Raw genomic sequence first — 141,364 nt, 5'->3', positions numbered from 1 at the left:
AATTTGAAGTTAAGGCCACCAAAAGTAGAGAAGACATGATGAGGAATAAAATTCCAGATAGAAGTGGGTCTTCTTAGGAATTGTTTTATCCAATTGATCTTAAAAGTATTATTTAAAGTAGTAAAGTCCAGAAAATTCAGTTCACCATTCTCATAAGTGTTCATTACAACAGTTTTCCTAATGTAATGGGTACGGTTTCTCCAAATAAAGTTGAAAAGCATCTGGTCTTTCTCCTTGCTTATTTTACTGTCAAGATATAAAGATAGAGCACCATATGTTAGTCTAGAGATACCTTCGACCTTGGTTATTAAAGATAAGTCCCTCGGTAGCCATTGATTTAGCTTCTTCTGGGTTTTTTTAATAAGAGGGTTAACATTTAGTAAGCCTCTAGACTTCTGATCCTTTGTAATGGTTATGCCTAAATATGTAAGTTCTTATTTTTCTGGAATACCAATATATGAAGGTGTCACACTATCTTTGACAGCTATGAGTTCACATTTATTAATGTTAAGATAGACCCGACGCTTTGGGAAAGGATTGTATCACATTGATCGATATGGGAATTTGGTTAGCGTCTTTCAGAAAAAGTGTAGTATCATCAGACAGCTGGCTTATAATCATTTATTTACCAGCTATGGAAATACCTTGTACAGGCCTATTATTTAAAGAATTTGCAAGAAGTTGGGTGATTAATAAAAACAGGTACGGAGAGATAGGACAACCTTGCCTAAGGACAACCTTGCCTAATTCCTCTCTTTAACTCAAATCTAGGTGAGGTGCCATATTTCAATTTGATAGAGCTGTTACCATTTGCATAGAGAGTCTTAATAGCCTTACAGAAAAAATCCCCAAAGCCAAATCTCTCAAGGGAGTGGAAGAGAAACTGATGCTCTACTGTGTCAAATGCTTTATAAAATTCTAAAAATAATATGAAGTTATTTGGTCGAGTAGTCAAGTATGTTTAATACTAGTCTGACATTGTTAGAAATATGTCTGTTCCTCATGAAGCCAGACTGTGTTTCATCAATGATTGCATCCAGGACTTCTTAAATTATTTTTGCAAGTAGTAAGGATAATATCTTATAGTCATTATTAAGAAGACAAATTGGACGCCAGTTATCGATGAGCAGCACTTCTTTTTTAGGCTTAGGTATCAGTGTTATTAACCCCTGACTCATTGTAGGAGGGAGAACATTGTTTTTAATACTCTCTAAAAAAGACTTCAAATAGGAAGGGAGCTACTTGTTCAGAAAATAATTTGTAAAATTCTGATGTAATTCCATCAACACCTGGTGATTTATTGTTCTTTAGATGTTTGATAGACTCATCTCTTCAACTTTGATGGGTTCATCACACTGTTTAGATTCTATATCACTGATATATCACTCGGGCCGCTTTCTAGAACTCCGACCTGAAGATCACTGACATCATGATTTGACCTCGTATTTTCCAGTTCCCAGTTGTGTTTAGAAACTCTGTGGAAATACTATTTTCATGGCACTTCCATACCGAAGTGACTTACGGTACCTCAGTATTTTTTATTATTATAATTTTGTTTAAATTCCATACATTTTGAAGGATACAAATTCAAATGTGTTACAAAAATCTATACATCCTCCTTAAAAATGGTAACACAAAACATCACAAACAAACACAAAAACAAGGAGGGTTTTTACAGACAAATCTATTTTAAAAGCTTAAACGAGTATGAATGTATTTCCTTACCTTCTTATTCTTACTGAGCATAGTATTCAATATGGCAAAGTCATTATTTAAATCTATCTTAAAATAGGATTTTGTTCTTTAAAAAATGCATTTTATGGATGTAATGTTTAGCAAGAATTACAATCAAATTCATCACATAGTCCAAGATTCTCCACTAGAAGTATCAAAATCAAAAACACAATCACTTGCAGATGGAGGTCCCTACCAAGTCCAGCCAAAGATTCACCCAGAACATAGTCACATACACACATTGGAATACAAATGCCCAAGTGATTCTGTCCCAGATTGACATTTCTCATCAACATTTATACTATGTTTACAAATACTTTCATTGGAGGGGTAATATGAGTTATTTTGGCCAATTTACAACACATTGCAAGTCCCACCAACATTTTGCTATTGGAACATAAAAATAAAAAGCTTCTCTAATGAATTAATTATTGACATTTTGATCAATAATTGGGAAACTGTTCATATTTACTATGGTTGAATTTACAAGTGATGGATCTGTATTGACCCTAGTTTGTTTCAAAAGTGTTAGATCACCATCTGGTATTGCTTTTCACACCATTTCATATTCCTTTGGTGAGACAGGGAGCTGATACATTCTCAAAAAGTGATTGTACATATACAGATGTCCATTGGAGTTGAGCAGCTGGCCCACAAGTAAAATGTCCTTCCTAAACAAATGTTCCAAAAACAGTGACTTGTTTTTATATTTTATAACAAGACTATTCCATATAACATACTTATGAGGGGGGAAATTATGTTTGTATAGAAGGGACCAACAATTAAGCATTTGTTTGTGGAAATCAGCAAGTTAAACAGGACGTTTTTCAACCGCACAAGGACACTGCAAAAGGAAACTTAAACTACCAAATGTATTGAAAATAAGATTTGGTATTGTAAACCAAAAACTGTTTGGGCCTTTAAAGTAATGCTTTATCCAATACATTTTTAAGACTTGGTTAAAAGTAGTAAAGTCCAACATGTTAAGACCATCCTCACACACTGTTTGTAAGAACATATTTCTCCCTTTGTGAGGTTTATTTTTCCAGCTAATTTGGAGCAAATAGATTTGGGACTATTAAGACAAGAGAACGCATAAGAGGCTCTAGACAAGCCTTAGTCAGCAAAACTCTTCCTTGAATGGACAAATCTCTGCCTAACCATGAGTTAAACTTATTTTTTTTTTATAGCTGAGACAACTGGGCAAAGATGAAGGTTCTTCTCTCCTTTTCTTTTGTCATTTTTATCCCTAAATAAGTTTGTGTCTTTGATTGGAATACTGCAAGCTTCAGTGATATCAGTACCTTTCAATGCTAGAATGTCACACTTTTTCAAATTCCGATTTAAATATGAGATCTTTGAAAAAGTTAGAATTACATCAAAGGTTAGAGGAACTTCCAAATGGTTTAAAAGAAATAGTGGTATCATCTGCCAATTGGGATATCTTAATTTCTCTTTCATCTATCTATCTTAATACCTGTAAATGAATTCTGGGATACTAGTAGATGTAAAAACTGAGCTGTCAAGAGGTAGAGGAATGGACTATTGGGCAATCTTGCCTCACTCTTTTGTTGACTTCAAATTTAGGTGATGTACCATTGGCAAGTTTTAGAGCGCTATTACTTCCATTGTATAGAGTTCTTATTGAGTTAATAAAGAAATCTCCAAATTTTGTGGAGGGTATAAAAAAAACAGCATGGCTTACAGTGTCAAAGGCCTTCTGGAAATATAGAAAGAGCCAACAAATCCATATGTAAATGTGCATTACTGTATTGTACAGCTGGTCATCTAGGTTTGTAACTGAAGACTTCCCATCCCCATGAAGAAAAACAATGCACAATACAGTAATTGAGTACATTGAGACATGAAGTGGTTTGTGATAATGTGGCTCAGTTGGTAAAGCATGGCACTTACAATGCTAGATTTGTGGGTTCTATACCCACGGGGGAAAAGTATGAAAATGTATGCACTCACCACTATAAGTTGCTCAGGATAAGAATGCCTACTAAAATGGAAAGGGAATGAATAGACCATTTCAGTTTTCACATAGAAATAAGATGCATTTGCAAAGTATTTCAATAAACTGGAAAACATATGTCAAGCAAGTATTTTTATATTCCACAAGTATCCGACATCCGACTCAGGATACAAATGCTGGTAAACACTAAAATACAGTAAGTTCAAATGTTTTCACAAAACTAGTGCACTGGGCTTTTACTAGTCCTGTATTAGTGGACCGATATAGACATCTTCAGCATGGGCATTTGTTGTTGTTGTATTAACAACTAAGACTCATACAAGAGGTCACTGGGTATTTTTAGTAATTGAAACTGCTGGTAAACAGTTCTTACTTTGTAATATTTATGGTTATAACTCAAGAAATGCAAATTTTAAAATTTTGGAAGACCTAAAAGAGAATGCAAATTCACTCCAAGATCATTTTCCTACTGCAAAGCTGATATTTGGGGGAGACTTTAATATGGTTCTACACAATAGCATAGACAGATATCCTCCTAGAGGACATGATTCAGGTATAAGATTATCTGTATTCTGTAATTGCATGAATATTATTGATATTTATTCATTTATTTTACTAGGCAAGTCAGTTAAGACAAATTCTTATTTACAATGACGGCCTACCTCAGCCAAACCCTAACAATGCTGGGCCAATTGTGCACCCCCTTATGGGACTCCCAATCACGGCCGGTTGTGATACAGCCCGGAATTGAACCAGGGTCTGTAGTGACGCCTCTAGCACTGAGATGCAGCCAACAAGTGCTCAGCTTATGTGAGAACTCCTTCAAGACGGTTGGAAAAGCATTCCAAGTGAAGCTGGTTGAGAGAATGCCAAGTGTGCCAAGCTGTCAAGGCAAAGTGTGGCTACTTTGAAGAATCTCAAATATAAAATATATTTAGATTTGTTTAACACTTTTTTGGTTACTACATGATTCCATGCGTTATTCCATAGTGCTGATGTCTTCACTATTATTCTACAATGTAGAAAATAGTTTTTTTTTTTTTAAATGAAATGAGTAGGTGTCCGAACTTTTGATCGGTACTGTTTATAAATGTCCTTAATGTATCCTTTTTAGAGAAGACTAATGTTAAATGTTAAATACTTAAAAACATTTAATTTTGTCCTTGAAACATTGAATGTAAATACTGTAGAATTCCATTCATCCCTATGGAGGACTGCTCCTATTGGGGAGTGCCAATATGGCTGACAGGTGGCTTCAAAGCCTCTCAATGGCCAATACATAGCATCAATCTTTATGTAGATAAAGATTCATATAGATAATTGGTTAGACCTGATGACTTGTTTCTGGGCATGAGTTTAGCCAGCTAATGTCGCCATGACATCGCCTACAAGTCTGATCAAGCATGGTAAGGGATTTCTATCTTCATACTTGTAGTACCTGGGATCTACATCTGTTTATATTAGTTACTATGCTGTTACTAAGCAGTAATGTATTACGGCAGTGTTACGTTACCACACCTAATAGGAAATGCACATGCGCACTAGGGTGCCGGGAACTGTAGAGCACGAGGGGTTTTGACTAAACGAAAACTAACTGTACTCCTGTCTCCTGCCTGGTCATTTCTCCACAACACAAATATTACAATACTGTACTGGCTTTGGCTATAGTAATGGCATCTTTTTTGTATGCACTGGACGCGTTCCCCTGCTCAGACGTTGCATGCATCAACCAATGGTTACGTGAGATTGGGCACCAGATTGCTATAATATATTGGGTGTGTTCCTCTGCCCAGGCATTGCTGACTCCTTGCAGATCTTACAACACCTGGATAGGCATTTTACATATCAACTAACCACATCATATGTTATATCAATCTGTCAGTCGATGACACAGTCGATGACGTGGCACGCAATCATTGGTTGTTTCATACAACGTGTGAGCAGAGGAACGCGACCATGATGTGGTTAGCTGATACGTAAAATACCTATCCAGATGTTATAAGATCTGCCAGAGGTCCGGACAACAGGTCCTCCGATTTGACACACTGAAGTTTGTCTGAGAAGTAGTTGGTGAACCAGGCGAGGCAGTCATTTGAGAAACCAAGGCTTTTGAGTCTGCTGATAAGAATGTGGTGATTGACAGAGTCAAAAGCCTTGGCCAGGTCGATGAATACAGCTGCACAATATTGTCTCTTATCGATGGCGATTATGATATCGTTTAGGACCTTGAGCATGGCTGAGGTGCACCCATGACCAGCTCAGAAACCAGATTGCATAGTGGAGAAGGTACGGCGGGATTCAAAATGGTCGGTGATCTGTTTGTAAATTTGGCCTTCAAAGACCTTAGAAAGGCAGGGTAGGATAGATATAGGTCTGTAATCTGGCGATTCCTTTTAGAAAGAGATGGTCCAGATTGTCTAGCCCAGCTGATTTGTAGGGGTCCAGATTTTGCAGCTCTTTCAGAACATCAGCTATCTGGATTTGGGTGAAGAAGAAATGGGGAGGCTTGGGCAATTTGCTGTGGGGGGTGCAGGACTGTTGACCGGGGTAGGGGTAGCCAGGTGGGAAGCATGGCCAGCTGTAGAAAAATGCTTATTGAAATTCTGGTGGATTTATCGGTGGTGACAGTGTTTCCTAGCCTCAGTGCAGTGAGCAGCTTGGAAGAGGTGCTCTTATTCTCCATGGACTTTACAGTGTCCCAGAACTTTTTGGAATTTGTGCTACAGGATGCACATTTCTGTTTGAAAAAGCTAGTCTGCCTGTGTATATTGGTTCCTAATTTCCCTGAAAAGTTGCATATCGCGGGAGCTATTTGATGCTAATGCAGTACGCCACAGAATGTTTTTGTGCTGGTCAAGGGTAGTCAGGTCTGGAGTGAACCAAGGGCTATATCTGTTCCTGATTCTAAATTTTTTGAATGGGGCATGCTTATTTAAGATGGTGAGGAAAGCACTTTTATAGAATAACCAGGCATCCTCTACTGACGGAATGAGGTCAATATCCTTTCAGGATACCCGGGCCAGGTCGATTAGAAAGGTCTGCTCGCTGAAGTGTTTTAGGGAGCGTTTGACAGTGATGAGGGGTGGTCATTTGACCGCAGACCCATTACGGACGCAGGCAAAGAAGGCAGTGATCGCTGAGATCCTGGTTGAAGACAGCAGAGGTGTGTTTGGAGGGCAGGTTGGTTAGGATAATATCTATGAGGGTGCCCGTGTTTACAGATTTGGGGTTGTAACTGGTAGGTTCATTGATAATTTGTGTGAGATTGAGGGCATCAATCTTAGATTGTAGGACGGCCGGTGTGTTAAGCATGTCCCAGTTTTGGTCACCCAACAGCACGAGCTCTGAAGATAGATGGGTGGCAATTAATTCACATATGGTTTCCAGGGCACAACTGGGTGCAGGTGGTGGTCTATAGACTTGTTTCTGGAAAGGTGTATTTTTAAAAGTAGAAGCTCAAATTGTTTGGGCACAGACCTGGATAGTACGACAGTAGATTGCAACTCCGCCCCCTTTGGCAGTTCTATCTTGTCTGAAAATGTTGTAGATAGGGATGAAAATTTCAGGGGTTTTGGTGGCCTTCCTAAGCCAGGATTCAGACATGGCTAGGACATCTGGGTTGGCAGAGTGTGCTAAAGCAGTGAATGAAACAAACTTAGGGAGGAGGCTTCTAATGTTAACATGCATGAAACCAAGGCTTTTACGGTTACAGAAGTCAACAAATGAGAGCGCCTGGGGAATGGGAGTGGAGCTAGGCCCTGCAGGTTCTGGATTAACTTCTACATCACCAGAGGAACAAAGGAGGAGTAGGATAAGGGTACAGCTAAAGGCTATAAGAACTGATTGTCTAGTGCGTTCAGAACAGAGTAAAAGGAGCAGGTTTCTGGGCACGGAAGAATAGATTCAAGGCATAATGTACAGACAATGTTATGGTAGATTGTGAATATAGTGAAAGTAAACCTAGGCATTGAGTGACGATGAGAGAGGTATTGTCTCTAGAGACACCATTTAAACCAGGTGAGGTCACTGCATGTGTGGGAGGTGAAACAAAAGGGTTTTCTAAGGCATATTGAGCAGGGCTGGAGGCTCTACAGTGAAATAAGACAATAGTCACTAACCAAAACATCAATGGACAAGGCATATTGACATTAGGGAGAGGCATGCGTAGCCGAGTGATCATGCAGCTATGCGGGTTGGAGACACGGCGATTCAGACAGCTAGCCGGGGCTAGCAGAAGTGCCTTAGGGGGACGTCGGAACGGAAGAGTCAGTTGTAGCCCCTTCGGGCGGTTACATCGGTAGACCAGTTGTGAAGGATCGGCGGGGCTCCGTATCGGCAGTAAAAGGGGTCTAGGCCAATTGGCAAAACAGGTATTGTAGCCCAAGGAATGGCTGATGGACCTCTTCAGTTACTATAAAGGACCCAAAACTCAGGAACCACACCTGTGTGGAAGCACCTGCTTTCAAAATACTTTGTATTCCTCATTTACTCAAGTGTTTCCATTATTTTGGCAGTTACCTATAACTGGTGGTAGTAGTACATACACTCTTAGAAAAAAGGGTTCCAAAAGGGTTCTTTGGCTGTCTCCATAGCAGAACCCTTTTTGGTTCCAGTGGAAAGGGCTCTACATGTGGAAAGGGCTCTACATGGAACTCTCTGAGGAAATGGTTCTACCTGAAACCAAAATGGTTCTATCTGAAACCTTTTAGATAGCACTTTTTTTCTAAGAGTGTACCATGTATATGTACTAACAGAAATGCAATTGCACACTTCCTAACAAACTGCTGACATTATTGAAATAACCACATTAAGCTATAAACACTACAGTACCATATACTACATGCCTTTTTGTTTTTCATCCAAAACATTTTTTAGCTCTTGTTTTATGAGGTTTGGGGCTTACAAATTATAATCCAATCATAATATTTTGTACCCCTAGCCTACAATGTAATTTGTTGACTCGGGGCAACATTGCAGTATTAAAGGGTAGGAAAATACGAAGTTTTGCTATTTATTTGTCATATTTGTTCAAAGCAAGTATTAACTTAACTTCAGATTGGCCTACACACAACATCCCATAATGTAAAAGTGGAATTATGTTTTTCAATTATTATTATTTTACAAATGAAAGGCTGCAGTGTCTTGAGTCATTAAGTATTCAACCCCTGTGTTATAGCAAGCCTAAATAAATTCAGGAATAAAAATGTGCTCAACCAGTCACATAATAAGCATGGACTCACTCTGTGTGCAATAATAGTGTTTAACATGATTTTAGAATGAATACCTCATCTCTGAACCCCACACGTATAATTCTTTCTAGCAGTGAATTTCAAACACAGATTCAACCACATCACGCGATGACATCTATCTCCTAACCTTAACAGGATAATGGCGGACGGAAGACAGGGTGGTGCGGCAGGTGCCGCTTCTCATACGAATGCTGTTATTTTATCTAAAACATCAGGTGTACGCCGACCCCAGCTAAGTAACTCAAGCAAAGACTTAAAGCGCAATTATGTGTTTTATCTCCAGTACTTTGCCATGATTGTCAGTTATGTAGCTGCTCTACTGATAATCTCAGTGCCTCCTTGCTGGGATGACACAATAAATCTACGGCAGGAGAATATCAACACCAAACACATTGGTTCACCGTTCCACGGGAGCGGATAGTACACAGCATACCAGAATGTTCTGAATAATGGAGTGGAAAGCAGTGGATGGCCTCGTCCATTGATCGTCGCTGTGGAAGTGGGGGAGTGCTATGGTCCCATGGTTTCTCTCGACTCGCCCGGCTCCAGGATAGATTTTGACTCTTCAAACATACCCAAGTCGTTATATGCAATCCCTGACTCTGTTTCTGGTACGCAAGCTGTTTAATTAGTTCCCCGCATCCAGTGCAGGCGGGAGGGATTGTTAATTGCGCTACCGAACCGCCCCTAATCAAACGGCCTAAACCCAGCCGTCAGAAAACACAGAAAATGTAACTTTGTTCAATGTGTCAATTACTCTCGAGTCATCTGGGACCCACGGGCTAAGCCCAAGGGACTACTAGTGGGGCACTTGAACATTCGTAGTGTCATTCCAAAAAGTGATAAAATTCAACATCTACTCAGACTCCAACCTTGACTTCCTCTGCCTCTCAGAGACATGGCTCCATAAAAACTCTCCATATGCTGCTTTGATTGTGCCTGGCTACAATGTTTTCAGGAGAGACAGGATTGAAGGAAGAGGAGGGGGTCTGATGATTTACATTAAAGAACATATCCCAATTGAGTGGTCATGTGATAATGAACTAGAATGTAATGGCCTGAACGTTACACTGTCTCCGCAAATGTCTTTTACCCTTATTGGAATGTATAGGCCACCTTCCACCAAAAGTGTGTTTTTTGATCAGTTTAATAACATGCTTAGGGAAGGTGATTTTGGGAAAGAGGTCATCTTAAAGGGAGATTTTAATATTAATTATGAAGACAAGTCTTGTAGGAAACCCTCAAATGGATCACTAATACCTTTGACCTTGCACAGCTAGTTAAAGGGCCAACCAGGGTGACTTGTTGCTCTAAAACACAGATTGATTTGGTGTTCAGTAATAAACCAGAGTGACTGAATCATTCAATATGGTTACTGGGCTGTCTGATCATAATCTGACACTTATAGCCAGAAAGCTAAGAGCAGGTTTAACCTCTCCACTGTTAGAAAGCCGGATCAACTAAGAATACCTAAGAGTGAATAAAACTATTTTGAAAATGCAATTAAGGGAACTAACACATCTATTTGTCTGGGGTTGTTTCCAAGGGTATGGAAGCCGGCCATAATAACGTCCATCTTTAAAATCGGGCGACCCTGCTGACCTGAGTAACTACAGGCCCATTAGTATACTACCTGTGGTGTCAAAGGTTGTTGAAAAGTGTGTAGCAGAACAACTGATTGCCCACCTCAACAACAGCCACTTCACATTACACTCCATGCAGTTTGGCTTCAGAGCGAAACACTCCACAGGAACGGCCAACTGCTTTCTTCTGGAAAATGTGATGTCCAAGATGGATAATGGGGGCGTTGTTGGGGCTGTGTTTCTGGACCTAAAGGAAGGTTTTTGATACTGTTAACCATGAGATTCTCATCACAAAATTGTCCAAGTTCAACTTTTCCCCCGATGCCTTGAGATGGATGAAATCATACCTTGAAGGCAGAACTCAGTGTGTCAGAGTGAGCAATGAGCTGTCGCCCACTCTTAGCAATGATGTGGGCATGCCCCAAGGGTCAATACTGGGGCCCCTCCTGTTCAGCCTGTACATTAATGATCTTCCTTCTGTCTGTACTGGGTCTGAAGTTCAAATGTATGCTGATGATACAGTGATATATATGCATGCAAAGAGCAAACAACAAGCTGCACAAGAACTCCCTACTGTAATGGTCCAGGTTACAAAGTGGCTCAGTGACTCGTGTTTGCATCTCAATGTGAAAAAAAATGTTTGCATGTTCTTCACAAAGAGGGAAACAGATGCTACTGAGCCAGATGTCTGTGTGTCAGGGGAGAAGCTCCAGGTGGTATCTGATTTTAAGTACCTTGGCATCATACTTGATTCCAACCTCTCTTTTAAAAAGCATGTGAAAAAAGTAATTCAGATAACCAAATTTAACCTAGCTAATTTCCGATTTATAGGAAATTGTTTGACTACAAAGGTAGCAAAACTGTACTTCAAATCTATGATACTCCCCCACTTAACATACTGCTTGGCTAGTTGGGCCCAAGCTTGCTGTACAACATTAAAATCTATTCAGTCTGTCTACAAACAGGCTCTCAAAGTGCTTGATAGGAAGCCTAATAGCCATCATCACTGTTACATCCTCAGAAAGCATGAGCTCCTGAGTTGGGAAAATCTTGTGCAATACACCGACGCATGTCTAGTATTCAAGATCCTAAATGGCCTGGCTCCCCCGTTCCTCAGTATGTTTGTAAAACAGAAAACCCATACATACGGCAGCAGATCCACCAGGTCTGCCATGAGGTGACTGTATAGTTCCCTTAAGGAAAAGCACCTTTAGTAAATCCGCTTTCTCTGTGAGAGCTTCCCATGTTTGGAATACACTGCCAGACGACACACATAAGTGCACCACATATCACACTTTCATAAAATGCATGAAGACATAGCTAAAGGTCAATCAGATTTGTGAACATAATCCCTAGCTGTGTATTGCCACTTTCCATGTTGTCTGTAGCTTGTGAGGTGTGGAAACACTGTTGCTTTTATGAATTTTGTCTTGCTGCTTTTTGTTCTATGTTGCTCTGTCTGTATGCTATGTCTTGCTTGCCCTTTGTTGCTCTGCGTGGGCTCACTGCTCAATGATGGTCTATATTGTAATTGTTTTTAATAACCCGCCCAGGGACTGAGGTTGAAAATTAGCCGGCTGGCTAAAACCGGCACTTTTACTGAAACGTTGATTAATGTGCACTGTCCCTGTAAAAATAAAATAAACTCAAAGACCAGGGAGGTTTTCAAACACCTCCCAAAGAAGGGCACCTATTGGTAGATGGGTAAACATTTTTTTCAAAAGCAGAGATTGAATATCCCTTGAGCATGGTGAAGTTAATAATTCAAGTTTGGATGGTGTATCAATACACCCAGTCACTACAAAGATACAGGCGTTCTTCCTAACTCAATTGCCGGAGAGCAAGGAAACCGCTCAGGGATTTGCAACAAAGCACTAAAATAGAACTGCAAACCATGTGGCAAAGCAATTCACTTTTTGTCCTGAATACAAAGCGTTATGTTTGGGGCAAATCCAATACATTACTGAGTACCACTCTCCATATTTTCAAGCATAGCAGTGGCTGCATCATGTTATGGGTATGCTTGTAGTCGTTAAAAAATAAACGGAATGGAGCTAGGCACAAGCAAAATCCTGGAGGAAATTCTGGTTCAGTCGGCTTTCCACCAGACACTGGGAGATGAATTCACCTTTCAGCAGGACAATAACCTAAAACACAAGGCCAAGAAGACACTGAATGTTCCTAAGTGGCTGAGTTACAGTTTTGACTGAAATCTACTTGAAAATCTATGGCAACACCTGAAAATGGTTGTCTAGCAATGGTCAACAACTAATTTGACAGAGCTTGAAAGATTTTGAAAATAATAAATGGGCTAATTTTTGCACAATCCAGGCGTGGAAACCTCTTAGACTTACCAAGAAAGTCTCACAGCTGTAATCGCTGCCAAAGGTGATTCTAAACTCAGGGGGTTGAATATGTATCTAACCAAGATATATTAGTGTTTTCTTTCTCAAAGTTTTTACCAATATTATAATTGTTCTTCCACTGACAAGAGTATTTTGTGTAGATTGTTGACAAAAAAATGACAAATCCATTTTAATTCCACTTTGTAACACAACAAAATGTAGAAAGTCAAGGGGTGTGAATACTTTCTGAAGGCACTGTATAGATTACGTAGTCATAATACATATATTACTGAAAAAAATGGAAATACTTCTCTCCTTATACACGCAGCATGTGTGTCTCCTGTAAGACAACTTGTATGGATGATCCTCCAAGTGTTGCATCAAACATAGGTCTTGTTCCAGACCAACTACATTGCATCAACCAATGGTTGCCATGTTATCAACTGCACAGTTGGGTATCAGATTGATATCATTATTTATATTGACTGATATATTATTATTACACTTTATATTAATTGTTGATATACTATAATATTGATATCAACATATCATGTCTGTATACTGTTTACTCACTGTGTGTGTATATATATCTCAGTTGCAGAGGTTCAGGGCAGAGCTCACCCAACAAAATGTTGGCAGAGGGTTTATAGACAAACACTTACCATTGGTCCAGTACACCACAGGCCGCAGACCTGTTGTACTTTAATTTTTCTGTGACAGACCCAAGTGTTCCTGAAGACGATGATAGGAACAGTCCTCCATAGTGGAGACGCCACCTGCTTAGGAGTAAACCCTATCTTAGATTACAGAAGACATGGATCACAACTGATACAAATGGTGGTAGAGTGGATGGGTTATCCGTACGTGGTAGAATATGGGACTCATAAACAAGTTCCATTTTCAATAATGTGCCAAAAAAAATGTATTATTTTCTTAGAAGCCAAAGACAAACAAGGAGAAAGAGGAGCTGAGAGAAATCAAAAATGAGAACTCACCCATTAGAGCGAGTGAACACAGATGCCACAGAGTTTTCATTGCTGTATCTTTAGGCTCACAGGTCCAGCAGAATGGTGTCCAAGTGGGAGAGGGCTGTGCTTTATATGTGTTGGAGAACATTATGAGAGTGTGGCCCAATCACATGGCTAGTTGACTTTACTCAGGGCCATTGTCAGAGGTACAGAGTGTTCAAGCCAAAACCTTCTGGGTCATTCCACAAATTCAGTGCCATTTGAGAAGTGTAACTTGGTCTAATTATTTTGTTGATTTCACCTCCTTTTAGCAATCTGTCATAAAGAGCACATGTTCAACTTCATAAAACATGTTTTCTCATCTAAACAAGTTAAATAAATTACTAGAGTAAGTGCTTATTAAAGGCTAAATAAAGTAACAACGTGGACTGTAACAGGGTTTAATATGTATTTTTAAATCAGCCATAAATCCCCATGTGATGGGAATGGAAGTGTGTTTGGTGAAACAGGGAGTAGCAATTAAATGCAAGCTTCACAAAAATGAAATTGTAAAAAAATGTCTAGCCTGTCTATGGGTAACAGGGTTGACGTGTTATGTTCGACCCGCTCAGTTTTCCACCACAAAACACCAGAAGATGGCAACAACAACAAAACAAAAAAAAGAGTAGAACCAGCTCACCTGCTTTTACACTGATTTGACTATAATATGTTCAATGTTTCTTTTGAAAAATATTTTAAAAGGAATCGTTTAATAGTTTCACCAAATTAAAAATGAGAGTTCAGTTCACACAACAGGGTTGACCTGTTATGTGAAATAAATCAGATGAAATAAATGATAATCTTCAGCAATGACTTCGTCAAAGCAACAAAATAACTAGGGCTTTAAAACGATGGTGGAAACAACAAAACAATGTGGATTAAAGTGGGTTAAAATCTTCCTAGAAGTAGCACAGGGTTGATGCTGAATTTTGGCACCTTAGCAAGCCTTTCTTCATATTAATTGAATTCTCCATGTGGCCTATATTAAGGGCACTTCATTTAATAGAACATGCTGTTAAAATGCAATATTGGTGCACAATTTCTACTTAAAATTTCAAAAGGATGCAAAAGGCACTTGGAAGGGTCCTTCTATTATGGATCAAATCTCCTCCTAACCTATTGACTTCGAGACAATGTGATCCTGAAGGGTGGAGATCCAGTGTATTTATTGTACTGCACATCACAGAAGGACTGATGGACAGGGTTGCTGGTAAGCTAGAGCTGAGAGGAGCAGGTTGTGGTCAGTAACCTCATCTCAATGTTTTAACACCACTGAGTTTGTGGACTGATATAAAAGAGAAGAGTATGTGCTTTACATCTTCAGATTAGGCCACACAAAGGAAATGGAAAGAATTGTATTATACAGGCTTACTAGTCCCATAGATTTCAGACAGAATGTCATAAAAGTAGAATAAAGGTTGTTTTCTTTATGTAATGGGCAGAAGTGTATGGTAGGCACTACTTGGGTTCTGGGGGATTGGTTTTGTTAGGAAGACCCATGAGAACAATGCAACAATAACTCAACCACAAAGACATAATGTGAAGATAAATGGTGGCCTGTATCTGTAGAGTTTACAAGCAATTTGAAACAAAAACAAGAGAACAGGAGTCAGGTAACTTAAACATGTGAGGTTACAACAACAAAAGGCCAGTCAGTAAAGCTGATTGGATCTAAAATATGGGCAGATAGACCAAAATAAAGGGCTGAGATATAGGTATGATCTACACATACCGCATCTATACCAAGTGCATACATAGTGAAGCCACTCGTGATACAGTATATGAATACCAGAAAACGAATGGTGGTGATGAGATAAAGGCAGAAGAAAACCGAGCCAATTCGGTTCAAACTCTTCAGAGGCGTTACAAAACCATGCTTGGTATAAGACATGGTGACATTGTTTGGAGAGGTGACAATGTAGGTTACCTTCAATCAGATGCAGACGATCATATGCCACTAATAGAAGTCTGCAACACAGGAGGAAGGCATACTACAGCATCAAACAGTGTGAGGACTGCCGTCCATCAATTCACTAAGAGAATTAAGTTTTGTTCATTTCTTTGGCATTAGTTCCAGTTGCAGAGTTTCAGATCCACCGCAGGCAGCCCTGGCATGGTGCAGTAGTTAAACCAGGGCGTGTGACTGTTTACTGTGGTCAGGCCCTCAGAAGGACACATCTGTGGGTATCTGGAAGTCCTTGAAGGAGTAGAAGGAGATGTCCCCATGGTCCACCACTGCATAGGTGACCGGGACATCCCCACTCTGGAAAGCCAGCAATTTCAGTGTCCACAAGTCAGGCACTGGACCATCGAAACTGGGAGAAGACAGCAGACATTATTCAGCGTGCAGTAGCATTTGATAATAGTGCATTTAGGATTACTTTTGATGGCAGGTGGTCTTGTGTCATCTCTTTTGAAAATTGTATAATTTTTTTGTGTATTATTTTTACTGATTATAAAGTATGCAAACACCCCCTGCCAGTTTTGGGATGTTTACCTGCACACACACATGCGAGAATAGGGTTTTCCAGGAGCGCTCTTCTTGAATTCAGCGACCGTGTCGGGTTGGTAAATGTTGAAACAGATTCTCCACTCCTCTGAACCTTTCAAACTGAGAAGACAAAGCCCAAAGTCAAACAAGGCAGGCAGCATAGATAAATAGATGTAATATATTTCTATGGCAGGCACCTCTACGTCATATTGTATATATCATCCTAGGACATAATGTTAATCATATATACAAACCTTATTATTTATACATTTTTACTCCATATACAAAAACTTAGATGCAAAAAATTGTACAGCATTCCCAGAAAGCATGGATTATTGAGTCATTATTAGTTTTACACTTAAGACATGACTCTGCCATTGAGCTGTAGAATTTGTGAATTCTCTCTCCTGTTTAATAAATCCTATACATTAGTTTATACTGGATTAAGCGTACATTTTCGTTAACTGTAATTTCACTCACCTTAATAGATGGTATGATGAATGAGCAGGGAGATACAATTACCACTAACCGGGATGGAACACTCAGCTAGCATTTCCTACTAAATTCACTTCAGGGTTCGTGATAAGATACTAAAGAGGAATACCTGGATTCTCCCTCCAGCAGCCGTGTGGATTTGATCACACTGATTTTATCCAGCAGCTCACCTGCATCCAAGAAGGAAGAAAAGTCAAAACCATTTAGGCATTTAACCATTCAAGATGCTGCTTATGAAAAATTTAATCCAACGTTGGTAAACCACATGGGATAATGAGTTCATGTAACAATGAATCACAGAGAGTAAACAGATATTGGAACTTATATGAACTTGTCATTGACAGCAATGAAGTCCAGATTAGTTTTACCAGTTGAAGTGACCTGTGCAGGGTCATGTAGGGGTGTGACCGGCCCCTCCCACAGGTGTGCTGGCCTATCTCTGCGGCTCCGTTGAATCCTTCTCTCCTGTAGCTCCTGGTACTCCGCCCAGTTCCTGCAACGTCGTACCTCTCTGTCCTGGTTGATGTCCCTCCGGTACCGGTCCCTATCCCGCTCTCTCTCCCACTCACGCCGGGACATCCTCACCTCCCGCAGGTTGAGCCTCTGCAGCCAGGGGGCCACATCGCAGGCCCCCACTGACCCCACAGCCCCGGGCAGCAGGCAGGGGTCTGGGGAGGTCAGGCTGCTGGGGAGCCAGCATCTGGAGCCCAGGTCTGGGAAGGGGATGGAGCTGAAGTCCCAGCGAGGGGAGCTCTGGGGCTGACCTGGCAGCCTGGAGCCTTTCTTTTACCACCAGCTCCTGCCCTGGCCACCCTCGGTTGAAGTGGTGGGGTCAACGTGTGATGCTGTCTGGATTTTGTCAATGTCTGGGGCTGAAAGATCTGGAAGAGAGTCAGGATTCTTGTCCTCTTCCTCTCTGTTGCAGTCTTTCTCCTCCTCCATTCTCTTAGAAGTGGGGCCCTCCTGTGTTCCTGTGTGCCTGGAGCGCATTAGAAGAGGCAGAAAGGCAGGGTTTCCCATTGGACAGTAATCGCTTTGAGGCGTGTGGGTTGACTGAGTGATTAAACCATGTCTAAATATAAAATGGGTGTGTCTGTGTCTGCTCACTCACCTGGAGGTGGGGCTGTGGCTGCGTTTCCTCTTCGGAAGTTTTCCTGATCGGTCTTGGGACTGGGGCAGGTTCAACTGCCTCTCATACTGCGATGGTACAGAACTACAGGGAACAACACCAATCCTCAGATCATAAATACAGTCGCTTGCATGCAACTAAGGAAAATGTTCAAGTTAAAGGAAAGGAATGGCCTTAGAATCTAGACTAGTTCATGCCCATGAGGGAGACAATTACCTGGGATCAAATCTGTTCACCACATAACCAAGTCGCTTCAAATGGCCAAAAACCTTTAGAGGAAATAAAATCATCACGTTAGGTCAAATCATAAGTTTAGACTTGCTGGAATTGTATTATATTGTCTTTTCTCATACCTGGTAATGCTGTATACTCATTGTCTTCGAGTATAGAAATCTCTCATAGCCCTCTTGGATGGACAGTGGCAGGTCTTGGTAGAACAATTGCAGGTTTCCCTATTCATTTTGAGGATCACAAGGGATAACAATTCTAAGATGAAAATGACAAACTGTGTTTGTCTTATTTGGATCCACATGTATCAAACTAATGGAAATGTCTTTATTAGGTGAACAACAATCCGACCAGGGATAATTATAACCTGAATGGTGTGAGCTGGTAACAATTCCCTGATTAACATGTTTATTGGCAACACGGAACCCATGCACTTACACACTCCATTAGATAGAGAGCCTCTTCTGGATGTAGACATTGCTTACCATGGTCAGAAAACCCCATAGTCTGCCAAAACTTCCCCTACAGCAGAACACAGAATGAATGTAATGTCAGTTGTCATGTGAAATCTTTAGACATTAGCCTATACTAAATGTTAATGAGAGGTGAGCTCTAGATGAGTTTGAATAGACATCAGCAGAGGCAGAGAGCTTGTCATGACAAGGTCCTTCGCTCTCTCTGATGGACCATTACTCACTGCTGGTGACTGCAGCTCCACTATCATGTCACTGGGAATCCACACTGCCTTCACCAGGTTCCACCTGGGCACAAAAACATACAAGGAGTCAGTCACGCCACCAGCTGTAAAGCACAGTAATACCAGTGTTTTTTTTAGCTGCAAATACATATGGACTAGGTATAATCATCTAACCACACCAACAGTCTAAAGTTGATGACACATACAGTCTCTAATTCTACTAGTTGCCGTCACTCTAGTTGTCCTTGGTTCCTCCATCCATTACTCACAACCTCTCCACTCAGATACTAGATTCCAGTGCTCGCCCAAACTCTGCTGAAGCCTATCCCTTTGCTGATCCGACCCAGTGGGAATGAAATCCTTCTGCCCGCGCACCGGGATCTTGTGGTTGCGCGTGCGGGCTTCGAACAGCTCAGATGGGCTGTCATTGAATCAGATGCACAACAAGTTGCAAGAACTGACTCTGTCTCCAATTGGTGTCAGCACTGGCTACACGTCTTTCGCACTATATATGGTAAGAAATCACCCCCCAAAAATGCCGGTCTTACATTTAATTAGCTCGGTTAGAAAAACATAAAAAATATTTGACCGCGCTGATAAAGACAGGACAATCACATTCAGATTGCCTAGCTAGCGTTGTCCGTAGCAGTTAACATTAGCGTCTAAGAATGGGTTAGCTAGCTAGCTGCTAACACGTTTATAACAGCTCGAATTTCACAACAAAAACTACTAAATTAGCTAACTTATTTGACAAAAACTATTATGTAAGAAACGATTAACCCGGTGCCTATTCAAAGACACGGCGTTTAAACTGTGCACTTACTTTAGTAATTCATTGCCGAATTCTACTTTAGCTGATGGTTTGTTTTGGTCAGCCATATTTGCTAGGTAGACTGCTGTCAAATCGCCCTAGGCCCTAGGGTATCCACAAGACAGCCACAAAGTTAAAACTGTCTATCGTAATTTTTTTTATTTAAACTAACATTCTTTTTGGGTCTTAATTTAAGGTTAGCGTTAAGCATGGGGTTAGGTTTCAAATCTGATTATAACAAGATAAATTGTAGAAATTGAGGGGGGTTAGCCATAAAAGACCCATATACTACCCACCATTGCGACCTGTACGCTCTCGTTGGCTGGCATCATACTCGTCGCCAAACCCACTGGCTCCATGTCATCTACAAGGCCCTGCTAAGTAAAGTCCCCCCTTATCTCAGCTCGCTGGTCACCATAGCATCACCCACCTGTAGCACACGCTCCAGCAGGTATAGCTCTCTAGTCACCCCCAAAACCAATTCTTTATTTGGCCGCCTCTCCTTCCAGTTCTCTGCTGCCCAATGACTGGAACGAACTACAAAAATCTCTGAAACTGGAAACACTTATCTCCCTCACTAGCTTTAAGCACCAACTGTCAGAGCAGCTCACAGATTACTGCACCTGTACATAGCCCACCTATAATTTAGCCCAAAAAACTACCTCTTTCCCTACTGTATTTATTTTATTTATTTATTTTGCTCCTTTGCACCCCATTATTTTTATTTCTACTTTGCACATTCTTCCACTGCAAATGTACCATTCCAGTGTTTTACTTGCTATATTGTATTTACTTTGCCACCATGGCCTTTTTTTGCCTTTACCTCCCTTATCTCACCTCATTTGCTCAACTTGTACATTTTTTAGAGAAGTTCTCAAAGTTCACAAGAGGGCAGCAAAGCACAACATTTTACATTTTTATTTCAGTAATGCCACAATACACTTATATCACTGATGCTAATGAAGTCTGGGAAATACGGCTTTTTATCTGCTGTGATGAGGCCACAGGGAAAACAGTCTCCCAGACCTGCAGCTTAGTTGATAAACAAAGCATGAGGATAAAAAAAACAACATTTGATATCACCTGGCTAAAAATGTCTTGCAATTTTCTAAATAGACAAGTGTTAAACACAATCTTATTGCGCCATAGTACCACTGGAATGTAATTCATATGTGATAACCTTATTTTTATTCATATTGATAAATGCCTTCTCTGAATTTTTATCATATCATATTTAGATTTTCTCACTTTGTAATGTAAATAGTTTACCAATGTTGTGAATGAAAGGGCTCTTGGAAGGGTGCATGTATTATATGTGCAACCTCCTTACGACTTGCCCTTTGACAGGCCTGGCCACGAGTCATCACACCTGACGTGAGAGGTGATAGTGGTGCATTTAGATGCATGGACAATGAGAGAATGCCCCGCTGAGCAAACATCCACACTACCAGGAAGTAAGAGACCATGCTCCCCTCCCACCCCTCACCCCACAAGCAGGCCCCCTCCCCTTCCTTGAAAGTCAACAATAAACCACGTTTCCAGTAAGCCGGATAGCTCCCCAAGTCTAGCCCATCTCCATGGTGACCACTACCAGACCTGACAATGCTGTGTCTTCTAGCCTAGCTAGACCACCCATGCGGAAAGACTTCTGATATAACAATATGTATCAGATTATTAAAGCTCCGTAATGCTGCTATCACATCGGTAGTCTGGAGTAAAATTAAAAATCCTCAACAATGAGCTGCATATATAGATATTTGTGGACATACTTCAAACATGTAATAAAACGTTTCAGTCAACCGTGGCATAGCATGTTTTACACCTTGACCTATTCCCGTGCGAGACATGACGTCAACATTCCCGTCTCTGGTGTGAGTGACACAGTACCTTTGTGTGTGAGTCTCCACATATTATTCATGGATCCTTAACTCCTGGGTCTGGGGTTGCGCTGTGGCCTTTCAGTTGGCCTGACTCTTTAATCTGCTGTTTAACACACTGAATTGGGCCTTTGCATTCTCAATCGGCCAGAGCAGGGTATTTCTGCTTTGTGTGGATTGTTGACTTGCAAAACACGCCCTAAGGACCCCAGTATCTGTAACACTGAGGGGCTGACTGCCAGAGGTCACACTAAAAGGTCATCCTTATTGCTTGCAAAGTTATAGCGCTCAGTGAAGAGAGGTAGATGTTTAGATTGAAGATTACAATTCGTTAGGATCAGAATCACTTCTATTCACCAAGTCCATTTAAACATACCCGGAATTTGACTTAGTGATGTGGTGCTGCCAGCAATAGACAAATGTAACGACAAAATACAGACAGAGGAATTTACACAAAGTTAACATCCAGTATTTACTGGTATGGTACATTGGGCCTTTTACATTTAATTTACTTGAGTTACCAGTCCAATAAAATTGTGGAGATGTAACGAGTAAAATGTAGGAAATAATCCAGCCCCCTGCAATGAAATACTAAACCAAATGTACCAACCCCACTACCGTCCACCAAAACATACGTTCACATTCAAACGAAGGAAAAGTTCAGGATGTCTGTTTATAGGCTACACATATCCAGCAATCAGGATGGTTTGCAAACAGATCTTGAGGGTAGTGGTAAAACTGACTGCCTAGCTCTAAACCATTAGCAAACAATGGCACACCACAGAGAGGGTCTAACACCTCACATCCTCAACATCACGCTCAGTCTCATCCAAGTGCTGTGGGTCCTCTGGCACTAATCTGTTAAATCTGTTGTCATTTGTCTTCAGTCTCAGTGTACTTGCATTGGCACCCTCTCAGTGTGACAAGGGGATGACCCATGGCCCTTCCTGCCTGCTCTACTCCCAAGCCACTTTCACAAGTTATAACATGGTGACTGTAGAGACAAAACAGGTGGCAATTCTCCCTCACACCTCTCACAACAGTCTACAGGGTACCTTGCAAAAGAAAATACCTTTGCGGCCTTGTAAATGAAGTTGTGTCAGGGAACAGATAACATATGAAACATTAATTCAATTATTAGATGCTTTTAACCTGAGTAACAGAAAAGTACAAATGCAACTTACTAAAACTATGTAAGAGCAACATGCTGTGTAATATGTTGTATTCTGTAACATATAAAAGGTCACAGTGTTCTAGGACCTACTCCCCCAGTGGAACTCCATTGTTCTAGAATGTTCTGGATGAATCCCTGTGTGAGGAGTTTACAAGATGGGGGCACCCCTCCTACTCCTCCATCCCATGTCTTGTCCTGTGTTCTAGCTCTCGCTTGTTTGCATTCCTCTCAGTTAATAAGTGTTTTTCTGATCCCTGACAGGAGGCTAAAGATCACTCACGCAAACACCCTGGCCCCTCCCATGGCCAAGCTGTAAAGACAGCAGCAAGAGGTGGCTGGCCAGATCCGATCTACCGCAGCCAGTCAGGTGTAGCAACGGCATTCTGACACACACACACACACGCAAACACACACAGTTTGAATGTTTGATCAACTCCTTTACACAGCTGACACATCAAGCCAACCACCGTTTGTCAACTGACTAATGACCTTAAAGCCAGCAGTTAAAAGTAAACGTAGGCCTATGTTATCCTTCATTTTGTATCCTCTGACCTGTTTTGAACAGTACACACACATCCTATAATTCTGCACAAAAAAAGAATGTGAAATCCTGACAAGCTCTGGCCGGTAAGGTAATAAAGCATTCCCATCGTCACACACAAATCAACCTAGTCCCATTAACACCCCACACTGCAAATGAGTGATGGCAGAGATGAGGAGAGAGAGCGAGAGAGAGGGTGGGAGATAGAGAGGGCGAGGAAGACAGGGGTGAAAGTAAGGCGCTACAGTCCAGTACTGCGTCCCGGCAAAATACATGACCCTATCACAATAATTAAAACAAAATGTCAAGAAAACTGTAAGCTATTACACCATGATTTATCATTAGGCTACCACATGTCAGAGGCATGAAAAATGAGCGAATGGACTTCAAAATGGGTGGTATGGCCTATGCTCAAAAAAGCGATGTGGTTCAACAAGAATATTGACATTTTGCCAAGGCAGAGATGAATGGCCGACACTGAAACACACAAGGAAAGCAGTGGATGCATAAATTCTGGCCTAATGACAATCACCAAAATGTCATTACACTTTGTGGTGTTTTGTGGAACAGATGTCTCTTTCCATTCACAACTGTTTGGAGGCTGGAAATATTTTGTGAGTGAATGAACGTGCGCGGGTAGCCTAAAGGAGCCATTTGATGTCATTTCGGTAAGAAATTACATCTACCTTCACCCCTAGACAGAGAGGAGAACGGAGAGAGAGGAAAACGGAGAGGTAAAAAGTGAGAGACAGATGGGGGGGTGGAGAGGGAGACCCAGACATTCACACTGGGGGCTGTAATGTGGTGTGGGAAATGACCAGGGAGGTCTCTGTTTCACTCCATCCCACGTCTCCTCCGATCAAATCATTTAGTGGATGCACCCGATGCAAACCGCCATGCTCTTTGCTGGGGGTGAGAGGCAACACCAATGAATGGAGGGACAGAGTCGTGGAGGGGTGCTGAGAGAAAGCTCTGGCTGAGCCAAGCAGTGAGGGGGCCTACGCTTCGACCAGGCCTGGGGGGCTTTTATGGCTTTTGTCGCCACGGCAGCTCACCTATTGAGGGGAGCCCCTAAGATATGTAAAACAGCAACGTTTCAAAGCCTCATCTCCACTGTGAAAAACAAAGAAATAAAGAAATCAAATTAAAGTCTGGAAAGGAGTGAGTAAGAGTAGAATAAGAGAAAAAGAAAGTATCCTCTGTAGTAAAAAGCAAAGGGGGGCAGTAGCCAAGCCGTTTGCTGGAATCCGATGAGTGTTGATAAATAAATAAAGGAATCAATAAAAAAGGGGGTGAGGTGGAAAGAGCTTACTATGCTCTTGTTTGCCCAGAGTGTTATTTTCTTTTCTCATTGAGTCAGGCCAAGTCCTGCAAGCGGCTTGGTGCTTCTCCCACCCAGCATTGAGAGGCAGGTCTGGGCTTGCCCGGCCAAGGTCGGCCACGGCTGCCAGGAACGCATACGGCTCAACCTGCCCCCAGCTGCCATGGTCCTTGTTTATGTTTGTTTTTTGTTCCTCTCAGTAAATGTCCCTCCCCTCCACCCCCCAAGGGAGGGACAGTCTGAGGAGCTCTCTCTAGAGTACAGCATGATCAGGTGTCAGTTGACCTGGTCACTTCCTCCAGAGGTATGTGGCCAAGGTGTGCATCGCTGCTGTTGTATTGTCTGTCTCCACAATGGCTTCTCCGTCTCCCTGTGTCACCTGCTCAGGGCCGACAGGGTGCTTTAGTTCATCACTGCCGCAAGGCTTGCTGGGAAATCCATAGAATGCCCACACTCTAGCTTCCATTGCTACAACCAATTAATTAATTCCTCCAACATTACACTGTATATTTTTTTGCCACATCGTGTCAGATGCATTTCTTCCTTGCTAACAACGATGATGTGAGATGGTGAACACAGAGGTGTAAACTGAGACTGATTCTGCTTTAAGCGGCTTCAGAGGGACTAGATCTCTGGGACTATTGTTCTCTCTCTGGAGTGACTCACCTTGCTGACTGTTACCTGGACAGCGTAACATACATGCTAATTAGGAAACACAGGAACCATGACACATAACACTTATGTCTGAGTAGGGAACACTTCTTGACAGGTGCACATTTATAAAATGATTAGTACAGCTAACCCTAATGCAGAACTTTAATTGCAATTTCATTTGTTCATTAACATTATTAATTTATACACTTTATAGTAGCCATACAGTATCTAGGAAAACCAAAGTTCTAAAGGCTGGGCCTAATATAGTGTATAAGAGGTCATACAAGAAGTTTTATAGTTATTCTAATGTTGAAAATGTGGTGTGTAATGAGGAGCAACTAGGTGCTGCACTTGACACATTTATTAAATTGCTTATTCCAGATACTAATAAGCATGCACCCGGTTACTAATAAGCATGACTGTAAAAACTGTTAAATCCCTGTGGATTGATGAGGAATTGAAACATTTGGTGGTTGAGAGGGTTGAGGCAAAAGGAATGGCAAATAAGTCTGGCTGCACAGCCGATTGGCAAACGTACTGTAAATTGAGAAATCGTGTGACCTAAACTGAACCAAAGAAGAAGAAACTGTACTATGAAACAAAGATAAATTATATAAAGAATGATAGTAAAAAGCTTTGGAGCACCTAAATGACATTTTGGGCAAAAAGGCAACCTCTGCTCTGCTCATTCCTTAAATCAGATGGCTCATTCATCACAAAACACACTGATATTGAAAACTACCGTAGTGATTTTTCATTGGAAAGATTAGCAAATTTAGGCATGACATGGCAACAACAAATTCTGAACCTACACATCCATGCATTACTGACCAAATTATGAAAGACAGGTGTAATTTTGAATTCCGTAAAGTAAGTGTGGAAGAGGTTAACAAAAATATTGTTGTCTATCAACAATGACAAGCCACCTGGGTCTGACAACTTGGATGGAAAATGATTGAGGATGATAGCGGACGATATTGCCACACCTATTTGTCATCTCTTCAATCTAAGCCTACAGGAAAGTGTGTGCCCTTAGGCCTGGAGGGAAGCAAAAATCATCAGCCAACCAATCAGCCTGTTACCAACCCTTAGTAAACTTTTGGGGAAAATGCTGTTTGACCAGATACAATGCTATTTCACAGTAAACAAATTAACAACAGATTTTCAGCACACTTATTGAGAAGGACATTCAACATGTACGGAACTTACTTACTTACTCACAAATGACTTAGCTAATGTACCATGTTTTGTGCTGCTACCATGTTGTGTTGCTACCATTTTGTTGTCATGTTGTGTTGCTACTATGCTGTGTTGTCATGTGTTGCTGCCTTGCTATGCTGTTGTCTTAGGTCTCTCTAGTAAAGAATACGTTGTGGGAGCTGTTTTGTCAGGCTTCAGTGCAGCTTTAGACATTATCAATCATAATCTTCTGCTGGAAAAACGTATGTGTGTCACGACTTCTGCCGAAGGCGTTGCCTTTCCTTTTTCGGGTGGTGCTCGGCGATCGACGTCACCGGTCTTCTAGCCATCATTGATCCATTTTTCATTTTCCATTGGTTTTGTCTTGTCTTCCTACACACCTGTTTTCAATCCCATTCATTACCTGTTGAGTATTTAACCCTCTGTTTCCCCTCATGTCTTTGTCAGAGATGGTTTATTTTCAGTGTTGTGTTTGTTGTATAGGTGCGCGACGGGTACTCGTACCCATGTTTGTTAATATTCTATTCTTATTAGTGTTATGGAGCATGTTACGTGGACATTCATTAAAAGACTCCATTTTACACTCCGTTTGACTCTCCTGCGCCTGACTTCCCTGCCACCTATACACACGACTTTGACGATGTGTTATGGCTTTACATCCCCTACCATGTTGTGGATCGAGAGTTACTTGTCTAACAGAACACAGAGGGTGTTTAACTTCTTATGGCTGGGGGGCAGTATTGAGTAGCTTGAATAAGGTGCCCAAAGTAAATGGCCTGCTACTCAGTCTCAGTTGCTAATATATGCATATTATTAGTAGTATTGGATATAAAACACTCTGAAGTTTCTAAAACTGTTTGAATGATGTCTGTGAGTATAACAGAACTCATATGGCAGGCAAAAACCTGAGGAGAAATCAAAACAGGAAGTGAGAAATCTGAGGCTGGTATGTACTCAACACAGTTCCATTGAAATCCCCTTGAGATATTAATGATGTTGCACTTCCTAGGGCTTCCACTAGATGTCAACCGTCTATAGAAATTTGAATGAGGCTTCTACTGTGTTGTGGGACTGAATGACAGCAGAATGAAACATGTGTCTGACAGTCAGCCATTTTCTAGTCACGCAGAATGAAACATGTAATAGCGACCTGCGTTCCATGGCTCCTGAAGACACAAAGGAATACTCCGGTTGGAACCTTATTGAAGATTAATGTTAAAAACATCCTAATGATTGATTCTGTACTTAGTTTGAAATGTTTCTTCGACCTGTAATATAACCTTTTGAAGTTTTTGTCCGACGTAACGCTGACCAGAACGAGCGTTTGGATATGTATACCAAACGCGCTAACAAAAGTAGCTAATTGGACATAAATAACGGACATTATCGAACAAATCAAGCATTTATTGTGGACCTGGGATTCCTTGGAGTGCATTCTGATGAAGATCATCAAAGGTAAGGGAATATTTAGCATGTAATTTATGGTTTATGTTGACTACAACATGGCGTCTATTTTGACTTGATTGTTCTGAGCTCCATCTCAGATTATTGCATGGTTTGCTTTTTACGTAAACTTTTTTTTTTTTTATCTGACACAGCGGTTGCATTAAGGACAGGTATATCTATAATTCCATGTGTATAACTTGTATTATCATCTACATTTATGATGAGTATTTCTGTTGAATCGATGTGGCTATGCAAAATCACTGGATGTTTTTGAAACTAGTGAATGTAACGCGCCAATGTAAACTCAGATTTTTTTATATAAATATGAACTTTATCAAACAAAACATACATGTATTGTGTAACATGAAGTCCTATGAGTGTCATCTGATGAAGATCATCAAAGGTTAGTGATTCATTTTATCTCTATTTGTGTTTTTGTGACTCCTCTCTTTGGCTGGGAAAATGGCTGTGTTTTTCTGTGGCTTGGTGGTGACCTAACATAATCGTTTGTGGTGCTTTCACCGTAAATCCTATTTGAAATCGGACACTGGTGGGATTAACAACAAGAATACCTTTAAAACGGTATAAAATACATGTATGTTTGAGGAATTTTAATGATGAGATTTCTGTTGTTTTGAATTTGGCGCCCTGCACTTTCACTGGCTGTTGTCATATCATCCTGTTAACGGGATTGCAGCCCAAAATGAAAGCCTTTCCAACATAATCTAGGTAGAGTCAGGCATTCCCCAGGGCAGCTGCCTAGGCCCCTTTCTTTTTTCAATCTTTACTAATGACCTGCCACTGGCTCTGTGTAAAGCCTGTGTGTCTATGTATGCTGATGACTCAACACTATACACGTAGGCTACCACAGCAAGTGAAATCAGTGCAACACTTAACAAAGCGCTGCAGTCAGTTTCAGAATTGGTGTCAAGAAATATGCTAGTCCTAAATATTTCAAAAACGTAAAGCATTGTCTTTGGGACAAATCATTCACTAAACCCTAAAACCCGCACTGTACACACGTACACATGGATTTTGTGTTGTAGATATGTGGTAGTAGAGTAGTGGCCTCAGGGCACACACTTAATGTGTTGTGAAATATAATGTAATGTTTTGGGCCACTGCCTTAATTTGTCTGGACCCCAGGAAGAGTAGCTGCTGCCATGGCACCAGCTAATGAGGATCCATAATAAATACAAATACACTTTGAGCCACCTATTGTTTCCCCCATATTCGTTTTAGTACATCCGACTGGATGTAGTACATCTGTTCCCTCTTCCTAACAGCAAAACGTGACACCCTTAAACTGACTGGCTGGTTTTCTATCTCTAATAGTAATCTCTATGAAAGATAACTCCCTTAGGAACATCCTCTCTCAGCAGTAGGGGAAAAAGTTCAAGTTTACTGCAAAACCCCAGAAATGTCCTTGTCACTGCAATCATTTGCTGCCTCATTCTGTCTTCTTCAACACCTACAAAATATCTTCCCCAGCCTTGTGTAATGAATGTTGGGCCCTCCCACTGTTTCCCTGGGTATTGTTTCCCTGTGGTTACACACTGTGTGTATTGCTCACTAAGCCACTGATGGATGTCAGATTACCCCTCTGCCTGTGTCTCACTGACAAAGAGACATCGATCCACACTGCTGCAGCAGAGGAAAACACAAACACACACTGTCACACCAAATATACACTCACCACCACACATCCCTCTCACAATGGTCCACAGCGTTCGCCTGACCTCAACATATCAAACACAAATGGCATCAGCCTAATATTGACTTTGATTCTATTTGACCTTTGACATATTCCTCTTTTACCAGTATTTTGTATCATTTCACAGCAGTGAACCTGTACTGAAACATGTGTTTCTATAGGTTGTTTCAGAGCATAGTAAAATCAACACAAAAGCACACCATAAAACTTAAGGGCTTTTCTGATGTGTTTTATGGTGTGTGGTAACCTTGTTGATTTTTCAGGCACCATAGTGAAAATGTGATACTGCACATTTTTACTTCCGCCTCCACACACCCACTGAACAGAGATGAAAAACAAGCAACAAACGGAACAAAATAAAGTGGTCTGTAGTGATCCACTTATCTCTATCAGGGCTGTGTATGGCACAGTGCATAATTTTTACCCATATGGTTGGCCATTCAGAGCACTATCTAGGACATTCACTTGACTGAACAACATAAGAGGCTTATTCCAATACATAGTATACCCTGGCAGGGTATCAAAGGGGGTTAACGAACAAGACAGTGCAGTGTTTTAAGGCAGACCCTGTGAATCCACCCCCTCCCCACCCAGAAAGGGGGTGTGAGTAGAGGTTCACTTTAGTAAGGTAAGTGCACTTTTACAAAGATTTACACCGCCACTATAATAAATCTGAGCGGGCTGTCCACCTCCCTCTCTTTCCACGCCATCCGTCCACAACCCTAATCAACCCCTCCCTGGGCCTGGCAGGGACCAGTAACATACACTCTCCCATTCTCCCTCCAGTCTACATAACAATGGCACCAGCAGTTACCCCGGAGACCAGCCTTTCATTGGCCGTGTGATAAAAAAGATGTATTCCCCCTCTCTTCTTAGCACTTTTCCCTTTTTCCCTCTTTTCTGGAGCCGATGGATAAGCTGAACTCACGAGTAGAGCTGCCCAAGCCATCAGCGGCTCGCTCCCTCCTTTGCAGTACACAGCCTGGTTGAATACCAATGGAGTTGTGGGGGCAACGGGGAGAAATACATTGTGAAGGCAACGCCCTGGTGCCCTCGTTCTAGTGGCTGATATGTTCTTCAGTTTGTGACCTCCTGGGTCGGGTCCTCTTGTTAAACTAGCTGGATGTTTCTTTTTTTATTTAGAAAAAATATATTCTCCTTTTCCTACTTGTTTTTCAATACATTTTTGCTTATCACATAAAACAAATGGAAGCTTTGCACATGTATCTCTTTACACCTCTAAGATACGTCTGACTTTGCTGTCCCTTGACAGAATAATGTATAACTAGGTATTCACATTTTCCTGTTGTTGCCTTTTTGCACTTTCAGTTTGGAGCGTTCCTGGGTTGGGACAAGCGAGCGAGTGGCAGGGAGGGTTAGCGTTTCACCAGGGAGCTCTCCTTACCTGCAGCCATCAGCAGGGTTGGGGAAGAATGGCTGCATCATGTTACCAACAGCCTCTCATCTAACCAGCCTGACACATTATAATTATGAACCCTACACTCCACCTGGACAGACAACTGTACCATGTAATAACTGCTGTCCAGGGGGCCTCTGTGGAGCTGGGCTGGGGGAGAAGGCTAACTCCGACTGTCAGCTCTCCTTTCCCAAGCAGAGAGCACCACGGATGGAGATGGAGAACCGTACCCTTCCCGTGGAGGGTTGGGTGTCCAGTCCACCATACAGAGGTATAGGATTTCTCACCTGTGTGCTCCAACTGTTTCCTGATTACCTCATGAGGCATTCGTGTGGTAAAGACAGTCTCAGTGTTTGACACCATGACACGCTAGCTATACACTGGGCTTCATTTGAAAACGCCACAGGGAAATATTAATATAGTTCCCTGAACGTGGTACTTAGCTAATCCTCGGAAGTAGAGAGAGACGGTGTGGTCCAGAACAGACAGGATAGTGATATATGGAGGCGTGGGACACTTGTTCCTGTTAGACCCCACACTGACCCAGTGAGACGAGCACAGAGCAGAGCCCTGGGGGGGGGGGGACAAGTGTCTGACTGAGCACAGACAAAAGCCAGAGAAAGACCCCAATCCACTGCCTGAGCCCAGTCACCCCCGAAAAGAGATGAGCAGGAAAAGGCAAGCGTTAATCACACCAACACACACAGAAGACACACTAATGGGATATAATCAGGAATGTACAGAGAGAAAATAGAGACAGATAAAAAGACGGAAAGACAGATAGACATCTTCAAAAGCACCGCACCCAGATGTACAAAAACTCATGTAAACTCATTCAAGTTTGAAGGTTTTTTTATTGTCAAGGAAAAACAGAAAAATAAACAAGAGTATGAATGCACACAAGAATGCATATCTCCATAAAAAGAAATCTTGAGGTATGATGCCAATAGGGTCAACTTGGATGAGCAGTGTTTTGGAAGAGCTAATACATAACTGACAAAATGTTGTAGTAGTTAATTCACTTTTAAAGGAGGAGTTTCCTTCCATCAGAATGTATCCATACCGTACCACAATAAACCATGAACTGGGTCTGACGAATTCCACTGCATTACTACCCTTCAATGTAATGTAAAATAGACCAAGTATCACTCACTGTACATTGATTGCACTTTCACACTTCATGGTGGATTTACAACACTAATAAACCAGGAGTAGTTATTCTGCAAGATAACAACTATTAGTACATTTTAATATACATGTTAAAGGTTGACTTTGGGTAAAAACACAAAAATAGTGGCTTTAAACTGTATAACTGATCAATGCACCATCATGCTAGGTCATTTAATGCTTAAAAACACAACCACAATTTATGAATAAGATATTTGGCTACAGAAGGGCCATTTCTTACCGACCTCTACAGCTTCTTTCCAAACACAAATCCTGTGAAATGACGTCAACACACTGGAGGAGTTACTGGCTAGCTAAAGTGGGTATATTAGCTAACAAACTGTCTACGTCGGTCGCGGCATGCATGACAAGAATGACACTTCGACGAACCACCAAAGGTACACCCCATTTCTGTTTGAAAATGTACAATTTTTTGTGCCATAAGTCGACCTTTAAGACTCACTCATGTCTTGAAACCGTGTGATTTGGTTTAGTAAGACCAGAGGAAAGACAGCAATTTCCTGGTAAAGGTAGACTTGAAACAAAATGAGAGTATCTCATAACTCAACATTTGTCCATGTAATTCCTGCTTGTTTATGTCATCTTTTTTTGCATTGTGTCCTTCTGTTGACCAATAGGCCTCCATCAGCTTTCCTTGGTGAAAACCCAGCCTCTAACACTGCCGGTCTTCTGGTCCCAAGTGTTGTTCTTTGCACATCTAACCTGAAGGTCGGGTATTCATTGACAAGCCACTGAAACCATTGCAAAGGAGAAGCTTGCCTTAAGCTATTCTGCATTGGAATGAACTTGTCTTTACGACATCCAGATCTGTCCTCTACTGCTCTCTGTAACTGGTTAACTCACTGAAATTTGTTGAATTAATGATTATTAAATATAAATTTACACTCTCTGCTGATAATATGACAATCCTAAGCTTGCTAAAAACAACCTGTTTTAAATTGTTCTCTATACATTTAAAGTGAAAAGCTCATTATTCAAAGAATGCATTCAGAAAGTAGTCATTATAGAAAACCTCACACATAAAACTATTTTAAGTCTTAAAAACTCTTCTAATTAGTAGTAATTTGGCAAATATCTCTTCATTGATCATCATAGTATTCCTTTCACTTCAGTTACAGATATTGTATATTGATATTAAATAGACACTATTTTCAGAATTTCATCCAAATGCATCCACAGAGCGTTAAAAGTCAGACATTCAGCATTTCAGTAGAAAATTCAGTACAGGACCGAAATTCCTGAAGTCTGATGCATACATTCCAGAGATCTTCACAACAAATAATAGTATTCCCTGTGAGGTGGATTCATCTAAACCTTTATGAAATATTCAGCATGCTAAACCAACTATTCTTAAGCAGCTAAAACGTTGCATCACTGTCAGGTACAACACCTCAACTCATCATTTGCTATTGGCCTTGCATCTCGAAACTGTCCATAACTTTCAAAGAGTACAGTCACTGTAAAGTCTTACTTTGTAATTTCATCTAATGCAAAATAAATGTACATTTCTAAAATGTCGATTCCAATGTTCTGTTGCTCGCCTTGTGCCTGCATGACAATTCCTCTATCCATGTCAACCTGCAATCCATTCAATACCACATATATATTCAGAATGTAAACAAAGACATATTGGTGGTTTTCCTGTCCTCAGACAGGAATATTTTGTTTCTCTGTGAGCAAAGTCTTATTGATAATGTCATGGTCCCAACAGTAGGTTTGATATAGTTTTTGTCCAGTAATCATTTAGAATACTGCAGTTCATTGTGGCATTTTTGCTCTGTAGGTATTAATGATGTCATCCATTATTGTACCAATTTCAAAAAACATAATCTAGAAATCTTAAAAATGTGTATGTGTAAAAGGTCCATTTAGTTCATGTGGTGCCTCTCTTTTTAAACAATAATCTAGAAGTGTCATCATCACAGTATAGTCAACGAGTCTTGAAGGCCAAAGAATTGAAGAACATGTCTTTAGAGAAGATACTCTATCTTACTGCTGAGGTCCCCTCCAAGGGAATCTCCCAGGTCAAAGAGCTGCTCCAGGTTGACTGTGGAGCTGCACAGGAAGTTGGTAGATCCCTGCTCCTCTTCCTCTGGCCAGGGGCTCTGCAGGAATGCTGTGGCCAGGAACGTCTCCTCAAAGTCTGCTCCACTGCTCCTCTGGGTCTCCGCCAGCACGTGGCTGCTGTCTGCTGTCCCTGCGGGGGCCTCCAGGGGGCAGATGTGGGTCCCCCGCACCATCAGGTCCTCCTGGGGGATGGGGCTCAGTGGACCCCCTCCGTCCAGACTCAGCTCCCCGCTCAGCGCAGAATCCAGGAGGGCGTCCCAGTCAAAGTTCCCCTTCAGGGAGCCCAGTTCCCTATACTCCTCCACAGACAGTAAAGGAGAGCTGGAGCGCCAGGGGACTTTGACCATGGCAGTCCTGGAGCCCAGTGTATGTTTCCTCTTGTGTCCAGGGCCTCCCTTTCTCATGGGCCATGCCCCCAGCATGGTGCCTTCAGCCAGACAGGGGTCCCAGTTCTGATCGGCTCCAGTGGCCTCTTCAAACTCTCTGAGGAGCTGCTGAGCCTCTGGATTGACACACAGCCCACTCTGGCTGCCTGTGGGGTTGCAGAGGCCCCTGGGCAGGGGTTGGGGGTTGGCCCTAAGCCTGTTCTGCAAGGCAGGGTTGATCTGGACAGGGGGCATCCCCCTCTTCTTGTAGGCCCCGTTGAGGAGGCGCTCTGCGTACTGGGGATCGATCTTCCAGAAGCCCCCCTTCCCTGGCTCATCCTTCTGCCGTGGAACCTTGATGAAACACTTGTTCAGAGACAGGTTGTGCCGGATGGAGTTCTGAAATAGCACATGAGGGGGACAGGATTGACATGGCAGTACACATTCAGTCCTGCTCCATCAAATATATTAGCTTGTGTACTCTTGCATTCAGCCTTATCAGGAGTTTAACACTGCCCCCCCCCCTCCCCCCAACTAGTGACCTGCTGACCTTTGTTAAATATTATCTGCCCCATGCACTGGCTTACAATAACAGAATGCTCAGGAAATTAGTATAACTTCTGGAACCGGGGAGTACGGCTAACGACTTAATTAATCATTTATCCTGAAACTTTTTCCAGAGAATTTCTTCCCTTTGATGGGGAATCTGCACTTTTGATGCCATACTGCCCCTCCCCATACTCCCCCATTGCCTCTCCTTGCTCAAGCAGAAAACCTGGGAGCTATTTCTGAAAAATAATGTAATGGGTTTAAAAACACACACACACACACACACTAAAATGTGTGTTGTGGGGGATGAAGTCTTCTTAAGCAAGATGCCCACTGCCAAGTAAGGGGACGTCCAAGGCAGTATTTGCTACAATCTTTGTAAGTTACGGGAGTATTTGCTGCCATCTTTGTACCATGAAAGCCCTTAATTCCCATAAACCATAGCTGCTAATGCTTGATCAGAGTGTGGCAGACAGCCCAGAGCTCTCAATATACAGACTTTGGAAAGAACTGTGCTCTTACTCGTTCCTGTTAAAGAAAAACTGTGCCCAGCTGCATCTTGGCCCCACTCCAAAACACACAGAGCCCTGTGTGGCAGATGCTGAAGAGGACTCTCTCTCTCTGTCTCTCACTCTCTGGCTGCTCGAGACATAGTCAAGTTACGAATGTGACTGAGAGCCTCTCACAGGACCTAGTCTAAAGCATACTATTTGAGCCATTTTCAAGTGTGGGTGTGGGTGTGACTTTAGCAACATTTACCTGCCAGGTGGGGTCAGCATGGCGGAAGTAGCAGAAGTTGTCAGTGATCCACTTGTAGATGCAGGAGAGGGGGATCTTGGTCTTCTTGCTGGCCTGCATGGCCATACAGATGAGTGTGGCGTAGGAGTAAGGTGGTTTGATATGAGGGTTTGTCTTGTAGTCCACCTCATCGGGGCAGTGACCATGGGACACCAGGCTAGGGAGGGCTGACAGGGACTGCATCCTACAATAGGCTGCTGCTGTGGGCTTGCCTGGGGTGAGGGGCATCCCTATGGATGCAGGGTCACCAGCCAGAGGGGAAGCGGGAGCCTCAGAGCCCAGCTGCTGATGGCCGAAGAAGTGAGGCTGGTGGTGAGTGGAGAGAGTAGCCTGTTGAGGCCCATTGGCATTGAGAATAGAGAACTCCTGCAGCCACTGCAGGCTGGTCAGGCTGTCATCCAGGTTGTCAGAGCCCCCAGTGCTGCTGGAGCCTGCTGAGGCTGAGCTGTCGTCCAGGTCCAGCTCCTCAGAATGAGCAGCGGCAGTCACCACTTCCTCCTCCAGCCCCACCGAGCCCTCGGGCCAGGGGTCTGCACAGCTTAGAGACAGCATGGTCCTCCCTCCGCTCCGATGGTTAAAGCTCCCCCCTATACCACCAGACAACAGCCTGACAAGGAGAAAATATACACCCGACATGAACAAAGCTGAAAAGGACAATGATAGCCCTATTTGAAAACAGAGCCCTTTGAGGCATGTCAGGGGGTAAATTGAAATAGTTTCTCTCTGTGGTAATGGCACGTTCTATTCAGTGAATTGTAGGGAAACAAATTGTAGGAACAATAGCTGCATGTAGTTGAGATCTTTCAAATGTTGATATTTGATTAGAAACTGCTTAACAAAATGAGTGCATGGGTTTGTAATCCCAGAATAAAGACTGTGATTAATGACATTATGTGCGAAAGACCTGCAATGTTTATTCTTACTGGTTCCGATGTTGACTGTCTGGAGGTCATAGAACTTTTGTGAAAAGTGATTGGAGCGCAGTCTAGCCTACCTATCTACACGTAATAGCTTATAGCCATAAAACGGGACTCTCCACACAAATGCTGGGACAAAGGCACTGTTATAAACGTATATATGTCGAGTGAATTTATGATAAACGACTCAAAACGTGATCAAATAGAGTAGGCTATTGACAAATTAATGAATCAGATATTTGAGATTATTTAATTTAAGTGTTTCAATTATTTGAAAAAATATGAAGATGCTTATAGCTAGCTAGTAATTTAACTTTACAACAAAACCTTACAATAGTTACAATTAACAACTTTATATTTATGGCAAGATATCAATAATAATTTGCTACAATTTAATGATAACCTACTTCATTCTAATAGGTTTTAATTTTTTTAATTAAAATAATGTAAAAACATGACAAACTTACCTTGATCTGATATAATGCTGAGAAAATACTTTACAATCCAAATGGCCAATTGATAAATTATTAATCTCACTTTAGCCTTGAGGATTTGCACCTGTTGAAAATGTATGAAAAAATACCTCGAGATGTCTTTGGCGCTCTGATGCGCGCTTGTTCAATTCAACGTCTCAAAAGCAGGTCTTTATAACAGTGGCAGCGGCTAAGGATCTCTCCGGGGGCAGTTTAATACCTGGTGCAGGAGGTTTGTCCGGCAACCATGGAAACGGTACCCCCCTTGTAAACAGCTTCCCGTTCGACTATTGGCTTGGTTGTTGCTATAGTGCTTCATTTTTAATCAGTCTCACTCAGGTCTGTTCGTCACGCAAGTAAATCCAGTCTAGTGTCCCAAAAGGGAGTTGGAAGGACTGATAGGATTTTTGTATTTTATTTATTTTTTACAAATCAGCTTGATCTTTATCCCATCAGATGAGTAAATGGAAATGTACTAAATGTGTTGAATGGAACGGTTTTGACATACAGCATAAATAGACATTATCAAAATGTTCAAGCAGATTGAGTTGGTATAATAATACAATATATATTTATATTCATTTGAGTAGGGTATTTAACCCAAGACCTTGCAGACAATGCGGCTTTGCGACAACCTTTGGAAGTGAATTCTGGAAATAAAAAAATCTGGGGGTTTTTGTCCCCAAAAATTGTACATGAATTGTTCATCCTAAACTTTGCAGAGAACGGCAATGAGGAGCAGAGAGTAAACTCTGAGTGGTATTGGCATTGAAGATAAGACATTTTGGAGTGTTAACCCCAGTTCTGAGTGACAGTTGTCAAAAAAAATTATAAACAAAAAAGCAGACATCCAGCTCTGGAGTGGGGACAGAACTCAAGAGATGAGGAAGCCTTTTTATTGCTTTACGGATGCTTTTGTCAAGAGTCTCAGGAAACCACTCAACCACACTAATAGAGCGACCAAGGGGCCAAACATTTTTGTTTCTCTTTTTTTCCTTTTCTGTCTTATTAACAAAAGTACATTCCTTCACAGACGCACACCCTCCTGGATGTCCAAATGGTACATCCAAGTTCCAAGACCCTATCGCAGGGGGGCTAATTCATTCAATCATAACCAGTTACGATTTTATAATCCTCCATCGTCATAACTTGTTGTCGTCATATGGTAAAAATGACTACTACTAAATGAATCAATCACAGATTCAAAATTTTACCATACATGTAGCCTACACCAAGGGAAAAACTCTCGTGTACCTAGCACTCTCTACCAAGTTTGGCGAGGGCAGACAAGGAAAAAACAACAGACCAATCAGCGAGATCAGTCTGACAAAGAGAGTGAGAGAGAGAGAGTGATGGAGGATAGGATCAGGGCCAGTTCTCTGAGTACTTTCTGCTTAGTATCAGTCAGCCCTTTTTGCCACTCAACCGCGAAATCCACAGCCCATTGTTGGGCCCTGTAGGGCTGGTGTTCTGACCAGACCTGATTGTTCATGTCAGACTCTGAACCAGCCCCCGGCCCTCCTCTGCCCACCATGAGGAGAAGTCAGAGGTCAGAAAAGCGAGCAGCCAATCACAGTAACGCTGACAGGGAGATGAGTTGAGGGCTGTCTGGGAAATAGGGAAGGGACAGAGATTAGACACCAATGACATTGGCAGGGTCACAGCTGGACAAAGCTGGGGAATACCCAACAGACCTCAGCACAACTACAGTCTTTATTGCTATCATCAATCATCAACTCAAACAAGATAAACTGTAACAAAAAGGGAATTATTGGGAAACTAAACCTGATGCATAAGAGTTTAGTAAACAGCCACCTATGGACATAGACACACAAAATAAATATGCATAGGCCACAGTTTTTTTGAATTCATACAGGTTTTTAGACATTTTCATTACTCAAACATGACCAACATCTGAGATATTGAATGTTTAATCCCCCTGTATAAGAATGACTTGCATCACATCACAAAATAAACTTCTCTCCTCGAACTTTATTCAGGCAAACGTTAGGGTTTGTGACAATGCGTTTCCATTGACAGGAGATGGCGCTAGATCATAGAAAATTACAGTGTAGCTCTTTTCTCCAAGGAGAACAACAACCCAATGGAGATTTTTGAACAAATATGAAATTTCACAATTATTAATTAGTTTGATGTACTTTCTTTAAATCCTCAAAATATGTATTTGTGTAGTGTAATAATTTGTGTTCTGAAAAAAAATATTCTAAACAAAATCAAAAAAACAAAATATTATACATCAAATGCAGTGCCCTCGGAAAGTATTCAGAACCCTTGACTTTCCCCCCAACAAAAATTTGTTACAGCCGTTTTCTAAAATGGATTAAAACATTTTTTTTAAACATCAGCAATCTACACACAATAACCCATAATGACAAAATGAAAACAGGTTTTTAGAAATGTTTGCAAATCTATTAAATCTAAAAACCAGAAATACCTTATTTACATAAGTATTCAGAACTTTTTCTATGAGAATCGTAATTGAGCTCAGGTGCATCCTGTTTCCATTGATCATCCTTGAGATGTTTGTACAACATGATTAGAGTCCACCTTTGGTAAATTCAATTGATTGGACATGATTTGGAAAGGCACACACCTGTCTATACAAGGTCCCACAGTTAACAGTGCATGTCAGAGCAAAAACCAAGGCGAGGTCGAAGGAATTATCCGTAGAGCTCCGAGACAGGATTGTGTCGAGGCACAGATCTGGGGAAGGGTACCAAAAAATGCCTGCAGCATTGAAGGTCCCCAAGAACACATTGGCCTCCATCATTCTTAAATGGAAGAAGTTTGGAACCACCAAGACCTTTCCTAGAGCTGGCTGCCTGGCCAAACTGAGCCATCGGGGGAGAAGGGCCTTGGTCAGGGAGGTTACCAAGAACCCAAAGCTCACTCTGACAGCGCTCTATTGTTCCTTTGTGCAGATGGGAGAACCTTCTAGAAGGACAAGCATCACTGCAGCACTCCACCAATCAGGCCTTTATGGTAGAGTGGCCAGATGGAAGCTACTCCTCAGTAAAAGACACATATCAGCCCGCTTGGAGTTTGCCAAAAGGCACCTAAAGACTCTCAGACAATGAGAAACAAGATTATCTGGTCTGATGAAACAACGATTGAACTCTTTTGCCTGAATGCCAAGCGCCATGTCTGGAGGAAACCTGGCACCATTCCTACGGTGAAGCATGGTGGTGTCGGCATCATGCTGTGGGGTTGTTTTTCAGCGACAGGGACTGGGAGACTAGTCAGGATCAAGGCAAAGATGAATGGAGCAAAGTACAGAGAGATCCTTGATGAAAACCTACTCCCTAAGCACACAGCCAAGACAACACAGGAGTGGCTTCAGGACAAATCTCTGAATGTCCTTGAGTGGCCCAGCCAAAGCCCGGACTTGAACCCGATCAAACATTTCTGGAGAGACCTGAAAATAGCTGTGCAGCATTGCTCCCCATCCAACCTGACAGAGCTTGACAGGATCTTCAGAGAAGAATGGGAGAAACTCCCCAAATACAGATGTGCCAAGCTTGTAGCGTTTAACCTAAGAAGACTCGATGCTGTAATCGTTGCCAAAGGTGCTTCAACGAAGTACTGAGTAACGGGTAGAATACTTATGTAAATGTGATATTTCCGTTATTTTTATTTTTATAAATTGGCAAACATTTCTGAAAACCTGCTTTTTCTTTATCATTTTGGGGTATTGTGTGTAGATTGATGAGGGGGAAAACACAATTTAAGCAATTTTAGAATAAGGCCATAACATAACACAATGTGGAAAAAGTAAAGGGGACTGAATACTTTCCGAAGTCAATCTACTATAGTAGATTAACCTACTCTATCAGACGAAAGTTTGGATACACCTACTCATTCAAGGGTTTTTCTTTATTTTTTACTATTTTCTACATTGTAGAATAATAGTGAAGACATCAAAACTATGAAATAACACATATTACATGTAGTAACCAAAAAAGTGTTAAACAAATCAAAATATATTTTATATTTGAGATTCTTTAAAGTAGCCAACCTTTGCCTTGATGACAGCTTTGCACACTCTTGGCATTTTCAACCAGCTTCATGAGGTAGTCACCTGGAATTCATTTAAATTAACTAGTGTGCCAAATACAGGCTGCATCACATCTGGCCATGATTGGGAGTCCCATAAGGCGGCGCACAATTGGCCCAGCGTTGTCCGGGCTATGAATGCTGACGGTAGGCCGTCATTGTAAATAAGAATTTGTTCTTAACTGACTTGACTAGTTAAATAAAGGTTACACATAATGTCAAGAGTGTGCAAAGCTGTCATCAAGGCAAACAGTGGCTACTTTGAAGAATATAAAATATATGTTTTGGTTACTACATGATTCCATATGTGTTATTTCATAATTTTGATGTCTTCCCTATTATTCTACAATGTAGAAAATAGTAAAAAAAATTAAGAAAAACCCTTGAATGAGTAGGTGTGTCCAAACATTTGACTGGTACTGTATATATATTCATCAGAACCCCTGCCTGTTATACACAGAGTTTATTCAGTGTTTCCAGTGGGCCCCAAAGCTATAGTGAAGGGCCTTTTCCAGGAAACCCTGGCTGTGTGCTACTTACACACTGAACCAGCATTCATAGCTCTGACAGCAACCAAAAAGGAAGATGGTGACTTACTCGTGAGTCACAGACTCAGGTTGGTGGGGGGTACACAAGATGGAGGTCAACACGTGGGCAAGAAAAAAAACAAGACATCCTGAGTATCTCTGAAAACAAAGTCCACTCTGTCAAGATCATGTTAATCATTGACCAATGAAAGTATGTCTCCACCTCCTTTACTCTGTGTTTTGGGAGAGCCTAGGGTCCTGGTATCTGAAAGCAGATGGTGATCTGCATGAGACAATAACAATTTAGGTTATGTCTCCCTGCAGTGTGAGTAATACAGTTATACAGAATATATCACCCATTAAAGCAAGGGCATTTGTCCAGATAAGCTTTAAGGGGAAAAAATAACGCAGCATAAGAACAGATAAGGTGGCCATTCAGCAGTAACCTACTTTTCAGTATTTTGAACTGACTGACCTCTCACATGAGCTTCAGATCCTTTGGTCTGACCATTTAAAGCAAAGCGTCAAGTATTGAGCTATTTTGTGTGGATAAATGTTATATGCTCCCCATTTTGGGAGGAAATGTGTTGTTTTTGGTTCAAATTATTATCCCAAAAAAAGATAAAACATGGGTAACCTTGAAGGCTTGATGGTCACAGTGCATACATTGTTTCATTGAAAATTAAACAACAGAGTGACTTTCACTTTCTGGTTGTGTAATGTCAAAATGGCAGAATTGTCCTTATGTCCTTATCTTCTGTATGTTTGTTTCAAGTTTTAACAAAAAAAGTCCCATGACCTTCTTGTGTAATGATTTATTTGCTGAAGCAAATTGCCTATTAAAATAACCCCCTCTCAGTGTGGTGCAGAATTAACAGAATAAGTCATTTGTTGAAAGTCATCACGATAAACACCCAACAGATGCTCATAACTGACCAACAAAAATCTCATAAATTCTTTCCTTGAATAGTTCATTAGACCATTCTGGAACATGAGGTCACTATTCCCAGAGCTATCTTTCCATCGGAAAGAACATGTTTCCGTAGCCTCGTTCCAAATGTTATTATTTGGAATGAAAACATCTCCAATAATTTGTAAAGTGAATTTACTCATCAGTCTCAAAATAAATGGGCCAAAATGCATGTAATTTGTGAGCCTATTTAAAATACACAGACAACGTATTAAAGTAAATGATGGAGTGCTATGTTGCAATGCTGAAAAAAGTCAGAAAGAATAGAGGAAAGGTGGGATTTGAAATCCTCTGGGAACCTATTTACAACCGATTTCAGATTATAGATTTTGAACACAGTAAATTAACATATTGTAATAATTGACTGTTTGAAGAGTTGTGTGGGTAGTCTCCAATCTAATTATTAATATATACCATCAAATTCACATTATCTAGGTAACACCCACCTACAATACATAATAGATAGTCTTCTCTGTCACGCTTTCACCTTTAATATACTGTATACCTACACCTCAGCTGAATTATTCAGTCTTGCAGGGAGGGAGTTTGACGTCCCACTGCCTAGTGGATAGTACTCAGAGATAATCACAGAGAATAACACACGGAATGTGTTTGATCACCAATGCAGCCAGAAATTAATACACTTTTCTTCTGTATATGCTCTCTCATAACAGCTATTCAGAGACTCGCCGAAAGCACAGCACATTTATTATTATTAGGCTTTGCTCACCGTCCATAAGCTGTTATATTATCGACTACTGACTGTTATTATGATCAAATGTACAGAATTTGAAACGTGCCTATATTGTAACCAGTACAATATGTCTCTGACTGTTTGGTCTGGCACAAAGACAGCCATCATAACGTTGCTGTAAATATTTACAATTAGAAATACCAAACCTGGACCTTTTCAATAGGTTATCTCTAAATTGACCAATTATTGAACGACCCTCATATACCTTCTTATAGAAATAAGCCAATAGGTGTGATTTACTCATCCTCTGGTATCCAAACCATGAATATATGTACCCTGCAATTGCTTTACTCCAACGGCTTGCTGGCTCGCGTGATAGCCAATGGTGTACCAGCCCGTACAATCTTGCTGACTTGTTTATCCAATCAGCAGTTGTGCTTGGCTTTGTTGTTGGTGATGACATGGACATATTTGTTGTTACTGGAAGGCGAGGGTAGAGCGTGGTAAGGAGGGTCAGGTTTGAGCGATTGATTTCGACATTTCGAGGCTTTGTTTTCCTAGGTTTCAACGATAAAATAACTGAGGTGGGGTGAACAGCGGTTATGTCGGTGAATATGGACGAACTCAGGCATCAAGTGATGATCAACCAGTTTGTTTTGACTGCTGGTTGTGCTGCTGATCAAGCGAAGCAGCTTCTTCAAGCGGCTCACTGGCAATTCGAGGTATGTGTTTATATGTTGGTTTCATAGCGATGCAGCTAACTAGCCACTTTAGCTAGCTAACAAAGGCAAATAATGAGAAGTTCTCCGAAATTAGAGAATGGCGATTTTTTTTTACAACCATGTAAATAAACCCAGTCATACGACGGATAATCCGGAAGACCTGGTCTAACATTAGGAAATGCGGTGTTTGCCATCGAATTTCTACTTTGACTGTTCACACCAGTTAACGTTAACTAGATGGGAAATTGACGCTGCTAACGTTATTGTTTTGATATATGTTGGTTATTTTATTTTAGGTTTTTCATTTAGACCCTATTCAATATAAATTTGCATTATCTAACTAGCCATGGTTGCAGATGATAGTAGTGTGATCTGATTTCTTTCAATGCCATTTGAACATAATCAATCTCGAACGTCTAATTTAACTAGATACAGTAATAGTGCAACCGGCTTTTGGTAACTAACTAACTAGCCATCCAGAGAGCGTCTGAATAGGTGTGTCCAGAAAGAAAATACCTGGTTGAGGTTTTTGAATCCATAAGGTTAACTTTGTTTACATTCTTGACTTGACACCACCAAACACGCAGAGGCTCTTCCTGTCCAGACCCCATTGTTGTAGTAAGTAAAAGGTGTCTCAAATTTTGCCTTTGTTTTTTGAATATTGCTGCTGCTCTGAAAATGTTTAGGCTATTTAGTGTAATAGCATGTATGTTACACAGCTAGCACACACAGCAATTCATACCTCATTCCCAACTGGTATGATTTATGACCAGTCAAAACACACTTCCAATTTTGGAACAAGCTTCTACTAGTTATTACTTTCCATATTTGGCTGCGTAAGAGTAGTGCACCAATAAACACACATTTAAAGAACATTGTGTTTATGATTGCTTGTTGAACAAGGTTAGGGAAAGGTGACACAGCGGACCTCCTGGATTGACCGTACTCTTGTCCAGGAGTATTCATAGGGGATATCTATCTTTAGGCAGATTACAGTGCCTTATCCTTCCAGTTGTTCATATCCAGTACTTCTAGTCCTGGCTCAGAGATGCACACCGTATGAGCTTCTTCTAAGCTATGAGTTTCTTCTAAGCTGACACACAGCGTGACCCTTTTCAATCATGGCTTCAGCCAGAGCAGCAAGGTGGAATTGTAATTTGAATGAGCGTAATAGTAACATACGTTTTTAGTGAATAAATAATTAACTACATGATATGAAAGAAAAATCCAGTTCATGTTGAAGCACACCCTAGAGTAATGTATAATGAAAAGTATGCAAAGTATAGTATATCTGCTCCTGTTTGAAGAGCTCAGCTGGCCACTGGTTTGAAATATTCAACAGGGCCCTAAGTATGGACAACAGAGAGATGCTGAGAAGATCTGAGGCTTCAGGCCTCTGCTTCCAGATGGTTTCCCAAACACACCTCCGCTCTGTCTAATGGCCAAGCTTTTGTTAGTGCTTACACGTGAGCAGAAGTGGCTGGGCCAGGTGGTTTGAAGGGGCTGAGGAGGCTGCTCAGCTCCACCCAAGCTTCTGAGAGCAGAGTCAGCCTGTAGCTTGATTGGAGCAGATGCATTGCAGAGACAACTTAGCCTCCTCTGGGCAACCTGTCCGGCTCAAGGTCAAAGGGCTAGTTACTTATGGCTGGGCTGAGCTCCCCCAGGTGCTGTTGGCTAAGGAAATTGAGGGTCAAAATATTAGGAACACCTGCTCTTTCCATGACAGACTGACCAGGTGAAAGCTATGATTCCTTATTAATGTTACTTGTTAAATCCACTTCAATCAGTGTAGAAGAAGTGGAGGAGACAGGTTAAAGAAGGATTTTTAAGCCTTGAGACAAGTGAGACATTGTGCATGTGTGCCATTCAGAGGGTGAATGGGCAAGACAAAATATTTAAGTGCCTTTGAATGGGGTATGGTAGTAGGTGCCAGGCGCACCGGTTTAAGTGTGTCTGCAATGCGGCTGGGTTTTTCATCCTCAATAGTTTCCTGTGTGTATCGGGAATGGTCCACCACCCAAAGGACATACATGCAACTTAACACAACTGTAGGAGACATTGGAGTCAACATGGACCAGCAACCCTGTGGAACACTTTCGACACCTTGTAGAGTCCAAGCCCCAACGAATTGAGGCTATTCTGAGGACAAAGGGGGTGCTCCTAATGTTTTGTGCTCTCTGTGTATATATTGTGTATACATATTGTATATACTGTATGTGTATATGTAGAGTCTCTCTATATAAAATATTTATTTATAATACAATCTCAAAATGTTAGCCTTTTATTACTTAATTGAATTTCTTTGTGTTGTCATGTCCACTCATGGCTCCTGGCTGCAGGGCAGGCTGTGTCTGCTCATGGCTCCTGGCTGCAGGGCAGGCAGTGTCATCGTGTCTGCTCATGGCTCCTGGCTGCAGAGCAGGCTGTGTTGTCGTGTCTGCTCATGGCTCCTGGCTGCAGGGCAGGCTGTGTCGTCGTGTTCATGGGCATGTTCCGTACTCTGTCACTCCCTCAGGGCACAGCCCCTAACTCAGCCTCATTATCCCTGTTACTACACCATTATTAATGCACTTCTTTCTTCTGCACTCTTCCGTATCACCCTAAGTATTCTTTTGTGTTCACCTATATTTGTCCTATTTCAGGCTGTTGTTTAAAACATGTTATTGTTTGCTGTGCCCTCAATTAGACGCCTGTTCAAGTCTTGTGCTTTTATATAGGCCTAGTGCTGGGCTTCATTGCAGTGTTCTGTCAGTCATGTTACATAAGAAACACTGTCATGACTCTTCTCTGCTCCATTGCTAGGTTCTCTGCTCCATTGCTAGGTTCTCTGCTCCATTGCTAGGTTCTCTGCTCCATTGCTAGGTTCTCTGCTCCATTGCTAGGTTCTCTGCTCCATTGCTAGGTTCTCTGCTCCATTGCTAGGTTCTCTGCTCCATTGCTAGGTTCTCTGCTCCATTGCTAGGTTTTCTGCTCCATTGCTAGGTTCTCTGCTCCATTGCTAGGTTCTCTGCTCCATTGCTAGGTTCTCTGCTCCATTGCTAGGTTCTCTGCTCCATTGCTAGGTTTTCTGCTCCATTGCTAGGTTCTCTGCTCCGTAAGGTAATGGATGCTCTCACTTAAAGCCCATGAGCAGTTCTGAAACCTTTATGCCGATGCTCTTAGATATGGTGTTGCACTGTGTGTTTGTAATCTACATTATTTGTGTGTGAAACGGAACCGTTGTTGATGGTCTTGGATGTACACAGAAACACATTTAACATTAAAAAACATAAATAGACAAAGAACAGTGGGATCCCAGCAGCCTGGTAGACAATGGCAGTGCAGCACATTCATGTTGATATGTGTGTCACGTTGAGCAGCAGACATTCCTGCACTACTGCTGCTGTTGTCAAACAACCACAGAGCATGGTTTGTGGGGGAGGGGTCGACTTCAGCCGTGAGGGGAAACCACACATTCATTGAAGTGTTCGCAAAGAGAGATTCTAGTGAAAGGAAATGGAGGCTAAGCAAGGCACTAAGGTTTAGCTAGACATGCTGTCATTTTAGTAGTAGGCTGCATGCAATTATTTTAATCCAGTCACTAAGACATGTTCATATTTGAGGCGATTTGTATACAAAGGAATGACACCGCATTTGTCAATTTTCCACCTCTTAAAAAGAACATGAATCATGGGCCAGTCAGACTACGTGAATCATAAAACCGGTATCTTGCAATAAAATCTGATAAACTACTAAGGATATGTTTTGGTATGAGTGTATTTTTGTTTCCGGGCTATGGTGTCCTTACCAGGCTGGCCTTTGTGTTCACAACAGAGTGAAACAATAGAAGTAGCCTATGGACTTCCTTGTTTGTGTTTTAAGGGCAGCAACTGAAAGTAGGACTACTTGTTTACATTGTGTTTCCTCATAGCCCGTCAGAGGAAGGCTGTCACAAACAAGGTTTTGTTGTGGCCTATATTAATTGTCCCTGAGAATATAGCACATACCCTATTCACGGTGGTTTATATAGCCTAAACTGTTTACATGTCACTGAGTTGTAACACTAGTTTTAGGTAAAGGAACAGTACTAGGCTACTAGCGGTTTTCTTTTCCATGCTAATGATCATTTTAAACAAGCTTGTGTATTGTGTACATTCTCACTGAGCCATTAGCCTGTCTGCCACTGCCTCTCTCTCTGCGTGGTTTACAAACCCTGTTTTAGAAAGTGGAGGATAATAGTTTTAACCCCAGAGTCATGTGATCTACTCATACCAACTGACCCATAGGCCGATGCTAGCAGAGGGGGATGGGGCTCAGGCTCTCCACAGTGAGCGGATTGGAAGGTGAAATGTGTTACTACTGTTTTGTGGTCCGCAAACTAAGGATGGGCGTGAGTCCTGGAACGGATGTCAAAACTCAATCTTTAACCAGAGATAATAATTTTTTTATATTGTAAAACTATTTGGTCCAATTTTTTGTTTATTGAAGACGATGTTCATTTGCTTTGACTCTAATGTTCAATTTGTACATGTGCATTTACATAACACAAAAAAAGAAACCAGGCCAAGCATCACACAGTTTTGCTCCCTAAATTCCTTTTACCCTCCTTGTCTCACTCACTCAGTTGTGTTCTGACCGCTCCCTCTACACACTCGTGTTGAGTGCTCACACAAGCTCCCGTTAGGCCTACAGAAATAAATGTCTATAAAAACAGATCTAACTGATGGGATACAGAAGCTCCCGTTAGGCCTACAGAAATAAATGTCTATAAAAACAGATCTAACTGATGGGATACACAAGATACATTCCTTGCCAAATGTAGTGTTTTATCACAAATTCAAAATGGACTGGTTGGCGGAAGTAGGGAAATATGTGTTCCAACAATGTCCTGCAATTTTGGAATAATTGTGTAATTTACCGCTTTAATATGATACTTTGCAGTTGTCACTAGTTACCACAAAGTCAAAATTGGCTATACGGACATTGTAGAAACAAGCAGGGTTTATTTTTATTTAACCTTTATTTAACTAGGCAAGTCAGTTAATAACAAATTCTTATTTACAATGACGGCCTAACCCGGACGACGCTGGGCCAATTGTGCACCGCCCTATGGGACTCCAAATCCAAATCACAGCCGGTTGTGATACAGCCTGGAATTGAACCAGGGTCTGTAGTGACGCCTCTAGCACTGAGATGAGCACACTCTAGCACACTCGGGAGCTTGACCTTTTGGCTGTGACTACCCCACTTTGTGAACTGCTAGTGCCATTTTAGAATTGGTTAGCCGTGGCTATATATAACCCCCGTAAACATAGACGGGTTCTATTCTGAAATATGCTATAACATTAGTTTGATAAAGACAGAGCGTAGTTTCATCAGAATCATTAAGCCTAAGCCTACTCACCAAAGATGTCATGGTCATCATTCATCCCCTTGCAGTGTTCAAAGTGAAATTGTTATTCCATTTAGAAAATTCCAAAGAACAGGCAGAATAAACAAGACAACTGTGTATATCCGAAAAAAATAAATACATATTTTGGTTTGTAACCCAGTTTCAAATGCTCAGATGTGCATCACTTTGTACTATTCGGTTCTATTTTATTCTGTTATGTTACATTTTAAAATTTTTGTCATTTAGCAGACGCTCTTATCCAGAGCAATTACGGTTAAGTGTCTTGCTCATGGGCACATGGACATATTTTTTTTCACCAAGTCAGCTCGGGATTCGAACCAGCCACGTTTCGGTTACTGGCCCAACGCTCTTAACTGCTACTATAAAATAGATGTGTCTTGACTGATAAGGGCTCGGGAAATTAGAGTCTTGTCTGCTAAATTAACAAAACAAGGCTATGCCATTGCACAGCTTATAGGCTTCTACAAGAAGTGCCACACTGCTTTGGTTACTATCTTTTTGAAGATTGAGTTCCAATATATAATACAACCAGTTGATATTACAGGTTTAGTAAATGTATCTTAAATGGCACTTGTTTTTTAATTGATTGAATATACACTGAGTGTACAAAGCATTATGAACACCTGCTCTGACCAGATGAATCCAAGTGAACGCTATGATCCCTAATTGATATCACCTGTTAAATCCATTTCAATCAGTGTAGATGAAGGAGAGGAGACATGTTAGATACGTTTTTTTAAGCCCGGAGACAATTGAGACGGTTTGTGTCAAGAACTGCAACGCTGGTGGGTTTTTACGTGTTCAACAGTTTCCCGGCCGTATCAAGAATGGTCTACCACCCAAAGGACATCCAGCCAACTTGACACAACTGTGGGAAGCATTGGAGTCAACATGGGCCAGCGTCCCTGTGGAACACTTTCGACACCTAGTAGAGTCCATGCCCCGATGAATTGAGGCTGTTCTGAGGGCAAAGGGGATGGGGGGGATCATTCGTAACTCAATATTAGAAAAGTGTTCTTAATGTTTTTGTACACTCAGTGTAATAATGAGGCAATTTAGCAATTACGATTCGTTATCTTCACTGGTTATGATAAATTACGCTTTGTTGCACACTGTTGGCATAGCTAACTGCACACATTTTTTCCAGTGTGGGCCTTGTGTTCTAAAAGTATTTTTTTCCTCCCAAATATTCAGAAAAAAATTGTGCGAGTACTTGAACAGTCAAAGGTCAAATGCCCATCTTACCGCAAATGGCAGTTCAAGTGCTCACAATGTTCTCACAGACAATTTCCTCTCTTCCCCTCGTTCTGTCTCTCTCTCTCTCCCTCCACAGACAGCCTTAAGCTCCTTTTTCCAGGAGGCCAACATCCCCAGTCACCACCACCAGATGGTAAGTGCATTTTGTTCCCCTTAAAAAAGAAAAAAGGGCCTAAAGCATGTATTACATTCTGTCAGTGTGTTCAGGGAGCTAATTTACGGTATGGCTGCAGCGTCAGTGACCAGGCCAGTCTGCTCCTCCTCTTCAGTCAGACAGACAGAGGGACAGATTCACCAACAGGACAGGACTAGAGCCATGGGCATAGTAGTACAGCTGTGTCTGGCAGAGTGACATCACTGGAGTTATCGCTCCTGAGTAGTAAAGTCTACATCCTGCTGTACTACTCCACAGTGCTTATTGGTTTTCAACACTGCCCAAGCCTTTTAGGGTAAGCTTACTTAAGATATACTGCCACATGGACCGGCACCATGCTTTTTAGTGCAACATACGTTTCATATCATGAATTCTTAAACCTTACACAATATTTTGAAACCTTTTCCTTCAACATGTATTGCATGACAACTCCGTTGCACAGCGAAGTAGCTGGGTCGAAATAGCTTTAACCACGATGAAAGCAATGGCACAAGGCTGGCTCCTGTCCAATTTACGCAATGCTATTCCCTAACGGCTATAGTGATCATGTGGTCCGTGCATGAAACCATTTCTGCTTCAACTGACCAGTAAAAGCCCTGGAGCGGCAAGCTGGAAATGTAATGTTTACCACATGGAGGCTGTGCTGTGAGCATGCAGTGTTGACGTGCATACTGAACCCAGCCATCTCCTCTGATCATCTGTCTGTTGCTGCTCTGCTGCTACAACACTGTTTTGGTTTTCTCTCTCTTTTTCCCTTCCTCTTGGGTGGGAGGAGCATGTTCGAGCTTGAGAGAGAGGAAGTGTGTGAGTAGCGGGGGCCAGGGTTTGTTATTATTTTCGGTGCAGCCATTACATCATTGTGTGTGTGTGTGTGTGTGTGTGTGTGTGTGTGTGTGTGTGTGTGTGTGTTGTAAGAGAGCTATCTGCTACAGAGGAGGAGGAAGGGCTGTTAAAGGATAGAGAGAGTGTGGAGAGGCAGTCATCAGCAGCTGCAAGTCATCTCCATGTATTGTGGGTGTTAGTCCTTCCCCCTCTCTCTTTAGGCTGCCCTGCACTCTTCTTGGGGCCTGGGGGAGCCACAGGGGAAACAGTGGGTGTGGGGAAGAAAGAGCTCCGTGTAGCAACAATAATGTACACAACACTGCCCTCGATCAAACACTATTGACTATAAATGGAGAACAAAGATGTGTATATGTAAGGGACTCTTATAGCCTTAAACCTAACAGAGAAGGGTCACATTTCCACAACCACTTGACATCCAGGGTTAAATTGCTTGTTGTAAACATGGGGCAGGGTTTTTATTTATTTAATTAGACCTAGTACTTGACCTGAGAAAACAAGTCATAATAAGTAAGTCCTAGAGAGGATGACAGTCCTTTGTCAATTTAATATGTACTCAATCTGATGAATAGAAGCCACAACCAGGTGAATGACATTGTTTCTTTTCATTACTCTGTACATAATGTAATTCATGGAAAGTGGGTAATGCACTCTAGTGGTGGTGGACTGGTGGGAGTCGTGGTGGTTGTCATGGTAGTGGTAGTCGTAGTGGTGGTTTTGGTAGTCGTGGTGGTGGCTTTCTTAGTCGTGGTGGTGGTAGTCGCGGCGGTGGTAGTCGTAGTGGCGGTGGTAGTCGTAGTGGCGGTGGTAGTCGTAGTGGCGGCGGTAGTCGTAGTGGTGGCGGTAGTCGTAGTGGCGGCGGTAGTCGTAGTGGCGGTGGTAGTCGTAGTGGCGGCGGTAGTCGTAGTGGCGGCGGTAGTCGTAGTGGCGGCGGTAGTCGTAGTGGCGGCGGTAGTCGTAGTGGCGGCGGTAGTCGTAGTGGCGGCGGTAGTCGTAGTGGCGGCGGTAGTCGTAGTGGCGGCGGTAGTCGTAGTGGTTGCGGTAGTCGTAGTGGTGGTTTTGGTAGTCGTGGCGGTGGTGGTGGCGGTGATGGTGGTAGTCGTGGTGGTAGTAGTAGTAGCACTACCACTACTATTATCACTACTACCACTACTATTATCACTACTACCACTACTATTATCACTACCACTACTATTATCACTACTACAACTACCACTACTACTATCACTACCACTACTACTATCACTACCACTACTATTATCACTACCACTACTATTATCCCTACTACTACTACTACTATTATCACTACCACTACTATTACCCCTACTACTACTACTACTACTACTACTACTACTACTACTACTACTACTACTATCACTACCACTACTATTATCCCTACTACTACTACTACTATTATCACTACCACTACTATTATCCCTACTACTACTATTATCACTACCACTACTATTATCCCTACTACTACTACTACTACTACTACTACTACTATTATCACTACCACTACTATTATCCCTACTACTACTACTACTATTATCACTACCACTACTATTATCCCTACTACTACTACTACTACTATTATCACTACCACTACTATTATCCCTACTACTACTACTACTACTATTATCACTACCACTACTATTACCCCTACTACTACTATTATCACTACTACTACTATTACCCCTACTACCACTACTATTATCACTACCACTACTATCACTACCACTACTATTATCCCTACTACTACTATTATCACTACTACTACTACTACTACTACTATTATCACGACTACTACTACTATTATCACGACCACTACTATTATCACTACCACTACTATTATTACTACCACTACTATTATCCCTACTACTACTACTACTACTATTATCACTACCACTACTATTATCCCCACTACTACTACTACTACTATCACTACCACTACTATTATCCCTACTACTACTACTACTACTATTATCACTACCACTACTATTATCCCTACTACTACTACTACTACTACTATTATCACGACCACTACTATTACCCCTACTACTACTACTAATACTACTACTATTATCACTACCACTACTATTATCACTACCACTACTATTACCCCTACTACTACTATTATCACTACTACTACTATTACCCCTACTACCACTACTATCACTACCACTACTATTATCCCTACTACTACTATTATCACTACTACTACTACTACTACTACTATTATCACGACTACTACTACTATTATCACGACCACTACTATTATCACTACCACTACTATTATCACTACCACTACTATTATCACTACTACTACTATTATCACTACCACTACTATTACCCCTACTACTACTACTATTATCCCTACTACTACTACTACTACCACTACTATTATCCCTACTACTACTACTACTACTATCACTACCACTACTATTATCACTACTACTACTACTATTATCACTACCACTACTATTATCCCTACTACTACTACTACTACTACTGCTACTACTACTACTACTGCTACTACTACTACTATTATCACTACCACTACTATTATCCCTACTACTACTACTACTACTACTACTACTACTATTATCACTACCACTACTATTATCCCTACTACTACTACTACTACTACTGCTACTACTACTACTACTACTACTACTACTATTATCACGACCACTACTATTACTACTACTACTATTATCACTACCACTACTATTATCACTACTACTACTACTACTATTACTACTACTACTACTACTATTATCCCTACTACTACTATTATCCCTAACACTACTATTATCACCACTACTACTACTACTACTACTATTATCCCTACTACTACTATTATCCCTAACACTACTATTATCACCACTACTACTACTATTATCCCTACTACTACTATTATCCCTAACACTACTATTATCACCACTACTACTACTACTACAACTGCTATTATCCCTACCACTACTATTATCACTACTACTACTACTATTATCACTACCACTACTATTATTACTACCACTACTATTACCACCACTACTATTATCCCTACTACTACTACTATTATCACTACCACTACTATTATCACCACCACTACTGCTACTATCACCACCACTACTACTACTATTACCACTACTATTATTACTACCACTACTATTACCACCACTGCTATTATCCACTACTATTACCACTACTACTACTACTATTATCACAACTACCACTACTATTATCCCTGCCACTACTATTATCCCTACTACTACTATTATTACTACCACTACTATTACTACCACTACTGTATCTCACTGATCATCCCTAAAGCCAACACCACATTTGGCCGCCTTTCGTTCCAGTTCTCTGCTGCCTGTGACTGGAACGAATTGCAAAAATCGCTGAAGTTGGAGACTTTTATCTCCCTCACCAACTTCAAACATCTGTTATCTGAGCAGCTAACCGATCGCTGCAGCTGTACATAGTCTATCGGTAAATAGCCCACCCAATTTACCTACCTCAGCCCCATACTGTTTATATTTATTTACTTTTCTGCTCTTTTGCACACCAGTATCTCTACCTGCACATGACCATCTGATCATGTATCACTCCAATGTTAATCTGCAAAATTGTAACTATTCGCCTACCTCCTCATGCCTTTTGCACACAATGTATATAGCCTCTCTTTTTTTTTTTTTTTTCTACTGTGTTATTGACTTGTTTATTGTTTACTCTATAAATGAGAACTTGTTCTCAACTAGCCTACCTGGTTAAATGAAGGTGAAATAAAAATATATATTTTGAAAAAAAAAAAAACATTACTGTTATCCCTATTGCTATTACTACTACTACTGCCATTACCATCTATTATCACCACCACTACTATCACTGCCACTACTATTATCACGACCACTACTATTATCACTACCACTGCTATTAACCCTACTACTACTACTACTACTATTACCATCACTACTAGTATCCCTACTACTACTATTATCACCACCACTACTATCACTGCCACTACTATTATCACGACCACTACTATTATCACCACCACTACTATCACTGCCACTACTATTATCACTACCACTACTTTTACCCTACTAATACTACTACTATTATCACTACCACTACTACTATTATTACCTCCACTACTATTATCACTACCACTACTATTATCCCTAATACTACTATTATTACCTCCACTACTATTATCACTACCACTACTATTATCACTACCACTACTATTATCACTTCTACTACTACTACTATTATCACTACCACTACTATTACCCCTACTACCACTACTATTATCCCTACTACTACTACTACTACTACTACTACTACTATTATCCCTACCACTACTTGTATTACTACTACTATTATCCCTACCACTACTACTATTATCCCTACTACTACTACTACTACTACTACTACTACTATTATCACTACCACAACTATCACTACCACTACTATTATCACTACCACTACTTTTACCCTACTACTACTACTATTACTATTATCACTACCTCCACTACTATTACCCCTACTACTACTATTATCACTTCTACTACTACTACTACTATTATCACTACCACTACTATTACCCCTACTACCACTACTATTATCACTACTACTACTACTACTACTACTACTATTATCACTACCACAACTATCACTGCCACTACTATTATCACTACTTTTACCCCACTAATACTACTACTATTATCACTACCACTACTACTATTATTACCTCCACTACTATTATCACTACCACTACTATTATCCCTAATACTACTATTATTACCTCCATTACTATTATCACTACCACTACTATTATCACTACTACTACTACTACTACTACTACTACTATTACTATTATCCCTACCACTACTTGTATTACTACTACTATTATCCCTACCACTACTACTATTATCCCTACTACTACTACTACTACTACTACTACTATTATTATTATCACTACCACAACTATCACTACCACTACTATTATCACTACCACTACTTTTACCCTACTACTACTATTATTACTATTATCACTACCACTACTACTTTTATTATCACTACCACTACTACTACTACTATTATCATTACCTCTACTACCACTACTATTATCACTACCACTACTATTATCACTACTACTACTATTATCCCTACCACTACTATTATCACCACCACTACTACTATTATCACTGTCACTACTATTATAACCACTACTATTATCCCTAATACTACTATTATTACCTCCATTACTATTATCACTACCACTACTATTATCACTACTACTACTACTACTACTACTACTACTACTACTATTACTATTATCCCTACCACTACTTGTATTACTACTACTATTATCCCTACCACTACTACTATTATCCCTACTACTACTACTACTACTACTATTATTATCACTACCACAACTATCACTACCACTACTATTATCACTACCACTACTTTTACCCTACTACTACTATTATTACTATTATCACTACCACTACTACTATTATTACCTCCACTACTATTACCCCTACTACTACTATTATCACTTCTACTATTATCACTACCACTACTATTACCCCTACTACCACTACTATTATCACTACTACTACTACTACTACTACTACTACTACTATTATCCCTACCACTACTTGTATTACTACTACTATTATCCCTACCACTACTAATATTACCACTACTATTATCTCTACCACTACTATTATCACCATTACACTACTATTATCACCACTACTATTATCACTACCCCTACTACTATTATCACTACTACTATTATCACCACCACTACTACTATTATCGCTGTCACTACTATTATCCCTACTACTATTATCCCTACCACTACTATTATTACCACCACTACTATTATCCTTACCACTACTATTATCACTACTACTACTACTATTATCACTGCTACTATTAGCACTACTACTATTATTACCACCACTACTATTATCACCACAACTATTACCACTACTACTATTATTACCTCCACTACTATTATCACTACCACTACTATTACCCCTACTACTACTACTACTACTACTACTACTACTACTTTTATTATCACTACCACTACTACTACTACTATTATCATTACCTCTACTACCACTACTATTATCACTACCACTACTATTATCCCTACTACTACTACCACTACTATTATCACTACTACTACTATTATCCCTACCACTACTATTATCACCACCACTACTACTATTATCACTGTCACTACTATTATAACCACTACTATTATCCCTACTACTATTAGCCCTACCACTACTATTATCACCACTACTATTATCACCACTACTATTATTACTACCACTACTACTATTGTCACCACTACCACTACTATTATCACCGCTACCACAACTACCACTACTACTAATATCATCACTACTATTATCACCATTACCACTGCTATTATCACCACTACTATTAACACCACTACCACTACTAGTATCACCACTACCACTAATACTATTACTAGCTGTACCACTATTGTAAACATTAAGGATGATATCGCAACAGTTGTAACTTGAAAGTACGTAGTGTTCAAACTCCCTTGTGAATGTGTGTATGTGTTTTGTGTAACGGTGGGCGGCAGATGGGGTCCAGTCCAGACCTGCCCTTCCTCTCAGCTGAACCTGCTAGACAGGGCCCTAGCCCCACCCTCCCAGCACAGCACTGTAGCTAAACACTGCCCAGCAGACGGTTGTCATTGTTATTGTTCTGTCTACCTACTCACTGCTTCACTAGGACCAAGCCTTATAGTTAGCCTTACAGCTGCATCTGGACAGTCTAAGCAGCTGTAGTGCTTCTCAGTCGACTTCATTGCTTTATAGCTAAATTTGATCACTTGACTAGATAAGTAATATTTTAAGATCTCCTTTACTATTGATTTCCATAACAAACAAGTTGAATAATTCACAGCTTAAAGCAATACTCAGTCAAGTCTCTCCCAAGAAAAACAGGAAACCCCCTGTATGGATCACCATCTTGGGTCCTGCAGGAGGGGCAGTTTCAGTGTGGTCAACCATCACAGACCCAGACAGACTGAAACCATGCTTATCCATCTCCTAACTGGAGCAGCTGCTGCTCACTCTGACAGACCTGTCACCTCACATCAACACTAAGACTGTGCCTCACTTCCTCACGATACTCAATACTATACTGTATGCTGCACTACACTCTTCTCCCTCCACTTTCAAAATGTCTAGTGTCTTCGCTAGCTATGACCATGCCTGTCCCAGGCTCTAATCTGGTTTGGTGACCTAATCAATTTACCTTTTCAACTTTAGACACCTCTTTCATACTATTAGATCCACATTTCGGGTGCTGGCGTGACCCTCATGTCAGCGGGGCCGTGGCTGTGTGTTAGAAATAAAACAGCCCTGACCTCCTGCTGCAATGCTAAGAAGGTCCTCCGTCCTGTAATGGCTGCTAGCCTGCTACCTGATCCCTGTTGGTGGTGGGGGTGTTTATCCTGAGGCACCACACTCAGTCTTACAAATTACAAAGTCATTCATGGCCTCAGTGGGGACATCTGACATTTTGTGCAACTGCACAGCATGTTAAGCTGCCATGTGTACCACAGTGAATGGATGTAGGTGGCTGCAGGGTTTAGAAACCTTGTCTTCACAATGTTCAGCAGTTGTACTGCACACAATGCCCAAGTCTACAAGTGAACTGCCTCCCACAACAGTAACTAACTAGTCTAGGCTATTTGTTTAATGAACTCACCAATCATGCCTTCTATTGGTACATAGAGTTCACAGCAGGCAGCAGCAATGGAAGCACCCCATGGGGACCAAATCATTGGGAAAGAATGTTAAAATGAAGTGTTTGCATTCACCTCAATGTAAGTCACTCATTTTAAACCCCACGTGTCTTCTGTTTTCCAGATGTGCACTCCAAGGAACACCCCAGCCACGCCGCCTAACTTCCCCGACACCATTACCATGTTCTCCAAGCTGAGGGCGTCAGACTGCTCGGGGAGCTCCGGAGGCGGAGGTCCCACCCAGGTGTCCATGGCCTGCTCCCCCCCCTCCTCCACAGTTGGCTTCGGATCCTTCTGGGCCTCATCACCCCCCAAACACCAGCCCGTCTGGCTGCCCCCCTCCTCGCCCACAGGCCACCACATGCACCACCACCACTACCAGCACCACCACCACATGCACCAGACCCCCATGTGGCCCCCTGTGTCCCAGCCCGGCAGCGCCCAGCAGACCCCTGTTGTATCGGTCCTGCATGGCCAGAGATGAGACTCTACCCAGGTGTGGGAAGGAGGGGGCTGGGGAGGATAGGGTGGGGCTGGGCTATGTGCAGCCTAATGAATCTACTAGGGGGGTTGGGTGTCAGGATTAAAGGGTCTTGTTGGCCAAGGGGAAAAGACACGCTACTGTTGTTTTCCTTCCTTTCTTTCTGTTTTTCTAAAATGACTATGAACAATGTCTTCTTTGGAGTACATCGGTTTCCTCTCTCTCTCTTCATCATAACTCATCAAAGCCTGGGAAGAACTGGGGGAGAACCACTAATAACAATATGAGGAAGTGGAATAACGAAGGGGGTGGAGTCTCTAACCCCCCCCCCCCCCCCCCCCCCCCCCAAAAAAAAAGGACTCTGGGAAATGCAGCTTTCTTCGTCAATGCAAGTCGAGCCCTGGACCCAGCAGAGCACTTACTTAGGATAGGAGCCATGTGATCTGCTAAAGTGCTTGATCATTGGTTGTTTTTCAAAACTCTTCTCTCCCTTGGGGTTCAATAACGCTCCAGCGATGTGACCAGATTTCACAATAACCAGCAGACAAAAACAAAATGGGACTGCAACACAAATGATGATGGTTTTGTGTTCTCGGCTGATCTCATGGCCCAGAAAAAACATGTTTTCAATATTGTTTGTGGAATGGATATCTGTATAGTACAGATCATGGAGAAACACTGTAGCCATTTTGTCAAGTTTCATGTAGCCATGTACCTCTTTTTAAAATGTCTATTTTGTAAGTACTATGTAGCTTAGTGAAACCTGACTCAGTGGCTCCACTGCATGCTGTTGTGTCTGAGAAGTGGGCTCTTCAGTATGTGTGGACTCAAAGCTTTGGTTTAAAGTGTCTGAAAGCTGACCTTCACATCAGAGGTGTTTTAAGGAGACGTGTAAAGAAATGTTAATACTGTAATTCAGTTTGTGTTGAGACACAGCAAAGTATGCAATCATTTGATGGAAGCCTGAAGCCAGTTTAAAGGCTGATGCATTTTTATCATTGTTTTTGGGAACATTTTCTACCTATGGATGTCAAAGGTCTAAGGCACTGCATCTCAGTGCTAGAGGCGTCACTACAGACCCTGGTTTGATTCCAGGCTGTATCACAACCGGCCGTGATTGGGAGTCCCATAGGGTGGCGCACAATTGGCCCAGCGTCGTCCGCGTTAGGGTTTGGCCGGGGTAGGTCGTCATTGTAAATAAGAATTTGTTCTTAACTGGCTTGCCTAGTCAACTTTCTTTTGACTGATAATGTAAACTGGTTTTCAGTGACAATTATGGAAACATCTTCTGAACTCCATTGTAAATAAAGGCTCAGCAGAAACAAAGTGCAAAAACATTGAACTCTGTAACCTGTCTGGGGACGAGATTGAGATCTCAGTTATCTGTCAACACTGAACTTAATCTGGTTTGCAAATGTTTTGACTAACATAGATGGGTGTGAGCCATCAGTAGGCTACCTCTTCAGGTTTCAATGGGGAGTAGAGGCCAACTCAGTGATTTACTACACAACCTCTAGCAGAAGATCAACTGGTCCTACCTCTGGTTAAATGGGAGAGGCCGAATGTATTCCCTGCAGAATCAGTCGGTTTCAATGGGTCAGATTAGCAGAATCTCTACTAGTGCTCAAAACGTGTGTAATTCCCTCCGTTAGAATAGTGGCTGATTGACTGATGATGAATTGAGTGTCTTGTCAACTATAGAATTATGAATTTAGTACGGGTTGGGTGCAAATATTGACTAAATGATTGTTCAGGCAATGTTTACATATGAGATTCAGTGTACTGATGAACAATGCTTCATAACCCAGAGTCTTACTTATAGGTGAGCTCTTCATACAACAGCCCATGTCAGAACATTTGCAAATCTATCAATGGTGACAGATGGAAAGGTAGCCATTTTCACCATCATTCTCATTATAATTATCACAATAAAGAGGGAATAGGGAGGTCTGAACAGGTTGCAGTTGTATACAGAGGGTACTTTATCTGAAATAATGTCACATTCATTCATGCCCTCACTAAATGATGCTTTAACATTATGCCTGCCTGCCTGCCACGTCTTCACTCAGACAATCATATTCACACGATCCCTCTGGTTGAATACATGTCAAATCACATTTGTCAAGCTGTGACCTTTGTGAGGATGATTTTATAATGTACAATATGGGCAGATGCCACCTGGCCAATGTGGACCCTTGTCAATGTCACCAGAAAGAAGGGACACTGCTCCACTGTGCTGCCATGTGGTCTGTTCTGGTTCTAAATCCATGGATCTTTTCAGATGGACATTAGAACCTCAACGGTGGTTCCTCTTGGGGTGTTCATAGCACCACCTCATTCATTAACTCATGTGTTCTATTAAGGGGAACGTTTGTTGTCAACTGCATGAGTTTTGGTTGGTGATTTTCCAGTTCTGTGTTTTTAACAAGGTGGGAGTGGAGGGTGGTCCCATAATGAGTGTTTCCTGCTGTGTGGTTTACTGGCTCCTCCTCCTCAGTATTGTTGTGGTAACTAACACACCCAGACACAGTAGTGTTGGGGGATTATGGTTCCTGTGGTGTGGTGACCCGGTCTCCATTCTCCTCCATCAACAGTAGACAGTTTGGTCCCCCATGATATCTGTACAAACTGGGTGTTATGAAATGTTCGAAACGTCATGTTCACCCATACAAGATGTGCAGAATGCCTGATGGAAATCCGAAAACAAGTCAAACAAGAACTTCTCATGGACCCTCATTTACGTCTCTCTAATCCAACTTTTTATAGAGATATTTCTCTCCTGTACTGTGTTTATTTCCCCTGTTGAAATGTGTATTTATATGTTTAATAAAATAAGGTATGATCTGCTAAGTGTTGGAGTTGTTCTGGGGTCTTGTTTTTGCTGAGAATAATTGTTGTGCTTTTATGAAATATGGTTGCTAAGGCACTTTTGAACACATCAGAAAAGTAACTTTGCTTTTTGAGATATTTTCTGGAAGGGAACCCCTTCCGTAATATGACACTGCATAATACTATAGGAATCTATATATCCCTATAAGTAGTGTCTCTGTAGCACAAAGGAACAAGTAGGCCTATATACGAGAGACAATAAACACACAGCGTGGCAGTTAATTGAGGAAGGATGTGGTTAGAACTGTGTATCCAGCCCAGTTAACGTGTTACGTGTCTGAAACTGTGTGTCATAACAGCGTGGTGGAGTTGTGTAAAACAGTAGATATATTTACGTACCACAAGTAAAATTCATTGCAGACAGTCAATGAGTCAACATATGTGAACATAACAGTTATATGGACATCATATGACACATCACATATTCCATGAAGGCCCATTTATCTTTCAAAACAAAGATACATCTACCAATGAAAATCTTACATTCAGATTGACTGCCTGTCTTAAATACTCTCCTGAAATACCTTTCAGTAGCATCACTACTCCTGAATACGTCCAAATGCAATGAAAGGGATCACTTATACTCAGTTTATTAGGTACACCACCTCGTTCACGAGTCAGGAGGCTGTGGCTTGCTATACAAAGCAGGTAGACAGGCATCCAGGAATTCAGTTACTGTCTGAATGAATATTAGACGGAAAAACGAGTGACCTAAGCGACTGAATGCACAACTCATTGATCCTTGTCACGGATGGGCTATTGCAGCAGCCGACCACACCAGGTTCTACTCCTATCAGCTTAAAACAAGCAGCTCCAGTTGTCACGCGATCACCAACACTGGACTATTGATGAGTGGAAAAACGTTGCCTGGTTCGACAAATCCCGGTTCCTGTTGCATCATGCTGATGACAGAGTCAGGATTTGGCGTAACCACATGAGTCCATGGCCCCATCCTGCCTGCTGTCAACGGTACAGGCTGGTGGCAGTGGTGTAATGGTGTGGGAAATGTGTTCCTGGCAAAGTTCGATCCCTTGATACCAATTGAGCAATGTCTCCATGCCCTGAAGAATTCAGGCTGTTCTAGAGGCAAAGGGAGGTCCGACCCGGTACTAGATGGGTGTACCTAATAAACTGGCCACTGGGTGTGTAAGGCATGGATAGATAAATATACATCATACTTCACATTGACACAAAATGTGTGTAAGCAAAGCCCCTGCTTCTAGGAAACAGTCACCCCGTTCCTCAATGACAGTACAGTTTGTCCATTCAAGTTTATTAATTCATATCCTGTCCTACATTCACACAGGCTTTTTGAACTGTCCCCCCCCCCCCCCCGTGCCACGCCCCGGCCCACGGACAACTGCAGTTGAGTGCTGACATGGCGCTACGCTAAAAGTATGCTATGATACCCAATGCTGTGCCATGGTTAAAAATGATACACTATGCCAGAGTGAGGCACACATAGCGAACCCCCTTGTTTAAAACACACAGACACCAGGAGACTGCTGTAACTGGACACAGGCACGATGACATTCGAAGGGAACGCCATCTGTGCCGATTTTACAACCCTGGCTGCTTTGCTTCCCCAATAGATGCAGGTGGCTGGCTACCATTGTTATGAGTCCACGACAGGGGTACATTTTTGTGGTAATGACAGCACGCATGAATGTCTTTCCTCTTAACATGTGATGGAACAACTTGAGACTCTAATACAATGAATCAGACGTTACAGAAATTGGGTCTGTGTGAGGGAAGACATTTCAAGCCCTTAATGATACCACTCTATAAGACCCTATATGTCAAAGGAATTGCTCCATGGTGGTATTCTTCTGCATCCAAACAGTCTGGTATTTGAGGTCACCTGCCTGAAAGCTTCTCTATGAAGGTCATTGAAAATCAGGCATCATAAACCAAAATTGTAATGTAGCCACACGTAAGGTATTTGACCTGTAAAGCTACACCTTGGAAATGTGACTCAGCTATTTTGTTGCATTGAAACAGTGTACATAGGTCCCAGAATTGTGTTCTTCCATTGCCATCCATAAATAACCTAACTGACTAATATCAGACTTGATTTTCACAACGTCTGTATGCTCCATTACAAAATGGAGACCAGGATACCCTCCTGCTGCTGCTGTAAACGGTTTATTAAAATAAGGTGTGTGGGGCACTCCATCGCCCCCTACAGGATGATGACGGGCTCTTCCTCCGACTGGCTCAGGTCCACGTGAAGCTCCAGATCTTGCTGCAGCAGCTCGCTGGTGGTGTCAGCATGGGACGAGCTCTGGGGAAGGGTAGCCTGGGAAAGGCAGCCTAAAGAAGACATGGGCCGGTCCCGCACAGAGCTGCCTGAGGCTGGGGGAGATAAAGGGAGGAAGGGGGGCAAGGGGGAAAGGTCAGGGGTTAGGGTTCAGGTGTCTGCTACAATCAACCTTAACAGCTGCACAGCAGCAATCGCAAAGAAGAATGCTATTTCCATGTGAGTGTTATTTCAGTACCATTCCATAGTAATCACTATTTCAGTTAGTGAAATTAGTTTATATGTTGCAAAAGGGTAATGACGCTGGTGTTGACCTACCTGAGCGGCTGCGCTGGGTTTTGGCACTCTGGGGTCGCACAGGGGTCACACAGCCCGGCTCTGTGCAGCCAGGCTTCTGGAACTGGGAGCGCATGATCTTGTCTTTGCTCTTGCACATGCCTGCTGTCATTAAAACAGCAATGTCACATCATAACAGGACCCCACCACAACCATAGCCATACTGTACCCTCACACCTATACCAGACATACAACTTCTTCCAAGTCTTGAGCAAAATACTCTTTCAATACTATTTTGACTCATTCAATGGTCTCATAAATGACTGGGAATCACAACACCAAATCCCAGGCATAAAACAGGACAGCACATCTCCCTCTTTCTTCCTTCAGGGCTTGATTTGTATGAACAGATGAAAAGGATATTAAGATAGAAATGATGGAATGCAAGCAGTGTTACCCCAGGTTATATTTACAGTCTGTTACAGACCCCAGGCCTGATCTTCTATAACATAGTAACATTGGGTTCTTTCCAGTGTGGAACACTATACCAACCAGAGCCCCTCCCCCAACCCCAGTGCAGCCCATTCTTATTGCTAACTCACTTCCTTAAACCCTCGTAAAATACTCCCTCCCATAAACTAAGCTCCTCTCTCCTTCCCTAAATCTCCAGACCCTCGTTCCTAATCTTTCATCATACACCACTTTAACACTGTACTGTATCCCTCCTCAAATTCTCATTCCCAACCAAACAGCCCACTTTCTCAACCCAACCTAACTTTTCAGTCTCCTCCCCATTCTCTCCTGACCCTTCACCATGATGTCCCCACTCACTCTTCCTCCCAACACTCCACTTTACTCTTTATCTCTGCACTGCGAGCCCAACTCTGGACACATGATCCAGGGAGCGAGAGAGAGGAAACAGGCTAAGGGCAGTTGGGGCCTGGACAGACGGCACGGTGTGATCATCATCTTAAGACGCATTGTGTAACTGGGCCCAGGGGTGACAGTGAATCCTCGGAAGTGTGCTTCACTGTCAATGAGGAGTCAGAACTGGAGTCTGGACATCACCTCTCTCCCAGGCCCGCACCATGACAGCTGCCCACAGCATGCAGACATGTCACACTTAACATTAGGTGACTTTTTGGAGCGATGGCATAAAAATAGAAAATGGACCCGTGGGAATAGTTTTACTGTACTGCAGTTGCTTGAATTGAGTAACATGAATTAAGTAGTCTAGCTTTTGTTCACAATTGTCCAGATTCCATTTTCTTTCCAATACATGTAATTCTACTCTAAAAATACACAGTACTGTAGAGTAGAGCTGAATATAATCCCAGTCCAGAACCCTGTACCGTCTTTAGGAAAGATGGTGGGTAGTCTGGCATCCACAGTCTTGACTGATCTGGTTTTCAGGCGGCCCTTGTAGATATGTCCGTCCAATCCCAGGATGTCCACCTCCTCCGGCTGACCAATAGACACAAGGACAAGGTCAAATATTTGCATACCTAACAACTGTCAAATACACCTCAAATATACTCCGTACTCAACATGATAGCTTGTATAAATGGCTCAACAAACGTGATTGACCAGGTGTATTCCTATGGGCTGGCAGTGGTCTAGTTGTCTGTCAGTACAGTAACCCACAGTAGGTGAGGTTGGTCTCACTCACCTGAATCCGCAGTGGGGAGCTGGAGATGGGCGGTGTCTCCTCCTCAGCCTGGATGAAGTGGCTGAAGTGCTGCAGGCGGGTGTAGCGGCGGTTGGGGTAGGTCACGGTGTGGCTGCCTCCACAGCTCCGGGACATGGCCAGGTAACTGTAGTCCGAAATCTCAGGGATGCGCTCGCTAGGATGGACACAGGAGTGGAGGTTGAAGGTCGGAAGATAAACACTTCTAGAGGTTTTAAACAGACCTGACAGTACAGTGTTTATAGTTTGTAGTTACATTTGGTCACCTTGCCTCCCTGACACTTCTCTAAACCATAACAAAGCAATATGGACAACTTTATGGTCCTTCCCCTGTTTCAATACATGTGCTCCCGGCTTCCCTGCCTGACCCTGGCCTGACTGACTGACTGACTCACTGCTTAGGCAGACTCTGGCTGGTCCTCTGCAGCGGGCTCAGGATGTGTGGATAGCGGGAGCTCCCGATCTCCCTCAGAGCCCCCTGGCTGTAGGTGCGCTCTGGGCCAGATAGGTGGCTCTGCACTCTCTCTATCTGTCTACACATCATGGTGTGGATCCGCTGCACCTGCATCATGGCCCTTTCTGAGCTGGCCATCTCAAAGTGGTTGTGGTTGGTCCCTGGCCTCAGACTGAGATGGAGGGAGAGCTGGCTAATGTCAGACACTTGTAACTATGGAACACTTCTGACTGATCTAGTGTGGGTGTTAGGTCTTTGGGGTAGGATAAAGTCGACTACACTGTATATTGGATATTGGGACACTGGCACCCCCTGCTGGTTAAAATGGGGCCAAGTAAGAGTTTCAGTTGTGATGTTTGACTGTCTGCTCTCACCTTCTGCAGTGCTGGCGAACCTGCTCAAGCTCATAGATGGTGTACGGTCGGTTGGATTTGTGGGAGGGTAGGCCAGGAGTGGAGGGCAGGGTGACCAAGTGCCTGTTGTCCAGTGGAGAGAGAAAGAAGAAAGAGAGGTAGGTGAATAACCAGCCCCATAATCCTATTATTTCAATTTCCACAATGTCTGTGTGTACTGTATAAAAATAGGACATTATTATAATTTACTTACGGTCCTGGGGTAAGCATATCGACTGGGCGGTCGCAGGAGATGCAGTGGAACCTTGCCACTAATTGTCTATGAAAGGGACATAACAAAGACAAATCAAATCCAACTTTATCGGTCGCATACACAGATTTGCAGGTGTTATAACAGGTGCAGCTAAATGCTTTTGTTTCTAGCTCCAACAGCGCAGTAGAACGTCGAGCAAATACAATACAAATACACAAACAATCAAGAAACAAACAAACAAACAAGAAATGACAGAACAAGTCCAATTAACAATCCTGAGTAGATATATCAGAGTGAGCATGTGTCAGAATCCAGAATATAAATACGTGGTGTGTATAGACAGTATATCATTTGGAAGGAAAATAGTGTGTACAGTAGTAGGTATATTAGGAACAGAATACAGTATATACTGTACATACACCGTGAGTAAACAACAGTATACAAACAGAACATAGACATATAGACAGAATATAGACAGAGATAAAATGAACGCTAAAACACAGGAAGACAATGAACGCATGATCATGTAGAACTCCATAGAGGAACCTGGACTTATCCAGCCATTATCCCTCCTGGGCCTGGCTGTGACCAGTGACATGTGACTTACTTCCTGATGCCTGCAGCGTCGTCCTCCTTCGGGGCAGGCTGGGCCTGCAGCTGCTTACGGATGCTCTTCCAGCGGTCCTCCAGCTGCTTCTTCACAGGATCCAGCTCAATCCGGTCCAGCTACACAGATAGACAACAGATGTACTACAGGGATGCCAAAGATATAAACTACCACCAGACACACCAGACAGACATTCCATGAGATTTTTACAAACAATGCTATCTGTCACTATAAACACGTTTGTAAAACACTTAAAAACGTGTGACATACAGACTTGTGAGATATATGTATTGGTGATTGCATAGTAATAACGCGTATGGCATGTATCAATGGACATGTAGGCCTATTATATAAACATCCATTTAGCAGGGTAACTTCCTGCTCAGTCCCACCTTGCACTCCATCTCGGTGGAAATTTTGTCAATGATTTTGTGCCAGTCCTGCTCCTGGCCGGTGATCTTACTGAGCAGCTCCTGGAACATGGTGTTGAGCTCCTCTGTCATGGAGTCAAACTGCATGCGGCTCACCTTGGTCTCCAGGGCACGCTTGTCTGCTTTCTACAGGAAGAGAGGAGATGCAGTCAGGGAAATGGCAGTACTAGTGTGGGCTTGTAAGGATTAGGTGACACCTGTATTAACTTGTAGGGGTTAGATGAAACCTGTATTAACTTGTAGGGGTTAGGTGAAACCTGTATTAACTTGTAAGGATTAGGTGAAACCTGTATTAACTTGTCAGGATTAGGTGAAACCTGTATGGACTTGTAAGGATTAGGTGAAACCTGTATTAACTTGTAAGGATTAGGTGAAACCTGTATGGACTTGTAAGGATTAGGTGAAACCTGTATGGACTTGTAAGGATTAGGTGAAACCTGTATTAACTTGTAAGGGTTAGGTGAAACCTGTATTAACTTGTAAGGATTAGGTGAAACCTGTATTAACTTGTAAGGATTAGGTGAAACCGGTATTAACTTGTAAGGATTAGGTGAAACCGGTATGGATTTGTAAGGATTAGGTGAAACCTGTGTGAGCTTGTAGGGATAAATACATATGTGTATGAACTTGTGTATGGACACGTATGGGCTTGTGGTGACTTGTATGGCCTTGGTAGGGTTTAGCATGGGCTGGTACAGGTGAACTTGAGCATGTTGGGATTTGTAGGTACCCCTATGGTCTTGAATGGACTTGTGGAAGCTCGTCTAGACTAACATCAACATGAGAACTTATGAGGGTTCACCTGAGTTGAGTATAACACACTGAGGGAAAGATAAACTATGCCATGTTGTGGTGAGAGACTTACGATTTCAATCTCCATCTCCACAAGCTCTTTGTCAGCTTTCTTCTCGTCCAGTTCTTCCATGGACTTGTACAGATGCTGTGACAGAAAGACATTATTTTGTGGTTTGGAACAGAAGTACAGCATGGAGCGTCTCCTATTCCCCTGCGGCCCTCCCTCCCAGACTCACGTCGATGTGGACCTGTTTCTGGCCGTGCTCCTCAATCAGGTGGTTGGCTGTGCCGTGGAGCTTCTCACACTCAGCCTGCAGCTGCATGATGGCTCCCTGAACGTCATTCATCAGCTCAGAGCTCTGGCAGAAACAACACAGAGAGACAGGGTTCTATGTCTGTAATACACAGCCATGGCCCCACTGCCATGGAGAGCCTGGCACTGACACACTCCTTTGCCTTAACACACTGCTGCCCTGATAGAGCTTCCCTTACATATCATCTCTAAACGTATCCCTCCCTCAGGGTTCAACATAGCAGACCCATTATTTAATTAAAACCCTTTGGTATTCTGTTTCATCCTCTATCCTGGCCCTGCCTATAGTACCTCTGCTCCAGGTCTGCCTCCTCCCTGCTGATTCATGAATCTGCTAACCAGGCCCTGCAGATTCTCATAGCGCTGGAACAGCTGGCTGACCTTCCTGCTCACATCTACAGAGCAGGAGGGGCACGTGGAGCCTTGCTGCCCGCCTGCCTGACCGCTGCCCTGGCCCTGCTCTGACCCCTGGGGCTCCTGCTGGAGGCTCTGGGAGAGCAGCGAGGAGGAGGACGCCATCATGTCCTCCAGCATGCCTCGCAGGTTGTCCATCTGCGGTGAGAGGGCAGTATGAGGGCCATGTTGGGGCCACCAGGGGCCACTTGCTGCTACATTATGGATGATGCTGTCTCAGCTATATTCTACAGTTGAAGATTTTACACTCTGGTGTTAGACCTGACAGTGTATTCAAATGTCTATATGCACTGGAATGTCTGTCTGTCGGTCTGTCTGTGTCTGTCTGTCTGTCTGTCTGTCTGTCTGTCTGTCTGTCTGTCTGTCTAACCTGATCCTGTAGCTGTCTGTCTTTCTTGGTCTTCTGCTCAGCCTTGGCTGATGTGTTCTCAGTCTTCAGCAGTAGCACCTCTTCCTCCACTTTCTGCACTGCGTTCCTGAACACAGAGTGGTGGAACAGGTGCACCAGGCCATGAGGAGCAGGCCACCACCTCTCTTCCAATGGAAAACTACCACATCTCAAATGGCCATAAAACTGCTGAGGGAAGAACGGCTCGTAATAATGTCCGGAACAGAGCAAATGGAATGGCATCATACACCTGGAAACCATCAGTGGAATGTATTTCATACCATTCCACTGATTCCGCTCCAGTAGTTACCACGAGCCCGTTCTCCCCAATGAAGGTACCGCCAGCCTCCTGTGTTACAAATTACTTAGACTACCAAATTATGTCAAATGTAGCTTCCATAAAAAACTATCTATAATTTCTATTTAGCCTTCCTGTGTGCTCCTGTGTCATTGTTTACCTGAGGTATAATATCTGCAGTCTGAGCTGTCCTTGCTTAGGAGAGTCAGAGGAGTCCTCACTGTCTGACCCTTTGGCTGTTTCTGAGCCTCCCTCTGAGCCCTGAACTGTCCCTATGTTCAGAATCAGCTGCTCCAGTTCTCCCAGCTATGACAGGGACATGGGGCCATCAACAATGTGTGTGTGTGTGTGTGTGCGTGTGCGTGTGCGTGCGTGCGTACATCTTCCTCGCTCACCTTGGCTTTGTCACCCATCAGGCTGTCGACCAGAACTCTCAGATGATTCAGTTGATCCAACAGATTGTCAGGCACATCCCTGTCACCTACACATTCAGGACAAAAATGGTCATCCCACACAAAAGACATCATTCAGTAAAAGAACACATAGAATAGCCCTATAACACTATCCAATCTCCACATTGTTATCTTACCCATGTCAGGGAGGAGCTCCCGGAGGTGCTGGAGCTGGGCCTGGTCAGCCTTGCCTGCTTCCAGCAGCTCTACTCTGGTCTCCAGGGTGTTGTGTCTCTCCCTGAGCCTGCCCACGTCCCTCAGGGCCTCCACTGTCTCTGGGTAACGCTCTGCCCCGCTGGCCACACGAGACAGGGGTTTGCTGCCCACCATCAGAGCTCCATCAGAGAGGGACTGCTGGGGCAGTGCCCCCCCATGCTGGCTGGCAGTGACAGTGCCAGGAGTGAAGGCAGCAGCTCCATCAGAGAGGGACTGCTGGGGCAGTGCCCCCCCATGCTGGCTGGCAGTGCCAGTGCCAGGAGTGAAGGCATCAGCTCCATCAGAGAGGGACTGCTGGGGCAGTGCCCCCCCATGCTGGCTGGCAGTGCCAGTGCCAGGAGTGAAGGCAGCAGCTCCATCAGAGAGGGACTGCTGGGGCAGCGCCCCCCCGTGTTGGCTGGCAGTGACAGTGCCAGGAGTGAAGGCAGCAGCTCCATCAGAGAGGGACTGCTGGGGCAGCGCCCCCCCATGCTGGCTGGCAGTGACAGTGCCAGGAGTGAAGGCAGCAGTTACATCAGAGAGGGACTGCTGGGGCATCGCCCCCCCATGCTGGCTGACAGTGACAGTGCCAGGAGTGAAGGCAGCAGCTCCAGTATTGGCATTGGCAGAGACGCTGAAAGGAGTCATGGTGGTCATGACAACTGATGTGGGGACAGGGACTGAGTGCTTGATTTCCTATTGGAAAAATAGCTACCATCAACACAAAGCTAATGTCTATTCCTATGTCTTGTATATGATTGCTTGATAAATGAATCTCGCTCTTTCAAGCAAGACATAAGACATGCCTTTTGCAAATTCTGTTGCTCGCTAACCAAGGTGGTCTGCATGATGTCCCAGGTCACACACTGGATGAGCTCGTCTGGGTCTGGGTAACGCCCAACTCTATCCTGCAGCTCTTTCTGTGATAGAGAGAAGACAAGAAAGAGAGGAAGTCATGATTAACCTCTTTTTACTAGAGTTAGCTACTACAGTACTATACTATTGTTTGTCTCCTCTTAACAATGTAGTATATAATTTCTGAGCTTGGAAAGTAGTCTCCTCAGTTCCAACTCACGGTGGCAGAGTCCAGGTTGTCCAGTCGATGGCAGTACTGTTCCACTTCGTTGATTCTGTCAACCAGCTCACTCATATTCAGCTGGAACCCAAAAATACCCAGAGCAACGTCATGCTACCAGATGGAAACAGACATGTAGGATGATCCCTATTATCCTCACTCTATTGTTGGGGTGAGTGACAGGCCAGGTTGCCAGAGATAAGCTGTGGCTCTTTGATGCTGTTGCCCTCTGTATGACTCCATGTCCCCTACAGAGAGTGATGGAGGGAGGGGACCAGGGCCAGGGTGGATCGGGCTCTACATGACTCTATATTTCACCACTGTGTGGCGTGGTGAGATGGAGAAGGATTCCCTAGGGATGAGCACTGGGTACATCCCCTACTGTAGATTAATGAGGGAGATGAGCAAAGTTGCCATTTGTTATCTATCTGCAATCCCTCCTCACTATGAGGGTTTGCCAGTATGGATGTGTGTCTGACCTGGTTTAGTTGGTTCTGGAGGCTCTTGACCTCTTTCTTCAGGTCATCTCTGGACTCCTTCAGGTCCTGGATCTCCTTCATCAGATCCTGGATCAGCGACATAGACTGGAAACACAACAGAGTGTGTTCGAAGGACTCAAAGCTCAAAGAACCTCACATCACTGGTCAGATCACTTAACAGAATCATTACCTTTTGTCAGTTTCTGTTATGATGACTGAATCGTAGGCTATAGAAATAAAGAGGGTCGCACACGTGATATATAAGCTCCCAGTAATGTATTGGGTAAACCTCCAACATTTCGAAATCACTGTGCCATATTCTGGGTGAATCAACACGCATGGTGATCTCTTAGAATTAGGTCTAAAGCTTTTTCACAGCCTCTTCATGCCCAAAACACTTGAAACTGACTCAGCCCAGTTCTCTAATCTCCCAAAGTAAGACTCTGTAAAACTTTGAAGCGGTCAAAGGGCCTCAGTAAGGTCGAAATCCCCCGGACCAAAGCCATATACGTGACTATTTCCCAAGCTACTTCCTTTGAAGATCAGTAGGAAGATCCTAAACCCCTTCATTTAGGAGGGATCCCAAAACCCCTCTCCGTGGCTCCATCCAGTTGACATTTCACCCCAAGGGAGGTTACTAGGACACCACCATCCATATGTAGTAGATGAAATACACAAGCTGTTACAAAGCAGCGGTAGGACCTGTCTGTCTCCAGATAATCCATGTTTTTCAGAGTACATAACCCTTGCCCATATGGAACCACTCCACTCTCTAACACAGCTGAGGCCTTGTTGACAGAGTAAACCCACACATGTGCTCTGGGTGTTGCAAATTAGAAATAGGTTGTGTTTACTAAGCAAAGTTGAAACAGGTGGCTCTGAACGTATTGATCAGAGTTCCAGTGGGTTTGTCTAATGCACCCAGACATGAATCGAAGCATAGCGACTCCACTGAGCTGCACAGGCCGTCAAAAAATCGTCTGAATAACTAATAGGTGGTTCAGTGAGCTGTAAACGTGGAAGGGATATATGACCTGCATGTATGGAATTTCTGGTGGAGACCACCTTTTCATTGATCGCCTCAAGCATCTCAGAGACATGAGATTAGGCAAAACATGATCAAATCTTGTAAACAGGACTAGAATATTCTAACCTGGCAACTAACCCAACCCCTAATGACAAACAAAGAGACAATCAACTGTATTTGTCACATTTTGATGGGTGGGTCCAGGGTAGAGGTCGACGATTAATTAGGGCCGATTTCAAGTTTTTTTTTTTTACACACCTTTATTTAATCTTTATTTAACTAGGCAAGTCAGTTAAGAACACATTCTTATTTTCAATGACGGCCTAGGAACGGTGGGTTAACTGCCTCGTTCTACGAGATTTTCACTAGTCCAACGCAATAACGGCCTGCCTCTTGTTGCACTCCACAAGGAGAATTACGCGAATGCAGTAAACCAAGGTAAATTGCTAGCTAGCATTAAACTTATCTTATAAAAAACTATCAATCAATCATAATCACTAGTTAACTACACATGGTTAATGATATTATCTATCGTGTCATGCTTTGGTATAATCTGACTGAGCATACAAATATCTAAGTATCTGACTGAGCGGTGGTAGGCAGACGAAGGCGGGTAAACATTCATTCAAACAGCTCTTTCCTGCGTTTTGCCAGCAGCTCTTCATTGTGCGTCAAGCATTGCGCTGTTTATGACTTCAAGCATATCAACTCCCGAGATTAGGCTGGTGTAACCGATGTGAAATGGCTGACTAGTTAGCGCGCACTAGTCACTCGCTCGCTCTGAGCCTTGGAGTGGTTGTTCCCCTTGCTCTGCATGGGTAACGCTGCTTCGAGCATGGCTGTTGTCTTTGTGTTCCTGGTTCGAGCCCAGGGAGGAGCAAGGAGAGGGACGGAAGCTATACTGTTACACTGGCAATACTAAAGTGCCTATAAGAACATCCTATAGTCAAAGGTTAATGAAATACAAATGGTATAGAGAGAAATAGTCCTATAATTCCTATAATAACTACAACCTAAAACTTCTTACCTGGGAATATCGAAGACTCATGTTAAAAGGAACCACCCGCTCTTCATATGTTCTCATGTTCTGAGCAAGGAACTTAAATGTTAGCTTTTTTACATGGTAAATATTGCACTTTTACTTTCTTCTCCAACACTTTGATTTTGCATTATTTAAACCAAATTGAACATGTTTCATTATTTATTTGAGGCTAAATTTATTTTATTGATGTATTATATTAAGTTAAAATAAGTGTTAATTCAGTATTGTTGTAATTGTCATTATTACAAATAAACATTTTTAAAAATCGGCCGATTAATCGGTATCGGCTTTTTTGGTCCTCCAATAATCGGTATCGGCGTTGAAAAATCATAGTCGGTCAACCTCTAGTCAAGGGTATGGTTCATTTCCTATGAGATTCGTATGACACTTTAAAAGCTCCTCGTGAGGCTGATTGGACATATTGAGTTCACAGGAAATGATGATAATTGTCTACATCAGCAAACAGTAGGCAAAATGTATGCATCGTCCTATTCCCTCAAAGGAGCTGGGCTCCCTAACCAGGGGACATCCCCAACCGTATCTTCCTCAGACACAATGTCCCTAGTACTCTGTCTGTTTGTCTGTGAGGATGTTGTTTGGACAGAGTGCCCAACCTCCTTCCTGTTTCTGCCACAACATCTGGGTCATCATCACCCACAAGTATGTTGCAAATGGTAACGGACAGGGCAACCTAAATACAAGCCCCTTCTGACAACAAGAAAAACTCCAGTAAAAGGGGTAGGAAATGAGTAACTAACATAATGTAAGTACACTGACTTTTACTGTCCCAACGATAAGGAAGTTATTTGCGATTGGGAAGAAAGCCATCCTCTCTACCTCCCGGTTACTCTTTAGTCAGCCATTAACTGGCTCTGACTAAGATGGCCGGTGGCCTGGAATCCTTCCACACCACTGTGAACACAGAGCGCCACTCAGGCAGACTTTTCGCTACCCTCTCAGATCCAAGACACACCTTTATCAACCACAGCAATCCCCTGATAACCTCTGCCATGGGTTAAGAAGAAAGAGACCCTGGCTGTATGCGGGAAATACAATATGCTGCTATGAGTTGTGAGGCAGAAACTGATGGACATTGTGTCTTAGTGGGGTCTTAAGGGATATAGCAGACAGGGCCAGAGAAGGCCAGACAGGGCCAGAGAAGGCCAGACAGGGCCAGAGAATGCCAGACAGGGCCAGAGAAGGCCAGACAGGGCCAGAGAATGCCAGACAGGGCCAGAGAATGCCAGACAGGGCCAGAGAATGCCAGACAGGGCCAGAGAAGGCCAGACAGGGCCAGCGAGGGCCAGAGGTCCAGACAGGGCCAGTGGATACTGGTATTGACCCACAGTAGTATACCCACAGGATACATGAATGATTCAGAGGCACCTTTGCCTGTACCCACTGGATGTCCCTCCCTCATATCACCTGAGTGTTAACTGGGCAGGTCTGGGCAACATCAGTGAAGATAGCTAAGTCCTGTGCAATCTTTCATCTTCCTACTTGCTTTATTTACACAGACTGTCATGTCTCTATCAGTGTCCATATTTCAAACTCAGACATTTCAGATACCAGCAGAGATACAGTTCAGAGATACAGTTCAGAGTGTGGTATGAAGTACTGGACTGATTCTAAATCGTGTACACCCCAGGAGGTTGGTGGCACCTTAATTGGGGAGGACGGGATTATGGTAATGGCTGGAGCTGAATAGGTGGAATGGTTTCAAACACATCAAACATATGGAAACCACGTTTGACTCCGTTCCAATAATTCCATTCCAGCCATTACAATGAGCCATCCCCTCTCAGCAGCCTCCCCTAGTGATCTGCACTACTCAGTTATTCAATTTTGTTCCACAGCATACACGCTTATCTTTGGGGAGTGGCCTTTCCTTTGGAAACTGGAACAGAGACACAGCGAGGTCATTTGAGAAGACAGTGTGGTGCCCATCACCTATTGTGCTGTGCTCTGTCATCAATATCCTTATCCAGTGTTGAGTGTTCTGAAATGCTCACCATTCACCACACAGACAGGCCCCCAGCTGCGGGACAGGGCTTTGATGAGCAAGCACTCAAGGACTTAATACAGATAAGAGGGGCTGAATCACTTGCCAGCAGCATATCCCCATGCATTCCACTGCTGGCTTGCCTCAGAAACTAGGTAGTTGGTCCTGATCGGTACCTGGATGGGAGACAGAACGCTGCTGGAAGGCCAATAGGTGGTACTCTTCCCTCTGGTCTAAGGAGATTCAGTGTCCCAGGGCTGTCTTTCAGTGTCCTGACTCTGTGGTCACTAAAGATCCCATGGCACTTATCGTATGAGTAGGGGTGTTAACCCCGGTGTTGTGACTAAATTCCCAATCTGGCCCTCATGCCATCATGGCCACCTAATCATCCATAGCTTCCTTTAACTCTTCCCCTTGTCCTTGCTGTAAATAAACCTCAGACTCTAACATCTGTTACAAGATGGATGTCTAGTCTAGAATACCCAGTGGAACTGTAATATAATCGTATTTCTTGACCATTGTGGCCATTTTTCTTTGACCACAAAATTGTTTTGGGACAGATTCCTAAAAAATGATTTGGCGCCTATTTTATGACAAGCAAAATTGTGCACCACGGACAAATCAGAGTTTCAACACAGTTTTGACTGTTGATCAAGGGAGGCAGCACTGCCACAGCAGCAGTGTTCAACTTTCACCTGTCCTCGCATGACATTATTTAAATGTATAATAAAATTGTAACTCAGCGATGACAGTGTGATATTAATAATTACATTTTGAGGAAGAGCCTGTCTCACCTTGGATACGCCGTCCTCACTCGCCTGAGCCTTGCGGCGGAGCTGCATCAGCTGCCACAAGTCGTTGACCGGTGTTGTGGTTGAGGCAGTGCGACTCAGAAGATCGGTACCGCTAGGAAGCTTCTCCAGCGCGGCCATCTGTCTCTCGATCTGCCGAAGTTTGTCTTCCATGTGATGGTACGGGCTAGAGGACTTGGTCAGATGCGGGCCATGGGGCTCCTGTGGCGGGCCATCCTGCTCTCTCCAGCCGGTGGTCACATTTTGGATTTTCAGGTGTCCCAGGATAGCGTGGAGGAGGGTATGCAACGCATTGAAGTTGACAGCTCCAACTTCAGGTGTCCCGATCGACAGGTTCACCAAATCGAACAAACTAATGTCAGCTGACATTTTGTCTCACACTACTTTTGAGTTAGTTATTTAAAAGTATTTACGAGGGATATGAAAGATATATCTTCTGCCAATATTGCCATCTTATTTTGTAAAAATTCAACGCCAGAATGATTCAATTAAATAACAAGATTTTTTTTAATCGACAGGATCGAACGCAAAAAAATATAGAAATGTAAAATTATAGAAAAAAATACTCTGATTCTTCTGTACTAAATAAAAAGTGTCTGTAAATTAGAATTAAATATTCCCTAAACAGTTACTTTTCAACACTTGTTCGTTGCTACTCAATCTCGGTTGTTTCTTATTCCAATGCCATTTCTTACCTTGTTTTAGAAATGGTTTCAATTTGGTTCTAATCTCTCACGCCTACCATAGAACCGTATTGGACGTAACAATGACAGTGAGTACAGTTCTCTTTTGTGATTGGATGTAGCCTCCTTCCATTACACAATAATTGCACTCACAGCGTCCCTGGTTGCTGAGCAACAAGGCAGCGGCGGGCATCAAATCCTCATCAGGTAGGACAAGGGTTGTGTTGTTGAGAAAGTATGTAAAGCATCACCTGTTCTCACCCCAGGTATGCAAAAAAGGAGCATACAGACACGAAAAAAGGCTCAAAATAACAATTGTATAATAAAAAAATGTTTAAAAAAACAAGCGTGCATATTCTGGAGCCTTTCTAAGTAACTACATTCAAGTATAAAAAAATCTAGTTCATAATCCAAAACACAGTTTATTCCCTCAAAATCCTATTTATTGCCTCACATCCAATAGCTCTGGCTCTGAACAATCTTCAAACTCAGTTTTCATATGCCACAGAACTGAACTCTACATTAAGCAATCCACACAATGAATGAAATGATTCATGAATTAGACTACACATTTTTGGCAAGGAGGAGCACAAACACTGTAAACAGTTTGATCGCAATCGAAATTGCATGATGAAAATATAAAACAAAAAATAAATGCTTGATGTTTGCAGAGTGCAAAAGCCATTGTTTCAATGTGAGTTCTAAATAAAACCATAGCCTTATAAACTCATAAGCTCAAGAGTTATTCAATGTTGACATTTTAACAGAGCAATATAACCTAGAGCAGTTTAGACATAAAAATTCTGGTCTACATTTTGCAATGCACCATTCATCCAACAGCCATGCCATCATCCTCAATACACTATCTATGGCCTTTTGGATCCCACTTTTGACAAAACCTATGGAATACTACAGATACTCTGAAAGTGTGATGCAAATATTGACAAAGAAATAACATTTAGAGCATTGTTCAACAATTTCGTACAGATATCACTATAACAAAAATAATTTAAATTGCAATAAGCTAGTGTATATGCGTCTCGATAATTTTTCCCTTTTTGACAAATGCCATCTTACAAGACATCTAGATGCAGTGGAGTCCTGATAAATGCAATGGCTTGGGAGTATTCTAAATGTGTATACTAAATCTGAGCATGCAGAAGTGAAAAGTGTATTTGAATTTGAACTGATAAACTGCATGTAAACAGAGTTTGTACATATACAATGTGCGCTTTTCAAGAATCGACTGTACTACGTTTTCTTCTTCTATCAAATTTAAGTAGTATAATAAGATTCATGTTGAGACTGGAAACCTTGGTATAAATAGCAGTCTAGCCCAAACCTTAGTCAATGACTACTGCACATTGAAACCAACCAGCTGAACATCTACATGAAGACAGAAGCACAGTGAATGACATTGAACATGAAAATAAAGGCTCCTCTGTGCACAACTGATTCACTCCAAGTAAATATACACTATTTAAGTGTATCTTCCACTTGAAAGGCAAAAATCAAAAGAGATGTGAATGACTGCTAAAACAGTGTTACTAATCTCTGCTTATTGGAATCAATAGAGCTGTGAATGACTGTGCTAAAACAGCGTTACTACAGTCTCTGCTTATTGGGGCTGAGATGGGCCAGTCAAACTGTCAGTTGAAGGATTCCAAAGGATAGCTAGGTTGATAGGAAGGTGTTACACCGACTCTTCCCCGGATGACCCGTCCAGCTGTGAATAGATCCTCTCACCGTGACCCCTTCCTCCCCTAAATTGTCATATGCTGTCATAGTCAGTGTCCCGTCGGCTGGAGACCACCACCCACTCAGCCACGAGGAAGGATAGCGTGCCCAGGAAGCCCACCACAACCATGATGAGCAGCTGCCAGTGCAGCAGGAGATAGTTACTGTAGAAGAAGGCCAGGGCTGCAGTGATGGACTGCGGAAGACAAGCGCACCAAGTTACACCACTGTAATACAGCAACTGTGGCTAGCAAGTATGGGGAATCATCAAGGGATATACCAAGCAAATAGCTCAATGTTATATTTCTTCAAATCATTCAGAGTAATACATTATCACCATAGACGGCAAACCATCTTGTGTGTGTAGGCCTAACAGGTATCAATGTACCTGGACAAACTTGAAAACGGCAAAGGCAGGAGCGCTGTCCTCCCGGAACATGAATCCCACAATGCTCAGCAGTTGGGTGTTGAAGCAGCTGTCCCCCAGGCCCAGCAGGAAGCTGCACAGCAGAGCCACCTCAACACTGAACAAACAACACAACAGGTTAAGCAATTAAGGCAACGCCACACCACCTCAACATCCCAGGTTAATACAGACATGAAACCTTACACAATCTGCAGTAACCTGATAGAGTTCAAATGCAATTATGCACTACTGCTACACTTAACATCATGCTCATGTCCTGACCTGCTGTATTCTTATGCAAAATATGTAGAATTGTTGTAATAGTAATCCATGGTCATTGTTTTATGGGCCAACTGAGTAAGCCCTGCTGTGTACCTGGGGGTGATGTATGCCTGCAGGTGTGTGCCCTCTTCTGGGGCAATAGGGGCATCACTGGCAATGTTCAAGAAGATCAGGTAAAAGGCCACGAAGTGAGTGATCAGCCCCAGCAGCACGACCGGGTTCCTCCCAAACCGGTTGCACTTGTTCAGCATCCCAAACACGCCCCCTCCTGGACAAACAGAGGCACAGCAGAAACAGAATCATTGACTTCCTCGAATCAGTCCCTTCCTGTCAACCACTTTATCTGCTTTCCAAACCTCACGTGTATCATGTGATCCGAAACAGCACTGAAGATAAAAAAATGACTGACTCACCCAGGATCTCTCCCAGGCCGATGAAAATACCAGAGAGCCCGATCAGACTCTTAGCATCCTCCCCAAATTGAGTCATGGCTCCTATACATGTCCCGTATACCCCACTGTAAAATGTCAACTCTAGGCCTGAAGGTGGGAAAGGAGCAAGAGTTACACACATAGAACCTATGGTTACGCATTCAAACATACTCAATGTCAATTGAATATGCATCCGTTTATATTTCTATACTAGCATCCAATGAAAGAAGTTCCTCATATTGGAAATAGTCCAAACCGTTTTTTTCCTGAATTAATTGGAATGAATTTGCCCACCTGTGTATGCTATGGAGATACTCAGCAGTAGCATCTCTTTGGTGACAGACAACTGCAACGCTTTCTCTGTAAGAAGAGGGCACATATCAGTCAGCTGAGCTCTGGGCCTTTGTTGCTGACATGGCAGATTGAAGTAAGAAGCAACCAATGAACTCTGACTCACTGAAAGCATCCAGAGCCTGGGAACCGAGACCTGGAGTCGCTCTGCAAGAAAGAGAAATCCATAAATAAACTTAGGTACAGCCTTTCCAGACATAAAGGAATACAGAATTATCCAGATTCAACCCAGGCCTATGGAGGAACACAAAGTACCTTACATACAACAGCAGGTGCAGAATGCACAAACACTATTTGTATGGCATATCTATTAGTATATCAATATTTTACATGTGTATGTATGCATGACAACATGCGTGATTCTGGTCAATAAAAGGGTAGATAAGGACATTTTTTCTCATGCTAGTTTACTCTAACGTTAGACCTAGACCATGTTTTCCATCCCAGCCTGTCTGCAGACTGCACTCACACGACGATAGAGGCCCTCTCTGTGGACTCAGTCTGCAGCAGTGACTCAGACGCCTCGGAGGGTGTGGCCTCAGGATCCGGCTTCTGGATCAGGAAGAACAGAAAGCTGCCCACCAGGCTGATGACCGTGAGTGAGATGAAAACTGTCTGGCGATCCTCATCTAGACACACACACAGCATGCGTCAGCAACTTATGGCCAACATGAGATTTCCTCATTGTGTCAAGGGAACTTAGGGAATGCTAGATACTATACAAAGGAAAGGACTCATGAATCTAAGTAGAATACATTCTAAAGATATCTACATTGTTATAGTAAAAAGTTAACCAAAACTGATGACATACCTGATATGTGAACATGGCCATGCCAGGCAAAATAAATATACATGTTTCCAAAGAATAAGCTGCAAAATGGGATAGATACATGTTAGGCAGTCCAACACCATGGATTCAGTACCAGAGTAAAAAAGCTGTGGTAAACAGTGATGCAATCAATACAGTTATGCTGATAAGAAGAAGTACCTGAACTGTAGCAAGGCCCAGAAAATACCACTGTTCCTGCCAATGGTGGCATCTGTAGAGTTGATGGTGAGTAGGTTCCCCTGAGCTGTCCACAATACTAGGCCACAGATGGAAAGAGATTGAAAGATAAAAGAGGGTTATGTGGTGATAGGAAATACAAGACGTTAATTCTCAAGTAAGAATACCACAGTCTTCTTACTTGCAGCCGCTATTCCAACAACTACAGACGCTGTGTAGAAGCTCCAAGTGTAGGGGTGGATGAACATGGCAATGTATCCACTGATGGAAATAAAACATTGGACAGTGTTAACATCACAAACAAGCTAATGAAAACAAGTACATTATGCACACTCAGAGAGAATAGATAAATAAACAGTTCTGTAAACAGGTATTTGCTACAGTTGGTTGATTTAAAGAAACGTCAAAATAGTGTACTCACCTGTATACTAGTCCACTAAAGAACATGGACAACTGGGGTCCTATAACAGCCACTACTGAGGGAGCAATCAGGTTGGATGCAGAGAAAACTCCATAGATGATGGCCATGCTACATGTAAAGACACGTGTAAAAACTAATTAGATGATATTGCGCCAATGTAATACCACTATTCATAGAAAATGTTAGCAACATGGCTAAAATTGCAGGAATTTTATTCAATAAGGATGTGTTTGAACAACAAACAGCCTGGTGTTTGTCTGCCACGGGTGGTGTCATTAAGATGTCCATAAAGGCCAACAGCAGCAATTAAATCACAGACGAGGCCCACAGTCATATGCATGTTATTTACAAAATACTTCAGGAAACTGGGATATTGTAGAGAACTGAAAGTCAACTTTTTTTGCCAAAACTGGGCAGGTTCAATTACTTACCTTTGGAGACCTCTTTGAGAGAGAGAGACAGGATTACAATTCTCCAACTGTTCTAATCTATATCATAGGAGCCACATAGGTCAAAGTCACCGTATTTCAGCATCACAATGAATTACCTTGTGTATCCACTCCCATGGAATTCAGTACTGTTGAAACTCTTGATCACAGTTTGCTGAAATGAGACAAACAATTGACACCATACATATTAACGTCCCCTGTAGGTACCCTACAGTTGTGTGGCTTGAATTTGTATGTATAATTTGTCAGTTCAACCATACCTCTATATTGCCGCATGTTTGGAAAGCAGTAAACATGAACATAAATCCAAAACCCAGGATTATGATGTTCAAGAGTGTCTTTCCCTCTGGACCCATGCTTGCTGCAGGGTGTCACTGTAATATTACTTGACGAAATGGGTTAGTTAAAAAAACTTCTGAAGGGGTCCACAGCTCCTCTGAAAAAGAACAGAATCAAAACAACCCTTGGTGGCATATCTGTAGAGAAAGGATGATATGCTATGAATATTAGCTATTGTCAAGACAATACGTATATCTAGGTAGATATGCTACCAAATAATCACTATAGTAAGTATTTCCTTGCTTTTGTCTGTTTAGCCACTTGAGATGAAAACAATTTACCGAGTCGGGTGCTGCACTGTATAGTCCTTGTTTGTGCAAGCTAGGGCTTGTGGAGATACCATACGGACTCAAATCCTAGAAAGAATCCTACAATACTACAATCCTAGTATACGATACTTTTCTCCCGTCTAGTATAAAAATGGTCTTTGAATATTTTTCACAGTGAGTGACCAAAACTGTTCGTCATGTGAGATAGTCAGCTGACATTTCAAGGCGTACAGCCCAAAGCCCATTGGGAAGCTGAGTTTATTTGCTATAGTCTGACGGCAATCTCGTTTCCGGGTCAAAAAATAAAAAACATTATTAAATTGAAAGTATTTTCCATTTGTGTCCCCTCCGAGTTATTTGTATATAATATAATATATTTTGGTACATTGAATTATGATTTTAAAAATTGTAATTTGAAGATGTGTTGCTTTTCCCTCCAAATAAATACGCAGCAGCGTTACTCTTCAACCTCATTCAACGAGGAGGAGCAAGGGATAACATCTCGTTCTAACAAATGGTCGGTGCTAAGGAAATTGTTATGAATTTGGAAAGCTATATTGCATTTTTTTAAGAAAAACTCGACATATTGCGAGCAGACTGATTAAGTACGATAATTTTAATCAAACATTTTAAGCGGGTGTTGACCTTTCACCCACATTTTCTGGTAGTATCGTTGCGTGTTTGTTAGTTAGGCTAACTGAGGCCCTATCCTATCTGCAACATGAGCTATGGTAGGCCCCCGCCCGATGTTGAGGGCATGACTTCTCTTAAAGTGGATAATCTGACGTACCGAACCTCACCTGAGACCCTTCGCCGTGTCTTTGAAAAGTATGGTAGGGTAGGAGATGTTTACATCCCCCGAGATCGTTATACGAAAGAAAGCAGAGGGTTCTCCTTTGTGCGATTCCATGACAAGCGGGACGCAGAGGATGCGATGGACGCAATGGATGGTGCCGTGCTGGACGGACGCGAGCTAAGAGTCCAGATGGCCCGTTACGGACGTCCCCCAGATTCTCATCATGGAGGCGGTGGTGACCGTGGAGATCGTGGTGACCGACGGCGTGGAGGTGCACCCCGGAGGTACGGGGGTGATGGCCGACGAAGTAGGAGGTAAGAGCTGAGCACATGGTTAAGTAGTTGCTCTAGCTCTCCTTCGATTGGGTCGTTTTTCATTGTTAGCTATGTGATAATTAAAAAATTAACGTTAGCTATGATGTATAGTGTTTGTTTAGGAACTTGAATGTTTTAACGGTACCTTATGGCCCTTGTTTCGATTATGTAGCGTCAATCAGCCACCATTACAAGCATGGTTCATTGACCTGGTAACTTAGCAGCGTTTTGAGGCCTTACGTTTACAACTGTTTTTAGATAAGTGATAACTCGACATAACGAACTTACTATTTTCTCCTCACCAGTCCGAGGCGTCGGAGACGCAGCAGATCCCGGAGCAGAAGCCGATCTCGTTCCCGCAGCCGCTCCCGCAACAGCCGATCAAGGTCTCGTTCATACTCTCGCTCCAAATCTCGCTCCCCCAAGAGAGACAAGGCCAAGTCCCCGTCCAGGTCCCGCTCCAGATCCAAGTCTCCCAAGTCAAAGTCCCGTTCCAGGAGCCACACCCCTGCGGAAAGAGCCTCGAGATCAAGATCCAAGAGCCAGCCCAAGTCACCTGGGGAGAATGGAGCTGAAACCCCATAGATGACTGACAAAATGGTAAGTGTTGGGCAAGGAGATGGGACCTTAACACTACGTCTTTGAGGCGAAGTCTAGCGTTACACTAGTTTGTATGAATAAGTCTCCCTTTTCCATGGTTATCTATGGTTGAATAGAAGGGGGTTGGTTGTGGGATGTTTTGACAATGTGAACTGCTTTAAGTCTTTCCACCTCAGTGGTTATGCATATTACTGTAACACTGGGCATGGCAAAGAGGAATGGAAAACTCCCATATGGTGGTTGCCTTAAACCCACATTTGATGGATTTTGAGGACTATTCCTTGGTCACAATTTTTCTGTCCTGCCCAATGTTCCAGTTCATTATCAGTGTAGAGGAAATGTAGGTCCATTCTTGCAATGTACATGTGTGGCATTTGAGAATACATTTTTACCGTAAAAATAAAATGTTCATAAAAAAATCTGGAATTCTCTCCTCCAAGCTGCGGAATCCTGTTTTCAAAAGAGGAGTTTGAGGCAGTATGAGCAGTTAGTGAGCTGGGTGTGTGAGCTGTCCGGGCACCTGCTGCTGTGGGGGTTGCTATGGAGCAGGCCGGTTGCAGTCAGTGTTGGGGTGGTGTTGAGGTACGTCTGCAGGACAATGGACAGAAGCCTTGCATTGTCCTCCAGGTCATGCTCTCTGCTTTTTGGGGGCAAAGACTTGTGCTCAGGAGGGAACCAAGGTTTGTCTGACTGGTTTCTCATGACAAGATTTCTCATTTTTGTGAAGCCCGGGCGTCTCTTGACGTTTGGTTCCTTCCTTGAACCAAAAAAATTCAGCCATCAGAAATGGGTTTGCATAGCTTTTGATTTGGCTCTTTCAAATGTAGACTAGTTTCCTACTAATATGGGGGAAATGTGCTATGCACATGAAGTTGGCATTACATTGCCAGCTGATTACCCCATACACATGGCCTGGAGGTGTCTCCATGTCTATCTGAAGGGAGGGGTGGTAAAATTTAACAAGTCATCGCCACTTCTTTTACTAGAGGTTGAAAACAAAATTGAGTTATTTTTTTCCAACACCTGTTTCTTACATCCTTGTCTTTCAAACATTTTTCAGATGAGATGCCAATGAGGACATCACACTTCAGACTGAGGACCCTGTCCATACAATGATTTCTGTGTAAAAGGTTATTATTGTATCTTGATCTGAAGGCTGTGTATTTTTTTATTTTTTTTCTCGTTTGCCCAGACTGCTTGTCTTTCATTGTGCAATGTTTAAAAATAAAAACTATGCTTAATGTGCTTTTGAGGTAAATGGGCTAAAACTGCTGGGATTTCAATTTGTTGGACTGCACGGCTATTTGTCATAGTGAAGATTTGATGGCCTAGCTTTTACAACTGTTATTTTGGGTTTCATGACAGTTGTTATAGGGTTGGTATAAGACTATTACAGAAGTTCAAATGGCTAGGGCTTTTAGAATAAGTATGCAAAGAACCAGGCACGGATTTACTTGCAGGTCAACTTTGCTATGTAGCTTTATTTCATTTCATTGTGACTCTAATCTTCTCTCCTGTATTTTTTTTTGTGCACTAGGCGCAGTTGTGTAGCAGTTGAGTATTGCTGGTTAGCTGTTAAGGTGGCGTGTTGCAGTGCTTGGCTGTTTCCAGTGTTCTCCGGAATGCCCCTGTGGCTACAATGCTGTGATGGTGGCCAACTTAAATGGCTGCTACAAATTCACCATCGGTAGAATGCCTGTCTTTCAACAATTTAAAATGTTCTCTTATTCAGAGCACTAAGTATGGTGGGCTAATTTTGTTTAATGCATTCTGTCTTGCCCTTTGTGCATTCCTTTTCCCCCTTGCAAGAGTCTGTATAGGTGTCCAATGTGAAAGCTAATAAAAATTGTCTTCAAAAACATTTGGATTATCATTTTATTTTAAAACTTTAACAGAACACTACTATACAACTTAAACTATTTTATAATTCATTGAGTTTTGAACCATTGATCTTGTATTGTGTCTTGACTTTGAATGTGCCTTGCTGGTAGTAACTGAAGGATAAATTGACAATTGTCTTTCATTCAGCTTTCCTTGTCCTCAGTTATAATCATTTGTACAGTATGGCTTCCAGGAAGTGTTGACCCAGCTAGTTGATCTTTGTTGGCATGGAATTTCTCCAGTGGAATGTTGAGACACTTCAAGTTCCATTTGTGCAGCATTGCCTCTATGGACCAGTCGGCGCTGAACATACATGAAGACAAAATATCAAAATGAGTCATGTTTACTTGACATTACCTGACAGCCATGGACTGGTCCTGAAAGGCATACCTTCTCTCTTGGTAAGTTGTCCAAAATTGGGCCTCAGGGTTTTTTCTCAAGAGGAAGGAGATGGTCACCAGGACATTTTCAAAATCTGAAAGTTGTAAATTCAGTTGAGTTACAGATCTTGACGATCTGTTCAACATTTTCCATACTAATTGGTCAGTCTGAACTCACCTTGCGGCTCATAGAAAACGTCTGATCCCAAGATGATGTCTAATGGAGGGAGGAGCAGAAGGTCTGGGGAGACTTCTCCCCAGGTAATACCCACCACAAGCACATTGGGCAGTTCATTCACTTCACAGGTGCGCCTACAGTTCTCCAGACACAGTGGAAGTTCTGCACTGTCTGACAAGATCACTTGTGCCCCACACTTTGCTGCCACCACACCAGGTAAACTCACGCCAGCCCCAAGCTGTGAACAAACAGCAGTGCATTCTGATTCAATAGTTTGTTTTAGAAACAAGTTACACATTTACATGGTAAATATGTGAATTGGAGTGTACTATCAATTCGTTTGGTTCAGTAAATTACCTCTAGCACTGTTTTGTGCATCAGCTCTTCCCTATGTGTCCACACATATTGTGCTAATACCACTGCACAGGGCCATACATGCATCCCATATTGTGGGTCAAGGACCTAGTACAGAGGGGAGAAACGACATGATTACAGTTCACATGATGAATGTCAACTTCCATTGATTCAGAAAAGTCTGCCTGGCAGGATATATTCTGTACATCTCTCCAAGGAACTCGGCAGGCTTCAGGGCCAATTACCACAATGCATTTGTAGGCGAACAATAGTATTTACAGGAACATCGCTGGTTCCAAATGGCAAAAGTGTAGAGAAAGTGCGCAAAAACCTCAGGGATGGAAACATTCAGTGATTGCTTCGGGTCTTCGTATTCTTCGAATGTGAACGATTTCTGCACTATGTTGGACATCTCAGTTGCTCTGTTTTCCATTTACCATCCCAATTGTGAAAGTGAGAGTTAGTAAATCAATTCAATGGTAAAACGTTACGTTTACTGTCATAAAACCCATCTCTTCTAAAAAAAAACAGACACGCTTGCGACTGTCTGCTGGAGGACGGGAAAACGTAGAACGTATACAGCCAATGACATGTGCTAATCACTGGTGGGAAGGCGTATTTTACATTTTATCCAATCGGTTTTATGGCTCGCTCTTATATGTGACCAACGAGCTTCCTGCGGCTCAATGGGTGGGCGGGCTTCAAATTGTAGGGACCCCGGGTTTGGTTGCAAGAGCATTGTTGTAGTTAGCTGCTTAGCTAATTTTATCTGGGCAGCTTCCTCCTCGCTATTAAAAGTGCGCTAAGAGCAACATTTTAATTTTAAGGCCAACGTGTCGTGTTTCAGTAACACCAACAAAGTACTCGTATGAAGTTGCTTACCGTTTAACTTTAACTAAAGAGTAGCCACTCAACTAACGTTCGCTTCACTATAGTTACTAGCAAGTTAAGCTAGCAAATGTGTTTGTCTATGCACCCCAGTCTAGCTAGCTAGCTCAAGTGCCTAAATTCGCAGGAATGAACCATAAAAGTAAGAAGAGGATCAAAGAGGCGAAGCGGAGCGCCAGACCTGAGCTGAAGGACTCTTCAGACTGGACGAAACATGACTATTGCGAGACTTTCGATGTGTCACACCGCTCAGTGAAGGTAAACTGTCGGTAGCAAGCTATCCATGCTAGGCTAGCCAGCCATGTTAGCTCTTTCAACACGTTTCACCTTACAAAACCAGTGCGGTTGGTCACGTAGGCTGCTGCTGCACTTTCAGCGCGCAGCGGACTTCATTGGCGCAACTGTCAAATCGGTCAGACTGGACTCGAACGCTGTGCCACATCCCATTCCGTTAATTATTGACCACATTAGTTTGACGGTGTATAGTTATTTGTTTGTGAAATAGTGACATTGTTACATTTGTATTTCATTGAGGCTTACATGTGAATATTATATTAGCCTGTCACCACTAACAGGTAGCCAGCCTACTGACCCATGTTCTCAGACCCAATAGACAGCTGAAGGTATTTTGTCCACCTCGATCCATTGTTTATATTTTATAAGACGACTGTAATTGTATTATGCCTGTAGGAATTATTGCCCTTGTCCTCAGAGATAAACAACTACCATGGTTAGGAAAGCCCATACCTTTTCCATAGTGCGTCCTGATAAAACACTGTTATATTGACACAATCACTACAATAATGTATGATTGATAATGCATTGATCTTACAACCAACTTAATTGTTAACTGTATGTATGAAATAAGCCCAATGGCGGGCATTTTCTTTGCTCCATGTGGGATACTGGGTTATTGCCAAGTGGTTCAGCAGGAGATTTGTTTTCATCACAAGAGTTAAGGGCTGCTCTGGGTTGCTAAGAATACCCATGACACTCAAAGCTTAGGTAGTTTCAAGAGTTGTCCTATAGGTTAACAACTCATCTCAGCATTTTTGTTTCATTCCTTCTCTTTTGGGGTTGAATTTCTGAACTTAACCTCAACCTGGGGCCGCAGGTAGGCTAGTGGTTAGAGTGTTAGACTAGTAACCGAAAGGTTGCAAGATCGAATCCCCGAGTTGACAAGGTAAAAATTTAATTCTGCCCCTGAACCAGGCAGTTAACCCACTGTCATTGAAAATAAGAATTGACTTCCCTAGTAAAGTAAAATAAATAAAGTTGACTTTCAGACCCCGTCATTCCATGTAAAAGCAGAACAAAAATGCCCATGGCCCATTGTATTCCCTTTGCCCCAGATCAAATGGTCTTCCTCCGAGTCTACTCCTTAATGTTCCAGTTGGTTGCATTGCATTCAAAAACAATTGATCTTTTATTGTGATGCAGTTTTGTAAAACACTCAACCTCAGTCCGTGAGACCAATACTATTCTAAATGACTGGGAAGCATTAAGTCAGAAATGACTAGTGTTCCCTTCGAATTCAGTACAAAGTCATTTATATTGGTAGAAAGGTTATTGATTAAAGTAGTCGTACATTCATGAAATATAGCCCTCAACCCTCTCTCTTTCACCCACACAAACTGACATGACATATGCGTCTCACAGGACAATGTTGAGCGTGTGGACACCCTGCGTCTCAGCGCAGAGGAGTTCATCCAGCGCTTCGAGAGGCCCTACAAACCTGTGGTGCTGCTCAACTGTCAGGACACCTGGCCCGCCCGAGAGAAGTGGACCATGGAGCGCCTCAAACGTAAGTACCGCAACCAGAAGTTCAAGTGTGGTGAGGACAACGATGGTTACTCTGTGAAGATGAAGATGAAGTACTACGTGGAGTACCTGGAGTCCACACAGGACGACAGCCCACTCTATATTTTCGACAGCAGCTACGGCGAGCACGCCAAGCGCCGTAAGCTGCTGGAGGACTACCAGGTGCCAGTTTACTTTAGGGACGACCTCTTCCAGTTCGCCGGGGAGAAGCGCCGGCCTCCTTACAGGTAAGAGCTATTCTCAGTAACATTGTTAACTAAAACAGCTGCAATGTTATTGTATGTTCTGTGAAGTTGAACTAACTCTAGTAACACCTGTCCCTTTATTTTTCTGTCTTTTCTCAGATGGTTTGTAATGGGTCCTGCCCGCTCTGGCACTGGCATCCACATTGACCCGCTGGGTACGAGTGCCTGGAATGCCCTGGTGCAGGGGCACAAGCGCTGGTGCTTGTTCCCCACCCACACGCCCCGGGAGCTGATCAAGGTGACCCGGGACGACGGGGGCAACCAGCAGGACGAGGCCATCACCTGGTTTAACGTGGTGTACCCACGCACCCAGCAGCCAACATGGCCTGCTGAGTTCAGACCCCTGGAGATTCTGCAGGGACCAGGGGAGACCGTGTTTGTTCCTGGTCAGTGGGCTACCGCTGCCACTTTATAGACTTTATATGTCTGGTCTGTCTTTCACTTAGAATACTGTTTGACTGGAGAGAGAGAAGTAGTTTTAATCTTCAGCGATTTTGAATCATTTGTCAAGATCTGAAAAGGCCAGGGTTCAGTTAGTTAGGAAATATATAAAAGTAGGGCAGAACATACAATGAGTATGAAAGGTCTTTGATGAGAAGTGATATACCAATGTTATTTGCTGTGAATACATAAATTATAGCTGTGTTTATATGTACATATACGCATATATACAGTACCACTCAAAAGTTTGGACACACCTACTCATTCAAGGGTTTTTATTTTAACTATTCTCTACATTGTAGAAAAAAAGTGAATACATCAAAACTATGACTTAACACATATGGAATCATGTAGTAACCAAAAAAGTGTTAAACAAATCAAAATACATTTTATATTAGCCACCCTTTGCCTTGAGGACAGCTTTGCACACTCTTGGCATTCTCTCAATCAGCTTCATGAGGTAGTCACCTGGAATGTATTTCAATTAACAGGTGTGCCTTGTTAAACATTCATTTGTGGAATTTCTTTCCTTAATGTGTTTGAGCCAATCAGTTGTGTTGTGACAAGGTAGGGGTGTTATACTGAAGATAGCCTAAAATAGTAATAATAAAAACCCTTGAATGAGTAGATGTGTCCAAACTTTTGACTGGTACTGTATATGTGTGTGTGTGTGTCATACACTCACCAGCCAGTTTATTAGATACACCCATCTAGTACCGGGTTGGATCCCCCTTTGCCTCCAGAACAGCCTGAATTCTTTGGAGCATGGATTCTACAAAATGGCGGAAACATTTGTTGCTCAATTGATATCAAGGGACCCTAACGTGTGGCAGGAAAACATTCCCCACACCAATACACCACTGCCACCAGCCTGTACCAGGCAGGATGGGTCCATGGACTCATGCTGTTTACACCAAATCCTGACTCTGCCATCAGCATGATGCAACAGGAACCGGGATTCGTAGGACCAGGCAATGATTTTCCACTTTCCAATTGTCCAGTGTTGGTGATCGCGTGCCCACTGCATCTTGTTTTTAGCTGATAGAAGTGGAACCCTCTGGTCGTCTGCTGCAATAGCCCATCGTGACAAGGACCGACGAGTTGTGTATTCTGAGATGCCGTTCACACCACTGTTGTACTGCGCCATTATTTGTCTGTTTGTGGCCAGCCTGTTAGCTTACATGATTCTTGACATTCTCCCTCGACCTCTCATCATGGAAGAGGTCACAGGACTGCTGCTGACTGGATGTTTTTTGTTTGTCTCACCATTCTCTGTAAACCCTAGACACTGTCATGCGTGAAAAGCCCAGGAGGGTGGCAGTTTCTGAGATACTGGAACTGATGTGCCTGGTACCAACGATCATACCAAACTCGGTCGCTTAGGTCACTCATTTTACCCATTCTAATGTTTAATCGAGCAGTAACTTGATGCTTCTCTGCATGCTTTATATAGTAAGCCACAGCCACATGACTCACTCTGGAGGAGCGATCCATTTTGTATGTAATAAACTGTCCGGTGATATGTAATGTATGTATTCACAGCTTTTCACTTTCACTATGTAGCTGGGCTATCCTAGCTATCCCGTTTCTGCTAGCTCTCTCCATGAATATCAACAAGAAGTGTAGCCGCCACCTTGTTTACAACCACACTTATTGTAGGGCTCAGTGATCAACATGGTTGCAGAGGTTAATCCAGTGTTACTGACCTACCCTAATACCCTGCATCCTCCTGCGTTAACTGACTGATAAGATGGGATTAAACTCTGTTTCCTTTGGATCTGGTCCAGATCTTGAACTTTTCCTGTTTACTCAAGTTGGAGACCAGAGTATTAGGTCCTGATGTCTGAGAGAGTGTATGTGAGGGAGTGTATTTGTTTCATGAGCAGAACCCTGTTGGACAGGCTGTTCTGTCTCCTCTGAAGATGTCCATCCATACCTTACTATTTCTGTCTATCCACCCACCTCTTCCTCCACTCCATAAAGGTCTTGGAAACTAATAACTAAGATTTTCATCAAAATACCCCGGACAGAGTATGTTTTCTGCAATGTTAGAAGGTCAGATGTACAAAAATACACCATGGCCATTCTGTGTTTTCTTTTCTGTGGTTTGGTGATCCGAAACCTAATCCTGGTCATCTCTGTTGCTTGTTCTCTAGGAGGCTGGTGGCATGTGGTTCTCAACATGGACACCACCATCGCTATCACTCAGAACTTTGCCAGCACCACCAACTTCCCCATCGTGTGGCATAAAACTGTGCGGGGCCGGCCCAAACTATCAAGGAAGTGGTATCGGTAAGCACTCCTAACAGAACCCCCACAGCTGTAGGAACACCTCGTGAAAGAAGAAACTTTAAAATATTTTGACTGTCGGGAGGCTGTGTAATATGAGGAACAATTCTGCACACTGGGTTTTGCGTCACTGTTTATTTGGACCAATTACGATTTAGCAGGGGTGAACTTTCACCTGGCATCTTTAGAATTTTTGGATGGGAAGGGGTTAGTTTGGCCCATAGATGACCGAGATGATTACAGAGAAGGGGATGTGAACCTCTAGAACCCCCAAACTCATTTTTTCATTGTTCCCCTCTAATCAGGGACTGATTTGAACCTGGGACACCAGGTGATTACAATTAATTATCAAGTAGAACAGAAAACCAGCAGGCTCCGGAACTCACAGGGTAAGAGTTGAATACATCTGGTCTATAGGATCCGCCCTGGTTCTGCCAATCGCACCAGGCCAAACATGTCACGACCACCCCCTCCCATCAAATCCAGTAGCTGGTCAGAGGGCAGCATTCATGTAAGATTTGGTTCTGGGCTTCCAAACTTATGGGAACCAATAAAAAGAGTGTTGGCAGGTTCTGTAAATAATGGGTCATGCCCGCTTTGGCACTGGCATCCACATGGAACCTCTGGGTACGAGTGCCTGGGATGTGTTGGTGCAAAGGCACACGTGCTGATGCTGCTTCCCCACCCACGAGACCCGGGAGCAGCGAGGACCAAAAGCCCCAGTCCATACATTGGGCAACATTTTCGGGGTCCAAAGGGGCACTGATTTGTGCAAAAACTACTACAAATTAATTTATAATCTGGCAGCGTAATTTAATTTAACTTCTTCCACAATGTGTGTTATATTGTGATTATTTAACTAGAGTTTGATATCCAAGCAATACATAAATAGTCGCCTCCTTATAATGGACCTTCCTGAAGAGATGTTTCAAATTAAATCATACTGCCAGATTGAGGTTTATAGTAGTTTTTGCAAAAATGTCACCCATAGCTACCTTTGTAGGTACCTCAATGGGAAAATACATTGTAGAAGAATGGCCTCTATTCCTTTGCATGGTCTTTCATGATAATGCTCTAATATATTTGCACCCAGATCCACAAACTTCCACAAGGAGGGTATTTATTTTCATGCATAAAATCTCTCTCTTAGTATCCTGAAGCAGGAAAGGCCAGACATGGCTACCCTGGCAGACAAAGTGGACCTCCAGGAATCGACTGGCATTGCCTCGGACAGCTCCAGTGACTCTTCCTCCTCCTCTTCCTCCAGCTCCTCTGACTCAGACTCAGAGGTACATCCTGTTCCCTCAAAAAACACACACACACAGTGTGACATTCACACACATGAATATACAGTAGCCTCCAACTCTAGGGACCCCTGAGCTGGGTGTAAGATAGAGGGCAGCAGGCACCTGTTCACATGCGGGCAGATGTCACGGGGTCTGCCACACATGTGCATGTGAAACGGCCACACATACTGTATAGCGCCACACGTCCCCTCACTCTGAAAGGCTGTAATGCAAATGTCCTGTCTCTCACTACTGCATGCAGGCAACAACATGCCTTGATATTACATTTAGAAGCCAGTCAGAGATTACGGAAGTCTAGATGGAAGAAATTACAAGTTACTATTGTTCCCTCTAAGTTGTCCTGCTGGATCACAGAAACGTGACCACGGGTCTTGGGTTTCTGGTACTGGGGGAACTGGTGTTGAATAGCTTGGTGGACAGCATGCCCCTCCAGTTACATATACATCCATATCAGGTTGGACTGTTGGTTGGGGGTTACCCTTGTGTAATGGTTGGTAGGCCCTGCCTTCCCCCTGGAGAGAATATTCTGTTCTGCTGACTTGCGTGTTCTACTGGTTGAATAAGAACACTACTGTCATCAGATGATTGTCTGTATATAGCATATTAAATTGGTAACGGTGTTTGTGAGTAGACAGTGTGTATGAGGGACAGTGACACCTAGTCCCCCCCCTATTATGTAAATGGAATGTAATAGATATGTAGTATGTTCTATGGAGAGATGTATCCAAGACCTCCCCCACCTCTCTGGTTTGCCCCTCTCCCCTACAGGCTGAGTCGGGCTCGGAGGGGGACGCCATGTCTCACAGGCGGAAGAAGAGGAAGACGTGCGGTATGATATCCAACGGAGACAGCAGCACCAAGGACGACTGTGTCAGCAAAGAGCGCAGCTCCTCCCGGTGACCCCCTCGCTCTGCCCCGCCTCGCCAAAAGGCCACACCCAGGGGGACTTTTGCATGAAGAGCAGCCAATTTGTTTGTTTTCATTGGTGTGTCTCCAAACGAGAGTCTGGTGGCCCTCTGTCAGTCTGTTGGATAGATAAGAGGGTCAGCCTACTCCTAGGCTGTGATAAAGGAGATTCCCCCTGAGGCGTGGACCTGCTGGAGGTTTATCTGCCACCGCTCAGCTTCTAGTCAAATGTTAATCTATATTGCTGTTGCTTGTGGGGTGTGGGAAGAGCAGTATTTCAGTGCGAGGGAGGGGTGTTGACCTTTGGAGAGAGGTGGGCTGTTGCCTTGTTGTACACCAGGTACTGGGGATGAGGCAGGGAGCCGGCTGGCCTGTCTCCTCTACAGTGCCATGGTCTTATGTTGCTCAGTGGGGAAAAGTTTTCTATTCACAGTGAGATGATGGCTGGATGGATAGATAAGTGTGCTTTGGATTGACTTCACTTTGCAGTACATGGGATGCCAGTTGAGTTTTATCATGGCAGAGTTGACCATCTTTAGATATTAAAGTGTACTGTGAGTTTTGTAAGTTGATAATGTATGACAGGGTAAGGGTGGAGGGAAATGCTGCTGCCTTAGTCTGCTAAAAAGCCACTGATTTATATTTTTTATTTAACATTTATGCTTTCATCCTCTGGGCTTCTTTTGCTAGTAACAGTTGAACTGATATGCATATGTATTGCAATCAAAACAGTTAATTCAGAATCAGTTAATTCAATTAAATGGTTAGCAAATGAACAGTCCACAATCCAGGCAAGACCATTTAACAGATCTAAAAAGCAATGAAAAGATTGCATAGTGGCATTTCTCTTTCATATCAGATTTATCTGCTGTTGACATCTGTAGTGCAGACTAATGCACACATGTCTAGTGAAACAACAGCTTTTTCAAGACTTAGCCCAAGTCATCCAGCAACAACTGTAAAGGCCAAGGGATCCCCACCTGACTTAGATTTAGCCGGTTCAGCTTGACATTCAAAAGCTTTACCTTTTAGGAGGAAATTGCCTATACTACACTCCCTTAGCTCCAGGTTGGGTAAGATGAATCACTCTCAGGTGCCACAAATGAATGTTGGGCTATCAACAACAAAATTCCACCCAAGAAACAACAACAATATTGCCTGGTTATGTAATGTTTCTATTACTTTAATTATTATATATATTTTTTTTAACCTTTATTTAGCTAGGCAAGTCGGTTAAAAACAAACTCTTATTTACAATGACGGCCTACCCTGGCCAAACCCGGACGATGCTGGGCCAATTGTTCGCCGCCCTATGGGACTCCCAATCATGGCCAGATGTGATACAGCCTGGATACGAATCAGGGACTGTAGTGATGCCTCTTGCACTGAGATGCAGTGCCTTAGACCGCTGCACCACTCGGGATTAATTTAATTACATATGGGTTACTCACACAATTTTCAAATTTGTATGATAACAATTGTTATTGTCTCTCGTAAAAGTGAGCCCGTTGCTGCTATATTAATCAACATTTTAAGATGAATGAAATCAAACTATTCAAATAATTTGACATTACACGGCTATACTGTAGATCAGGGGCGTCAATTGAAAAAAAATATTCCGATCTAAATTGACATGCCTAAAACCAAATCGAAACTGCGTAGAAATTATAGTGGACATAATTTATAGTCTCTAAACTCTGTCCAGCTTGTTAACAGTCATCGAAATGAAAGCTAGACCGTTTGGGCACATAGAAAATTTGATGGATAGAGAACTATTTTTTGCCAATTTTGCCAGCAAGGAATATAACCAATAGAAGTGGACCTCAGTGAAGACAGAATGTGGCCCTTTGGGGCAAAATGAGTATAACACCCCTGTTGTAGATGCTGGTTTCCCAGACCCAAATCATGCCTATTCCTGGTCCAAAAAGCACTTTCAGAGAAGTCAATCATGGATGCGTTTTAGTCCAAGATTAGAATTAACCTCTTTCCAGGAAAGGAGCCCTAGGTGTTTGATCTTGTGTTCTCATTCCGAGACCCCATTTTATATTCTCCATCACATACAGAAGGGGGCACCAATGCCAGAGTTCTCACACTAGCTTGGCACTAGTGTGTGGGGGTTACAGTCCAGAAGATACAACAGTTGTGTTAAAAGTAGAAATGAGGGCTGGCACAGGGAAAAGTTTAAACATATTGTAGGCCTTGTAGTGGCACATCTTGATCTTATTTCTCTGTGTAGTACAGCTAAGGGGGTTTGAAATGTTGCAAATACATTTTATGTGAGGGGATAGGTAGATATTTTGGACAGTCTAAATTCATGGTTCTTTCCATGTGGCTTCTTGGTTATGTGGCATATGCTGCTCTACAATGATTCAACTGCTTTGTATTTCGTTAGTGTAAATTCAAACAAAAGCAACTAGCTAATACATTACTGTTATTCAGCAAATACAAGTTAATGGTTTGAATGCAGATTCTGCGTGTATAACTTTGTTCTGTGGGGTTAACATGGAGTCAAGTGAATACTGTTTTTTTGTGCTTTAAAAATGTGGCTTTGTCATCTAAAATGATTGAAAGTACTTTGAAATATGTGAATTGCTGTATGTCTGTGCAGTAGGTGTTTTCCACTGTCTTTAGACAAAAGTGCCTATAAGCACCAATTGACTGTCATTGGCCTGCAGATGAGAGGTTGTGTTGCTACTTGTGGTCAATGCGTCTGGTGTTTGCGCTGTTTTTAACCCATTAGGTGCTCATGTCAAGCATTTAGCACTATTACGGTCCCTGGGGTCGGTCACATAGTGCCTTGGATCCGATGAGGGAATGGTGAGAACCAGGAGCCTATGTGGGTACAACTCAGTGGTCTAATGTGGCTTCCTTTGGTCAACCTCTTCCCTTCAGCCGCACTGATCCAAATCTCCAGGACTGGAAAAAGGAAGCCCTCTATTAGGGTTCCGTCAAATTGCTTTCACCTGTCCTGTCTGGCCAGATCAGGGCTTTCACCTGTCCTGTCTGGCCAGATCAGGGCTTTCACCTGTCCTGTCTGGCCAGATCAGGGCTTTCACCTGTCCTGTCTGGCCAGATCAGGGCTTTCACCTGTCCTGTCTGGCCAGATCAGGGCTTTCACCTGTCCTGTCTGGCCAGATCAGGGCTTTCACCTGTCCTGTCGGGCCAGATCAGGGCTTTCACCTGTCCTGTCGGGCCAGATCAGGGCTTTCACCTGTCCTGTCTGGCCAGATCAGGGCAGATAAAGGAGAATGGTGAGAGGAAGCCATTTTAAGATATTTAGATGTACACCCAGACATACCTTGACGCTAACCAGATCATAGTTAATAAATGATTGAGTTAATAAATTATTTTTTCATGCAGCAACGTGTTAATGTTTCATTCTACTTATCCATAGTTTCATCCATAGTTTCATCCCAATTTATCAGAATCCCTTTACAGATTGTTTATAGATTCTCAACTAAATCAATAAATTGTTCAACTAACTATCCAAAAACATTGGCCTACCCTTAGCCCTTACCTTAACCCCATATCAGTAGTGTTGCATTTGTTAGTTTTAGTATCTGTAAGATTACTAAACTGGTACCTGTGATGGTAGTTGCCAAAGCAAACCCTAGTGAATCATAAATACTGAGGAAGCAGTAAGTCACTAGTATGGCTGGCTGGAATTTGCCTGTGATAGTGTCAAATTGGGCAGGGCATTTGGCAATGGGATATTCAGTGATCTGAGTACACACAGTTTGTTTTCATGGACATTGTGAACATCATAAGGGTAATACAGTGCCTTCAGAAAGTATTCACACCCCTTGACTTTTTCCACATTTTGTTGTTACAGCCTGAATTTAAAATGGATTACATTTACATGTGTTTGTGACTGGCCTACACACAATACCCTGTAATGTCAAAGTGGATTTATGTTTTCAAAATCTTTACAAATTAATAAAAAAAATGGAAAGCTGAAATGTCTTGTCATAAATATTCAGACCCTTTTATTATGGCAATCCTTAATTTCAGGAGGAAAACAGTGACTATCTAATTTCTGTAACCTACACAGATTCAAGACCCGGGAGGTTTTCCAATGCATTGCAAAGAAGGGCACCTATTGGTAGGTTGGAGCATTTAATTATTATTTTTAAAAATGTAATTGAAAATCGCTTTGAGCATGGGGAAGTTATTAATTACACTTTAGATGGTGTATTAATAAACCCAGTCAATACAAATATACTGTACAGGCTTCCTTCCTAATTGAGTTGCCGGAGAGGAAGGAAACCACTCAGGGATTTCGCCAAGAGGCCAATGGCGAATTTAAAACCCCCTAGAGTCTATTGACACACCGGTGTGTCAATTTAAGTAACATAATACAAAAATCCCCATCAAAATCTGTCAGGTTAAGCTAGATATGTTTTTTTTCCCATGGGCTGCATCTCAGTCCACTGCATCCGCCTATGTGGCCCTTCCACATTTGCGGTTGAAAGTGTCAGAGCTACAGCGCAGTTTATCAGACCAGAAAACGTCTGTAGCATCTGAATGGTTTGGCCTACAACCAATGTTCCCTCTAATTGTTTTCAGCACTGAGCAAATTTCAGGTCTGCTGGGTGCAAACTTGAACATTGTGAAAGTTCTGTGCAACTTCCAGCACGCGTTTACTGTGAACACTGAGGCTGTAATCAAGTAGGCTACTGTGGCTATTTGATCATAATGTAGGCCTACCAGAGTGGCCTATCATCAGAAACAATGGAGAAAATGCATCCTGTAACATTTTAACATGGAAATAGGTATCATTCAGCCTACAGTAGTAGCCAATGTGTAGTGTTCATTGTAGGCCTATATTCCATGTGACTTGAAAAAAAAAACATGCAGAGCATGACATGAATCTGTTTAATGTCCTTCAGACAAGGATGTGACTGAAAATGTTGTGCTGTTTGATGCAAGGAACCACTTTACAAAATAAAATGCATCATTATTACCATACCGTTATTACAGAGAATTAGACAAATTATGCTACCCTCTGCCTATTGGCTACTTAGTTTATTCAACCGTGTCTGAAAATACAACACTGCCCCTTTAAGACAAGAACAAAGCTATTTACTTGACTCACTTTTCAAAGATTACTAGAAATGCACACGTGTTGTGTTCTTGTAGGAAGTAATCACTCCCCCATTTCAAATCATCTATAACTGAGCTAATAACTCACTATCAAATGGTATGAACAAATGTGCACACGTGGCTACATGTAGCTCTCGCTTAAATCTCAAAACAAGCACATCTACTCATGACTGCTCGTGAATTATTTCTGCCACCGACATACAGGAAAACGGTTCCAAATTAACAACATTGTTACGTACTCCACCACTCATGTTATCTACATGATTAAATATCCATGTGGGTTGTGTTATGTAGGTAAAACCTCTCCTTCTCTAAAACAGAATCAGTGCACATAAAAGTTAAATCAATAGAAACGACATGGACGAGACAGCCTGCAGGGAGGAGGTGAGGGCTCTCGGAGTGTGGTTTCAGGAAAATAACCTCAGACTCAACATCAACAAAACAAAGGAGATGATCGTGGACTTCAGGAAACAGCAGAGGGAGCACCCCCTATCCACTGACGGGACAGCAGTGGACAAGGTGGAAAGTTTTAAGTTCCTCGGTGTACATATCACTGACAAACTGAAATGGTCCCCCCACACAGACAATGTGGTGAAGAAGGCGCAACAGCGCCTCTTCTACCTCAGGAGGCTGAAGAAATTTGGCTTGTCACCTAAAACCCTCACAAACTTTTACAGATGCACAATTGAGAGCATCCTGTCGGGCTGTATCACCGCCTGGTTCAGCAACTGCACTGCCCATAACTGCAGGGCTCTCCAGAGGGTGGTGCGGTCTGCACAACGCATCACTGGGGGAGGTGGATATATCACCCTCCAGAAATGATTCCTGAAAGGTCTTATGAAATGACCATGCATGTTATGTTGTAAATGTGAACATGAATTATTGCCATCACTTCATTTTACTCTTAATGTTTTTTCTTGCACTGTACCAAATGATTTATGAAAATCTACTTGTCCTCATTGTGGTTTTATAGATGTGTATAATACGTTTTATGTTCAGACTTTATTAGAATAGTTATGAAATGCACATTGTTAAATTTTGTAACACTTGCTTATTTTCCCCCGACTCCAACCCCATTTTATGCATTGGACCGATGTGGATGGAGCAATGTCTACATAAGGGTACAAATTGTAAAACCCTCACAAAAGCTCTGATGAAGGCCTTGAGGCCGATACGTAAAGCTTAATTAATAAAGAGCAGCGATACTAGCAAGAGCGGTGTGCAGGTTTCTTCTTTTTTCTCACCTATCAGCTGGTTCATTCCTACAATGTGGTGACTTTTGGACCTCAACTTTTGGAAGAAAAAATTAAACGCAAGTATTCTATCAGAAAAAGGAAATGTTTGACTTTTCTAAAAAACATATTGGTCAAGCTCAGGCACCTAATTTTTTGGGGTGCATTTTCCAACCTGTAAAGTGCATAATCCTAAGAGGGTGGAAATTTGGAGCCTAGAGCTATTAACCATAGCTCTGCGAGTGAGAAAGATTGAGCTAGCATAATGGTGACCACTTGGAACAGGATTTTAACATCTCTATCAAACATTTTTTAACATTTAGAAATTTTGCTAAATTTCTCTATAATTTAGCCCAACAGGGTGGAAATGTATGAGTGGGACATACATACATAACATTAAATGTGGAAAAATATATACAACTGAGTGTTTATATTTATTTAGCTTTGCACCATTGTTTTCCCACCAAAGACACGATGACACTTCCTGAATGTGGTGGCATTGTAGGAAGGAGTTGTTTTCTTAAATGGAGAATTACAACAAACTAACAGGGTGGAAGGTAATATCAGGGACACACAGAAAATATAAAATAACATAATAAATATGATAATCATGAAAAAAACTTTATTTATAAGAGAGAATTTAACTAGGACTATAAAATAATGAAGAAAGATTTTAAATATGTTATGGCTTATATTTTTATATATTTTGTATTTTTCGTGGAACTTGATGAACAACACCTGGGGTCATGGCAAAAACGCTTACCTCCACTGAAAGAGTGTTCAAAATGCATCAAATTCCCTTTCAATACCCATATTTTTGTGTTTTTAAGGTAAAGGACACCTGACCTTATATTTAAAGCCTTGTGGAATCCACATTTTGAACTAAATAAGAAGTGATATTTCCTAGGGACAGAAAAGGAAGGCACCGCAATGTAGGAATGACCCAGCTAATACAATCATATGAAAATTGCTGTTCAAAACAACTGGAAACTCGGCAATCTTCAAGTTCAGTGAGTTCAAAACAACTGTGAAAAAACGAGCTCCATCTGAGAAAAATAGTTTTTCCAGGTTCCAAATTCTCTTGAAACCACCATTACAGCAAGCTGGTGCCCGAACGCACAGTCTTTGACGTTGTACGCAACCATTGGTTGATGAATGCAAAGTCTGAGGAGGGGAACTCGACCGAAATTACGCTCAGCCTTATAGCCTGCGTTTACACCATCAGGTTTATACGATCGTGTTTAGTAGAAGCGCGGTGAGATGATCTACAGTGCGTGCGGGACTACACTCTGACCTACACACAAGCTGGCATCTGCAACAAGAAGGACACTTTTGCATGTACACATAAAAATACTATTTATTACATCTGCAGAAAACATAACAATTGTCAAGTGAACCTTAAATAATTCTACCGTCATGGAACTTGACGCGTCTATCATTCTCCCTGCGCTCTTCTTTACCATTCTTGCTGTTGTCTTGGCAGCCAAATTCATCCCCAAAAAACAACCAGAGGAGAAGAAGAAGAGGATTAAAGTAGGCAACAGAGACGACATTCCTCCTGCCAGAGCATTGATACCAGCAGTAGCAGTAGTGGATGTACCAAAAGTGGAGATACCACCACAAGTGGTAGAAGCTGAAGTAATAACCGAACCAGTAACAGTTGCCCCAGTAGTTGAAGAGATCAATGTTGTAGAAGAAGAGACAGTTAAAGAGCCTGAAATGATCCCCGATGTTCAGGTAAGATATTCTGTTTAGCTTCATTGACCTGTTATGAATAGAACATCTGGGCATATGTCATTATTTGACTAATTGGTTTGAAGATGATGAAGTGACTATTTGGCAACTCTCCAGAACTTCATGAACTGACCACAGCCTTTGTTGCATAGTACCTGTCCAGAAAACACTGCAATTGCGCTGCTTTTAAATTAAAAATATTCGAAAATAATATAGTTTTAAATCAAATTTTGTGTAAAGTTGTGTCATTTACGCACTGCTTAAGCATGTCATTTGCAACATCAATGCGTTTCTCTTGCAGGCTATTTCACATCAAATACGAATTCCACCAAAAGCTGTTGTCTCGTTTGATAATCTAACATGAAATGTGTTTATTCAGTTAATACATCCTTACATTTCAAGCTGGATTTAAAATGAGCCCAGCTTGTACTGTCACAGAAGGGAAAATGACAATGAAAAACCATCTGTGTTTCCAAGGCCGTTAATACAGTACTTGATTTATAATGCCCATTTAGCTAATGACTGTGTTATGTGCGTTCCAGAGCCAATGCTCTAAAGCACACAATAAGCAGAACTGAATGTACCTTGTCTCCCAAGGGCACTCAGCATTTTGACCCCCATACCTGCCCCCCATGTATACTATAGTGCAATTGACCTTTTCCATCACAGGCCTATATGAGCTTTAACCTGACACACACGTCGCAGAGAATACATTGGAGACACCCTCTATGTTTGGTCCCCAACATACAGTATTTCCTATATTTAACGACCGTGAGGTCAAGAGTATTTGGATAGTGACACATGTTTTGTTGTTTAGGCTCTGTACTCCACCACTTTGGATTTTCAGTGATACAATGTCAATGAGGTTAAAGTGCAGACTGTCATCTTTCATTTGAGGGTATTTTAATCCGTATGGGGTAAACCGTTTAGAAATTACAGCACGTTTTGTACATAGTCTCCCCATTTTAGGGAACCAAAAGTATCTGGACATTAAAGTAGTCAAAAGTTTAGTATTTGGTTCCATATTCCTAGCACACAATAACTACATCAAGCTCGTGACTCTACAAACTTGTTGGATGCATTTTCAGTTTGTTTTGGTTGTGGTTCAGATTATTTTGTGCCCAATAGAAATGAATGGTGAATTAATACAGAATGAATCATGAATATCGATGAATGAGAAAGTAACAGAGGCACAATAATAATGCCACAAGACATGCTAGCCTCTCACCATTACCAATAACAGGGGAGGTTATCATTTTTGGAGGGGGTATGATATTTATGCCTCTGTAATTTACTCACTCATTAATATTCATGATTAGTTCATGATTATCCGTAATCATGGGAGCATCCACATTAATGTAGAGGTATTCAGAAACATATTATATTCTTATTTACAATGAATTTGACTCCAAAATGACACAATACATTATTTACCATTAGTTTCTATTTTACAGCTTCTTCTGTAGTATTTATCTTTATGCTCCTCTTTGTTAGACTGACTTTATCACTATGTTAGTGGCACCATGCCATCTAAGTTGGGGTGGTTTGTGTGTACATTACCACCTGCCGTGCATTTTGCCGCGCTCACATGCTCCACATGCTAGTTGGAACTCAGACATTTCGGACTTCCTAACTGGTTGAACGTGGCACGTGGACAACTACAACCAGTTAGCAAAGCTGGACATTTCTGAGTTTCCTAGTTAGGGCTAGCACGTGAACGCAGCATTACTGTCTGAGCTTTACTATTATCTTTATTTTTTACAGTTGCATTTAAAGTGCACATTTAAGAGTGCTCTCTCTCTCTCCTCCCTCAAGGTGAAACAATCAATCAATCCAATTTATTTATAAAGCCCTTTTTATATCAGCAGATGTCACAAAGTGCTTATACAGAAACCCAGCCCATACAGCCTCCTCTGTTATGAGAGACATAACTTCTCTCCGTTGCCTGCTATATGGGACCCAGCCAAGTTGTGCTGCGGCAGCCCTGGGGCTGGGGGAGCTCACTGGCGAGTCTACATACAGTACGAATGGCATGGCACCTCGTGTGGCTGGCTTTCTGAGGGGCGAGATTAGAATAACATGTTGTCTGTTTTATCACCATCAGCGTTCACATCAATGATCTGGGGCTGGGCTCTCATTTAGCACATCAGAAAACCACCATGCACTGCTCCGCTCTGCACAAGTTTGAAGTCTAATATTATCTACAGTATGTAAAACGTGTGTGTATGTTTGACCGGTTTCACCTCATTGATCTGGCCTCTTATTTACCACGTTGGTAAGTAACCTGCACTACTCTACTCTGCACAAATGTAATACAATTGAAGTGGAGTAACATCTTGATAGATCCATAGGTGGTATGCAATACACTTCTGTACTGTAATTGCATAATATGCATAACCGTTGTCAGCAGCGGTGTAAACTGCATATTTACATTTTAACTGGAGGTATAGAGTTCTACAATCACTGAACCTTTGCTCTGCGACCGAGGCTACATCTTGGAGCTGTGGAATTTGGGGCTCCTTCCCGTGCTGCTTGCTTTGCTGAAGGTGTTCCCTTATCATTACCCCCAACCCTCTCTCCTCCCCTCTCCTCTCCTTCATTCCCTCTGTCTGCTCATGGTTCTCCTGTATGTCTGTGTGTGCTTAGCAGCAGAGGTATGCTCTGTGTCACATCCATAGTTCCTTCTGTTTGAACTTCACATTTCTGTTCCTTAATCTTCTCTCACTATCACTCTCCTGTGTTGTTTTGGGTGTGGGGGTCAGTGTAAGGTGCTCTTAAATGTGTGTTACTGTCCTGGACCCCCCCCCCCCCCCCCCTTCTCAAACCCTGTAGACTAGTATAGACCCTATAGAGCAGCCACTTTTGAGCAGCCACTGACAAATGTAAAGAGAAACATTAAGATCAGAAGCCAACCACAGTCATTCTTCCATATCCTCACTATACTCCATCAACAGTATTGAACAGTACTTTCTCCATCAAATGTTCAATGGCACATTGCCAAGACAGAGGGTAACAAACAAGGAAAGAGAGTATTGAATATTCAGTAGTCTTTTTTTGCTTGTTATGGGTTGGGTCTGCAAACCTTTTGAACGGTACCCTACACCTATAGTAGTCTGTGAATATGTTATCGTGGCCCTGTCAAAACCAGAAAGGAAACAATCTCCACTAAAGCCCATTATTCCATACTCAAGCTGTAGCAGTGTTGGAACATTGTGTGTGTGTGTGTGTGTGTGTGTGTGTGTGTGTGTGTGTGTGTGTGTGTGTGTGTGTGTGTGTGTGTGTGTGTGTGTGTGTGCGCGCGCTCACACGTGTCATGGAGGAGCACACAGCATAACATACATACATGTACACAGACACGTCAGCCAATAGTGACAAATCAGGGGCCATGACTTATTACCTCCCAGTATCCAGGCCTTGTCAAGTCAATGTCTGCATTGTGTTCTGAGATTAAGACTGCCCCCTTCTCTCCTCAATGCTCCCCACTTAACTATCTGGTGATATATGGACTCTATAGATGTGTATATGTGTCAGGGTTGGCCTTAAGGTAGCAGAGATACTGTAGTCTCCTTCTGGCTGAGATTGATGAGCAGTAAAACAACATTCTTGTTTTACATGTTCCAATGGCTGCGACACTCTACACCCTGCCCCCATACCCATCCTGTCTTGTTGTACAGTCAGAAAGAGTTAAGCTAGCGTTCTCTGCCTCAGGCTTGAATGTAATCATGTTAATCAAGTGTTATATTTGCTCGCCTCTTTTAGCGTTACATCTTCCATGAATTACTGTATCAGGGAGGAACAACACAAATGTTGATTGGGTCTTTTCACAAGTGTGACTTTTTTGCTTTATTTATATATGTAAAACACTCAAGAAATTGTTTGCACCTCTCTGCACCTTCCATTCTAACCTCTTCCACCGTGCTGAAACACACTATAAATGGGAATGTGTCTGGGCCTGCTAGCTAACTCACTGCTCACGCTGAGAAGGCAGAGACACACACAGGCAACAGCTGGAGCCAGCTGTTCTTTTGTCAGATGCAACATGGAGGACACTGTTATCCGGAAGTAGTTTGCTGTCGAAGGCTGTTAACGTGTTTTTATACAGGCAAAACATTCTTAGTATATAAGGGCCAATGTATGGTACCCTTTGAGTGCTCATTGGGTAAATCCAATGTTTGTCAGTTGTCCCATGAGGGTAGTTCATAAGTAAATCTGAGTTATCTTAAGACAGTACACAGTGGGAGTTATGTGTATAGTACACAGACTACCAGAAGAGACTAGGGAAGAAGAGACTAGTGTTTCTCAGAACATTCCTCAGCTCTCTGCTCTCTTGTGTGTTCGTCAGACTCCTAACAGTAGCCTGTGATGGAATCTGCAGGGCTGCTTACTCATTGGTCAAGCTCTCCACTGACCTACCTCTCTTGGTATTTCCCCTTGTTTCTCTGCCTACCTACCTCTGCATGCACGCTGGAGCTACAGTCTGCTCTGGGCAGACTGTTGTCCTTCCCTTTCCCAGCTGGACTTCACAACCAGATCCAGGCAGGCACCCATCCCCGTGAGAAGACAATGCCATGGCTTCACATCACATTTCAACCGCTAATTCCCCTCTGTAACACGGGCATTGGCCCATGACAAGAAGTTGGCAGTTGGCACTGACACTGTAGTGGGCACTGACTCCCTCTATCCCCAGCTTGACTCACCATAGAGCTGAAACCCTGGTGTCTTTTCTGGCCATGTTGGGCCCTGTGCTGTGCACCAGACAAGTCAACACAGAGGAATGGAGGAGGTCTGCCCAGTGCCGGAGTGAGAGGGGGAGAGAGGAAGCATGAGGGAGTCATTTCCATTCTTAAAAGGTTAGCCAATCCCCCAGTGAAAAGCTAAGAAACAGCAGCTCTTTGTAAATCCATTGGCCAGGCCTGCACAGGCCTCTTGGCAGGTAGTTCCTCTTAAAAGCTACCATCAACTGCAGTGCTGTATACTGTATGTCTAAACAGTACAGTACATGCTTTCTATACAGTGTTGGTCTGTATGGAGGAAGTCATGGTGGGTTGAGCTGTTTCCTATAGAAGTGTTGCTGCTCTGGCTCTGTGTATTGTTCTGCCAAAGCAACAGATAAACTGTATCATGTGATTCACTCTTTTGATTGCCGTCATGTGGCCTCAATCATTGAGGATGTTCTTACTTAATAAAAGTCAGCTGTTTCGGATAACAGAACAAGGGCTAAACTATTGTATAATTTTGGTAATAATCCAACATATTCCAAGTCAATCATTATTCATGAGAATCAACATTCAGAGTCTCCAGTCCAGTGGTGATGTCATCGATCGCACAATGGAGTAGGATCTCATTCCTGCAGGCCGCCACAGCACACTGTGACCATTGACTGCCAGGACACAAAGCTGTGTGTGTCTGTGCCTGTTAACAACACCTCTATTAGCAACACCCTATGGCTAGCTCTGCACTTGAGAGTTCTGAACTCTAATTGGCTTCATGCTACCCCACTGGATGTTCCTCGCTGTATAGCTCCACACACTGTCGAGGTATGTCTGTCGTTGTTTCATTCATTGGTAATATCAGCCACCGATAAGGCAGTGGCTTGGGGGAACAATGTGTCTGTGTGTACACAGACACAGCGCAGGGGTGGGAGGTTGCTGAGACAACAGGACACTATTCCACCCCAGATGCCTTGGCCCATTGCCCTGAGCCTCTTTTCAGGGGATAGTCTGATGGACTGCAACAACATGACACAAACAGCCTGGTACCCCCTGGTCATCTCAATGGAGGAAGAGAAGAGAACTGGCATGGAACATGTAAAAGAGAGGGTACAATACACCCAAGGGGCTTCAGCTGAATTCTCAGCTGATGCAGTTTTGATGTGGACAGTAAATGCAAAACGTTCATCCCGCTACATCAGAGGTGTGGTATCAACACCAACCTTGCCCACCACCCACTCAAGGGGCGCGGTAGCACTATAAGTTCCCTGGGGGCAGCTAGAATTTCACTTGGTGGGCCAAGGGCCCTACCCCGACAGCTCTTAAGAGGTTCTCCAGTGAGGCCAATGCCGTTTATCACCCTTCTGTTTATTGTTGCTATAAAGGTAGCCACGTTATTCAGTATCCACTTGCAGTATCTTCTGCCTCCTTCTATGCACGGACCACTGTCTATGTTGCAGATATCAGGTATCAGGTGTACACAGCTATGCAGCTATCTATTTACCACCACAAACCAATGCCGGCAGTAAGACCACACTCAACGAGCTGTATAGGGCCATAAACAAACAAGAAAATGCACACCCAGAGGTCGGCCTTTCTCGTGGCCGGTGATTTAATGTAGGGAAACTGAAATCCATCAAAAAATAATAATTGCATGTCACCTGTGCAACTAGAGGCGGCAAAACTCTTGATCAGAAACACATACAAGGCCCTCCCTCACCCTCCCTTCTCCCCACATTGACCATATGTACATACCCCAACCAGAAGCCATGGATTACAGGCAACATCCGCACTGAGCTAAGGGTAGAGCTGCCGCTTTCAATTAGCGGAACACTCATCTGTACACATAGGAAATCCCGCTACGACCTCCGATGAGCCATCAAACAGGCAAAGCATCAATACAGGACTAAGATCGAATACTACTACGCCGACTCTGACGCTCAATGTATGTGGCAGAACTTGCCCACTATTACGGATTACAAAGGGAAACTCAGCTGTGAGCTGCCCAGCAACGCAAGCCTACCAGACAAGCTTAAATGCCTTCTATTCTCTATTCTCGCTTCGGGGAAAGCAACACTGAACCATGCATGAGAGCATCAGCTCTCTGTAGACGATGTAAGACCATTAAACAGGATAACATTTACAAGGCCGACAGGCTAGACGGAATACCAGAACGAGTACTCAGAGCATGAGCCTCAGGAGGCTGAAAAGATTTGTCATGGACCCTCAGATCCTCAAAAAGTTCTACAGCTGCACCATTGAGAGCATCTTGACTGGCTGCATCACCGCTTGGTACGATAACTGCAAGGTGGTGAGTATGGCCCAGTACATCACTGGGGCCAAGCTCCCCGCCATCCAGGACCTCTATACCAGGTGGTGTCAGAGAAAGGCCCATAAAATTGTCAAAGACTCCAGTCATCCAAGCCATAGACTGTTCTGTCTGCTACCACACAGCAAGCGGTACCAGTTCACCAAGTCTGGAAGAAAGGGGACCCTGAAGAGCTTATACCTCTAAGCCATAAGACTGCTAAACAGGACTGCTGAATTGCTAATCAAATGCACTGGCTCTATGCACACACTGGACTCTACCCACACACACATACTTACACTGACACCCCACACACACATACACACTACATACGCCCACCCAAACATAACACGTGCACACATGCATACTGACGCCACACTCACACACCCATACACACACTTTCACACTTACCACATACACTGCTGCTACTGTCTATCTACTCTGTTGCCTAGTCACTTTACCTCTATCTATATGAACATAGCTGCCTCAATTACCTCATACCTCTGCACATGGACTCGGTACTGGTACTCCCTGTATATAGCCATGTTATTACCTCATACCTCTGCACATGGACTCGGTACTGGTACTCCCTGTATATAGCCATGTTATTACCTCATACCTCTGCACATGGACTCGGTACTGGTACTCCCTGTATATAGCCATGTTATTACCTCATACCTCTGCACATGGACTCGGTACTGGTACTCCCTGTATATAGCCATGTTATTACCTCATACCTCTGCACATGGACTCGGTACTGGTACTCCCTGTATATAGCCATGTTATTGTTACTCATTATTGTTATCAACTGTGTATTTATTCCTTGTCACTATTTATTCCTTGTCACTATTTATTCCTTGTGTCACTATTTCTAAGTAAGAATTTCACTGTTAGTCTACACCTGTTGTTTGCGAAGCATGTGACAAATACAATTTGATTTGATGTGCTCATGCTGTGAGGTCATGGCCCATAAATGCGAAGAAAAAAAGGTTCTACCTGGAACCAAAAAGGGTTCTCCTATAGGGTTCTCTTTTTTTCTAAGAGTGTACTGACCCAAAATGGCTGAGTGCATGTCAGTGAATGCCACATTTACAGAATGAGGTCAGAGGTCAATGTCACTGTATGAGCTGAGTGAGGGGTTAATTGGACAGGCAGTTGTTAACAGGGCCCTAAATCCTCTACAAGCCATCCTAAAGTTCTTGGCCTACGTTTGGTGTCTGGGTGGTACAGACACCGTTAGAAAAATGAAAGTTACTTGAGGAGCCTGAGAGATGATGACTGATGCAGAATGGAATAATGACCTCATACACTTCTACTAGAGAGAGTTCTCTGGCCAAATTAGGAGATGTAAAAAGGGAATATTGGTGACGATGTTGAATTTTAGACTTACAAAAAAAAAAAGCTCTGACGAAGGCCGTGAGGCCGATATGTAAGCTTATTAAATATCAGTGATACTACCAAGAGCAGTGTGCGGTTTCCTTTTTCCTTCATCTTGTTCAATTGTTGCCATGCACCTGCAAATAAGATTGCTCAGATGTGCGAGTGCCTTTTGAATTTTGAATCTTAGACTTACAAAATGTGAGCAATGCATCATCTCATTCTAAAGCAGTGGTATTCAAGGTCAGGGGAACCTCAATGGGGTTTTTGAGGAAATGTATTTATTGGTTTATTTTCATTTTGATAAGAGATCAAAATGCAATGAATGGAAGTTTATTTGTTGATATAAAATCTACATTTAACAATTTTAAGATTGTCTCATTAGATTTGGGGTAGGGCGGGGTCGCAAGAAATTCTTGCAAAAATGGTCCTGAAAAGGTTTGAATACCATTGCTCCAAAGGGATTCTATAGACCTACATTCAGCCCTTTTATGACCCTGAATAAGATAGCTTTTGTGAATGTGTGAGTTGGGTCCTATGCATGGAGTATTTTGGTGTTTAATAGCTGAGGAATTCAGTGGCAGAGGGGAAGAGGCTGTTGGTGGGTAGGTCTGCTAAATGGATTCCATTCCATTGGTTGGGTGTGAGTAGTCTAACGAGGGTTGTTCAGGGGTTAGGCTGTGAGACACAGTTATGCCTGGTAGAATCCATGCCCCTGGCCTGCTCTGTCTACTACCATTTGTTACTGTGGTGGGTTAGTCAACATGTCCATCGTCATAAAGTCTGCTCCAAAAGGAGGGGGAGGGTTGTGACACAGGTGGTCGTGAGCTTCCTCTGCTAAATTGAATATATACATTAAAGTCATGTAGCCAATTTATATAGACACAAATATGAACAGCCACAGGCAGAAATGTCAACAAAACATTTAATATTTTGATTAAATCACCTTCAGCCTCTTTCCTTCACTTTGTCACTTTGGTCTTCTACATTTGGAGAATTTAAAACTACTTTATAGCTGGACTTTGAGTGGCTGCTGCCAACACACTGACTCAACTCCAGCCACTTTAATAATGGGATTTGATGGGAAATGATGTAAAATATGTCACTAGCCACTTTAAACAATGCTACCTAATATAATGTTTACATACCCTACATTATTCATCTCATATGTATATGTATACAGTGCCTTGCGAAAGTATTCGCCCCCCTTGGACTTTGCGACCTTTTGCCACATTTCAGGCTTCAAACATAAAGATATAAAACTGTATTTTTTTGTGAAGAATCAACAACAAGTGGGACACAATCATGAAGTGGAACGACATTTATTGGATATTTCAAACTTTTTTAACAAATCAAAAACTGAAAAATTGTCCGCGCAAAATTATTCGGCCCCCTTAAGTTAATACTTTGTAGCGCCACCTTTTGCTGCGATTACAGCTGTAAGTCGCTTGGGGTATGTCTCTATCAGTTTTGCACATCGAGAGACTGACATTTTTTCCCATTCCTCCTTGCAAAACAGCTCGAGCTCAGTGAGGTTGGATGGAGAGCATTTGTGAACAGCAGTTTTCAGTTCTTTCCACAGATTCTTGATTGGATTCAGGTCTGGACTTTGACTTGGCCATTCTAACACCTGGATATGTTTATTTTTGAACCATTCCATTGTAGATTTTGCTTTATGTTTTGGATCATTGTCTTGTTGGAAGACAAATCTCCGTCCCAGTCTCAGGTCTTTTGCAGACTCCATCAGGTTTTCTTCCAGAATGGTCCTGTATTTGGCTCCATCCATCTTCCCATCAATTTTAACCACCTTCCCTGTCCCTGCTGAAGAAAAGCAGGCCCAAACCATGATGCTGCCACCACCATGTTTGACAGTGGGGATGGTGTGTTCAGCTGTTTTGCTTTTACGCCAAACATAACGTTTTGCATTGTTGCCAAAAAGTTCAATTTTGGTTTCATCTGACCAGAGCACCTTCTTCCACATGTTTGGTGTGTCTCCCAGGTGGCTTGTGGCAAACTTTAAACGACACTTTTTATGGATATCTGTAAGAAATGGCTTTCTTCTTGCCACTCTTCCATAAAGGCCAGATTTGTGCAATATATGACTGATTGTTGTCCTATGGACAGAGTCTCCCACCTCAGCTGTAGATCTCTGCAGTTCATCCAGAGTGATCATGGGCCTCTTGGCTGCATCTCTGATCAGTCTTCTCCTTGTATGAGCTGAAAGTTTAGAGGGACGGCCAGGTCTTGGTAGATTTGCAGTGGTCTGATACTCCTTCCATTTCAATATTATCGCTTGCACAGTGCTCCCTGGGATGTTTAAAGCTTGGGAAATATTTTTGTATCCAAATCCAGCTTTAAACTTCTTCACAACAGTATCTCGGACCTGCCTGGTGTGTTCCTTGTTCTTCATGATGCTCTCTGCGCTTTTAACGGACCTCTGAGACTATCACAGTGCAGGTGCATTTATACGGAGACTTGATTACACACAGGTGGATTGTATTTATCATCATTAGTCATTTAGGTCAACATTGGATCATTCAGAGATACTCACTGAACTTCTGGAGAGAGTTTGCTGCACTGAAAGTAAAGGGGCCGAATAATTTTGCACGCCCAATTTTTCAGTTTTTGATTTGTTAAAAAAGCTTGAAATATCCAATAAATGTCGTTTCACTTCATGATTGTGTCCCACTTGTTGTTGATTCTTCACAAAAAAATACAGTTTTATATCTTTATGTTTGAAGCCTGAAATGTGGCAAAAGGTCGCAAAGTTCAAGGGGGCCGAATACTTTCGCAAGGCACTGTATACTGTACTCTATATAATCTACTGCATCTTTATGTAATACATGTATCACTAGCCACTTTAACTATGCCACTTTGTTTACATACTCATCTCATATGTATATACTGCACTCAATACCATCTACTGTATCTTGCCTATGCCGCTCTGTACCATCACTCATTCATATATCTTTATGTACATATTCTTTATCCCTTTACACTTGTGTCTATAAGGTAGTAGTTTTGGAATTGTTAGCTAGATTACTTGTTGGTTATTACTGCATTGTCGGAACTAGAAGCACAAGCATTTCGCTACACTCGCATTAACATCTGCTAACCATGTGTATGTGACAAATAAAATTTGATTTGGATTTGACTTTACTGTAAATGAGCACCCTTCTTATACTCTTAGTTCTAGGCTTTAGCCATTGTTACTCTGATCAGAGATGACAGGAGGCCTCTGGCAGCGCGTCAAGCCCTGAGCCCACTGTGTCCCCATATGTGACCTCACTGTCTCTCTGTGTCCTCACTGTGAGATTAGTTCTCCCATGTATCAGACACCATTGCATTAAAATATATTTTTGGTGAGTTGTGTGTGCATGTGTATGTGTGAGTTCCTGCGAATCCAGTTCTGTCAGGGCTAGGGAACGGTCTGGAGAGGGAGGGGTGGAGATGGATTTAAGGGGGGTTTATTTGTGCCTGTGTCATTGGCAGGCGGCATACAGAGAGGACACATCCACTAAACAAGAACCTAAGAGAGAGAGAGCTGCAAATGACAGCTGTCACTCATAGAAGAACCATTACAATGTGTCAAGAGGTTATCACGGCCACAGGGCTCAGCAGTTGAGTCAGCAATTTGTCGAGGTTTGCACAAAATATGCAGGGTTTACGTTTCAGCATGCGAAGGATGATATTCTGGGTTATGTCCCTCCAGCACCAATTTAAGAGCAGAAAAAAGCCTTTTCTACTTTTTATAGAATGTGGGAAGAGATACCGTTTAAGTATATGGCTATATTTCCCCAACATAGACCTACTCCTTATAGACTGGGGCAATTTGGATACTATGGGGGTGTCCTATTGCTGTCTTTAGTGACAATTTGACAGACACTCCCTCTGTATTTTTGCATGAGTTCTGTTCAGTGGTTCTATTCTTGGCCGTTTCCCAAAGTCAGTACTGATTGAGCTGATGAGTTCTCATATACAATCACTGGGCTCAGTCATCTCTGTCTTATATTCCTCAAGGAGGCTATGCATGACAAACAACACTCATCAGTTCTTATTGTTATTACCGTGAGCAGTTGGTTCCACTAATGTAATTGTCTCAGGTACTATAGAAACAAGTTTAGCCTTAAGCTCTGCTATATTTAGAACCTAGGACTGCTAGGTTGGGAATACAACACAATTCCCTATTAACCTCCATTAGCCGCTACACTGACCATTGAAGGCCATTGGAAAACAAAGTCATGTTCGTGGTCAGATTTTTTGCTCAATATTAATCACAATTCCATTGTTTTAAACAGCATTTCATGTGTACAGTTGATTATATCTGTTATACACTTTGTCCCTGCAGGCTGTGCCAGAGCCCGTGCCAGAGCCCGTGGTTGAGCCAGAACCCGTGCCTGAGCCCATCCCAGAGCCAGAGCCCATCCCAGTCGATGTTGAGGAGCCCATCCTTGAGCTCATCGCCGAACTTGAACCTGTATCTGTGGTGAAGGAGGTCCCCGTCAGAGAGCCCACCCCTGAGCCAGCGAGGGAACCCACCCCTGAGCCCATCTTCATGCCAGAGCCAGAGGACCTTGAGAGCAATGGTAGTATGTTTTAATCGGTTTTTGGTATCAGCTAATTGTCAGCTGAGGGTACAGTCAGTCGTCCGAAAGCAGATCAAGTTTGACTCCCTGAATGGATTGACTTTAGCAATGACTAACTGCATGAAACCAACCTCAAAGGGCCCTAATGCATTAGCCAGCATTAACTGGATGCACATCACTGCATACCCAGCAAATCCTCATTCAAACTGGATCTGGGGTGGCTAGCAGATACACTGGCTTGTATATACACCGTGGTGGTATATCCTCCACTGACACATCCCCTTACAGTCTTGAGACTTGCCCTCCTTTCACTGGAACTGAGTCGTGCATTCAAACCAGCCACCATTTTGTCTTTCAGTCAGGTATTTTCTGATCCCTCAAGGCCCCAGGTCTCCATTGAGGCAGGTCTCATTGTGCCAGATTACAGTAAGTGTTTCCAGGTGAGAGGTCAGGCCTCCCTGGAATACTGTACAATACAACCACACAGAGCCACACAAACACAAGAGCTTTGTGCCTACATGGGCTTTTATACTGTCACGTATATATCTGACTAGGTGTCTTGGACGCCTCCTTTTGTTACAAATTATTTGTAGACTACAAATTGACCGCAAAAAGCCAAAACAAATACTGTATTATATTTGACTAAAACATAATAACATAGCATACGATCACATAACTGTATATCTCTCTAATATGTGTGGCAATACTTTGGCACAGATTCTCAAAATTAAAATAACTTGGAACTGATTTGCTGTTGTTTTTACAGTTTTGTAAGTCCAACAATAAAAAATTAAATATACAGTGGCGAGAACAAGTATTTGATACACTGCCGATTTTGCAGGTTTTGCTACTTACAAAGCATGTAGAGGTCTGTCATTTTTATCATAGGTACACTTCAACTGTGAGAGACAGAATCTTTTAAAAAAATCCAGAAAATCACATTGTATGATTTTTAAGTAATTAATTTGCATTTTATTGCATGACATAAGTATTTGATCGCCTACCAACCTATTAAGAATTTCGGCTCTCACACACCTGTTAGTTTTTCTTTAAGAAGCCCTCCTGTTCTCCACTCATTACCTGTATTAACTGCACCTGTTTGAACTCGTTACCTGTATAAAAGACACCTGTCCACACACTCAATCAAACAGACTCCAACCTCTCCACAATGGCCAAGACCAGAGAGCTGTGTAAGGACATCAGGGATAAAATTGTAGACCTGCACAAGGTTGGGATGGCCTACAGGACAATAGGCAAGCAGCTTGGTGAGAAGGCAACAACTGTTGGCACAATTATTAGAAAATGGAAGAAGTTCAAGATGACGGTCGATCACCCTCGGTCTGGGGCTCCATGCAAGATCTCACCTCATGGGGCATCAATGATCATGAGGAAGGTGAGGGATCAGCCCAGAACTACACGGCAGGACCTGGTCAATGACCTGAAGAGAGCTGGGACCACAGTCTCAAAGAAAACCATTAGTAACGCACTACGCCGTCATGGATTAAAATCCTGCAGCGCACGCAAGGTCCCCCTGCTCAAGCTAGCGCATGTCCAGGCCCATCTGAAGTTTGCCAATGACCATCTGGATGATCCAGAGGAGGAATGGGAGAAGGTCAGGTGGTCTGATGAGACATAAATAGAGCTTTTTGGTCTAAACTCCACTCTCCGTGTTTGGAGGAAGAAGAAGGATGAGTACAACCCCAAGAACACCATCCCAACCGTGAAGCATGGAGGTGGAAACATCATTCTTCGGGGATGCTTTTCTGCAAAGGGGACAGGACGACTGCACCGTATTGAGGGGAGGATGGATGGGGCCATGTATCGCAAGATCTTGGCCAACAACCTCCTTCCCTCAGTAAGAGCATTGAAGATGGGTCGTGGCTGGGTCTTCCAGCATGACAACGACCCGAAACACACAGCCAGGGCAACTAAGGAGTGGCTCCGTAAGAAGCATCTCAAGGTCCTGGAGTGGCCTAGCCAGTCTCCAGACCTGAACCCAATAGAAAGTCTTTGGAGGGAGCTGAAAGTCCGTATTGCCCAGCGACAGCCCCGAAACCTGAAGGATCTGGAGAAGGTCTGTATGGAGGAGTGGGCCAAAATACCTGCTGCAGTGTGTGCAAACTTGGTCAAGAACTACAGGAAATGTATGATCTCTGTAATTGCAAACAAAGGTTTCTGTACCAAATATTAAGTTCTGCTTTTCTGACGTATCAAATACTTATGTCATGCAATAAAATGCAAATGAATTACTTAAAAATCATACAATGTGATTTTCTGGATTTTTGTTTTAGATTCCGTCCGTCACAGTTGAAGTGTACCTAAGATAAAAATTACAGACCTCTACATGCTTTGTAAGTAGGAAAACCTGCAAAATCGGCAGTGTATCAAATACTTGTTCTCCCCACTGTACATGTTTTAAATTTTTTGCTCCAAATACTTGGGTGGCCAAATAAAATCACCTGTGTGACATATTTGACCAGAGGGCCACCAGTTGGGGAACCCTGCCTTACAGTATATCCTCACTGAATAGCATACTGGCCACTGCTACTGCTAGCAGGCAATCATCACTGCACGTGTGTGCAGGGGAGAACTCCATTCCAAGACAAAACATATAGTAAAGCTGTCTTTTTGCATGTTGAGATGGTGAAGGGGAAAAATGTGGACTTTAAAGCCAAATTTGATCTCATGTCTCCACCTCACCAACAGTTAACTGTTGATTGACAGTGAAACATGAGTTTCATTAAGTGACATGGATGGATGATCGCTGTAGGGGAGTTTGGTTTTTAGAACAAACTGATTAGCAAGGAATGTACATTGATTATACCAAACATTAGGAACACCTTCCTAATATTGAGTTGCACTCCCCACCCCCCTCTTTTGCTTTCAGAACAGCCTCTATTCGTGACTCTAACAAGGTGTCGAAAGCGTTCCACAGGAATGCTGGCCCATGTTGACTCCAATGCTTCCCACAGTTGTGTCCAGTTGACTGGATGTCCTTTGGGTGGTGGACCATTCTTGATACACACAGGAAACTGTTGAGTGTGAAAAACCCAGCAGTGTTGCAATTCTTGACAAACCAGTGCGCTTGGCAACTACTACCATACCCAGTTCAAAGGCACTTACATATTTTGCCTTGCCCATCCGATCTCTGAATGACACACATACACAATCCATGTCTCAATTGTCTCAAGGCTTAAAAATCCTACTTTAACCTGTCTCCCCCCCTTCACCTACACTGATTGAAGTGGATTTAAGAAGTGACGTCAATAAGGGATCCCATCTGGATTCACCTGGTCAGTCTATGTCATGGAAAGAGCAGGTGTTCTTAATGTTTTGTATACAGAAAATGAACACTAGTTCACCGTAATGCAGTTCCATGGAGCTACAAATATGTAAGGTCTTAACTCTCGTCATCCTATGATCATGTTTAAGATCTCTATGTTTCCTTTCAGGTGTTACATGAAACACCACATTACATCTAATTATTGAGCTTGTATCTTCTCGGTAGAATGGACTCCTGGGAAAAACTGATCAGTGTTTCTTTCAATATCAGACCTGTCTGTGAGATATGGCCTGGTTTGTACCTCTGTCTGTATCAGTAAAGTGTATTCCTCTAAATGAGAGACAAACTGGCTCACAAAGACACGGGACTGTTGGGGTCTGGTTCCACCGATAGCACAGGGTTGTAATGTCACTCTGTGTACTGTAAATTGAATCAGTGACGTTGGCACACATAAAAGTGAATCAGCCACCTGACTCTGAATTTAATTACAGCCACACGGTCACTCTTGGCTCTGTTTTGACTGTACTCTACTACTGTGTGTCCTTCCTGTAATCCTGATATACTGTAGCAACAGGACTGTAACTAACAGCCACAGAGGTCCCAGAGGACTTAGAAATCCTTCAAACGTTTATCTGTGTGTGTGCATGTGTGCGTTTGTGTGAACATGCATGTGTGTGTACTGTATGTATGAATGATGTGTAAGTGTGTGTTGACCATGGTCCCTCCTGTTTTCTCTGACGTGGCATCAGAGGAGGTGCACTTTACCCCAGGAATGAAGATTAACAAGTTAGAGAAGATGATGACCAAGGAGGAGATGGAGGAGGAGCAGAGGTGAGTGCCCCCCTCTCTCTCCCTACTGCCCCCCTTCTCCTGGCACTGTAGCATGACTCTAGTTTAACCTATCCTCCTACTGAACGCCAATGCAACCACCTTCTCCCTCTTCCTCCCTCCCCTATCCTGTCCTTGTGTGTTGACCTGGCATTTAGGTGCTATGACAACATCTATGACAACATTTACCCTGCAGATCGGAGGGGGTTGGTCACAGAGTGGACAGTTAAACCAATAACCCACCAAAGCAGTGAGGAACTTTCCAGACTTTGTACCTGTAGCTACTAACTCCCTCAAAAGAAATGTAGACTTGAGACATCCCAATGGCCACAGTGTAACGATCTTCTTCATCTGAGGAACAGGAATAGGAAGGATCAGACCAATATGCAGTGTGGTACGTGTCCATGTTAAATTTATTACAACTGAACACAAAATAACAAACGTGAAACAACGAAAATCGAAACAGTTCTGTATGGTGAAAACATAGACACAGAAAACAACTACCCACAAACCATAGTGGAAAAACAGGCTGCCTAAGTATGGTTCTCAATCAGAGACAACGATTGACAGCTGCCTCTGATTGGGAACCATACCAGGCCAAACACATAGAACTATAACACATAGAACAAAAACATAGAATGCCCACCCCAACTAACGCCCTGACCAAACTAAAATAGAGACATAACAAAGGAACTAAGGTCAGGACGTGACACACAGACGTCAATTCATCTATTCCACATTGGTTCAACGTAATGTCATTGAAATGACGTGGAAACAACGTTGATTCAACCAGTGTGTGCGGTGGGATGTTCTGTGTCTTTATAGGTCACCAGATTGTAAAATAAGATTAGTAAACTTCACTGAAGAAAATTGAGGGTCACTTAAGGAAGGAGACAAAAACAACAACAAAGTCTGCTTGTTTTGAAGCCTAGAGGTTACTGTTAGTTTGTAATGCTAAACATCATCCTACAGACTGTGGCGAGCTTGTGGTAGGAGGCTGGCATAGGGAGCGAACAGCCACTCTCTCTTTCTCTCTCTCTCACATCCTACGGCTTGAACTTGCATAAGCAGAGGGAGGGAGGCCTTATGTGATGTAACCCCTCAAGATGCCTCCTATCTTTCGGTTTAGCCAGTCCCGTTCTCTGCTAGAGGAGCAGTGCAGTGAGCCTGGGGCCCAATGCTTGCTGGGGGTTGGAATGACTTAGTGAGTGAGCGTTCAGGGGGCGGATGTGGACTCTGTTTAGGGGTGTGACAACAAGGCAATAACATGGATTAATAGCACCACTTACCGTTTTTCTTTTTTGGGGGGTGGGGGGGTTCCCCAGTTTCTATAGCGAGGGGAGTGGATGTCTTAAACACCATGTGATTGGTGGCTTGTGCCTTCTAACACAGGAATTTAATCAAGGTCTTAAAATATCTGCCAAGCTTGGCTGTGTTGGTTTGTTATGTTCCCATGGAGTTGTGAGCTGCGGAAGAAGAAGGAGGAAAGGCATGTGGGCCCTAAGTTTCAGGAATGTTTTTCTTTGTCTTTTTTGGGGAGTATGCTTCCACTCTTGTTTGAAGCCTGAGCAGTGGCTCATGGTTTTAAATGACCAACGATATATTAATACATCTTTATACGATTAACTATAGTCCCATTCCAGCCCCAAACCCAGCTATATGTTACTAAATCCCTGTGCCTTGTACCCTGTACAGTTCACTTATGTGTTTACATACAAGAACACAGCATGTACTTGCTCACCACACCAACCGTTGGGCCTGAATTAAACTCAACCACAACTTTGGCCTAAACTTGACTTCATAAAGCTCAGTGCAATGCTTTCCTTTTGGCACTAGGTTTTATGTGGAAAATATGTAAGCATGTGAAACCTATTTGCATTGCCATAAGTGCCAAAGTTGGGGACGAAGCTGTGGTTAAGTTGTCTGTTTCCAAGCTGTGGAATTGTGTAGAGTTCTGTGCTGATGTACATAACAGCTTTCACCCTGCCTTTATCTTTTCAGGATAGAGCTCACACCTGACTTTACCTCTCTATAAGCAACATCGACAAGCACACTGTGAGTTAGGAAGGATTATGGGTAAGGTATCATTAAACTTTAACCCCCCCCAGAGCCTCTTATCCTCTCCCAAGTCTCAAAAATACCACCTCACCTCCCTCTCCTTGCTCCCCTCACCCACTACCCAGGGTGTGACACACTGTGTGACTGACACGCCATCACTGGTGAAGGGCAGAGCCATATACAGTACATATGTACAGTGCCTTTGGAAAGTATTCAGACCCCTTGACTTTTTCCACATTTTATTATATTACAGTCTTATTCTAAAATGGATCAAATAAATAAAAATACAATCTACACACAATACCCCATAATGACAAAGCGAAAACAGTTTTTTAAATTTTGATGCCAATATATAAAAAAACAAACAGAAATACCTTATTTACGTAAGTATTCAGACCCTTTGCTATGAGACTCGAAATTGAGCTCAGGTGCATCCTGTTTCCATTGATCATACTTGAGATGTTTCTACAACTTGATGGGAGTCCACCTCTGGTAAATCCAATTGATTGGACATGATTTGCAAAGGCGCACACACCTGTCTATATAAGGTCCCACAGTTGACAGCGCATGTCAGAGCAAAAACCAAGCCATGAGGTCGAAGGAATTGTCCGTAGAGCTCCGAGACAGGATTGTGTCAAGACACAGATCTGGGAAAGGGTAGACATCCTTGATGAAAATCTGCTCCAGAGCGCTCAGGACCTCAGACTGGGGCGAAGGTTCACCTTCCAACAGGACAACGACCCTAAGCACACAGCCAAGACAACGAAGGAGTAGCTTCGGGACAAATCTCTGAATGTCCTTGAGTGGCCCAGTCAGAGCCCGGACTTGAACATGATCGAACATCTCTGGAGAGACTTGAAAATAGCTGTGTAGCGATGCTGCCCATCTAAACTGACAGAGCTTGAGAGGATCTGCAGAGAAGAATGGGAGAAACTCTCAAAATACAGGTGTGCCAAGCTTGTAGCGTCATACCCAAGAACACTCTATGCTGTAATCGCTGCCAAAGGTGCTTCAACAAAGTACTGAGTAAAGGGTCTGAATACTTATGTACATGTCATATTTCAGTTTTGTGTTTTTTATACATTTGCAAATATAAAAAACAAACAGTTTTTGCTTTGTCGTTATGGGGTACTGTGTGTAGATTGATGAGGGGGGAAAAAACAATTTAATACATTTTAGAATAAAGCTGTAACGTAACAACATTTGGAAAAAGTCAAGGGGTCTCAATACTTTCCGAAGGCACTGTATATATGACTCTGGTGAAAGCAGTGTGTATCAATGCATTCACCCATTTACCTGATTACACTAGGATGACATCACCAACAGTGTACCTTGCCACCAGGAGATTGGGCTGTAGGTTATTGTTTTTGTTTGTTTTTGAAGGAACCTTTTTGCCGCTGATAGGCTTCCACTGATGTGGTAGAGCACACATCTGGGTCTGATAGGGCACATTCTGGCGGAGCTTGCTTTATCCTTTCTATTTGACACTTTCTGTTTGATCCCCGCCAACGACCACCAGAACTACAGTGCATTCGGAAAGTATTCAGACCACTTACCCTTTTCCACATTTTGTTACGTTACAGCCATTCTAAAATGTATTAAATCATTTATTTTCCTCATCAGTCTACACACAGTACCCCATAATGACAAATCGAAAACAGGTTTTTAGACATTTTAGCTAATTTATAAAAGATAAAAACAGAAATACCTTATTTACAATTTAATAAATTTTAGAATAAGGCTGTAATGTAACAAAATGTGAAAAATGTTAAGGGGTCTGAATACTTTCCCGAATGCACTGTACATCACTTCCCTCCCCCATCCCACCATCTACGTTCCCCTGTGTCTTCAGACAGTCTAATATCCTGGAGCTTCAGGTTCTATAAGGATACAGTTAATAGTTATCATATGCTGCTGTCTCATGGCCTTCGAAAACAAAGGGCCCTGCGATCATGGGAAATACTGCACTGGGACACCAATGTTGGTTATCATCAGTGCTGCAGGGGAGACCCCCCCCCCCCCACCTTCTATTGAGATGACATCTGTGATGAATCATTCACAAAGGCACATTCTTTACCTCTTAATGCTGGTGCCAGAGGGGAATCCATTTGGAATTGGTTGGTGGTGCGTGGCACCTGCTAAACACATGCCTGAGAGAGAATCAGTTACTCACTTACTGCACACCCAAAATGGCTGCCATTATAGTATTAAAGAGTTTCATAATTTGGTGGTTGGGTGGGACTTTTATCAGGACCACTCTGATTTTAGGAGCCACCTGCAAAATTAGAACTAATCTTGTGCCAACAGCTGCGCTTTTACACACTCAGGGGGCCTTGCAGAGAGCAGTTTTGAAGTTGAATTATAGCTGAGCCCTGAACCTTAGACCTTTGCTGCTATACCATTGGGCCCTCTGCAGGCGATATTGAGGTAGTGAGACACTTAAATCTGGGATTTTTCTGACTGTGTCTGTGTGAGCTGAAATGCTTTCACTATAATTGCATTTTTATTCCACGCTGTTGAGAAAAGGTTTGAGGAACAGGGCTGAGACTTATTTTACCATGATATGTTTTACCATGATATGTTGCCAAGTCAGAGTGTCAGACAGTTATTCAAGATTGTATAGTGTATACCTAATGCACTGCCAGCTAGCTAATAGCCAGATGGTGACAGCATTTGATCAGTGTAGCCTGAAAAGGCAAATCAGGCCACTATTTGCAAGCCATGTTTATTGTCTCTACTTGACAAATAAAGATCAACATTATTATTGCAAAAAGGCTGACTCACTGGAATATAGGTATCTTCCCAACAAATGTTTTGCTCATAAACTGTTTATGTTCAGCCTATCAGTGTCCGTAGGTCTATCTAGAATGTGTATTACCGTATGCCTGTCCTATCTCCAATTACAACATTGTTACATCTAGAGAGAATATAGACTCAGGGATTGTAGTGGAAATTTCCTGTATTTACCAAATCATGAGAGCAAACCACACACAAGTCAGAGTTATCATAAAGTCCATCTTTAATTATATGAGCTCCATCACAACACTGTGACTCTCAGATTAATTCAGTGTCTATAAATGAATTCTCTGAGAGTCCTTACACATTGCAACTGAGATCCTTTATATCAAATCAAATCAAATCAAATGTATTTATATAGCCCTTCGTACATCAGCTGATATCTCAAAGTGCTGGACAGAAACCCAGCCTAAAACCCCAAACAGCAAGCAATGCAGGTGTAGAAGCACGGTGGCTAGGAAAAACTCCCTAGAAAGGCCAAAACCTAGGAAGAAACCTAGAGAGGAACCAGGCTATGTGGGGTGGCCAGTCCTCTTCTGGCTGTGCCGGGTGGAGGTTATAACAGAACATGGCCAAGATGTTCAAATGTTCATAAATGACCAGCATGGTCCAATAATAATAAGGCAGAACAGTTGAAACTGGAGCAGCAGCACGGCCAGGTGGACTGGGGACAGCAAAGAGTCATCATGTCAGGTAGTCCTGAGGCATGGTCCTAAGGCTCAGGTCCTCCGAGAGAGAGAAAGAAAGAGAGAATTAGAGAGAGCACACTTAAATTCACACAGGACACCGAATAGGACAGGAGAAGTACTCCAGATATAACAAACTGACCCTAGCCCCCCGACACATAAACTACTGCAGCATAAATACTGGAGGCTGAGACAGGAGGGGTCAGGAGACACTGTGGCCCCATCCGAGGACACCCACGGACAGGGCCAAACAGGAAGGATATAACCCCACCCACTTTGCCAAAGCACAGCCCCCACACCACTACCAGTTTATAGCAAAGCCACACATTGGCTATAAATTATCGTTCAGCTTTGTCTCCTAAACTATGTTCTTATCTCGCTCTTGGTACCACTCAGGACCATAAAACAAAACCTCATCAACAGGCATATATCAAATACACCCCTCCTGGACAAGATCACAGAGACACAGTGACTGGCACACAGACATTGTGGAGCAAAGAGATAATTGGTTCCCCCTCAATCATCCCTTCACATGGTTTAAAAGATATGTTTACATATGAAGACGAGCTTGACCTCTCCCCTCTCTGCGTCCCAAGTAACTGAACCCAGGACAGATAAAGGATAACTGCAAATGGCCACCACTATAGTACAACAAGATACATTCTAAATGAGAAGTAACTCACAAGCATATAATGAAAATAAAACATCTTATCTATGTTACCCAACTATTCTGATGCATCCCCAACAGGGTAGACGTAACATAGTAAATGGAGATCCGGGACACTCTAATTAGTATGATATTTAATTTGTAAATGTGCACAATCCATTTTGTATGATATGTTACGAATTTTAATTAATATGTTATGTTACGACATTGCTAAGCTTATGGTATGTTACAAATTGCAATTTGTTGTGGCTAACGTTAGCTAGCCTAAAGGTTAGGGTTAAGGTTAGGTTTAGGAATTAGGTTAAAGGGTTAAGGTTAGGGTTAGGAGAAGGGTTAGCTAACATGCTAAGTAGTAAATGGTTGCAAAGTTGCTAATTAGCTAAAATGCAAGAGTTGTTGCTGAGATTTGAAAACGCAACCTTTGGGTGGCTAGACATTCGCGTTATACTCCCACTCATCCACCCCGGCGAACAACCCTACTTTAGTTTTTGCCTTAACTAACCTTTTACTGCAGTGGGCTAAATCAGGGTCACACAGATTGTTTATTGGTAGTCTTAAACAAAACTTCTTTGACACCAACGTTTAAATTATTTTATTTTTTTAACCTTTATTTAACAAGGCAAGTCAGTTTAAGAACAAATTCTTATTTACAATGATGGCCTACTGGGGAACAGTGGGTTAACGGCCTTGTTCAGGGGCATAACAACACACTTTTAACTTGTCAGCTCGGGATTTGGTCAGTTACTGGCACAACACTCTAACCACTAGGCTACCTGCCGCCCCAAAATATACACCTCACACACATTGTTATGGGCTTTAAAAAAAAGACACCTGTACCATGTCAGATATAGAGTTGAAATGTATAAAGTTGAGTTTGCATCCCAATATTACACTTTATATACATCACAGAAGACTGAAATATATCAAAACCATTTGACAAAGAAAGACCAGATTTTCAGGTTATTCATTATGAAATTATGAAAAATATAAATAACATTCCACCCATGAGGTCACTTTTCATTTGTCTGCAGGAAATGGCTACAGCATTTCCAGACTGTCTGTCAGATTCAGTCTTTAACGATTATCACGTTACACTGTGCGACGTTATCAAGATTTTAATTTGGTATCAACCTGGCCAGATTGTATGATTTGCTTCAGTTCTGTCGTCACATTCTGCAATTTGCCTGCAGAGGTGTATTTTATCTGAGCATGTGCCAGCACCAGCAGCGCAAGCCTCACTCAATGCTTATGCGTGAGTGAAGTGAGTTCTGAATAAATTCAAGTAGGCATCTTATAAAGTTTGTATGTGAAAACTATTTCTATGTCCTAACGTTTAATTTGATTGCTGATTTTGTGCATTTATTGAAATCTCACCAGGTAGCCTAATTTCAGATGTGTCATATAAACAAGATTATTTACAGGGAAATCATTCTTCTTGCACGTGCTGTACAAGAAGAACGATTTCCCTGTAAATAGTCTTGTTTATATGACACATCTGAAGGCTAAACATTTAATTCAAACAATTAAATTAATCTGACTATTCACAATCATTTTATTGTTGTGTGCGTACTCAATGGAGGCCGTCTTCTTATTGGTCAGTCACCGGGATCAGCTCATAACACCAGCCACACTACGCGATAAAGGACAAAATATGTGGACACCGCTAGAACTTTTTCAGAGCCTACGATTGCATGTAGCGGTACTTAATCGGCACTTAAATCGGCAGACCTAGACCCTGTCACACTGAACGAGCCAAGACTTCCGACAATCGTTTATGACCTAAGAATTTGTCCACAACGTGGAAATTTTGTCTGGGACGGCAAAGTCGTGGCATAAAACGGGCAAAATTGTACAGTCTGCAAAGGCCGTACGAAACGTAACAAATGGAGTGTCCCAGATGTACATTTATTATGTTACGTCTAGTCTATGAGACCAGGCTGCCAGGGGAGGAATGCTTGTTTCAATAGTTAATTGTTCAGCTGTCACATTCACATGTCTGCTGCAGCTATTAGAAAGCATATGATAATCTGGTCTCTTTGTTACATTGCACTAATTAGGACATGCTAACCTTTGAAATGGCATGGATCTCACACATTGCAATCTAACCTGCCTGGATACTCTGTGGTGCTCCGGGGTGAAGTTTCTCCCAGGTGCAGATCTAGGATCAGCTTCCCCTCTCACAACCCTAATTAGTAAGGAACATGCTAAACTGACTCAAAATCAGCATCTAGGGGCAACTTCACCGTACACCACTTGGAGGGGGATCTGTGGTGGTGGTGGTGGGTATTCTATGGTGGTATGCTATTTTCCGGGTGCGTTTTGATCAACCTTTGGTCAGAGCACTGTCTGCTTTAGGTTTCTTTAAACCTACTAAACGCTGATGCATGCTGAAATAACAACCCTGACAATGGTGAGTGATCTCACTCTTTTCCAAATCACGAGCTTGATTCCAATTCCAATACTTTAACTACTTAACATTTCTGACTCTTAAGCTAATAACAATAACTGGCCAATAATATCAAAGAAATAGCTATATTTGTCAATAGATAAAACTGTTTGTTTTGTACTGACATATTAGTACTCTCTTTTTTCCAGTGCAGCTGAGTAGGCGATGAAGAAACGGAATGACTCTACACCCACACCTTTCTATTCTTTACTTTGTTTTGTGAAAAGTGATCACTGAAGAAGAACCTTTGAAACCTCTGCTGAGAAGAGCGATCTCTTCTGTTGATTGTCCGGCAACTTTGCTGTTGATATGGAAAATGTTTGTTGCTTTTTGTCCTCTCCCCTTTTCTTTCCTTCTTTCTTACTTTTAAAGGATGTGAATTAAAGGCTATTGCTCAACTCTGCCTGTGAATTGCATGCTGCATTACACCAAACACACAAGTGCCTATGTGAATCTTTAGTCCCCGCCCCCTTCGCTTTCTATCTGCTGTCTTACTGGTGGCGTCTATCCTTTTGACTAGAGCAGGAATGATTCATTCTGGATTCTGAGACTCTGATAGTCGCAACGGAACGTTTGAAGATAATACATCCATGCTTATTACAGAGTATGGGGTGTGGGGTGTGCAAAAAAAGTTCCCGAAAAAGTAAGGTTGGGAACCACTGGTTTAGAAGAAATGGATGACCATTGCAATACCAATACAGTAAGGATGTGTTTAAATAGCTATTATGGGTGAAGGGGTAGGGAAGGGTTGTGTTGTTTTTCATTGTTTTCAAATATGAAACTGTGATTTAAAGCCAAGACAAGTGATTTGCATGCAAAGGCCCCCTCTACCCAAGTCTTGGTCTGTGTGGCCACTGTCCATTGTGAGCCAGTCCCAGACACTTTAAGTAATGTAACAAATGCCAATCAATAACATCTGAATAGCCTAATGATGGTATTCTGAATGCTGAGAAAACCATATATCTCACTCCTGTCCTGACTCTGACGATCACTGGGGCTTTTGTCACTTTATATGTAACCAATGCACACTGACAATGAATGGGCTTCTTTTCATATGGGACTGGAGCTCAGTAGTTAGAATGGCTAAAGTGGAATATGTGTATGACAACCCGTAGTGATTTTTGTAGAAAGATTGAAATGTTTTGTTTAAACATGACGTTTTTGGGCTTTTGTAAACTCTTGACTAGTAAAAGCCAGTTTGTCTAAAACCAATGCGTGTTTAAGCCTCTTAATCATTACACCCATGAATCCACGCAGTAATCCACCCATTTTTCCATATCAGCACATCTAATTAAAAGTAGTAAATTCATCTCATCATTGAGTTTTGCTCACCTACTTTGTAGCACATTTTGCAGTACATTTACATATAACACAAGGCTTATCAGTATGTCATGTATTGCATTTTTCTATGTAAGCCAGATAAGGTCATACATGGATTGATGATGATATCATAACTTCAAATATCTCTATGTACATACGCAATAATAGCCGTTCTCATTGCACCACTCGACATATGATTTCTGGTAACTAGTAGGGCTTTGTATGTTTAAGATGTGCCTTAGTTGACGTGCCTTTGTCAGGTAGATGTTAACTTCAGTGGGACTTGAGATTGAAGCCCTCTAGAAGGTCTTTTGAGATGTTTTTATTGGGCAGCCTGTAAAGGTCCAGTATGCGAATGATGACAATAATAAACTGTGAAGCACCTGTCTACCCCAGGAGATGTTTTATAGCTGTGTTTATTATAACATTAGAAGACACACATAGTGTCCAACTATGTACACCTACAGTGCCTTGCAAAAGTATTCATCCCCCTTGGCGTTTTTCCTATTTTGTTGCATTACAACCTGTAATTGAAATGTATTTGTATTTCATGTAATGGACATACACAAAATAGTCCAAATTGGTGAAGTGAAAGAAAGAAAAAAAAACTTGTTTAAAAAAATTCTGAAATCTAAAAGAAAACTGGAAAGTGGTGCATGTATATGTATTCACCCCCTTTGCTATGAAGCCCCTAAATAAGATCTGGTGCGACCAATTACCTTCAGAAGTCACATATTTACTTAAATAAAGTCCACCTGTGTGCAATCTAAGTGTCACATGATCTCAGTATATATACACCTGTTCTGAAAGGCCCCAGAGTCTGCAACACCACAAAGCAAGGGGCACCACCAAGCAAGCAGCACCATGAAGACCAAGGAGCTCTCCAAACAGGTCAGGGACAAAGTTGTGGAGAAGTACAGATCAGGGTTAGGTTATAAAAAATATCAGAAACTTTGAACATCCCACTGGCACCATTAAATCCATTATTAAAAAATGTAAAGAATTTGGCACCACAACAAACCTGCCAAAAGAGGGCCGCCCACCAAAACTCACGGATCAGGCAAGGTGGGCATTAATCAGAGAGGCAACAAAGAGACCAAAGATAACCCTGAAGGAGCGCAAAGCTCCACAGCGGAGATTGGAGTATCTGTCCATAGGACCACTTTAAGCCGTACACTCCACAGAGCTGGGCTTTACGGAAGAGTGGCCAGAAAAAAAGCCATTGCTTAAAGAAAAAAATAAGCAAACACGGTTGGTGTTCTCCAAAAGGCATGTGGGAGACTCCCCAAACATATGGGAAGATGGTTTTTGGACATCAAGGACAACGCTATGTCTGGTGCAAACCCAACACCTCTCATCACCCAGAGAACTCCATCCCCACAGTGAAGCATGGTGGTGGCAGCATCATGCTGTGGAAATGTTTTTCATCGGCAGGGACTGAGACACAGGTCAGAATTGAAGGAATGATGGATGGCACTAAATATAGAGAAATTCGTGAGGGAAACCTGTTTCAGTCTTCCAGAGATTTGAGACTGGGACGGAGGTTCACCTTCCAGGAGGACAATGACCCTAAGCATACTGCTAAAGCAACACTTGAGTGGTTAAAGGGAAAACATTTAAATGTCTTGGAATGGCCTAGTCAAAGCCCAGACCTAAATCCAATTGAGAATCTGTGGTATGACTTAAAGATTGCTGTACACCAGTGGAACCCATCCAACGTGAAGGAGCTGAAGCAGTTTTACCTTGAAGAATGAGCAAAATCCCAGTGGCTAGATGTGCCAAGCTTATAGAGACATACCCCAAGAGACTTGCAGCTGTAATTGCTGCAAAAGGTGGCTCTACAAAGTATTGACTTGGGGGGGGGGGGGGGGGGGTGAATAGTTATGCACCCTCAAGTTTTCTGTTTTTTTGGGTCTTATTTCTTGTATATTTCACAATAAAAAAATATTTTGCATCCTCAACGTGTTAGGCATGTTGTGTAAATCAAATAATCCAAACACCCCAATAATCAATTTTAATTCCAGGTTGTAAGGCAACAAAATAGGAAAAATGCCAAGGGGGGTGTAAACTTTCGCAAGCCACTGTATGTGTATGTCTTACACACACACATAGATAACAATCATGTGTGTGTTTTTGGGATGTCACGCGTTGTTTGTGTACACTGAGTTTCTGTTAAATGTATCTATTGTGTGTATTGATGAGTTTGAGTTTGTAAGTATGTCATATAGACCCAGGCATTGGAAGTGATGCCATCATGTCGGTGTGTATCTGTTCTAGGGTGCAAAACGATCAGTTGGCGGCCATCTTTCTCCTGCTGATGCAGAACCAGGAGGCACTAGGGGAGGTGACTGAGGGAGACATGGAGGAGCAGCTCAAACTCTACTCCCTGTAGCAGAATGGGGCGGTTCTATTATTGTCAACCTTGTATAGGGCTAAATAGCCTGTTCCCCTTTTTAAAGTGCAGGTGTCAAGCAGAGCAACTGTCAATGTATAATACTGTATTTATGTTTGATTTATCATGTCAGGTCAGAATGATCCATAACAGACAAAGACAATAGATTTAATATTCTGACATACTGTAGAGGGATAGGTTAAATGGCATTACCCATAAGACCAAAACAAATTGTACAATACTTGAATGTAAGACACAAGTCTTTACACTGTTCATGTTAACATTGGTTATCGTAAAGTATGGCAATGTTAAAGTGTTAAATGTTAAAGTGGCTTTAAAAATCACATGTTCTTAGAGTATGAACAATTTAATGAACAAACAATTGCAGTAACTTATTTACATTAAGTATATCGATAACACACTTTGTTAATATTACTTACATTTTTTATGAAATATTGTTGGTAAATCACATATACTGTATGTATTTTCAGTTGTAAATAACTATTTTAGTGTTAATATAGGTAATATTGAAATATACACTTAGTGTGCAAAACATGACATAGACTAACCAGGTGAATCCAGGTGAAAGCTATGATCCCTTATTGATGTTACTTGTTAAATCCACTTCAGTCAGTGTGGGTGAAGGGGAGGAGACAGGTTAAAGATGGATTTTTAAGCCGGGAGACAATTGAGACATGGATTGGGTGAATGGGCAAACAAAAGCTTTAAGTGCTTTGAAGGGGTTATGGGTTGTAGGTGCCAGGTGTACCGGTTTGAGTGTGTCAAGAACTGCAAAGCTGCTGGGTTTTTCACGCTCAACAGTTTCCTGTGTGTATCAAGGTCCACCACCCAAAGGACATCCTGTCAGAAGCATTGGAGTCAACATGGGTCAGCATCCCTGTAGAATGTTTTAGACACCTGTAGAGTCCATGCCCTGACGAATTAAGGATGTTCTGAGGGAAAAGGGGGGGGGGTTGTATACTCAGTGTATATGTTTTTCATATATTCTAAGCACTCCATATTTTTAATCAAATGTTTTTAATGCATGTACATACTGTATGGAGATATTTTAGTAGTTTAGTAATCACTTCCTAGTATAAATTGGCTTCATCCTCTTGCCATAACATTTGTAAGCTGTGTTGGCATCATTCTACATAGCACCACAGGTGAGAAGATTAAGGACACCAAGTCTGGATCAGAGAAGAAGTAGGGGTTTTAGTGGAATACCCACAGAACCTTTTCAGCTCATTTATCATCTGATTTTCTTAACAAAAGGCATATCTCGATAGGTGGCCCAGGTGTCCTCTGACATGGCACAAATGTTCTCTATTGCTCCTCTAATTTTCCTCAATCAAGGTGGGAGGCCGATGACATTATTTTGCTCAAAAATATTTTTGTTACTTTTAAAGCCGAGCTTCGCACTTGGAGAAACAGCGCCACTGCCTGGGGTGGAAAAGGTACACAGTCATACTTGAGTAAAAGTAAAGATACCATCATAGAATATGACTCAAGTAAAAGTGAAAGTCACCCAGTAAAATACTACTTGAGTAAAAGTCTAAAAGTATTTGGTTTTAAATATACTTAAGTATCAAAAGTAAATGGAATTGCTCAAATGTACTCAAGTATCAAAAGTAAAAGTATAAACCAGACACACCATTTTTTATTACATTTTTTATTGACGGATAGCCAGAGGCACACTCCAGCACTCAGACATAATTTACAAATGAAGCATTTGTGTTTAGTGAGTCCTACAGATCAGAAGCAGTAGGGATGACCAGGGATGTTCTCTTGATACGTGTGTGAATTGGACCATTTACTTGTCAAAATGTAATGAATACTTTTGGGTGTCGGGGTATGGAGTAAAAAGTCCATTATTTTCTTCAGGAATGTAGTGAGGTAAAAGTACAATCTCGCAAAAATATAAATAGTCGTAAGTAGTATTTTCAAGTATTTTTAACTTAAATACACCACTGGCTACTGGCAGCCCCAGGCGCATTTATTATTGTTTTTGTTCTTTGCCTTCAGTACAGCCTGAATTCTTCAGGGCATTCTACAAGGTGTCGGAAACGCTCCACAGGGATGTTGGTCCACACTGACACAATGGCATCATGCAGTTGCTGCAGATTCAACGGCTGTTAATTCATGCTGTAAACAGCCCGTTTCATGTCATCCAAAAGATGCTGTATTGGGTTGAGGTCTGGGGACTGAGCAGGGCACTCAAGTAAACTGATTTCGCTGCCATGTTACAGACAATGTTTTTCCACTTCTCAATTGTCCAGTGTTGGTGATCATGTGCCCACCGGAACCACTTCTTCTTTTTAGCTGTTAGGAGTGGAGCCCTCTGTGGTCGTCTGCTGCAATAGCACATTCTTGACAAGGATCGACGAGTTGTGCGTTCCGAGATGCAGTTCTGCACACCATTGTTGTACTGCAGCGTTATTTGTCCGTTTGTGGCCCTTTGTTAGCTTGCACGATTCTTGCCATTCTCCTTCAACCTCTCTCATCAACGAGCTGTTTTCACCCACAGGATTGCCACTGACTGGATGTTTTTTGTTTGTCGCGCCATTCTCTGTAAACCCTAGACACTGTCATGCGTGAAAAGCCCAGTAGGGTGGCCGTTTCTGAGATACTGGATCCGGCGCGCCTGACATACCACGCTCAGTCGATTAGGTCACTCACTTTGCCCATTCTATCGTTCAATCGAACAGTAACTGAATGCCTCAATGCTTGTCTGCCTGCTTTATATGACAAGCTATGGCCACGTGACTCACTGTCTGTAGGAGCGATCCATTTTGTGAATGGAGTGGTAGACCTAATAAACTGACCGGTGAGTGTATATTTCCACACTATGAGGTTGGAATAATACTGTGAAATTATGAAAATTATGATAATGCCCTTTAGTGTAAGAGCTGTATGAAAAGACTACCTGACATTTCAGCCTGTTTTGCTGGGATGGAGTTTTGGCCTTCCATGGTGACGTCAACATGCAATAAATTAGTTAATAGACCAATAAGAAAAAGAGTTCCAAACCTCTCTGCCAATAACAGCACATTTTCACTTTTCTTCTCCCCACTCCCAGACAGTCCCAGAAAAATTCTTATTTGTGAAATTGCCCTTTGCTAAGAAGCAATTTCTTCCCTTTTTGACCATTTTAATTGAAAACAACCACATTAATGGACTTAATTGTTACCCAGAAATGATTTGATATTGAGATGAAAGGACTGCATTGGACCTTCAGACGGCGGAGGAGCTCCCACATCAAGGTTAACAACTACATCAGAGAACATGCTCTGCTGTGCTATTGCGCGTGCAGCGATGTGCAATGATGTCTGCCAAAAAAAAACAGGGTTCATTGTCTGAAGTAACATCTTTTTTGTTGTAATATCACAAATGAACGTGGAGGTTTCACCACTACGGATTCCAATTTTAAGCGTACATTATTGGATTTATACATGGAATATTTTTTAATAAATAGCTGGCATGCTTCTTCAAATTACATTTCTATGGGAACACCACTCATTCCCATCTCTGCATGAAATAAATTCTGGTATGCAGCAGAGTTCCCATTCTGTGCTGCATTCTTCTGGTCTGGACAGGAATCACCTTGACATCAGCTGTTGGTCTCTCAGTGCTCCCCCTGGCCGTTGGTTATTTATCTAGTCAAGGAAGGGAAAATGGGCTCTAATGGTTGAAGGGTCCTGTCATCAGCTGGAGACCAATTAAAACCCAATCCTATTCTGTCATGCTGGAAAAATATTTGCAGATGGACTGAGAAATCCATGTAAATCCATGTAGCTACAATGGCACCTGTAATGTACATTATGCTCTCCTCAAATTGTACTCTTATCATGTAATCAAGTTTAAGCAAGTTAAAAAGGTAGAGGTTATAAAGAATAATTGAAAGGCAAACCAGCCCAAATTTCCATAATTATGGCCACACCTCTTTAAACTGCCAGTTGGTGTGAATTGGGGCATTACCATAAAACGAAACCCCCAACTCCACACCAGGAAGGTGCATTGACTGTCATGCCCAGATCTGTTTCACCTGTCTTTGTGATTGTCTCCACTAGAGGTCTACCAATTAATCGGAATTAGGGCCGATTTCAAGTTTTCATAACAATTGGACATTTTTGTCTATTTTTGGACACCGATTTGGCCGATTTTTAAATACATTTTTTTTTTTACACCTTTATTTAGCTAGGCAAGTCAGTTAAGAACACGTTCTTATTTTCAATGACGGCCTAGGAACAGTGGGTTAACTGCCTTGTTCAGGGGCAGAATGATAGATTTTTACCTTGTCAGCTCAGGGATTCAATCTTAACATTACAGTTAACTAGTCCAACGCTCTAACCACCTGCCTCTCATTGCACTCCACAAGGAGTCGGCCTGTTACGCGAATGCAGTAAGAAGCCAAGGTATGTTGCTAGCTAGCATTAAACTGATCTTATAAAAAACAATCAATGAATCAATCAATCATAATCACTAGTTAACTACACATGGTTGATTATATTACTAGTTTATCTAGCGTGTCCTGCGTTGCATATAATCGATGCGGTGAGCATTCGCGAAAAAGGACTCTCGTTGCTCCAACGTGTACCTAACCATAAACATCAATGCCTTTCTTAAAATCAATACACAAGTATATATTTTTAAACCTGCATATTTAGTTAATATTGCCTGCTAACATGAATTTATTTTAACTAGGTAAATTGTGTCACTTCTCTTGCAACAGAGTCAGGGTATATGGAGCAGTTTGGGCCGCCTGGCTCGTTGCGAACTGTGTGAAGACCATTTCTTCCTAAAAAAGACAGCCAACTTCGCCAAACGGGGGATGATTTAACAAAGCGCATTTGCGAAAAAGCACACTCGTTGCACGACTGTACCTAACCATAAACATCAATGCCTTTCTTAAAATCAATACACAGAAGTATATATTTTTTAAACCTGCATATTTAGCTAAAAGAAATCCAGGTTAGCAGGCAATATTATAAAGGTGAAATTGTGTCAGGGTATATGCAACAGTTTGGGCCGCCTGGCTTGTTGCGAATTAATTTGCCAGAATTTTACTTAATTCTGGCATAACATTGAAGGTTGTACAATGTAACAGCAATATTTAGACTTGTGAATGCCACCCGTTAGATAAAATACATAACGCTTCCGTATTTCACTGAAATAATAAACGTTTTGTTTTCGAAATTATAGTTTCCGGATTCGACCATATTAATGACCAAAGGCTCGTATTTCTGTGTGTTATTATGTTATAATTAAGTCTATGATTTGATAGAGCACTCTGACTGAATGATGGTAGGCAGCAGCAAGCTCGTAAGCATTCATTCAAACAGCACTTTCGTGCGTTTTGCCAGCAGCTCTTCGTAATGCTTCAAGCATTGAGCTGTTTATGACTTCAAGCCTATCAACTCCCGAGATTAGGCTGGTGTAACCGATGTGAAATGGCTAGCTACTTAGCGGGGTGTGCGCTAATACCGTTTCAAACGTCACTCGCTCTGAGACTTAGAGTAGTTGTTCCCCTTGCTCTGCATGGGTAACGATGCTTCGAGGGTGGCTGTTGTCGATGTGTTCCTGGTTCGAGCCCAGGTAGGGGCAAGGAGAAGTACGGAAGCTATCCTGTTACACAATATTAAAGTGCCTATAAGAACATCCAATAGTCAAAGGTTAATGAAATAGAAATGGTATAGAGAGAAATAGTCCTATACATACTATATTAACTACAACCTAAAACCTCTTACCTTGGAATATTGAAGTCTCATGTTAAAAGGAACCACCAGCTTTCATATGTTCTCATGTTCTGAGCAGATATGCAGATAAAAGGGATGTCAATTAAATTAAAAGGTACATTTTGCTGTGTTCTCTGGACTGATAGGGTTAAGTTTATCCAAAGGACAGTGTAAAACACCTGTTATGTCATGTATTGTCATGTTGTGTCTTGTTTCTGTCCTTTCCCTTCACCCTGTCTCCCTCTGCTGGTCGTTATTAGGTTACCTTTTCTCCCCCTCTTTCCCCCAGCTGTTCCTTGTCTCCTCCTAACTACCTCGTCACCCCTTTTCCCACCTGTTCCCTTTTTCCCTCTGATTAGTCCTCTATATCTCTCTCTGTTTTTGTTCCTGTCTTTGTCGGATTCTTGTTTGTGTTTTTCATGCCTGAACCAGACTATCGTCATG

The 141,364-nt window shown here is 42.4% G+C and overlaps 9 protein-coding genes and 1 long non-coding RNA gene across 25 annotated transcripts; 5 read left to right on the top strand and 5 right to left on the bottom strand.

The window, feature by feature from the left end:
* Positions 1-14,285: 14,285 nt before the first annotated feature.
* On the bottom strand, positions 14,286-19,937 carry LOC110486588 (tRNA-splicing endonuclease subunit Sen54). The gene is given in 10 exon segments (XM_021558302.3): positions 14,286-16,211; positions 16,394-16,507; positions 16,992-17,052; positions 17,251-17,861; positions 17,994-18,095; positions 18,228-18,280; positions 18,365-18,463; positions 18,678-18,761; positions 18,937-19,000; positions 19,760-19,937. Coding segments are annotated over 10 exon segments (1,395 nt in total). The 5' UTR covers positions 19,816-19,937; the 3' UTR covers positions 14,286-16,060.
* On the top strand, positions 19,300-25,900 carry LOC118938312 (uncharacterized). Of its 2 annotated transcripts, XR_005035575.2 has the most exons (3): positions 19,327-19,450; positions 21,095-21,201; positions 23,060-25,900. It is a non-coding gene; the product is annotated as an uncharacterized LOC118938312 (long non-coding RNA). The 2 variants fall into 2 exon arrangements; XR_016486010.1 differs by lacking the exon at positions 21,095-21,201 and having other exon boundaries at positions 19,300-19,450.
* A 6,025-nt stretch (positions 25,901-31,925) lies between these two features.
* Positions 31,926-37,640, bottom strand: foxj1a (forkhead box J1a). Its single transcript, XM_021558300.3, has 3 exons — positions 37,443-37,640; positions 36,020-36,665; positions 31,926-35,110 (listed from the first exon to the last, which is right to left on the bottom strand). The coding sequence occupies exons 2-3, from the start codon at positions 36,608-36,610 to the stop codon at positions 34,250-34,252; spliced, it is 1,452 nt and encodes a 483-aa protein (XP_021413975.3). The 5' UTR covers positions 36,611-36,665; positions 37,443-37,640; the 3' UTR covers positions 31,926-34,249.
* Positions 37,641-44,057: 6,417 nt separating this feature from the next.
* Positions 44,058-63,234, top strand: LOC110486586 (UBA-like domain-containing protein 2). Its single transcript, XM_021558299.3, has 3 exons — positions 44,058-44,435; positions 51,161-51,217; positions 60,028-63,234. The coding sequence occupies exons 1-3, from the start codon at positions 44,316-44,318 to the stop codon at positions 60,385-60,387; spliced, it is 537 nt and encodes a 178-aa protein (XP_021413974.3). The 5' UTR covers positions 44,058-44,315; the 3' UTR covers positions 60,388-63,234.
* A 2,168-nt stretch (positions 63,235-65,402) lies between these two features.
* Positions 65,403-79,664, bottom strand: LOC110486584 (uncharacterized). Of its 3 annotated transcripts, XM_090196821.1 has the most exons (18): positions 78,869-79,664; positions 74,004-74,108; positions 73,525-73,605; positions 73,256-73,369; positions 72,392-73,145; positions 72,198-72,283; positions 71,963-72,108; positions 71,487-71,592; positions 70,626-70,748; positions 70,460-70,534; positions 69,556-69,720; positions 69,164-69,282; positions 68,557-68,622; positions 68,325-68,426; positions 67,479-67,653; positions 67,162-67,273; positions 65,852-65,971; positions 65,403-65,628 (listed from the first exon to the last, which is right to left on the bottom strand). In XM_090196821.1, exons 1-18 carry the CDS (start codon positions 79,253-79,255, stop codon positions 65,456-65,458), a joined length of 3,009 nt encoding a protein of 1,002 aa, XP_090052947.1. In that variant the 5' UTR covers positions 79,256-79,664; the 3' UTR covers positions 65,403-65,455. The 3 variants fall into 3 exon arrangements, with proteins under 3 accessions (XP_090052947.1, XP_090052946.1, XP_021413973.3); XM_090196820.1 differs by lacking the exons at positions 71,487-71,592; positions 71,963-72,108 and having other exon boundaries at positions 65,852-65,974; XM_021558298.3 differs by lacking the exons at positions 71,487-71,592; positions 71,963-72,108.
* Positions 79,665-79,867: 203 nt separating this feature from the next.
* mfsd11 (major facilitator superfamily domain containing 11) lies at positions 79,868-86,849 on the bottom strand. 2 transcript variants are annotated; one of them, XM_090196822.1, is made up of 14 exons: positions 86,659-86,849; positions 84,913-85,088; positions 84,751-84,806; positions 84,204-84,311; positions 83,964-84,043; positions 83,765-83,861; positions 83,588-83,646; positions 83,246-83,405; positions 82,883-82,923; positions 82,720-82,785; positions 82,408-82,533; positions 82,088-82,262; positions 81,695-81,830; positions 79,868-81,502 (listed from the first exon to the last, which is right to left on the bottom strand). In XM_090196822.1, the coding sequence occupies exons 2-14, from the start codon at positions 85,006-85,008 to the stop codon at positions 81,341-81,343; spliced, it is 1,362 nt and encodes a 453-aa protein (XP_090052948.1). In that variant the 5' UTR covers positions 85,009-85,088; positions 86,659-86,849; the 3' UTR covers positions 79,868-81,340. The 2 variants fall into 2 exon arrangements, with proteins under 2 accessions (XP_090052948.1, XP_021413969.3); XM_021558294.3 differs by lacking the exon at positions 86,659-86,849 and adding an exon at positions 85,273-85,503.
* Positions 85,881-88,829, top strand: srsf2b (serine and arginine rich splicing factor 2b). 8 transcript variants are annotated; one of them, XR_016486009.1, is made up of 5 exons: positions 85,881-86,340; positions 86,676-86,970; positions 87,411-87,552; positions 88,031-88,100; positions 88,508-88,829. XR_016486009.1 is itself a non-coding variant. In XM_036941301.2 (3 exons), the coding sequence occupies exons 1-2, from the start codon at positions 85,982-85,984 to the stop codon at positions 86,953-86,955; spliced, it is 639 nt and encodes a 212-aa protein (XP_036797196.1). In that variant the 5' UTR covers positions 85,881-85,981; the 3' UTR covers positions 86,956-86,970; positions 88,031-88,829. The 8 variants fall into 8 exon arrangements, 2 of the variants coding, with proteins under 2 accessions (XP_036797196.1, XP_021413972.1); XR_005035572.2 differs by having other exon boundaries at positions 85,881-86,370; XR_005035574.2 differs by lacking the exon at positions 87,411-87,552.
* Positions 88,830-88,831: 2 nt separating this feature from the next.
* On the bottom strand, positions 88,832-90,458 carry mettl23 (methyltransferase 23, arginine). Its single transcript, XM_021558296.3, has 5 exons — positions 90,095-90,458; positions 89,767-89,871; positions 89,410-89,647; positions 89,242-89,326; positions 88,832-89,154 (listed from the first exon to the last, which is right to left on the bottom strand). Exons 1-5 carry the CDS (start codon positions 90,194-90,196, stop codon positions 88,995-88,997), a joined length of 690 nt encoding a protein of 229 aa, XP_021413971.2. The 5' UTR covers positions 90,197-90,458; the 3' UTR covers positions 88,832-88,994.
* Positions 90,449-101,619, top strand: LOC110486581 (bifunctional arginine demethylase and lysyl-hydroxylase JMJD6). Its single transcript, XM_021558295.3, has 6 exons — positions 90,449-90,909; positions 92,311-92,699; positions 92,817-93,103; positions 95,315-95,450; positions 96,598-96,736; positions 97,523-101,619. Exons 1-6 carry the CDS (start codon positions 90,781-90,783, stop codon positions 97,652-97,654), a joined length of 1,212 nt encoding a protein of 403 aa, XP_021413970.1. The 5' UTR covers positions 90,449-90,780; the 3' UTR covers positions 97,655-101,619.
* A 3,357-nt stretch (positions 101,620-104,976) lies between these two features.
* Positions 104,977-136,311, top strand: LOC110486579 (uncharacterized). Of its 5 annotated transcripts, none has more exons than XM_090196819.1 (5): positions 105,062-105,732; positions 118,472-118,709; positions 122,742-122,823; positions 124,822-124,896; positions 135,071-136,311. In XM_090196819.1, exons 1-4 carry the CDS (start codon positions 105,412-105,414, stop codon positions 124,853-124,855), a joined length of 675 nt encoding a protein of 224 aa, XP_090052945.1. In that variant the 5' UTR covers positions 105,062-105,411; the 3' UTR covers positions 124,856-124,896; positions 135,071-136,311. The 5 variants fall into 5 exon arrangements, with proteins under 5 accessions (XP_021413968.3, XP_090052945.1, XP_021413965.3 ...); XM_021558290.3 differs by lacking the exon at positions 135,071-136,311 and adding an exon at positions 131,628-132,685; XM_021558289.3 differs by lacking the exon at positions 135,071-136,311 and adding an exon at positions 131,623-132,685.
* Positions 136,312-141,364: the final 5,053 nt, after the last annotated feature.

Source organism: Oncorhynchus mykiss, chromosome 13 (genome assembly GCF_057628025.1).
Source record: "Oncorhynchus mykiss isolate SJ-2025 chromosome 13, ASM5762802v1, whole genome shotgun sequence".
In the NCBI taxonomy this organism is placed as follows: Eukaryota; Metazoa; Chordata; class Actinopteri; order Salmoniformes; family Salmonidae; genus Oncorhynchus; species Oncorhynchus mykiss.
Note: the sequence above shows the minus strand (reverse complement) of the source record. Positions and strands in the feature narration are given on the sequence as shown.

Bases quoted from the DNA above. Each gene is read 5' to 3' on its own strand.
- foxj1a (XM_021558300.3), bottom strand. From the start codon at position 36,610: ATGCTGTCTCTAAGCTGTGCAGACCCCTGGCCCGAGGGCTCGGTGGGG. The intron at 35,111-36,019 runs GTAAATGTTGCT...GTGCTATTTCAG, and splicing joins ATGCTGACCCCACCTGGCAG to AACTCCATCCGGCACAACCT.
- LOC110486586 (XM_021558299.3), top strand. From the start codon at position 44,316: ATGTCGGTGAATATGGACGAACTCAGGCATCAAGTGATGATCAACCAG. The intron at 44,436-51,160 runs GTATGTGTTTAT...CTCCCTCCACAG, and splicing joins CGGCTCACTGGCAATTCGAG to ACAGCCTTAAGCTCCTTTTT. The intron at 51,218-60,027 runs GTAAGTGCATTT...TCTGTTTTCCAG, and splicing joins CCAGTCACCACCACCAGATG to ATGTGCACTCCAAGGAACAC.
- LOC110486584 (XM_090196821.1), bottom strand. From the start codon at position 79,255: ATGTCAGCTGACATTAGTTTGTTCGATTTGGTGAACCTGTCGATCGGG. The intron at 73,146-73,255 runs GCATGTCTTATG...TTTTTCCAATAG, and splicing joins AGCAACAGAATTTGCAAAAG to GAAATCAAGCACTCAGTCCC. The intron at 68,427-68,556 runs GTAAGTAAATTA...ACTGGACAACAG, and splicing joins GATATGCTTACCCCAGGACC to GCACTTGGTCACCCTGCCCT.
- mfsd11 (XM_090196822.1), bottom strand. From the start codon at position 85,008: ATGGGTCCAGAGGGAAAGACACTCTTGAACATCATAATCCTGGGTTTT. The intron at 82,263-82,407 runs GTGAGTCAGTCA...CTGTTTGTCCAG, and splicing joins CGGCCTGGGAGAGATCCTGG to GAGGGGGCGTGTTTGGGATG. The intron at 81,831-82,087 runs GTACACAGCAGG...TTGTTTGTTCAG, and splicing joins CAGGCATACATCACCCCCAG to TGTTGAGGTGGCTCTGCTGT.
- srsf2b (XM_021558297.3), top strand. From the start codon at position 85,982: ATGAGCTATGGTAGGCCCCCGCCCGATGTTGAGGGCATGACTTCTCTT. The intron at 86,371-86,675 runs GTAAGAGCTGAG...TCTCCTCACCAG, and splicing joins GATGGCCGACGAAGTAGGAG to TCCGAGGCGTCGGAGACGCA.
- mettl23 (XM_021558296.3), bottom strand. From the start codon at position 90,196: ATGGAAAACAGAGCAACTGAGATGTCCAACATAGTGCAGAAATCGTTC. The intron at 89,648-89,766 runs GTAATTTACTGA...GTTTGTTCACAG, and splicing joins TGCACAAAACAGTGCTAGAG to CTTGGGGCTGGCGTGAGTTT. The intron at 89,155-89,241 runs GTATGCCTTTCA...ATGTATGTTCAG, and splicing joins ACAACTTACCAAGAGAGAAG to CGCCGACTGGTCCATAGAGG.
- LOC110486581 (XM_021558295.3), top strand. From the start codon at position 90,781: ATGAACCATAAAAGTAAGAAGAGGATCAAAGAGGCGAAGCGGAGCGCC. The intron at 90,910-92,310 runs GTAAACTGTCGG...TGCGTCTCACAG, and splicing joins TGTCACACCGCTCAGTGAAG to GACAATGTTGAGCGTGTGGA. The intron at 96,737-97,522 runs GTACATCCTGTT...TCTCCCCTACAG, and splicing joins CCTCTGACTCAGACTCAGAG to GCTGAGTCGGGCTCGGAGGG.
- LOC110486579 (XM_090196819.1), top strand. From the start codon at position 105,412: ATGGAACTTGACGCGTCTATCATTCTCCCTGCGCTCTTCTTTACCATT. The intron at 118,710-122,741 runs GTAGTATGTTTT...ACGTGGCATCAG, and splicing joins AGAGGACCTTGAGAGCAATG to AGGAGGTGCACTTTACCCCA. The intron at 122,824-124,821 runs GTGAGTGCCCCC...TTATCTTTTCAG, and splicing joins GAGATGGAGGAGGAGCAGAG to GATAGAGCTCACACCTGACT.